Here is a 110,922-nt window from a genome sequence, read left to right as displayed (position 1 = left end):
AACTAGAGCTTGAATAGCAGACTTACACATTTTAAAACTTTATTTTGTACATTAACCTTTATTAGAAATATTTGTAGTTCCTCAACCAAGATACAGGCTGTTTAGATGCTATTCCACAGGTTGGTCTCAGCAGTGTACCCCATAGCAAGAGGTAGTGCCTCTGATATTGCATACAATCTGTTTACTTTGCAAAAACGCGCAAAAAAAACATTTAGATTGTCAGACTGTGCTACAGTTAGAATCGGTGTCTGGATCGTGTCTCCCAGGCAGATCAGAGGGCTTTCTCTGACACGCATTCAGAGAGCAGAATAAACAGTCTGTCAGTCTGAGGATGCACTCACAACTCCTCACATCGCCTCTGGGGAGGACTCAGATCTAGTGTTGTGGCCTTAAGCAGCAGGGGGGCCCACAGTCCCTGATTTAGCCTCACAGTGGTTGAGATTATGAGACTAATCCTTTCAGCTCAGGTCATCACAGTACTTTTAGAGTTGGCTGCAGTCGGCTGACTCTTAGTTCTGGGAGCGTATCATTTTGATGAACAGCACTACTGTAACACTTAGTGTTTGTCTGCTTTCTCCTGTCTTGTCCTCTCCTCCCTCTTCTCTTTCCCGGCAGTGATTTGACATTGTGTGAATGAGCAGTGACATAAACAAGATAAACAGGTGAACTTATTCATATCTGAGTTCTACTTAGGTCTTCCTTGCACCTCCAGACAGGCATTTTTCATTTTGCCAAACTAGATTTCCACTGGTTACTGTATAATTTAGCCAGCATCCTGCTGGAAAAAGCAGGTCCTGAAACCATACTGGTTATAGCAGTCTGAACGTAGAAGTGTAAAGAAATAGAAGATCTGCAGCTTAGCGTACAGAAAGTACTGGAATGCAGCATTATATTTTTACCTGCTTACCGAGAGTGATCGGTTTGTTGATGCTATCACCGTGTCTATGGCGTCACTAGCTGATTGGCTTACTGAAGGAGTGACACCCTCACTTAGAAAGAGAGTAGACTACAGATCCATTCATTCTATTCTTAGACTTTGATGACTAACGCTGTGTTATTTGTCATAAAACTTCTGTTCAGAAAGTCACATTAAAACTGTAGAAATATATGTTACATAAATAGCCACTAGATGGCATATTTGCTTTAGTTTGCTTTCTTTGCACTACTGATTAGGGCTCGTGCCCTGCAGGTTTTGTCTTAAGTGACTGTATTTTGTGCTAATTAAATGTGCTCCTAAGCTATACTTAAGTAATAGATAAAAGACACAAAGAGAGACTGAACCCTCTCACATCCATATCTTTGATTAAGGTTATCCTGTGAGGTTTTGTTTTTTGCAAGCATGCTGTCTGTCCCCTCATGCAAAAGAGAAGTTCTGTGGATATATTACAAAAAGGGAAAGACATAAAGCAAATAACTCTTCTTCCACTCGCAGTTCATAATGAAAGAAAGCCAGTGCTTTTCAGGATCAACATAAGAAAATATATCATTGCTCTGGACATGTTGGGGAAAATGTGATGAATTTCTTTTAAAGGCAATTCATTGAAGGCTCGTCTGCAGGGAATAGTTCTCAGAAAATAATAGTTAGGGAACACTTCTCTCATGTTTCTGTTCCTGCGCTTCGAGTTGAGCCAATCGAGCTGGCGGCATAAATCATACCAAGAATGAAAATACGCATTTTTGCTGTTTTACCCATCCAATCTCCCTAGATGGCGATAGAGATGGCACAATTAAAGCTTTGACCCTCAACTTTGTTTCTGTGTAACCTTTTCACATCAAACAGCAACATTTCAACAACTATTATTGGGATTTGAGATGAATTACCACTGTGCATGCATGTGATGACGTGTGTCTCATTGTGACCGATGCTTTTTGGGTTAACTGAGAAATAGATAAAGAGATATAAATCGTGTCCATGCTCTGCAGTCTTCTGTGTGCGCCTGACTGTGGAGGGCTTGATCTGTGCTTTGTTGAAGCTGTCTCTGTGATGCTCTCAGTGGAATGTGAGACCGGAACCCCCCCGCATCAGCTTTCTTGTGTCCCAACCATGTACCATTGAATACAGATGGCGCTAAATCCTCAGCCTCCTATGATGGCTTTAGGGCTGTTTTGTGGTGTGGGGTGAGCCAACAAATATGAGCTGAACCTATCAGGAATGTGCCTGGCACCCTATCTGCCTTCTTTTGGGGTGGGGGTCATAACTAAGGGAATGTAGTGAGAGGAGGGGAGGCTCTAATGAGAACCTGTAATCACTTAACAGAGACCAGGTGCTCAGTGGTTTGCCCCAGCCAGTCACTTTCAGTGTATAGCAAAGGAAGTGAGAACACCATCTGGATTTTGTATGCAAAGTGTTTATTGAATGACAATGTTATTGCTTTGACACAAATAAAATAGAACACATTTACAAATATATAATAATATACCTATAAAACACAAATACAATTACCACAGATTGCAAAGGAATAATGACAAATAGCTACAATGCCCATATATATATTTCTTCCTGTACAAAAATAGCTCTATCTGCATAAGTACTTTAATGTAACCTCTATATAATATTTTAAATAAAGGAATTCATATATACACATATCTGCGATTAAAAAAAATAGATTGCACATGTTTTTTTTACATACATTAACATTTTCAAGTATATTTCAATCCATTGTGGACTGGCACGTATCTCACAGAATCTAAGGCATTTTCCCTTATACAGTGTCCAAAACTTGATATAAACTGAGAGCATCAGAGCTCTGTAGCCTTTCCGGCTTGGCATTGTGATGACAAAGTTTTTTTTCCTGATGATTTCTTTTTTTTTTTTTTTTTTTTTTTTTACTCTAAGTCCAAAAGGAAAAGTGCAGACAATTACTGACAGTTTGATGGAACATGGTGGTTTAATCCTTAGAAAATAGCACTTATCAAAGTCCTGGCCTTGAGGAATAAGTGTGTGAAGTCCCAGAATGTTAGAAGAGAGTGCCCTCTTAAAGCCAGAGGAAGTGTTCACTTTGCCAGGTTTTTGCACTCTTTCTTTCACCTCTGCCAAGCTCAGAGCAGCACCTGTAGTTTGCCCCACACTGTGCCTTCCAGTGTCTTTAAGTCAGCTGCAGTTGCTTTGCACGCTCTACATCGCTGGGCAGCAAAGCCCCTTTAGAGAAACTCAGCTTTCAGCCAGTCCTGCTCTGACTCAGTCCTCATGCCTGGAACAAATGTGCTGGAGTATACTTGGCAAGAGTTTGAGGCATTTTGAGAATTTTAGAAAAGAGCAGAGAGGACACTAGCTCAAAAGAGCTACTTTGTTACCAACTCCTCTCTCAAAGTCCAGCTCATGTCCGTCTGAGGAGAGCCTCAAGCTTATGAATTTGTGAGTCATTTGTGCTCCATACGGGCCTCAGCCTGTCCTGCTCCAACCTCAGTGTGACTCGGCGGACTGGAAGAGATCGACGCCTCCGGCCATATCCCTTAGGGCTGATCTTGTCAATAGGGGCTATGCGGTTCGTTGACTTGTTATTGAGCTGGTGCAGGCGGTGTACCAGGTCGTGTACTGAGCAGGTGCCCAGCGCACAACCTTGCCTTCTTGACTGGTTGGCTGAGTTTTGAGACCTCTTGGTTCGGACGTTGATGTCAGTGCTAGAGGACAAAAGGAGAGGACATTAATCCATGCTGTTCACGCTGGCATGGCATGCACTTCTTAGGATTTATATTCCTTTTTAATGACAAGTCCAACATGTTTAAAAGCTATAAAGGCAGAGTAGAGAACATTTTTCAGATTTGCATGATTGATGTCTCACCTGGAATGTGGCAGCAAAGTATCCCTGATGTCCTCTGGTCTGACGAAGTGCTCAGACTCTGCTGTCTTCTCTATTGTCACGCTGTTAAGATCCCGTCTCAATCTGTTCCCCAGCCATATGCTTAGTCTGAGAGAGGAGGAGGAAAAAAACTCCATTAGTCTTAGGTAGATAATTCAGTGGGTCAATAACTGCTGTCACTTAGATTTAGCAGATTATTGCATTCTGTATGAGATTAAAATATTATATCAATCAAATAAATCACTTCTCAGTTAACTCACCTTTTTTTTAATTCAGGATTCACCTTGAGTTCCACACAGTGGGCTACTGTTGCCAGCAGACAGCAATAGAGGAAGGAGTGGAAGATTGTTTTCATTTTGGCTCCTGTTAAAACAAAAGAAAGTCATTTAGTCATTTATGCTGAAAATTAATATTTAGCTGCATGAGTGTTCCTACTGCCCCCCTATTCTTTTAAAACTATTTCATACTGTACTCCCAACAAGTGCCACAATTGTGCTTTCTTACACAAGAGTCCAAAAGCCAAGTTATTTGCACACATCATTCATTTATTTAAAAAGTTAAGCTAAGGTCACATTTTGCTCGGTTAAGTAAATCTACAACCACTCTTTGGGCCCCTGGCCAGTAATGTGAAGGACACAGTCGACCAATAAGGGATCCAAAATAGGTTGAGTGCGCATATCAAACAAAACCTGTAATTCATGGAAATCTCCCTTGCAACAAATAAATAGTGCATGATGCACTGCTCCTCTTGAATGCTTTACAACTTGAAGGCAATTCCCTCACAGAAACACACACATTAAGAGCTGAACTGCTTATATAACCGGACAGATAACCTGTTCTTGTCTCTAACACTTGTGCCTTGACCTCAAAAAACCAAGGATAAAGCCATCAGCTGGGAGCACAGCAATGCCTCCCGCAGAGAATAATGCACATACCTGATGTTCTTTTCTGTTCAGTAGGAAAGCCCTTCTTGTAGAGTCAGCTATGAAGGAATATTCCACAGGTTTCTTGATATTACCGCTGGTTCTGTAAGGCAGCTGTGTCACTCTGCTAATAGCTCCTACACACCAGACAGGGAGCATTTATACAGGAGGTGGGAGGGGCTCATTGAATGACACACAGTCTCTCATCCTTTTTCCCCCACCCCATTCAGCACATTACTGCTGTGCTGTTGTTCATGTAGTTAAAACAATTAAATTAGTTTCACTTACATTAAAAGAATGTAAGTTAAACAAAACTTTAAAGGAAAATAGTGTTGTTGTTTTTTTAAAAAAAGAAAAAAATGCAGTGCTGCCATAGTCTCCTGTTTTCATGATTTCACTTAGTCAGAGCACGCCTCGGCATGAACATATTAAATGTTCTTAAAATGTTTATTTAATGACAATGAAAGGAGAGGTCATCAGTCGTGTGAGGCCAATACAACAGCCGCTGTCCCAGCAAGAATGCAAGGTGTTTATCCCAGCCTACTGCTTTCTATGGGGGGTATTAGCAATCTAAATAACCACTGAAGAAAAGGTTTCAGCGTTCATCTTGTCATGTTTGAACTGTAACGTCACTTCAGTGTTGTTTTTGTTTACGCTCCTTTCAGTCCGTTTGGCTAATTGCAGAAAATGAAATTTAAGGAATGTTTCCACAGTCTGCCTCTCAGGGCACTCCCCGACACGGTGAAGTTCCATGTCAGCTTGAAAAAACACCCGGTGATGAATTTGAGACCAGCATTGAGCAACTGATTAAATATAGTAAGTATTTCTAAATGTAAATACAATATTCTCAATGTATTAGTTTGTACAAGGCAAATATTAACTTTGGACTTGTGGTGTGATTTATTTTCATAGTTGGATAAATGTGAGATGGAATTTTACAATTAGAAATCAAGTCAGAGAGTGAATCTGAACAATAACCTGTGAGGCATTAACAATATTGTCTGATACATTTTTTAAAATAAATCAGCTCATCTGTTGCTCTTATAAGTAATTTGAAGTTACTTTTCCCTGAGGATTGCACACACGAGACTCTATCAGGTGATAACACGAGAGCATGTCTGGGTAGATTCTCAGTTATCCGGGTCATGTTAATCCTAAGGGGCTTGAAAAGAGGGCAGCTGAACTTCTTTTCTCGGTTCTTGAAGGGGTTTCATCTCTTATCTACTATCCAAGCCTTTTGAATACAGGGAGAGCCATCTAGCCTGCCCGTATGTCCCTGCGCCTGCATGAGGCATGTTTTGCCTCACATGGCGTGATCATCATTAATGACCATAACTGGAATCAATATGGGAAGTAAGATTTTTCGATTAAGAGCACCAGCAAGTGTTGCACCAGATGTGGTTGGTAAGAGATAGATAAGAGAAACTCCCTCATCTCACTGACACACAGCCACTGATGCTTTATTTCCATACGTGAAATTTACATATCATGATAAAGAGGTACGTCTCAAACCCTCACACCCTGGTTATAAAATGCTGTAAAGACCCGAGAAAGTACATCTGGTTTTATTAGGAAAGAAATTCCAGTCTAGAATTTCTTCGAGGTACCCTGGAGTTTACTGAAGTAATACTTTCAGTTTTGATTCTTTCGTTTCGGTTTCACCGAAGTGGAAGAAAAATCTAAATCAAAAAGGTTTGCATGACAGCTGACATTCCACTGTGACAAATCAGGATTCCATAATCCACATCTCATTACTCTAACAAAATCCTCCTGTTTATTTATATCTCATGCGACCTCTCTCCAGGGGCAGTGTCATATTTTAAACTCAAAAATACATAAATGGCAACCACATGTGCTGTAAACTAGAAAATGTTCTGTAAGCACTTTGTGATGATAATTGGCCCCAGCCGACGAGTAATCCCCTCAACAGTGTTTATAACAAGTGATGTTGCAATCATGACAACAGGACTCTGATGGTGCCTTTTTGCTCCTTATATAGCAATCTTCACTTTGTGAAGCTGTTGTCGGAGGTGACTGACACTTGTTTTCGCTGCGTTCTACTTTGCGTATGAGGAGGTTCAAGAAGAACTGCCCCATGTGTCAGGAAAAAAGAGTCTGATGCATACTTATTAACGCTGATGCTGATGAACCTTAGAAATTCAGTGTTTGTTTGGGGGCCCCACGCGACATTCTCATCATTCTCATGTGAAGACAAAGCAAACGGGCAAGTACGCGGCCCCATATTTCTCCACCTTTTGGCGTGGATTCAACTCTTTGACCGCTTCTGTTCGAGATTTTCTTTTACCCGGAAACAAAAGCAACATGTGGGAAATCAGAGAGACATTAAAAACACAGACGAAGAGTGAGGGAAAACACGGAGGAAATTGCTTGCTGTGTTCCTGCCATTGTTGAAAGGGACGGGGGTTTGTGTACGAGTGTCCCAAGCATCCAAGAACCTCCACGTGCCGAACCTTGTGACAGCCTTTCCTATTTTTTTGTAAATATTCAGTATTTTGCACAAACCACAGGACTGCCACGTCCCCAACACAGTGGAGATCATATTACAGTCGCTCAAAAACAAACCACCTGTACTGGTGACAGACCAGTGGCCAGTAGCTTTGTGTGATTTGTGTGCAGCACATAGTTTCAGGAATATGACCCCCCCCCACCCCCACCCCCACCACCCTGTGGTACAGCACAATTTGAAATTGCTCATTACAATAAAACCATGAGGACATCTCTCCAGCTTATATCCCCAATGTCATCACCATTCTATAGTTTTAGTTATATGTCCAAAGTTGCTTTCTTTTGTGTTTTTAAAAAAAAAAGATGTTTCCTCCATAGAAGTGTTTTGGAGCTGTTTTTCCCCAAGATCAGTCCAGCAAACTGTAGGGTTGTTTCAGGCACAAATCCCGAACGCTGCAACGCGTAGTTTTGTTCTGGTGTGGCTGCTGCGTGTTTGGCGGCACTTCATGTCAAAAACAATCCCGTCTTTTCGGTTCAAAAAGAGGCTGTGTGTGTTCAAGCACAGTGATGCATTTGTAAACTCCAGGGCCCACGCCCATGGCTGTATCCTGCACGCAAGCGCAGTGACGCTCCTCCTGTCAAACATGGCTGTGCTTTGGAAGAGGGAAAAATGCTGAATTGTGTTGGTTTAGCTCGGGAAAAGCAGCAGACATGGCTAGATTGGCTGACTATTTTATTGTCGTGGGATACGACCAAGAGAAAGCCGGTAAGTTTGGCGGCGGGGCGGCTCGGTTTGTGTGTCCAGGCCGTCAGTCAGTGTGTGATGATGTTGATGCTACATAGCTTTGCGCCTAGCTTAACGTTAGCCACACGGCTAGGCGAAACTGGAAACACTTTCTTTTTTCTTATTGACCGGCCAGATGTTTAACACAGTCCGGACTCATGTGTTTGCAGATCAAGCACACGCTTCATGTGAAGTCACTGGCGGATGTCTCCACACGAGGCGTTGTGATGTTTTTTTTACTTGGATCAATTGAAACTTTTCGTGGATTTAAAATCTCACATCCTGTCCCTGTTGATCTCAGCGCCTGTCAGGTCCAGTGTCTTTGCAACACTTCCAGCTTGTGGGATACGCTTATACACTGCTCACATTTGGCCATTTAAGTCCAAATCTGGCTCCTCCCTAATCATAATTGTCTGCTGACTCAAGTCATGTATACAGATAATCTGGATCCGGGTTTTGTGTATTTGTTGTGTTGTGTTGGTGGCAGTGGTCCTGCACTTTCATTGTCCTGCTTGCTTTGCTCTGAATCTATTGTTACCACCTGCAGCCACGCTCCACAGTCATGTTTGTGGGATATTCGTTTTTTTTTTTTTTTTTTGCTGGAAAAGCGCTCAACTTCATCATGATGGGCGTAACATTATACAGCTGCGACTAACTGAAGGCAATCCTTGTGCTAAGCCAGAGCCTCTCCCCTCCTCTCCCTCTCCACTGTTGTTCTGTTGTGGGACAGGAAGCTCCTCATGCTTCCACTTACATGTTGTGCCTCAGGTCCAGCCTCACATTCCTTTCATCCGAGACAGGAAACAGCTTTGCACACATATCTAATCATTTATGGATACATTTAGAAAGGCTTTTTGGCACCGTGCTCATGTTATGGCTGCACATTTGACAATTGTCAGTTTGCACATAGCTCAAATCTCTGCAATTCATTACCACTCGTGCGCTCTTGGGTATGCAGGAACAGCGTTGCCTAATGAGTAGCCTGGAGAAAGTAAGAAATATTTGGCCGATCTGCCGAAAGGGAACACATTTAAAGTTCCAAGGCTCTTGCAACGGCACCCGTCCAGAGTCATGTGTCAAAGAGGGGCCAGAGCAGCTGAATCCGTTTAGTCACCATAGCATGCTATGCACAGTAGGTAAACAGCGTCTTTCATCAGCTCTTTGCATCCCAGCGCCAACTGATGAATATTTTGTGCTCTAGGGACAAAATGTTCCTGGCGTCCCCAGAAGGGTCTGAATGGATTCACATTCAGTCTTGGGAGACGGAGATTTTTTTTTTTTCCTCTCTGCACTCACCACTGATGATAAAGTTGATTTTGAGGAAAGTCATAACAGACTGTCATCACATATTATAGTTGATTGGGGGCTGCGACATCTACACGGTAGCCTGTCCAGAGGAGAAAAACTATCTGAGTCTAACCAAGCAGATCAGTTGTTGTTGTTTTCAGCCACAACCTTGCAAAGATGCTCTTGTTTGTAAGTAGGAAGGATTTTTCTTACAACCTGAATATTGAAATAAATCCTGGATATGAAAAATACAGGAAACTGAAGTAAAGATGGATTTTTGAAGCTTTGCAAGTCATAGTAATACACATGATCGTCTAGACAGCAGATTTTTTTTTTTTCTTTCCCTGCTCACTTTGCTCGTTAAGTCAAACCAGGAATCCTTATGTGGCTCATCAGTGAGCCTTCTGCTCTGCGCTGGCTTTAGCTCCATTGGCCTGACCCACTTCTGATTGTTAGATTACTATGGATGGATCAGTTGGAAATAACACCAACCATGCAATCTGTTCTGTGTGGCCACAGACAGAAGAAACCGCTTACGCCATTTTTGGCATTGAGGCTTCTCTCTAAGAGTAGAGACGCAGTGGAACAAAGATGTCGGGCGGGCGGGCACACTGCAGAGAGCTTGAAGTTGTAGGTACTAAAGTGAAGCTTATCAACAATAATTGCCATGTAGGATTGATCCCCACTAAAAGATGAGTCAGGATTTCCTTTAGATTGCATGACCCAGTTTCATGGACTTGTTGACATTGTTCTTTTCTTTGTCCCATGAGAATTAGTAATAAATCCAGAGTATGTGCCTGCAGCAGCCACTCAACAGTCATTGTGAAAAGCGTGACCTATTTTAGGAGGGAAAAAAAGTACAAGTAATAACATACATACACCACATGGTCCAATCTTTGAGGTAGGTGCACCATACTGAAATGATTTAAAAACAAACAAAAAAGAACAAAAAGCAGCAAGTTGGTGTCTCTCAGGTCTACAGTTTGTTGTTGGTGCGTAAACTTATTGCTTTTTAAAGTGCTGTTAATGCGCTTTGGTTACATTTTTAAAAATTACACCTAGTGGGTGCACCGATAAAAGGAAACATGACCTGCAAGGTAGATTCCTCAGTTTGAAATCGGATCAATCTGCTTCCCTGGGGGCCAATGTCACGAGCCACAAACCTTGGAATTATTTTCATGAATAAAGTTGGAATGTGAACATGCTGGTGTGAGGAACATGATGGATGCAGTCTGTGCTTAATTCACAGTGTATTCTCTATTTTCCCCTCAGCAGTAGGGCACTGTTTCTCTTGACTTGCAAAGCTATATACATACAGACACACACTATATGTGTATAGCATATAGTCTGGCATGCATTCAACCCTAAAATTTGATGGTTATCGTCACTTTTTATTCAATCAAACTTTTGGAATTTATCCCACATGCTGTCGTGCACAATCTCTATTCTGAGTTACTTTATGGATTGGATTTTCCGGTCTGGACTTTAGGTATTAGCTTATGTAACTCAGAAAATTGATAAGAAAATGCTTCTATTGGGTCGTAAAACGACTTCCATCCGCAGATAGTTTTTTCACTGCATTATTTGGCTAAGTGGCTGAAACTCAAGTCCAAAAGCCGCAGCTGGTCGGGTCATTTTCTAATTTGGCTGCAAATCCATTGATTGAGTCCCTTTTTGAAAATAATTTTGATGGTTGCACCAAGTCCACGAAAGCGTCGTCCTCAAAACGTCTCATGAATTGACCTTCTGTTACAACTCCTCAAAGAGGGTTTGTTTTTGAGCTGGCTGCCTTTGGCGCACCCACATGGAACGAGCTTTGGCAATAAAGCGCCTCTTGAACAAAAAGTTCACAGTTCATGTTTCTTTTTTGCTACTTTTGCTCACTTTATTCATCTTGCTGGAAAAAAAAAAAAAAAGGATAATTATGATGGTGCTTCTGTGGTCGGAGATAATTTCTGACTCTTTAAACTCGTATGCAGTTAACGTCCTCATTAGACTCGTTACTAGACATTAAGTGGTTTTCGAGCCACTTAATGATTTCCACTGGTGGGGGTCCATAGTTTTATGCTCTGAATCCTTTTTATTGGTTTCAAGTGGTGTTTGACTCACAACCCCAAGTATCTTGGCTTTGGGATGGTTTTTGAAGTAATTAAAAAACACGGGATGAATTGCGTCCTTCAGTCGATCTGCGTGTCTCAGACTGTGTGACATATTGCGCTTTTTTTACTGCTGCGTTTTCATTTGTTAGAGTTGTTTATTTATGCTAAGGTGATGGCCAAAAACTACATGTTGAGTTGAGTTTTAGACTTGGTTAAATAATGGTCAACATTAACATTGTTTGGTACACTTACGTAAGAGCTCTTCTCGCTGCTGGAGATGTTGACTTTATAGTGTACACGCCAGATCGTGAAATGCTGCCATGTGTTGTTATTGGCTTTCTAAATGGGTAGCGGTTCAAGCCGAGTTGTGTAGTCTGCTTTCTTTTTATTAGTAGTGCTATAAACACGTGTTAAAATAGTTGCTGGCTAGCAGTTTATGGGATTAAAACCAAGAATAGAAAGAAATTCTAGCAAGCAGCGGAGCGGTAGCAAGTTGCAGCAGCTTAGATCATATCGGGTTTGCTTTGCATCTTGTTGAGATTTTTGCCCCTTTTTTTTGTTTTTTTGCAAAACACTGTTGTTGTTTTTTTTAGATACTCATCTGCATTGCTTCTCTTAAATGCTATATCCTTGTATTTTTGACATTTTGTAACATCTGTTGTGATGATTAACCATGCCAATAAGAAAATAAAAAGGAAAAATGAGGGAATTAATTGAGGAAACTTTCCAAAAAAGCCATCTTATGCCCAAAAAGCCCAGATCCCAGACAAGTTGAAGACTAAATATGGTGGCTGATGAGCAAGGCAGACGTAAGAGGTGGAGGAAATGGACAGAGAGGTAGCCGTGAAGGTGAAGGGATTACGGTGTTTGTCCTGGACATGAGTGTCTCTGCACCCTGAATGTTGAACTGTTGGCTGTGAGTTTCTGTCCATGTTGTCTGCTGAGAGAGGAGCGAGTTTATCTGTGCTACCTGTTTGGGACGTCATCGACTAAGTTGTTGCCAAGCTACAAAAATATCTATTTATAACAATAGCATGTCTTTATAAATAATCCATACTGCTGCACTATAATTTCCCTTCTTTAATGTATTGAGAGAGTTCACCTGTGTTATTCTTGTTGCGTGTACGTCTTGCGCTGTCTTACAGGAACAACACCCGAACATATTCACGGCGATCTTTGGAGAGTTGACCTTTATCTTATACTCTGCTATACTTCCAGCTTTACAAAAGTCAATTGCTTATTGATTTATTCTATGCAAATATCAGGAGGTGCATACAGATCGGACTGTGATATGGTTCTCCTCACCTCCACTTGCACACCCGTTGTTCAGCGGCAGCCTGTGATGAAAACGAATTCAATGAGGTGCTCTCAGAAACTGAAGGGATGCTTTAAAGGCTCAAATGGGAATACACTCTCCCGAGTCACATGGAGATTATATCAATGCCGTGACGTAAGTGTGTGACAGACTATATCCACTGTTTGGAGAGCATTTATCCCCACAGGGACTGTCAGGTGCTTCCCCAGTAATAAGCTCTGGATCACCAGTGGCTGGAGGAAGCTGATGATGACGAAGAAAGCCATTGGGGAAGGAGACAGATAGTGGACTGTACAGAAATATTTGAAAAGAAAGATAAGAGAAAGTGGATCGGACTAATGGAAGTCTTGACGGAGCCTATGAACTGAACAACTTTTCCAGTAGCACTGTTCAGAACCACGCTCAGCATTATCCTCCCCTGCCTACAGCCTCACAGACCCCCCACCCCCTCCCTGGACCCAAAGCTTTCCTGTCGCTCCTCCACAGTGTCCATCCATCCAGCACTTCATGCATGGATCCTAACGCAGCCTCATAAACATGTACCCCCATACCAGAACACACTGAGACCTCCTCTGCCCCCCCCCCCCCCAGCCTGTGTGTCTCCAGCAATCAGGTGAAGAAGTAGCTGGAGAGACTGAACCAGGACAAGGCTGCAGGTCCAGATGGTACCAGCCACAGGGTCCTGAAGGCTTGTGCAGAACAGCTTTGTGGGATTCTACAGCACCTCTTCAATCTTAGCTTCAGTTAAGAAAAAGTTCCTTTTTTGTGGTAGACTGAGACGCACTGCAGTTTGCTTATCACCCTGGGGCTGGTATTGAAGATAAGCCCACTCTCATCTGCACAAAGCAGGCAGCACAGTGAGAATCCTCTTCTTTGATTTATCTAGTGTTTTAATATAATTCAGTCTACACTGTTATATGAGAAGCTCCAGAAAAGACAGGTGGATGCCTCCACAATTGCCTTGGTGATAGAGAGCCTGACAAACGGATCAGTTTGTGAAAGTGAGAGGTTTTGTGTCTGAGAAGGTGGTCAGCAGCACAGGACCACCACAGGGGACTGTACTCTCAACGTTTCTCTTCTCTCTGTACATCTCAGACTTTTATCACAACTCGGAGTCCTGTCAACTACAGAAACACTGTTCGACAAATGTGTGGCATTACCTCATCTTCAGTGTAAGATCTTCAGCCAAAGACAATTTCTGTGCTGAGATGAGAGGTGATTGACGACTACAGGTACCTGGATGTTGGCATGGATATCAGACTGTACTTCTTGAGGAAGCCTATGTCCTTCAGTGGTTGCACCAAGATGCTGAAGATTTTCTGTGTGTCTGTGGTGGAGAGTGCCGTCTGCTCTGCATCCATCTGTTGGGGCAGCAGAACATGGCTGTTTAGATTAATCCACAGATGGATCTCTTGCCAGCTATTTTGACAAGCGTATTTTTCACTGTGCATCGGTAGAGAATCATAGTAAAGATGTGCGTAATCGCAGACTCGCTCTGCAAGCTTGTCTTCCGAACTCTTCACCATTTTTCACGCTGTCACATAATGCAGCTTGGGAATGCGTAGCATTAATTTCTGAGTATGTGCACTAACAATGCAAATAAATGTAGGATACACGAAGGCGGCCACGATAAGCACACTTATATGTAATTAAAAGCGAGCACATTCCTGGCCTTATGGGTCATTCAGACCACAAGCAACATGGGTTGGACCACGCAGCTCGCCGCTGGGTTTAGCACACTGTTTTGTTGGCGTTGCCAAATAGGGCAAAGTAGGAAGAGTGTAAAAATCCTTGAAGGGTGTTGTTTGTAGGCTTGGAGATCCCACGTAGTATGCAGTGGTACTGCCAGAAAGAGAAGTGCATCTGTCCTGTGCTAATAAAACGAGGAGCAACAACTACTCTGCTAATGAGAAAAAGAAGAGGATGTTGTGTGTGTCAGTGAAGTATGTGAACCTTTCTCATAGCGGTCCCGTGGGGACAGGAGGGATGGCGGTAAGGTTGGGTCATACAGTTAACGGGTTTCAGATACCCACAACATCAGCTTTTCCATGTTGCCCTCTGTGCCTGTATAGATGTCTCATGTCCATTAAAAGCACAAGTATTTTTCATCATGAGCCACGTGCAGAGAGTGTGCTTAGGTTGGCACGGTGACAAACCATCTTGGGTTGTAGAGCACAGCAGTGCGGTTGTTGCGCTCTGTCTGAAAGGCTGAAAGGGCTATAAGCCATTTTAGGCAATAAGGGATTGTTTTTCATTTAAAAAAAAAAAAAAAAAAAAAAAAAAAAAATGTATTTGCATCATAACACTTCAATTTTGGAAAACAAAAAGCACCTTTAACACAAATATGTCACATATTGATAGTTAAAATAATCCAGAACACAGGATGACATAATAATATACACTTTCAGTCCCCGTGGGTGGGCATTAAATAATAGTGAACATGGTATGGATGCATGTTAGCGGGCTGAAGTGTGCCCCGTGTGATCTATTATTATTATAATTTATTTGTTTATTTAATTTTTTTTCCCATGGCTGTTAACAAGCAAATGTCGAAATTTACATCTGGGTCATATCCGCATAATGTATCTCTATTTCACTTTAGTCTGTGATATCTGCGGTGTCAGATCTCATGAGAGTGCCTGCTGAGGCAGATATTTACATCGCTGACTACAAGGTGGAAAGAATTGGTCAGAGCTTGTCTTCACTTCTCCACTTATACTCAGAAATGAATATACTCAGAACTCGTAGTTTTCTAGTGCTTAAAGTCATGTGACGCAGTTAAAGGACATGACTTTTGGGTGTGCTCTCTCGTCTCTGAACCGTCACTCGTCCCTCATACGCTGCTCAGCTCCTTGCCACCAAACATTCAGCTGAAGTGATGGCAAGTTCATTGAAGCCGAGTCTTTAGCCCCTTTCACACTGCCAAATAACCCGCGTTTAATCCGCGAATTTAGCGTGTCCGCTGTTGCGTTCACACTGCCGACCCGGGCTGCCGCGTCAACTCGACTCGCCTTTCGACCCACGTCGGACCCTAGTCGTTTTGCCGAGCCGAGTTTGATGTGAAAGCAATTGACGCGGGTCGGACGTGGACGTGGGCGTGACGTGAGGAGTTTAAAAGACAGAATGGACAGCTGATTCAGAACAACAGCGACAGGTGAGGACAAGTTTCACTCTGTTTTAGCCTACATCAAGTTTGAGACATTTTTGAAGATGGCCAACTGGGGAGACAAGGAGGTCCGCGAGCTCCTCAGCCTCCGAGCAGAGGACGTTATTTACCGCCACATTTCGGGGACTATTAGTGCTCTTGTATTCTCCGCATATGTTCTTCGGCGGCATCCCACGTTGTAACCATCCACACCCCGTAAAATAACATCTCCATGAACTGCATATACAATTGCAAAAACGAGTTCTCAAGGTGTCCCGCCATCGTTTGTTTGAAAAATTTGATGCAGACAGGTGTATTTAACCCTACCTCCGACGCATGGCTTGTGCCTACGTCATTGTACACGCCCAGCATTTTATGTGTTTCGTGTGACGCTCTGCCACTAGGCAACGCCCCCGGAACTCGGCTTCTGGCGAAACGGGTCACCAACACGCCAAGCGTTCACATTGCTCGACGCGGGTCGAAGGTGCAATTTGGACCCGCTAAGGTAGCGGGTCGCAGTGTAAAAGGGGCTTTTGTGATCACCTCTGTTAGTGTCAGGTCTTCTCATCTTTTTAAGTGTGACGGCGTAAGTTTGTTGTCGTGTCTGTTTTTATCTTGACCAAAAAATATTGCACTTGCGTACAAAATCGCGGAACAAATGTGATGGCGACTTAAATTACTTGTAGTAATAGTAGTCCAACAATATATATTTTTATTCCGGTAGTAATATACTGATTCAAAGCTGTAATGACCTCAGAAATAGTTGGGTTTAGCCGAACCATATTTTTCAAAAAATTCCCCAATTATAAAGACTTTTAGGCCTTGATAAGCTCTCAGCCTCAAAGTCTGAGACTTTTTTTTTTTTTCCTTTGTTTTAATTCATGGCAGCCTACAGAATACATCCCATACATACTCAGAAAGTGGGTCAAGACAGTCACATATTGTTATTTCATATGTTCAGACAACACCAAATATGTGTAATTCGAATATTATGAGGTTCTGACTTTGTGAAAAACAGCTCAATCGGCCTTAACTAACGCGTTTAAGGTCTTCATCGCATCGCAAACATTTGAAATGGTATTCTACTTAGATTTACACTATTTGCTATATATGTTTCTCTTTTATATGCTTAGTTAGTTTTATTGTTGTTTTTATTCCTTTTCATACTCTTCAAATGGGTGCAGCTGTAACAAAAGAATTTCCTCCTGGGGATCAACAAAGTATTCTGAAAACACTACATTGTTTATGTTACATTTATGTATAATTCTACTCTAATTACTCTTATGTTGAATTTTGGCATAAAATACTTTCTAAGATTTTCTTGGACACATCATCCAGCCCTAGATAATAAGACCATTAATAGACTGGATGCGTGATGTATTTTTCATTCAATGACACAGTGGTCATTTCGCTGTTGTTTCTTGCGGGTGCAAATTTCTGTTGTCCCCAAGGATCGTCATCTTAAAGGCAACAGAAACTTCCATCGGATCAATTCTTATCTATTTGGTAAAAGTGTGTGGAGCTGAATTGGTTAGATGATTAAAACCGTCGGCTAACACTTTCAGATCTGTCCTAATGCTCTAAGGTACCGACATGGTTTGATCACAAAAAAGAGGCTCTCGTTTCTCCACTGGTCTCTGCTTGTGGTTTACAAAGGTTTGACATTATTTCTCCCTCTCGGCCCTGGTCCTGGTTTCGCTCTTGTTTTTACATCATGGATTTCTTGTGTGAATTCCAACTTTACGGTGAGAGGCGTCCCGGTCATGGAAGAGGAGTTCCTTCCTCTCTGTTTTAGTGAACACCTGATATGAAAGGGAAACTCCACAGGCTACGGTTCCTCTGGTCAAATGTCGATAAGGTGTTCTACAATTGGAGCATCGGGACTTTTCTGGTAATGCAAATTACGTTAAAGTTCACGACGGGAAACATTTAAGCCTTTTGAGAGTACATGCAGTGTGAAATATAAGGATGGTATTAAAGCAAATTACCGTATTAGTTAATTTCTTACTCTCAAAGAGGGAAACATTTAAACACTGATCAATGACATGTAACCCTGTGACAACAATATTTCTAACTGATCAAATCGAAATCGGCTCATTCTTGATGTCTGACCTGTCTGAACAGGACTGATGGAAGTATATCTACCGATGCAACGAGGTGCTATAAAATGTGCTGCATTCAGTTGTTTCCAAAAGTTGGGAACATTTTGGAACAATTGTTGCACTCAGTTTCAGCTGATTTCAAACTACTGCCTGAGTGTGTGTGTGTGTGTGATAACTGCGACGTTGAAACGAGTGAGTTGCACAGATGAACTCTTTGAAGAACTTACAGAAAGAACAAGAAGTAAAAAGATGAGTTATTATTTTCCTTTAAAATGGCCTGCGGTTCGTTTAATTTATTAGCTTACGTAGGAATCTAAAGAAAGTATGTACAATGTGCTAGTGTGACGAAGTGTTCTTTTAGGCTCCTTTTCCATTAGATGTGATTTTCTTTTATACTCACATTTTGACCAGGACGTGACCTTATGGTTGAGTCTCACCTTTTGCATATTTATCCCGCAGCTGTCCTCATTTTGACATGTATGACGTCATCACTTTGTTAATCTCTAATACCCTTTTGCCATGCAAACCGTGCTCTGTATCATACTTTGCATATCATCCACGGAGAACGTGCAGAACAGTTGAGTTTCCTGATGCTTCTCACTCTTGAGAGCAAACTTCAAGCGTGATTTATTAAGGCTGACACACCGAAGTGTTTAGTTTTGATGTGGAAGTGTAAACCTTTCTGCGCACAAGTTTAGCTGTGTGTGAAGGCCGAAAGTGACGCTGCTCAAACCAACCCAAACGCTTTCATAAGCAGCACGTCCAATAGACCTGATGTGTTGACACGAACTCTGTGCTCGGGTTTACGGGCTGACGTAAATCCTCTTTGGGACGGCTCTACAGTTTTTACTCAAGTCTCTGCATTGTGGAGCAAAGATCAGTCAAGAAGTGATACCTGTGAGCTTGTTCCAGAGCTGTCCACCTGTGTGCATGGCTGGGCCAAAATCAGGTTAGAGTCTGACGCTGATGTTACGTAAACTGGCAGAATCCACCTGTCCTTATGTGGCGAAGGCTAAACGTCTGGCTGATTTATTCAATAGTAACAACAGTAAGATAAATCAGGAAGATAAACTGAACTTTTTTCTCCCTGGAGGAGAAACATCTGCTTTAATCAAGAGAGACTTAATCATTTGTCATCTGTTTTTTTTTTTTTTTTTTTACTTGTTGAAACTGCTAAATCACGCTATTCGGTAATCCATTTTTAGGTTCATTGAGTCCAAGTCTGATATAGTGTGTGTGTGTCCTTACTTGAGTAGCTGAGAATAGGAGCATTCATTCTGTAAAGCCTTTGTAAAATGTTCTGTTAAAAACTCAACAGTCACAATTTTTATTATGTTATTCACATCTCAAATAGCTCATAGGAATCCGGTGACAAGTCATTTGCACAACGTTAAAAGACTTCTTTTCTCTCTTCTCAACAAAGCACTTAGCAACTTTTTCCAGTTGCCATTCGGGCCCTTCCAAAGTGAGATTTTGCAGTCCTCGTGGAGGCACCTAGAACGACCAGCAGCACCCGTGAACGAGGTCTTTATGCACATGCTCAGTGTGAATCATGGGGTTTACAGCCCAATAGGCAATAAGGAAGATGTGGTGTCTCCTCTAGTTTTCTGAGGGATTGTTTTACATTTGATACAGCTGAAAACAAAGGATAAAAGATACAGACAGGGTATCTGTCTGTAACTTTGGGTTTTGTCAAACAACATCACAGTTGAAGTTAAAACAACACACTCCACAGCTCTGACGTATTAAAGCAGGAACACTGGACTTCTGGGTTGCTCTCTGGCATCTGGCACCAAGACGTTGGCACAGCCTTTTAACCCCCTGAGTTGCACGGTGCAGTCTCGGTGGACGAGGCTTGCTCTCGTGCATCCCGTGTATTCCGGATAGGATTGAGATCCGGAGGATTTTGACTTGCGCCGCTGGGGGAGGCTGTCGTTGGTGTGCAGTTTGCGGCGACCGGGTGTTGCGTAACGATATTTTGGTGGCTGGTTAATGTCAGATCCACACGAATGCCAGGACCAAAGGTTTCGGAGCAGAACATCGCTCTGAATAATGAGACGACTGTTGTTGTTTTTTTTTCTTTCTTTTCACCAGTCAATGATTTTTATGAAGGTGAACTTAAAATTGGCAGATTTATTGGATTTGTGTAAAAACTTGTTTTGTTTTACGGCACCCTTGAAAAAGCCTTGAGGAAATCTGATATGCAAGGTTGAAAAGGAAAAAGAAAAAAACACTAATTCATTTGAAATATTTTATGTGCATTTCACGTTGGTTGTGTTTTAATAGGCTGTCTCAGGGAACCGGGACTTGCCACAAACCTCCGGCAAGAATTTGTGAGCATATTATCAGTTTATGAGTGATCCCGACCACTTGTAAATTCTGTTGTCTTATTTTCTTGTTCTGACAAAAAGAAAAACCTTTCATAAATCACACATTTACCAGTGTTTTGTGTGCGTGCGAGTCCTCTGCATGCTAGCGTTTTTATTAAAGACAGTTAAGAGTTTGTGCATGAGAATCATTGGTCATCAAAAAGCATTTCAGCGTGTGTTTTTTTTCTTTTTTTTCCTTTTTTTTTTTCTCCATGTCGTGTTATTCAGCACCGATCGTGGCTTATCGAGCTGGAAATGAGCCGCGATGACTTTCATACGCGTGCCCTGGCCTTCAACAAGTTTGATTAATCCTATTTCGACAGCTTCTGCCAAATAAATGACTGAATAAACTTGATTTTTGGATTTCATCCCCTCTTGTGTCGTGCGGGCGGATGTGCAAATTAGCATGCTGCGTTTCAGGCCTGGATTCTATTATCCGAGCTGACGGGGGGGGATTCTTTATAGTTATCAGGGGGGTAGTGTTTGAAAGCGCGGCTTGTTTTAATACAAGAGTGCAGCCTGGCGGTATGCGAGGAATTTTGTCATTTATTTTCATCTGCGGTTGAAAATTAGAACTCGGAGCATTCGAGGCATGTGATTTCAATTAGAGGAGCTGTAAAGACCTGAAGACACGTAACGGTCAGACAGACTGGTGTCCTTTGAGCCCCATGCTGTGTCTGGACATGCTCCACTTGATTATACAGGTAAACAAATGCAAAAGTATAAGCAGAATTGGGCTTTTCTATAACATTAAACAACAGGGCTACGTCCAGGTTTTGGATTAAATGTTAATGCAGGATGCTTTCCGGAATAATACCAAGAGTAACGTTGTCAACCTACTTTAATTCTGTATTTTCTGTCAGCAGCCTTCCCCATGTGATTCCTTTAATATTTTTTTGCAACACTTTCAAAGCTTCGGGGTCCTCAGCAGGTAGGTTTTCCCATCATCTTGTAGATGTTGTCACTGTAACGGCTCCCTCGTGGACTTATTCCATGCTGTAGGCATCAGAGCTGCGTGGGGGCCACGCCATCTGTTGCAGGACTCTTTGTGCTGCTCGTTACTAAAGATAGTGTTTCATGTTTTTGTATGGATCTAAATATTTGAAGTGCCTAAAACCTTTGCAGAGTCGTGTACATACACTCCTCGACCAAGACACACCCGAACACAAACCGAGAGCCTCATCGTGATTGATGAGTCACTTTCGCCTGTGGAGGTCTGGGGCTCAAGGAGTTGTTGACAGCATTGTTGGAGTGTTCAACGGCTGTGGCCAGAGGACTGTGTGCCATTTTCATGATGTGTAGTTGCACTTCTTCCCTGTTTGTTGAAGCAACTCTGCCTCCCTTGTGAATCATAACTAACCTCTGTCCAAATTGTGACCTAGTGCTTCATAAGCAGTTTGCACAGGAGTATAATGTCATAGCTCGCATTTAGTTCAGGCTGCGAAAAATGTGCTGAACGGCAGATTGTGTGTGTGATAGCACCACTGATAGCACATCTCAGTTAACGGCGTAGTTTCAAATGAGCTCAACAAGCTTCGGGCAAGGATGCAAATGAACATTCATCTCTGAGACCGTTTTCAAAAGTAACTCTACTGTATTATGACCTATATTTTTGTGTTAAAGAATATCCAAACTCAGGTTGTCATTTGGAAAAAGTGCATGCGTTGATACGTAACCTAGGCAACCCACAAAAAGCCGTAAACATTGTCAATGTCGTTTAGCTGTAAACACAACTTTCCTCCCCCCCTAAACATAACCAAGTAGATTTGGATCCTGAACCCAACCAAAGATTTAGTGAAAATGAAAGTTGACATTGAAGCTGACACTGAACAGAAGCCTCCTGACCGGCGGTCTTTGGAGTTAGCCTGTTGCCCCAAGTCTGACGGGTCCCGTCCCCCTCCCGAATAAGCAACCATTTATGTTGACTCCGAAACATTTCGATTATACAAATTCTCGTTTTCTTTTGTGTGGTGTTGAAACATTTTTACAGTAGCTGGGCTAGTCTTCGCAAAGATATGCCACTCACTCACACAACAAACAAATTCTCAAAGGCCCATAGAGCCTTTCCAGTGGGATTATAAAGCACTGATCATACCGCTTATAGTTTGTTAGCTCCGACTACCGGCACTGCCCCAATGCACATATTACTTTTCATGTTGCATTGTGCTGCGTGTCGGCATACTGCCTGATATAGACTACCGTTTCAAACCCGGCACAGTCCCTAGAGGGCTTTTTTGAGGTTTTTATGGTGCTGAGCAAACGTTTAAGGTTACAGATTCTGTTTATAAATCACATGCACCATCTTGGTATGATCGCTTTATATTGCGTGACCGCTGCAGCAATTTCACATGGTTTTATGGCTAGAAAATGCTTACATTATGTTTTTGAATGAGAGTAATTCCAGTGCTTTAGACGTTTCCATTCAGCGCTGGCTTTGTTGTTTGAAATAAAATGATAGGGAACTCGACAACAAAGTTAGTATCCCCCCATGCTTTGGATTGGAAATTTGTGTTTTTATTGACTGCATAAACAAAATACCTTTTACAGGTCTATTTATCCATATTACATCTCCAAGGTATGGGCCACATGTATTGAATTTCTGTCTCTTACTCTCTTGTTGTGAGACCTTTTTCCTCAGGCTGATAAATAGAAAGTGTGTCCTCGCTGTCAAAGAGTGAGTAAGGGTTTAAGATAACATAAGAATGAAATCACTAGGTCAGATAATGCATTTGTGACAAAGTGCATATTGAGAAAGAGGTGTTTTTGGCGTGTTTAGTGATGGGGGTTCTTTAATTAGATAAAATTCTCTTTTTATTAGCCTTCAAGATTGCTAAATAAGAATGTTGCCATTATATATCAACTCCTAAATACACGTTGTGCCTGCGCTCATGTTGAAATGAATGATTACTTCTATTTTAAGCTGAAGAGTTTTGCAAGCTCCGGCCATATGGAGTCCTGTGGGAATCTATGAGGGAGTTGATTCAGTGGCAAAGCTTTCGGGGGTCAGCCCTGCAAATCTGTGGAGCTAAAAGGGAAGTTCGCTACACCTGCTACAGCTCAGAGTCCATCCGTTTCTCTCTTGACACTAACTACATACTGTAATTGCATATGGCTTTCCATGGTATGTTATTTTATATGATGACCAAATGTTGCTGTTTGCATCCAGAAATTAACCAAAGTACAAAATGAGGCCCCGCTTTTTGGTTCCTAATCACGCTCCGTTCGGTTAGCGTTTAGAAATATCTCTAAATGTAACACAGAGGGGGAGTTTTCTGGAGTAGATTGACCGAGCATTTTCCGGCTATTGCGCCATTCTAATGTTGAAATGATGACAACTTTTTTATTTTTATGGGTGTTAAGCCCCATACACACACGTCGCTGCTATTTACTCGCTACTCGCTCACTCGCCTACTCGCCACTCGCTTGGGTGCTTTTGCTGACTTGGTGTGTAGAAGTTGGGTGGCCACTGTTTGGAGAAAACTGGGGGAACGTCACCTGTCAATAATCTGTATTCTGCATTTTAATTGGCTACTCGCTTTTACTCGCTTACTCGCGTAGCTCGAAGTTGAAATATGTTCATCTCGGAATCCGCCCACATCGCATCGCTTGTACTCGCTTGTACTCTCCTCGCCTCGCGTGAACACATAGACATTCTATTGACTTCACTCGCTGAGCGAGTAAATAGCAGCGACGTGTGTGTATGGGGCTTTACAGTAAGGAAGGAAGACGCTTCTGCTTGTGGTTCTTGTCATTTTGACTTTGTCTCTCGTCATCTGTTTCGTATTTGTTCCGTGCTTCAGTCCTTGGACCACATTCCCTCTTTAACTTATTGGATGTTTAACTTCCTCTGGCCTAAATTAGAATTTCACCGGCTTTGTAAAAATGTCTTTTAAGGGTTTCAGAACAAAAATGGTACTTGGCAGATATACCAAGTCTGTATCGGAGGACACCTGTGCAACGAGACAACGTCATTGAAATGCTGCCTTTAATTTAGCTGTATTAGATAATGGAAATATGACCACCCAGCCGTTTATGGATGTTAATGTTACTATGACCATTATAATCTCAATTATTGCAGTTAAACATGAACATTTTTGCTGTGGTTACAGGCCTACCTTTTGTACTTCATTGATCAGTTAGCTTTAAGCCTCACATTTTAAATGCTTTTTTAAATTTCTGTCTTAACTTCCTTCTTCAATGGAAGAAGATTTCCCCATAGCTTTTCATAGTTCCTTTTTACAGCGTAAAATGAACCAAAATAGTTTCCTCAAATCTTTCACATTTCCCAATTCAGTAGATGGTCAAGCTGAGTCAAATAAGCTTCACTTTACCGGTCTTACAAGAAAGTGGATGACTGGGTGTAGCTCAGGCCCAGGTTGGCATCACATGCTCTCTGTGTGCTTACTTATATATTTGCATATATTAGTGTTACATCCCTGCTTGGTTGGTTGTCAATGAAGTTTATGATTTGGCTTATTAGGCTGTCGCCCCAAAACATAGCTACTAAACAACAGCATTTCATCTGATGTTTCACCTGAGAGCAGAGATTAAATTGGTAATTTATTCCATGTAAATGTGCACATCTACACAAACAGTAAGCCACCATCTTTTGACGTCAATGTTTGGAAATTTCTGCCCACTTTCTGCAGACTTTTACCACAACCACAGGTGCATAGGATTTAATGCTTTGCCAGGTTGACTGAACATCCTGCTGCTTGTGGACATGCATCACTGAACACAGATGCAAGTTTTGCTTGTTAAAAGTCCAGCAGAACCATGATGTGAACAATCTTGAGGGCAGAGAACATGAATGCAGACTTGTGTATAATACTGTAAATACTAGTTGAGTACATCAGCATTTTGAGCGCTGTCGGCTCACTGTTAAGATTATGATTTAGCATTCTTGTATGCTTACGTGTACTGCGGTTGCTCATGTCGGTCATGATTTTATCAATCTAGGTTTTTATGGTCAGGCTGCGGTAAGTCCTCTTTGTTGTTTGAATACATCTATTGCGGTGAAACGCAACGTTTCCTGGTGTTTTTCTGTGCAACATTTTCCTCATAGCCAGAAAAAATGTGCATTCTCCAGTCACATTAACTAACTTCACGTGAAACAATGCATAAACCGTCATTGTGACGGGTAAATGGTAACTTTTCTAGTCTAGCTAACCACTCAAAGTGCTTTTAACACAGCATGCCACATTAACCCATTCACTCATACAGCACGTCTTAGTCTATACATAGCTACGTGACTCCTACTCCATTCACACACATTCACACACTGATGGATGCAACGTATAGGCAACGTGGGATTCAGTGTCTTGCCCAAGGACGCTTCGACAAGTGACCCGGGGAAGCCGGAGTCGAACCACCGACCTGCTCTTCCAGCGACTGCTCTTCCTCCTGAGCTACAGCCGCTCCTGGTCTTGATAAAGCCTTCTTTGAAAGGGATACATGTAAAAGCGTTATGTTGGACATTAGAGATAAAACCTCTGCACATATGTGAGAGCTGTGATGATGAAATTGTAAAAGTGTAAAAATGTTTGAAGCCCCGACTGATATCATCTACATGAACTATTTGCTGAGTGACCAGTATGTCTTTCTTTTTTATCTGCAGGTTCAGGAGAGGGATGCGGAAAGATTATTCAGCGGTTCCCCAAGAAAGACTGGGAGGGAACAGCCTTTCCTCAGGGGGTGGAGATGGTGAGTGATACGCACCTCCAACAATAACTCCTACTGAAGAAAACTACATAGGTACACTTTCCAAACGGGAACACAGAGGAACGCGTTGGGCAGGGGGGAAATGTGGATACGTTTTATAGTTTATGATTGAGCATTGCAGCTTTCTATCGTAACAAAAACAGAAGCGTAATTTCTTACTGTTTAGAAAAGTTAATGAGGAAGTAGCGATTGATTAATGACCGGGAGGAACTTCATCAGGGCTCTGATATAGTGCTTAATCTCGCTTTGAGAGTATCTGGTCAGGTCTTTGGACAAATTGAGGTCATGTGTGGGACGTTCAACAAAAGTTTAAACAAACAGCAAAAGAAGGGCTCCTTTCTGTTTTGCCTTTAGATTTAGATGCACAACAATGCGCATGCTGTGTTTGATTTAGATCGACTGAAACTTTTTACCTCGGTTCTCTAATTGTTTTTCCGTTGTTTGATTTGACAGGTTGAGTCAGAAGTATGAAATTTGAAGTATAAATGAATGACCGACTGTGACTGAGAGCGTTGATGTCTGCATAGCAACGTCCTCGTAATGCTTGGGTTGCAAGTTAATGTGTGTTCTAGTTAGCGAGGCTCCTTGTTCAAACACTCTCGCTTGTAGCTGAACTTCTAATTAGATAAAATTAAGAAATATTTGCCTAAGGAAAATACTCTCATATTTTCTATGTCCCAAAATGACTGATTACAACCCAGGAAATCTCCGTCTTTTAGAAGCGTGTTTGCCCCTTGGAGCTTGTGCAGTAGATATTGGCATTTCCTGTTCCAGTTAAATTCTTGATTGTTTACATAAGTTGTTTTTTCATCCCCTGCCCCAGTCACTAATTAGAAACTTCTCCGCTCACGATCCTTCTCCACACTATGCTCAGCCTGCTACCTGGTTTCCATTTCTGTTTGTCTCCTTTTTTTTTTTTTCTTATTTTTGCGTAACATTCGGGAAGTAGCTGCTTCTCTCAGTTTGATTTCTCCCCATCTGTTTGGCGACTACAAGGGGTCTTTGACAAGGATGCCTGTTATCCTTACATGGACAATCCAAAAGATAGAGAAATATTTTCTTATCGGGGCTGGAAAGAAAACTTTAAGTCTCAAGGGCAACATTAGCAGTTAACATGATCACACTGCCCAGGACATTAGTGCCTGCATGTTATCTGTTTTTGCTCATTTGTACTTGCCACTACTGATAATCTTTTAATGGCTAAGCAGAGTGGCTTGGCATCCAACAAAGATGGAAACAGCAAATTGACTCGACATTCCAACGCAGCACTCTATCCTTTCAAAGCACTATCCAGCCTATACTTCTTTGCAGTTCAATATATTTTCTTCTTTTTTTAAAAAAAAAAAACAAGTTTGATGGGCCATTATCAGCAACACAACGGTTCCAGTCTCTCTCACACACACACACACACACACACACACACACACGGGCTAAGGCAGGCTGTTCACTCAAGTTCACTTGAGTTCACTCAATGTTTTTGAGGAAGCTGCCAGAATGCAAGTTAGTTGCTGCTAAGGTGAGCTTTTGATTTTCAGAGCGGGTCGTTTGATGAGCATTGGGCAGCACAATGAAGGCAAGAGTCAAACTGTGACCCCCAACAAATTGGATGGAAAGCTTGTGATGGATAAAGATTTACAGCCCTGTTTGGAGCAATGAACTTCGTCGCGCAATAAGAACAGTGTCATTCACATGCGTGCGTCCATTTGAGGAAGCAAGTTAGCAAAGCAGCTAAAGCCAGCAGGAGCACAGAGCAGCTGCAAGCTGACAGCGTCCGTCTTTGCTGTCGGTTGCGTTTACTCCCAAAAAATATTTCTCACGCCTGGCATTGTGCAAGGAAAACCCAAAGAACTAAACGAACAGCGCAAAAGACAGCAGATAGTCTTCAGCTAATGTTTGTCCAATGCTTAGTTTGCTCTTTATAGTCAATACTTTAAGTGATCAACAACTTTCAGCCCACCGGTAAAGGACAACTACGGGTTATGCTTGTTTCCAGTCGGCTTCCCCTTCTGTCTGCTCTTTACGTATTTCTGTTTCTGAGTTTTGGATAAAAATACCTTGTTTAATAGTTATCCAACATTTAGTTGATCTTGATCCCTGTACTTGCACTGCCACAGCACCACAGCACAGCGGTGGTATTTGCGTCATGTCAGGATTTTTCCAGGCAACCCCACAGAACACGGCTGGACAAAAGGCTGGATGTTTGTTTGATCTCCTCCTAGATGGATATTTGTCTTACCGTTGCATTTAAAAAGACAAAAATCGGGTTCTTGCTGGCCTGGCAGCACATCTGTACATGTTAGACGTGCAGTTTTCCGGAGCTGTTTGATTACCAGTGGTTCGCTATGAACATAAAGTTTCAGTTTTTATCATAAAAAAGTTCTTGTTTGCATATGCTGTCTATTAAAGGCCTTTTAAAAACTAGTCTGCAGGTCATGATTGAAAGAGTCTGAAGTGTGAATTGGCCAGGAAAACAGATATCTGTACTACTCTGTTTCTTTTTCTTTCTCTTTCTTCTTGTTTTTATCTAAAATGTCGCACCATAAATTCGATACAAACTCCAGATCTTGCATAATGTGTCTTTTTGTACTGAAAACACACAAAGCATCTGGTTGCCAGATTCTCGGGATTTTTACAAACCAGTAGTCACTGAACTGCTCTTCCAGATAGAGGTTAAGGTGGAACGCATACTGTAAGAGCAGATTTGTTAATTGTTGTCTAATTGTTGTCGGATTGTGATTGGCGGGTCAGCCTATATATATTGTAGGTATGTTGGGGGCTCGTCAGGTGTTTCCGGACAACAAAACAGTTTTTGAGCGCTGTGCAGCAACATATTTGTGCTCCGTACGGATGTAATCATGAGACGTGGACCATGAGAGGCAAATAAACGGAGTTGTTGTAAAAACTCAAAGGCAACAGGGTACTCGTTCATCCGTGATGGTTTGGTCCAAGCGCGTCAATTAGGTTTTAACAAGCGAAACACCTCAGTGGCTTAAAGCATTGGCTTAGCTTCTACAATTTAAGTCAAAAACTGTCTGAATAGTCGACAACTGCGGGAGATTTGAAGTTGGACTTTGTTGCGTTTGGTGGTGGACGGAAGGAGGAGATAGCCAAGGACCAGGCTTGGTGTTGTGATTGGGATCAGCTGAGCGTCAACTGTTCACCTGCCGACTGGACACGCCGGTGAGGACGCGGGATCGCGAGGAGGAGCGAGCGAGTGAGCAGAGGCCGGTGAGGAGGCGTTCAGGTATGGGAGAGCCACGAGGAGAGACGTCGGTGAGAGCACCTCAGAACTTCACCACAGGCCACAACTTTCAGAATAGGTAAGGTAGCGCTACCACTCATAAAGATGGCCATCTAAATCTAAAAAGTGTGCACACGTAGGGGGGTAATTCCAGTGCATTGCTTGCTGAAGTGGAAAAACATTTGACTGTTTGATTAACATATTGTGACTGTCGGACTTTGAATGGAGGACTTGGGGATTAATGTGGACACATCGTCGGGTGTTTGTGCACCAGTTGCTGCAGGCAAACCGGACTCTGCTGTGGCCGCCGGCAGTAGCGACACACGGACAAGCCAACGAGTGGTCAAACTTTCCGTTAAAGGGCTCGCAGACAAGCTCGAACGACTACAAAATGTTAGAAAGATAAAGCTAAACAAAGCAAGTGCTTTAAAGAAATCGATACAAGAGTTTATGCAAAGTATTAAAATGTCTGAGGTAAAAAATTCCCTACATGGCTTTATTGAACTGTGTGATGAAATAAGATGTGTGCATGATTCTTTGAAGATTTTGTTGCCCCATGAGGAAAAAGAAAGGCATGAAACATGGTTCAAGGCTAAAATGATGTTTAATGATGAATTTATTGATGAAGTTGAAATGTGGGTGAAATCAAATGAAAACCAGGTGTCTGAAACTGAGAATAATGGTGATAAAGGTGTTGAAAATGATGATATAAATCCAAATGACAGTGTCTCTAATGTGGGTAAAGATTCAACCAAAAGTGTCACAAGCCACAGGTCAAGCACTGCTTCCTCTGTAAAAATAAAGGCAACCGCAGAAAAAGCTGCAGTCATGGCTCGAATGGCAGCCTTAAAGGAACGACATGTACTGGAGGAACAAGAACAAAAAATAAAAAGGAGAAAGGAACAGCTCGAATTGGAGACGGAACTTGCTGCATCTGATGCTATGTTGGCAGTTTTTCAAGCTATGGATGGACAAAGGCTCTCTCAGGCACCAACAGATGGTATGAACTCTTATCTTGAAAAGGAAAAAAGGAAACTGGCACCACAAGTACTCAATGCAATGGCCAAGGAGTATGAGCCTGCAGCCTGTAAAACACAAAAGCAAGTGGATTGGTCAATGCCACAAAATCAAAGGCACTCAATGGATATGCAAACAAACAACAATAAAAAATTGTCATCTGTGGAAACATCACAAAGGTTGCGGCATGATCAAACGACTGCTTGGGTGACAAACCAGGAGACAACCATTGAATCATGGACAAAACGATCAGACTCAACTTGGTGATATTGTTAGTATTATGTGCAAACAAAATGAAATCACAGCCTCTTTGGTGAACCAACAACGCCTGCTTTCTCTGCCACCACGTGACATACCTGTCTTTGAGGGAGATCCGTTCCAATACAGAGCCTTCACAAAATCATTTGAACAAGGTGTGGAGGACAAAGCAAGTAAGGCTGACTGCTTGTATTACTTGGAACAGTTCACCAGAGGGCAACCAAGGGAACTAGTGCAAAGTTGTCAACACATGGATCCTGAACGTGGCTTCATTGTAGCCAAAGCTTTGCTCCAGGAACATTTCGGTAATGACTACAAGATTGCTAATGCATATATTGAAAAGGCTTTAACCTGGCCAGCAATAAAGTCAGAGGATGTTAAATCTTTGCAAGCCTATGGTTTATTTCTACGTGGGTGCTGTAATGTGATGGAGGAGCTTCCCCATATGCAGGAAATAGACATGCCAAGCAATATGAAAACAGTGATTTGTAAATTGCCATATAAATATCGTGAAAGGTGGAGAGCTGTTGCCCATGATATAATGGAAAACTACAATCGAAGGGCACATTTTGTTGATGTTGTTGCATTCTTGGAGAAACAAGTGAGGATCCTTTCTGATCCAATTTTTGGAAATATTGAACTACCTGTACCACAGAATGTAATTGCTTCAAAACCCTGTAACACGTTCAAAATGCAAACAAAGTCATTCAGAGGGAAAAGAAGTAGTTTTGCCACTACAGTAATGCCTGTCAACTCATCTGAAGAAAATGCTCACACAAGCAATGCAAAGAGACAGGACGTTTTGTATTGTTCTTGGTTTACATGTACTCATCTCTTGGAGAAATGCCAACAGTTCCAACGTAAAAAACACAGAGAAAAAATCTGGTTCCTAAAGGAAAAGGGAATATGCTTTGGTTGTTTAAAGGTTGGACACATAAGCCGTGACTGTGGTAAACGTCTGGTCTGTGAGGTTTGTGATCAACAGCATCCCACTGCCCTTCATATTCCAAAGACTAATGTTGAGTTGCAACGCACATGGGAGCCACCCGAAGGAAATCCATCAACTTCGTCCCAGCTATGTGGACGCACATGGGCCGGTACTGACCGTTGCATTCTCTCCATTGTCCCAGTGCAGGTCAAATCTACAAAAGGAAATAAAGTGATTCAGACGTATGCATTTTTGGATCCTGGGAGCACAGCTACATTTTGCTCTGAACAGCTAATGCAGCGATTGAGCATCCCAGGAAAAAGAACAAATTTCCTTTTGAAAACTATGGGACAGGAAAGGGTTGTTCCCACTTTTGCTGTGTCTGGAATGGAGGTCGCTGATCTTGCAGGAAAAAGTTTTTACCCTTTGCCTGAAGTTCTCACACAGAGAGAGATGCCAGTCACTCCAGACAACATGGTCACTGCTGCTGATTTGGAAAGGTTGCCTTATTTGTCCAAGGTTCACATCTCCTCAATAAAGGCCAATGTGGACCTACTGATAGGAACCAATGCTCCCAGGTTATTGGAACCATGGGAAGTGGTGAACAGTTGTGAAAACGGTCCATATGCTATGAGAACAGTGTTGGGCTGGGTTATCAATGGGCCTTTAAACGGAAACTGCAGTAATGATGACATGAAGCTTTCCTCTGTTGTGGTGAATCGAATTTCAGTGACTAATTTGGAGCTCATGCTGAACAATCAGTATAAGCATGATTTTAATGAACGGCCTTCAGAGAACAAAGAGATGTCTAGAGAAGACATAAAGTTTATGGAGATTATGGAATCCTCTGCAACACTACAGGAAGAGAGATACTGCGTTAAGTTGCCCTTCAAGAGACAGGATGCTCACCTGCCAAACAGCTTTAAAGTAGTAAAGCAAAGGATACTTGGACTCAGGAAAAGGTTTATGAGCAACCCAGAATTTCACAGAGAATATTCAAGTTGTCTAAATAATGTCATTGAAAAGGGTTATGCAGAAAAGGTGCCTCTGGAACAGTTGCAAGGCAGACCAGGAAAAGTGTGGTATATACCCCACCACGGTGTCCATCATCCCAAAAAGGGTTCTCTTCGAGTGGTGTTTGATGGTGGAGCCACGTATCAAGGCATGTCATTGAACAGCGAACTATTGCAAGGGCCAAATCTGACCAGTTCATTGCTTGGAGTCCTCATTCGTTTCAGACAGGAACCTGTGGCATGTATGGGTGACATCCAGGCAATGTTTTATCAGGTGAAGGTGGCAGAAGAAGACAGAGACTTTCTGCGCTTTCTCTGGTGGCCGGAGGGAGACCTCAGCAAAGAACTAGCAGTCTACAGGATGACGGTGCACATGTTTGGGGCCGTGTTGCGCTAGCTATATATTAAGGAAAACTGCTGATGATAATAGCTCTGATTTTTCTGCCGAAACTGTTCAAGCTGTTCAACAAAACTTTTATGTGGATGACTGTTTGCTCAGTTTGAGCACAGAAGAGGCAGCAAAGCTACGAGTCAAAGAGCTCAGTGCTCTCTGTAAGAGAGGTGGGTTTGTCTTGGAAAAGTGGATGAGTTAAGGCTGAGTTATACTTCTTTTAACTGCCCTTGCGCTTTCTTCTTGCGCGTATGTTAATGGCTCGAGACGTTTATACTTCATTTAGCTTTGTCGGCGCTTGCGTGTGCTGCGTGGCGATTCACTGCCAGGAGAGTAGGTGGAGTAGCGGGTTTTTTAAATGACAAGCCTACTATGATGAAAGGAAATTCACCGCCAGGACCTCTTCGAGTGATTCATGCTTCTTCTTCTTGTAAATAGCTGGTATTTTGTCAGATTTTCAACACCTTGGGGGTCTAAACGACTACTTTCTCGCCTGAAAATGTTTCAAATGTTGCTAAAGTTATATATTTACAGAGTTTATAGCTTAAGGGAAATCAGCTTTTCAGGCTGGCTGATTTCGGCTCGGGCAGGAGTGAAGTGCGCTGTGTGTAAACGCTCTGCATGCTGTCTGATCGATGAGTATGTCGTTTTCAAGTAGTAGGCTTGCGTCTTTTCTTGCGTGAAGTTTAGAAAATTGAGGTGACACACGCAAGCTCGCAATGGGGGGCTTGCAACCGCGCAAGGGCTTGCGTTTCTTCTTGCGTCTTGCTTTGCGTCTTGCGTTACCGACTATAAACCAGGCTTAACAGTCGTTCAGTGCTGCAGAGCATTGCTGAAGATCGGAGGGCGAAGGATCTAAAAGAGCTTGATCTAGATAGAGACAAACTTCCCATTGAGAGAGCTTTGGGTCTGCTCTGGTGCGTAGAGTCAGACTCATTTAAGTTCAAGATGGAGGTCAAACAGCAGTCTCTAACCAGACGGGGGATGTTGTCTACAACCAGTGCTGTATATGATCCTCTGGGATTTCTGTCGCCAGTCACTCTCTCTGCTAAGATGCTACAACAGGAGCTCTGCAGAAGAAATTGTGGATGGGATGATGCAATACCACCAGACATCTTACAGAAATGGGAAGTGTGGTTACAGGAGGTCAAGCTATTGTTGTCATTCAAAGCTGAACGCTGTTTACAGCCAGAAAACTTTGACCCCATATGTAGCCAATTGCATCACTTTGCAGATGCCAGCAAAGATGGCTATGGTACTGTAAGTTACATCAGGCTGAAGAACTCCAGAGGTGAGGTTCATGTTACATTCCTTTTGGGCAAAGCCAGAGTCACACCTTTAAAGGCTGTAACAATCCCAAGATTGGAATTGACTGCTGCCGTCCTAGCGGCCAGAGTGGATGCCATGCTAAAGGCAGAGCTTCAAATCCAGCTGGATGAGTCTATGTTTTGGACGGACAGCACTTCAGTATTGAAATACATCAATAATGAAGATGGGAGGTTCCATACGTTTGTGGCAAATAGGATCTCAGCCATACGAGAAATCTCAAGCCCTGCTCAATGGAGGCACATTGGAACTAAAGACAATCCAGCTGATGCTGCATCAAGGGGGATGAAAGTGTCAGAGTTTCTAAAAAATCAAGGCTGGCTGGAAGGACCCAGTTTTCTCTGGCAGCATGAGGCAGATTGGCCAGTAAGTGATCATGATGTCAAGATGGATTCTGATGATCCAGAGGTCAGGAAGGAGGCTTATGTGAATGTCACTGTTCATGATGCATTGAATCCCACTGATCATCTTATAACTTACTTTTCATGTTGGAGAAGACTTAAAGTGGCAGTGGCTTGGTTCCTGAAGTTGAGAGGTCATCTGTTGGAGCTTAGTCGTCAGCGAAAGGCCTCTGGACCACAGACTGGTCAATTGGGAGAAAAAAGGGCTACTGTCAAACAGCAGAGCAGTGTGCTTGCACCAAAGGATTTGGAGAAGGCTGAACTAGCTATCATCAGCTACTGTCAGCAACAAAGGTTTGCACCTGAAATTTCCTCACTGTTGTCTGAGAAGCACACAGTAAGCAGACAAAGTTCCATTTACAAGCTAGATCCCATGTTGGAAGATGGACTCTTAAGAGTGGGAGGGAGATTAAGCAAAGGAGCGATGCCATCAGAGGAAAAACATCCCCTCATCCTTTCTAAGGAGCAGCATATCTCTAAGCTTCTTCTCAGGAACATGCACCAACTGCTAGGACACAGTGGGTGAAACCATACCCTATCTACACTTAGGAGGAAGTACTGGATAACTAATTCCAATGCAGCTGTGAGGAAGATCATATCCCAGTGCAGTTATTGCAGACGCCTTAATGGCAGGGCCATGGAGCAGAAGATGGCGGATCTTCCTAAGGAGAGAATTGTTCCAGATCTGCCTCCGTTTACAAACGTTGGAGTTGACTATTTTGGACCTGTGGGGATAAAAAGAGGGAGAGCGACTTGCAAGAGGTATGGAGTGTTATTTACCTGTATGGCCAGCCGGGCAGTTCATCTAGAGGTGGCAAACTCGTTGGAAACGGATGCTTGCATTAATGCAATACGACGCTTTATCAGCAGAAGAGGTCAGGTCCTTCATATCAGATCAGACAATGGAACAAATACGTGAGGCTGTTGGGGAGCTAAATCATGAGCGCATTCAAGGAGCTTTAATTTCAGCAGGAGTTAAATGGAGCTTCAATCCTCCGGCCGGGTCTCATCATGGCAGAGTTTGGGAACGCATGATACGCATAGTCAGGCGTGTTCTTAACTCAGTTTTACACCAGCAGACACTTGATGATGACGGGTTTCACACGGTCATGTGCGAGGTTGAAGCTATTTTGAATGATCGTCCTATTACACAGCTGTCTGACGACCCAAATGATTTGGAAGCGCTCACTCCCAACCATCTTCTTCTTCTGAAGGGAAAACCAGCCTTGCCACCGGGACTTTTCAGATCTTCTGATATGTATGTGAAGCGACGCTGGAGGCAAGCTCAATACATCTCGGATTTGTTTTGGAAGCGTTGGATCCGGGAATATCTGCCCCTACTGCAAGAAAGACAGAAGTGGAATCAGAGGAAACAGAGTCTGACAGTTGGAGATGTTGTTGTCATTATGGATTCCTCAGCCCCTCGTGGTTCCTGGCTTCTTGGGAAAGTGTTGGATATTTTTCCTGATTCAAAGGGCATGGTGCGTTCTGTCAAGCTACAGACTAAAAATAGTGTCATTGAGAGACCTGTGACCAAACTTTGCCTGGTACAGGAAGTGTAAATTTTGCATTTCCATGTACTTCATATCATGCTCTTATTAATATTGTCTGTATTGAATTGCCATGTCTGCCGGCCATGACAATTAGGGGCCGGAGTGTAAGAGCAGATTTGTTAATTGTTGTCTAATTGTTGTCGGATTGTGATTGGCGGGTCAGCCTATATATATTGTATGTATGTTGGGGGCTCGTCAGGTGTTTCCGGACAACAAAACAGTTTTTGAGCGCTGTGCAGCAACATATTTGTGCTCCGTACGGATGTAATCATGAGACGTGGACCATGAGAGGCAAATAAACGGAGTTGTTGTAAAAACTCAAAGGCAACAGGGTACTCGTTCGTCCGTGATGGTTTGGTCCAAGCGCGTCAATTAGGTTTTAACAAGCGAAACACCTCAGTGGCTTAAAGCATTGGCTTAGCTTCTACACATACTATATATGTTACTGGTGTAGATACTCATGTATGAATGGCGCAATTTGATTGTGCTCACTGGGTATGAATTGGCTGATCACGTCTACCTTGAAAAAGGTAGACGTGCATGTGCATTCCTTTTTGCATGGAAGATTTCGCCCATCCGTTGCTGCACTGGGAGTGTTTCTGTGTGTCTGTATGGTTGAATCATTTTGGAGTGATTCGGAGCCGAGCCACAGCAGGTGCAGAGGCCAAAAGGTTGCATAATGAGTCAAATATCAGAGCCAAGAGGAATACAGAGAGCTGATATTGAAATGAAGCATTCCTCACTAATTCGTGTTGATATGAGCTCATTTCTTTAGATTCAACAAACAAAATCATCTCGGAATATTTTTTAGATGACCTATGAAATCAGATTTGTTTGGCCTCCCATTGTTGATAAATGATGGCCGAATAGTTAAAACTGCAGCTAAAGGCTCTGTGTTGACTAAGTCATAAAGAGATGCTATTATTCCACAAATGCTGTTTATGCAGCGGTATTTATAAGGCAGACGAGGACAAATGAGGCGCTTATTCCGGGAGAAATGGACATATTGTGAGTGGGTGGCTTGAATGGCATGCAGTTTTCTTCCTGTGTTACTCACTTGAGTCTGTTGGTGGCCGTTAAGAATGTCTTGTTGTGAGTAATTGCTCAGAGACGAGCAGCGGTGCATCATACTGCAGAGCATTGTTCTCCCCAAAGCAGGCATATATGGGATAGGTGAAGCTATGAAAATGTAGAAATGAAAGGCTGTTCTCTCGAGTGATTTTTGACACCGGATGTTTTTTAGGGGTTTTTTTTCGAATGAGGCTGAAACGCATTTCTTTTCATTGACTTGGAGGGGATGAACCAGAGTGGCGCCATTTGTTCAGCATCACCCCTAACGTATCCTGTCATGGTTTCTCTCTAAATATAGATGCACTGCAACAAATTTAGCTAAATCTATTAGCTCAGTGTTTCCAGATGTTATGAGGACCATTGCATACCATAGTTTGGGTGTGTGTGAATTTCTTTTGCATTTCCTCATGCTGAAGTGGTCCCACCAGCGCGTCTTTATTATGTGTCAGCTTGGACTGAAATTGAGATATACTGCGATCCCCAGCATGCAAAGAGAGTCACAGGCATGGTGTTCTTCTTTCATGCCACTGGTCTCAACCTAAGGATGCATTCAGGCTTTTTAAGCTCCTTTTAGCAAACAGCCTCATTTTTGCTGAGACACTTAGATAACCCAGGAGCTCCTGAGGTACATTTCATGTGCAAGTATGTAAAAGACTATTGAATAACGCGCTATAAGTGTCGTATGCTAAAACAACATTAAAAGAGAAAAGCATCTTAGTGGATTAAGCAAGGACAGGGAAGAGGAGGCTGATCCAGAAATTTGCGTTTCTACTATGTTGTGTGTGACAAGCTTTGGTCAAGAGCCAAATGACTGAAATTCCAACTTTGAAGCTTTAATGACGATACACCATAGTGTTTAACAGACCCAGTAAGCAATTTGCATTTTGGCTCCATTTTGGGCCGGTATGTAAACCATTATTATTTGCAGATTTTTTTTTTTTTCTGTCCTCCATGAAAAAGAAAATGACTCTTTTTACAAACACATCTGTAGAGAACAGTGGATCAAGCGGAGCACGAAAAGCATTTTGCGGTCACAACAGGCCCCCAGCAAACTAAATAACCACAGATGAGGAATGCACCAAGAAAAAGCGTTTACAACTCGTGCTCGGAAAAATGTGTTTCTAATCTTTCCAGGCAAGTGATGATGATAGGAACCAGCCAAATCCTCATCTGTTATGGATGAGCCAGGTCTGTGGATGGAGGTCAATGCATAGTGCACCTAGTAAATTTCCATCACCTTGCCCTCTAGCATCAAGGCAGGGGCTCGCGGTATACTGTAAATGGTCAGAGTCTCAGAGAGCAGAACCATGGTGGGGTCATGTAGGAGGTTTTAAAGGTATGAAACTCCCACCAACTATCAGAAAGAATTACGGTTAAATGAAATGTATATCACTGTCGTCATTATAGGCTCCTTTTGCTTTGGGACGTGAGAGGGAAAAGCACGGCTAACTGCACTGCATGTTATGATCATTTCAGCTTTTTGGGATACTCATAAATAATATGGTGATGTCTTGCTGTGCTTTGTCTCACCAGTTCTCACACATTTAAAAAAACAGTTGGTGCTGAATCTGCTTGAGAGGCCTGCACGTGATATTTTGCTGTACTTGATAAAAGTTTATAAAAAATCTGGTTGGGTTCATTCGAATCCTCCGTCGCAGCTGTTATTTATCATTCGTGTGCAATTTGGCAATTTGAGGTCAGCGGCTTGAAAGAGTAGTTGTAAGTTGTTGTTCTTGACTGCCCAAAAGAGTCCGTCTCAAGAGTCTGCTGTGTGGGGTTATTTTGACACTGTTGTTGTACCATGAGTGGGAAAACAACATTATTGATGTCCAAACCCCTTTGGCGATGAGAGCAGATGGTGCAAATATGATGCTGAGGCTGACAACTGGTTATCCCACTGCGGTCTGATCTTTGCCTCGTTTCGCTAAAGTCACATGCTGAAAGCTGGTGTCGGAACCAACGATAGGAAGAGGCTTCCATAACCAGAAACGGGGTGAATCATCTTGTACGGGACAGATTGAATGTTTTTTTTTTTTTCAACATTTTGATGCCACTGGGTTATTAAACAAACTGCAGGTCACGCTACTTACATATTTAACATGGAGTTGGTCGTCCAGGTAATAAACAAGTGACTGAAAAACATTTAATTGCACATTAGGCCAAATTATATGACTGTACTGTCCTCTGAACTTGTCCAAAGTTGTAATTGCTCTTGGACTGTATGTTTATGTTTGTTTGACAGAACTTAACCTTTAAGGTTAGCCGTCATATAGTTTTGGAAATTGGATAAGGACATGAAAGTCCCTTTTACTTTACAGTGTTTATCTGCTGAGTTAGCTTGTTTAACTACAAGCACCATGTGTCTAATGCATGATGTATGTGGACGTTCACAACATCCGCTGCTGGCAGACAACACATTTGCTTCTTACGTTGATTTGGGAGCTTTCCATTCTTACCCTGTTATTGCATTTTCTCTCACGTTCTTTTCTGTTTGTTTGTTCAAAGTATTGGGGCGTGTTTGAAGTAATGAACATCGGATATTTTGCAAGCTTCCTTTCGCAGGTTACAGTGCCTGAGTTGTTCGACTGCACCTAGATCACGCCTTTTGTATTTGAATTAAGTGAAACAATATCCCGTTTTTCTAATATTTGTCTTTTCTTTTTTTTTAAATGCTGTTTGATACGTATGTGCGAGTGCTATCAAAGATCAACTGACTTTGTATTCTCAAACAGAGCAGCCCAATCCCGTTTAAACTGGCTTCGCTCCTTTAGAAACTTGATAAAACACCTGTAAATGCACAAGCCACAATGCCAGATGATCATGATTTCAATATCTGTAAGAAGAATGACATTGTTTGGGGGAAAAGCCCGCACGTTAGGCGCTTATGATATGGGAACTTCCTACAACCATTTACTCATGTGGTGCACCACGACAGACAGAGAGAGAGAGAGAGCACCGCATATTGGGAGTAACTCATTGTTACCATTGAGTGGAAGCTCGGCTGTGTTGCGGATACAAAGGCGGCAAAGTGCAAGTGAGGCGATCCCAGGTGGAGGGCAATTTTGTTTCCTGTCGTCCTGGATGAGACGCAGGAGTGTCGTCACTGTGGGAAAGGGTTTTGTCGACAAATTTTGTTTTAATGTAATCCCATTAATTGTAATCCAATAATAATTTGAAGTTTTTTTTTTTTTTAAATGTGTAATTTGTAAATGTTCCATTTTTGTTATATCACGATCACTACAGAGTTGGATTTCCGATTAACTTTTGCTCTAGATTCTTTTGGTCTTTTCGTTCCGCTCATTTTCATACTAAAAGGAAATGTCCTGCTGTCGTCATCCCAGTTGGGCAGATTATTTGCTTTATAAAAACGGAGCTACGGCGGTAGGAGCAGCAATAAAACCTCCTCTAAATGCTGGAGGCCGACGGTAACGTAGTAGTCGCCCCCCTCCCCCCATTTCAACATATTCCTTTTTTTATAATTAATCGTCACATGCAATGCGTTCGTGCAGCCTTGTGTCCAAAGACTGGACTTCGGTTCTTCATTGAATGATTACAATTTGGAAAAAACGCCCACACAACGACAATATCGAATTTTACTTGTGAAAGATAATTCCGAGGCAAGTGACATTTGGCTCGCCGACGGTACATCGCTGCGCCTTGAAAACGACGCGCTTGTGTCAACACTAGGCTTCAATATGTGCTTTTGAGCGATGGCTGAAGAGAGACGCCTCGACAGTTACGCCCGAGAGGTCAAACACATTCCAAAGCACTACAGAGTTCAGCGTTGAACATGAAGGTCAAACCATTACATGTACCCTGCAGACAACGTTCTGTCAACAGACCCCATTCCTGCTGTCTCCTCTGAAGTCATCATTCCCGGCAGAAAAACAAAGTGTCTCCTCTGAAGATATAGCCTCATATCGGCTCTGTTTGATCATGTGTCACAGACTACGGCACCGTGTACTGTAAGAAGGCCCATCTGCCTGTGCTGGAAGTTGAAGAAGCAGATGCCACAAACCACAGTGCATTGAGTGGTGCTGAAACAGTTAGTCATCAGTTAATTAGGCAGTCATGGTAACTGCTCGTTAAGCTTTCAAATGGTTTTAGAAGTAATGAGAAGCATTTTGCCTCAACGTGAAAATATCCCGTCTTTTTTTTTTTTTTTTTTTTCTACTTTTGGGTTTTTGATGAACTGATTGGGAAAAACCTCATATTAGCCTCGAAGGGCAATTTTCTTCTGAGCTGCTCTGTGTGTGTACTGTCTCGTGAGACAGCGTATGGATGGGTTAAACGCTGAGGTCAAATTCCTGCGTGTGAAGAAGAGACTGGTAAATGAAAAAAGCTCCTTCTCCCTCTGTCACAGCAGCCGTTTGCTGGTTAGGTTCAATTTCTTGATGAATACCAAATATTTCAGAAATAAATGACTACGGCTGCGTGGCTCAGAGGTTTTCTGAAGTCACCTTAGTCAGCACTTATAGAGTAGCTAAGACAGTTCATAGAGGAAACGGTGATTCAAAAACCTCCCGTTTGTCGCACGCCGCCCTGCCGTGACGTCTTCACTTTGCTTTTCAGAGCATGCAGGCGACCTGCCCTCGCCTATAAGAGCTTTTATCATTTGGCCTCAGGTGTCTGACAGGGAAAAGCAGCCTCAACCTAATTGTCTTTCACTGAACTGTAATGCAGCAGTGACCCAGTCCAGCTCGCAGTCTGCAGCGTGGGTTTTCTGTTCCATTACTTGCTTCTCCGACCACGTGCCACGCCGGTCTCACTTACTCTTTTTGTCCCACAGTTAAACACCAACATTCAGCTGGTTCTAGTGAAGACAAATGTTGCTCTGCTCAGACCTACGCCGGTTTACTAGAATTGTTACAGAGTGCAAGACATTCTCACAATGTCCGAAGATCTGAGGTCAAGATGAAATTGCTCTGAGATGTAGGTCTACTAAGGACTTCTAGATTCTCCGGTCTTTGTGAACACGTTAGACATTCTGGTTGTTGGGTGTGTCTTTAACTGTCTGTTGGTGTGTGTGTGTGTGTGTGTGTGTGTGTGTGTGTGTGTGTGTGTGTGCGAGGGCTTTTTTTGATAAAGCACTGAGATGAAGGACTCCCCGGTACTTTGTAAGCACTTTTCTCCCAAACAAAAAGGTTCTTCAGCCTCACGCCCTGTGACGTCGGTGGATTGCGGGTTTAGTAACCTGAGATTTTGACAATAGGTGCAACCTGTGACACATAGGGTGTCACCTTCAAAAATGTTGGTGACATTGGGGATTTAGGTGCTTGGAGGTGTTGTCTTTTTTTCTTTTCTTTTTTTTTCAAATAGTTTGTTAACCTTTTTGTGCAACCCACAGTTTAATGGAAGGAGAATTACTGTAAATTTTGAGGCAGGTTAGTAACAGAAAGGAGCCATAAATCTTTCAAAAGAGGTTTCTGTACCTCGTTGTGACGTTGCAGAGATTGATGAGTTTATAGTGGACCTGTTTGCAGTATTTGCACCAACAGCAGCACGTTCAGACTGGTTGCACGACATGAGATTGAATTTACCGCATTTGAACTGACACTTAATTTAGGGACTTTAGGAAATCAATCGGAAGGCCCGTCGTCTTCGGATGGAGGAACGCGACCTGACTGGAGAAGATTGCAAACATTTCGCAATGGGGTCTTTTCTAGATTTCTGACTCATTGAACTCCTCCCTTTTCCTTCAGATTCCTGCTGTAATGATGAATGTGGCTCACAGTTCCCGGAAGTGTACCCGAGCTAATTAAGAAATGTGTCAACTGCTGGTGTCGTCGTTATTATGTGTGCGTGGTGGGAGTACAAATTCAAAGAATTCACATTGTTTATACTTAAAGGACCTGACTTCAGACTGCTGGGCTATTTTTAGGTTCACTTAACTTGAAAAATTAAAATGATTCGTCCTCTCTGTTGCAAGGAGTCATATATGTGGCCTCGTTGTCACAATGAATTTGATAAGCGAATGGGGATCAAGCTTGGCTGCCTTGTTCATCATCAGCAGCCTTAGTTAGTCAGGTTTAAGCTCGGTGCCAAACGACAGACTCATCAAAGAATGTAGCCGAATTGTGTCCCTTAATGGATTGATTCAAGTGACCATAGGTTGACGTGTCGCGCTGCACGTCGGTCCTCTGGTGTTTGTAAAACTATGAGAGAAAAACTAAACAGTGCATTCCAGATAGCAGGAAGCCGCTCTAGCCAGGGAGAGAATGGGATCATTTGTTTGTCAGGAAGATCCACAGATGAGTAATCAATGCTTAATGTGCCAGTGGGGCTAAACACATCAGGAAACAAAGCTGGAGTTGTCAAGTATGTAGGACTTTCCATGGTGAAAAGCACTATGAGCTAATCAGGAAACAGGAATCCACAGCATGGAACGGAGCCACAGTACATGAAAGAGTGCACATCTTTCTGTAGATGCAGTAGAAGCTGAAGAAATGAAGAAATGTTACATGCTGATAGACGTCGGGGCAATTGTCAAAGAATGATGGCGTAAGGCCAACTCTTTAACCACAGGGAGCTTTGGGGGAAAGGTATTGGTGAAGTGGTGCCAGTTCAAAGCTTTAGGGAGACCCTGATCACTTGGTGACCCGTGAACACCACAGGGGTCAGTTCATTTCTATTGGCTGCTGTCGTTGAGGCCAGTGGGTGATGACTTTGTCAAAATGACTAAATTACTAAAAATGACTTTCCAGCATAGTTGTTGCTGTGTGTGCTGCCACAGTTAAGGGGGAAATTGCAAAAACTACTGCTGAGCCTGTTGAATTTCTTCTGGGGATACATGCCGGCCTAGACGTGGGCTGAATGTTGGAAATTTAAAATGCGCTGGACTGAGATTTATTGGCACAGTCTTAGCCGCTGACAGAATGATAACATGTTGCTGTAATACATTACATTGTCGTTATTCATTGACGTTTTTAGCCATTCTTGTAAGAGCGTGGTGCTCAAAGTATGGTGGCACATGATGGTTGTCAAATCCTTTTAGAACATGCTGTGTTTTTTGTTTTTTTAACCCAAAGAAACTGTCAAGGCAAGTATCGAGGCTTTTGGGGCCAGCTGCTATAATATATCCCCCGTTCTGTTACCGTTAAGGCAACTGCAATAGGGAGCGTTAAGGTTGCACAGTGTTTATTAGTAGAAAGCTTTCATCAAAATTCAAGTTTCTTGCCTTAAGTGCATGGCTATAAGACTAGAGTTACTCAAAGCAGACTGAGCAGAATACCACTAACAAAATGGACAAATGCAAAAAGGTTTCCCTCTAAATCTTCTCTCATGGTCCACTGAAGTGTGTGGCATCGAGTTTTCCCAGCATAGATGTTTTTGGGGGCCGCAGTCTTCTGACAGTAGGTGTGTAGCCACCAGCCAATGACAGCGCAAGGGTGGAAAGACTAAAAAATATGGCGATCGGTTAAAATCCCTGTTTCCTCCCCCTCCTGCCCTCTGTCTGAGTCTGAGTCACACACACACATACACACACACACACAGTCTCACTCGTCATTGTATGGAAATCTCATTTCTAAACAACAACGCCACTTTTAACAGAGATTATTATTTATTTATTTATTTATTTTTTTTAATGTGGCGCTTAATGTGACAAAAGGCTTTCCTTGGCAATGCACTTTGTGTAGAACAAGCTCATTAAAGCCCGCCTCTGCCAATAATCCTTCCTCCTATATTCACATTTACTACTCGGACTGAATTAGTGTGTCGTTCTAAAATGAAAACATAACCTGCCGTGGTTTCAGCTGAGCTCACCAAGGGCAGAAGGGAGACCAAGACTTGGAGCGAGTACTGTAACATGGCCAAGGGCCCCCACAAGGCGGTGGAGGAAGCACCTGTTTCATAACCATTATCTTACTTTGCTTTAAAGGGGCTCTGCAGTCTGACACATGACAGCCATTGTACTAATATACAACCTCAGGACAAAGCTGTTTACCTTTGCTCTTTCATGCATCACTCCATGTGCTCAGAAATGTGTTTTGATGTTTGGTGCCTGCTTTTTTTGGGGGGGGCGGGGGCTAAATATGAGCATTTATCAAAAGGAGGGTCGCCTGTTTCTCACTTTGACACCTCCAGTAGTCCTGATGGAAAGACGGGAACGCCCCCCCGCAGGTCTGACAGGTCTGACTACACGTCAGGACACGACTGAGCACAACTTATAGGTGTTTCTTATTGCTCTGGTTTACAGTTCAGGACAGACCCTTTGCCTGTCATGCTATCTTTAACAAAGGTGAGGTCAAATGCACATCTGTAGGCGCTCAAGGTGCGAAGGGCAGATGTGACCCTGTAACAGATCCCGGAAAGGCATCGGGGTTCATAGTTGAGCAAATCAGTCGGAGCGTAACTATCGGTCAAAAAAAGGTTTGTTGTGGTGGGTGGTTGAGGAACACTGACATCCCAATCTGGCTTTAAGTTTTGTGTCGTATCGAAAGTTTCAGAATCTGCCGCTCAAATGCAGCATCGTGTACCAGTTGAGTGATCATGATTGTCTGCCAGAGCGCGCGGTATATTTTATTTTATTTTAGTCCTGCTGTTTATCGTGCACAGCTTAGCGAACTGACAGGCCCTTCACGAGTAGAGAAAGTCTGATTCTTACAAGGCTTTGGCATGTTTAAAATTTCAATGTGTCGACAAACTTTCTGGCTGTAATTAACTGAGTCGTCTAATACGTGGCAGACCAAGTCGGGCTGTTTTTGTCTATGCAGCGTCATACGGTTAATCTTGAAACTTCTCTTGCTTAGTTTTGACTTATACTTTTGAACTGGTTTTGACATCAGTCTCAAGCCTATTATTAAACAATTCAGGGACTTTTACTTGGATTCTTAGAGGGAACTTTTCCTCTCTTTGTATATATTTAACAGAATTTTTTTCTCTCCTGAAACTACGATTTAAACAGTTTATGTTTGTATGATGTGATGTTTTACTAACCTGCTTTCAAGCAGACATGTTGAAATGTGTGTTTTAAGGTTTGAAACTCCCGTGCCAACTGTTGGCATCGCCCTGAGGTTTGACTTTCAAGGTTTCGAGATGGGATGGATTGATTTAATGGTGACTGATTTCAGCGTAGGAATGTCTAATCCCTCAATAGGTCCTCTTTATTTCCCTTTGTCTAACAGTTTCATGTGGTAAAGTGACCTCGTGTTTTTCATTTGTGCTCTTGTTTTTGCAATAAATTGTTTGCCCTGAAGTGAAGACTTGGGGAAAAGGGTCGGTTCAGCGAAGTGATCCTCATGAGCCGAAAAAAAACTTTTAAGTTTTTCATTAAGAATTAAGACATGTTGCGATAGTTTCCTTTGTTGGTGTTACATATCCTGCACATGTGGTATTTATGAAGCTTGAAATTTTGTGTACATTCCTGTTTACAATTTTCTAGATGACTCTTCGCTGCATGACAAGGCTTTTTTTTTTTTTTTAAAACCGTGATTGTCCTTCATCACGGTCGTCTAAAAATATCCCTAAAACGAACCATATGTGCCTGGTGTTGCATAACAGATCTACAAAGGAAACCAGAAGTACTGGTGACAGAGGTGGGGGGGGCGGCGGACCAGAGGAGCTGACAACAAGAGGAGATGGCACCGCAGGTCTTTATGTGCCCGGGTCTAAGCTGTAGTGCGATGAATTAAATTGTGGCAGCCACTGAATAATATTTGGACAACAGTGCTTTAATAGTCATGTTGCTGACAGTTTGGTTTCATATAATCATCGTAATGACTTTGTGAAAAGGAGCCAAGTTTGAGGGAAGCAAGCGCTCGCCTGTTTTTATGGCGAAGCACTCTGCTCACTTGTTTTGTCCGCCGCTCATCCTGCAGACCTGATAAAGCTGCAGGATTGTTGGGCAGGCAGCACTCCGTTGACCTTTTCACCTCTGGCCAGTCCCTCTCTGCCCCCCCACTCCCCCCCCCAACACCTTGCACTTCGCTTTCTGTCATTGTGTTGTCTTCCTGCCATGCGACTCTTCCGTATGAATGGGAGGTAGAGGAAGGATGATAATGGAAACGCACGTTGGAGCGCACGTCTGTTGCTATGTTTTGCTGACCACACTGCGCTCGCAGTCACTCATCACTGAGGCTCCATCTGTAGCTTGCTATTATTCACAGATAGTTGGGAAGCTTTTCCCTGTTTTCTTCTTTTCTTTTCAGAAACACCTGCTCGAAGATTTGAGATTGTTTTCATTATTTTACATTTGCGCTAGCTCGCATGTTTTTGTTGCATCTTTTACTGTAATTCTTGTTTTGTTGTTTTATGAAGGGCGTCCATATTTTTCTGAAATACTGTTTATATCATCAGGAGAAGAAAATGTTCTCCCTCATCTGTGGTTCAGTGTAGGTCTTTCCTGCTGGTGCTCGGATATGAGGAGACAGAAAGCATGCAGGAACTTTCCCAAATTTCATTTGGATTTGTAACCCAGCCAAACTATGAAGTAAGACCCCCCCCTGTTGAAGGGTTTGCGGGACTAATTTCATTTGTAGTGACGGGAACTCTTTACAAGTTTTATGATCCTTCAAAGTCTGTTTGTATTTCCCAAGTACACGAGTCGCGCATGTTTTGGTCGTATCAAAAACGCTGTAAACCTTTTCCCAGTCACGTTTCATGCCACAGAAACAAAACTGACATCAAATAAGCGAGATACTGAACAGTTTTCTCTGTGTCTTTGTCATTAGTCATCTTCAGTAATGGCGGCTGCACCGGTTATAGCCGGCTTGCACCGGCTTGTGACTAGGCATTAATGCCTAGTCACGGTACAAGAATGTTGGCCCATCCTGTTCAGACAAAGCCCTCGTATTGCCTTTTTTGTTTTTTTGTTTCTTTCGCTGGTTGGTGCTTCTCCTCCTTATGCCTAGCAGGTCAGGCTGCATATCCGGTGTCACTGGCTGAGCTGGTGAATAGTGCAGTTGGTAGTCAGGCGTGCTGGGCTGCATGCAGCACATGATGCAGTGCAGCGGGTGTAGCTGGAGGGCAGCAGTTTAGTCTGCTGTGACTTTAATAAAGCAAGTGTGTCCCAGAGTTCCTTTGTCATTTGACTCAGGTCTAATTTGGGAACGGGAGATGTCCTTACTCTTTGCAGTGTGTGCTGTTTAAAGGCTAGGTTTCCTACGTGTTAACCTTTGCATCTGTTGCCCTGCAGTGGATGTCGGTGTCACGCTATAGGAGAATGTGCAGCATAGCTGGAGTCTGATGCGGTCTCTTTGTACTTTCATTCGTTGCTCCATCGGAGCATGTTTCACCGATGGATACTCTTCTTTCAGTTGTAAATACAGCGCTTAGGTTTGTGATAATATTTGCAGAAAGCCCCTTGGAGATTGTCCTGCTTTTGAAAACGTTACATAAAACCAGATCAAAATCTGAGATTATCAAGATGCTCAAACAGCTTTGCTCCCTTTGTTTATTCACAAACGAAAGAAATAACACCATATGTAAACAATTGTGTAGGATGCATGCTCAGTTGTTTTAGATGTTTAACTCATGATAATCATTTGCCTGATACTGAAGCCAAATGGTGAAAAAGAAAGTCCACGTCTCTTAACTCTTAAATGGTTTTATTTGTCAGGACACAATTTAAACGAATGCTACCAGGTCTTAGATTTAGACAATGCAACCTCAGAGTAACACAAGAAATAATCACTCTATATAATTATTGATTTAACAAAAAATAGGCCAAAAAGGATAAGCGGTGTGTTGAAAAACTAAGTGAACCCCATGATTCAGCAGCTTGTTGAAACATCTTTAGCAATATTAACTAATAATCTGTGATGATAAGCAGTCTCTCACATAATTCTGCTTCAGTTCACAGGGATTTGTGGGGATTTGTGATTATTTTTAATTTTTCAGACCTTCTGTTGTGGATTTGCTGCTGTTCTCACTATCATTTCCCCATTGTATGACCCAGTTTGTGCTGAACTTTAGTTGTCAAACAGATGGCCTCACACTTGACTCTAAAATACTTCGGTATGCAGAGCACTTCATGGTTGACCAAACGCTTGCAATGTCGCCAAAGTGCTGCGGCTGCAAAGTGAGCCCAAATCATTATTCCTCCACCGCCGTGCTTGACAGTTGGTACGAGGCGTTTGTGCTGACATGCTGCGTTTGTGGTGCTGTGCATTATGACCAAACATCTCCACTTTGGTCTCTTTTAAAGTCTTCTTCCAGAAGTCTCGTTGTGCGGGGCCACCCATCTGAACAAGTCTGTTCAGTCTTTTTTTCGAATTATACCGTCACCAACAATTAACAAGCTGACAGTGGTCTGCAGAGCTCGATATTAAGCTCTGGAGTTATTTTCACTTTTTCTCTGAGCATTGCCCTGAGAGTGCATGTTGGGAAGAAGATTGACAACTGCTTTGAGTGTTTTCACTCCAGTGATGATGGCAGTTTCCTCTTAACTTGTACCAGACTGACAGACAGCAGTTGCTTCTCTAAAATCTTTGCTGATATATTTCTTCCTTGGCCTGGCATTGACGCACATCTGGATGCTCCAGATCAGAAAAGTGCCAAAATATCTGCATTTTGGTGATTGTTACACTCACTAAAGCTCAACAGATCATGTGCAAAGTCATCGGAAAGCCATTAGTTGTTTGCAGAATAACGTTGGAGGTCTGTCTTTTTCGTGTAAACAGTAGATTGAAAGAATTGAAAGGAATTTTCATCCTTTGCCTGCCTTTATATATGCGTCTCTGCAGACTAGTTGTTAAAATGATTACTCAATAGACGCATACTGCTATAACACACACACACACACACACACACACACACACACACACACACAGAGAGAGGATTCTATATCTCCTGTGATCTTCTCAGCTATGCAGTCCCAAATGTGTTTGTCTTTTTTATGACAACAATGAATGGCATAGTTGGAATAGTTTAGGACAAGCTCACAGTTATCCGCACTTGTCCTTGGATCCTGTCTGGCCTTAATGCACATGCACATGCACACCCCTCGCCACAATGCAAGTTTAGCAGATTTCCTGTGGGCTATTGTATCTGCTGGGAGATGGTGGCATCCTGGTCTAAACGTCCAGGCTGAAAAAAAACTAACCCCCCTCCTTCCTCACATCCTTTCTAAATCTCCCTTTTCCTGCCCTCGGTCTCCTCCTCAGCTCCCCTCTGCTTGTCCACTCCCCGTTGAGACACTACCTAGCTGATCCATCCACCCATTAATCAGTCTGTTTTGCCGTCACCCACCCTGCCTAAACCCAGCCTCCTCCCCTGTGAAGCCCCCGAGGAGCCGCCTGTTTCGTTTTCAGAGCCAGTGGGATTTCCAGCAAAAACAGAGATCAGACACAAACACATGACTGTCTGACCAAATACCTGCCCGCGTTCTGTGCGTTTTGCCCATGATCTCTCTCACGTGCAGGGTTCATTTTCAGATTTAGTCCCTGCGGTTATAACTCACTGACTTTGTTATGGGTTGAAAGAGTTGCAAGTGTTTAGGGAAAGCTACATTATTGCCATTTAGATAGCCATCTATAAAAACAATTTTATTTCTGAACTGAACAAATACCACAGATGTTTTCTGTCAGGATTGGAAAGTACTCGCACTGTTGCTTTGAGAGCCTGATCCTTTTAAAATGCTTTTTTTTTTTTTTTTTTTTTTTTTTTATGGCAACAGTGTTTCTGATTTTCTGTGCCCACACTTTTAATTGCCATGCATTGCAAAATTTGTGATTTGCGTGATTCTTAAACCCTCAATAAACGAAGTCTTTAGAAAAATGAATAAAACACGATTCCCAGAGGATTTTTAAAAAGCTTGATTTACTGTTAGAATATTGTTATTCAAGTCTGCTTTACATGCTGGGATTAGTTTGGGATTAGCTAGGACAGTTATATGCTGACGCCTTTGCCCATTTAGCTTTGAATGTTGATAGGAGGGAACATAAAATAAATGCAAATCTTCATCTAACAGTTAAAAAGACTCTGAAAAGACATCAGGTGCATCTTCTCCTGAGGTTAAACCGTGCTGTATGTCTGACCACGTGGTTTGAACTGTACTCTGCGGTTATTTTTCTCAGGTAATCATGTTTTACTTTAATGTCCTTTCAGTTCTGCCAGCCTGGGGGGTGGAGGCTGTCCAGGGAAAGAAAAGCACCCACCTTCTTCACTGTTGTGTTGACGGACATCGATTCAGACCGACACTACTGCTCCTGCCTCACTTTCAATGAGGCCGAGGTCAATCTACAGGTAAGAATGAAGCGCAAACTTCCACACATTCAGCCCGTTACTGTATCAGTGTGACTCAGGTTTTCACCAATTCAAAGAACATACAAATATCATGTAGCGTGTACGGAGAAAGAACTGAGATGAAAGGTTTCAGTAAGATCACCAACATGGCCATTTTTGGATTTTCTTTTGTGGGTTCTCCTGATGAGGGATGAGGTCACCATCTTGCTTATGCTGCTCACTAAGAAACCCTCAGGAATATGACAGTTGGTTGATGTAATGATACTCCATTATTGTTTTCCATTTCAGACAATGGAAGCTTTCAGGAGTGCTTGTCGCTTGCGTGATGTCTTTCAAAATTTCAGGAACTGGAAAACGTAGAAAACAACTTACTTTTCTAATGAATTGTTAGTGGGGGGCATAGTTTTAAATTGTTTTAGCGGTCACGGCACAAGTGTTCAAAATCCCCTATTTATTATTGATTACAACACATTTCTCTGAATGAGAACATTTTATACTCGAGAGTGATCAAGTTAATCTCTCTCTTTCAACCGAAGGCCTACAGAATACCAAGGTAATTGTTTCACTGTGTTGGCCTTTGTTGGAGGCCTTAAATGACTGCTGTCGCCATGCCCGCTGTGACTTCACATCCTTTCACATGTGGACAACAGCCGTCAATCACATTGCAGTTAAATGAGCGAAAACATTTTCAAGTTAGATGAGAGGAGAGGCGGTCAGTGAGGGGAAATTTGCCAGCTTTCGATTGTGATCGTCGTGTCATTTAGGATCAGTTCTGCATTGTTTCCACATTATTTCACCGTTTCAGCTTGTTTTACTCATTAGAACAGTTACACAAACACTGTTTTGTTTCCATAACTTGGCAGATTTTTCCATCAAAAAGCATCAGAGACACTAATAATCAAAAGCACTGGAGAAGGAAAAGTTAAGGGCAATTTGGGACATGGTAAAAAAAAAAAAAAAGAGATCCCTTTAGTTAGCTAAAGGGTGCTGTCGGGTGTCTTTGCAAAGAGCCAAACAAATTACTTGAATGTTATTGCCCAGAACTAGTTTGTAAAGATCTTAAGCTAGATAATAGCTATAGATGGATCATCTTCATTTAATATTGAAACTTTTTATAACAGATTTGGATTTGATTTCACAGCACACATTTATTGTTTGTAATTAAAGCGCAAATTCAGCTGTAGAGATGATTAATCGTGTGGCTGATGTTTGTAAGGAATGACCCCTGCCTGCAATACTATTCACTAAAGGTTTTGTGTTCAACCTGCTGACTTTAGCTACCTTTACATTTTTCACGTCTGCATTTCACTTTTCAGACGTTCAGGTGATGCTGGGGTCAAATCAATAATGGACATGTTTGTGTATACCCAAAGGACATTTGACCCAGACACGTGGATACTTCATGTTGATACCACGAAGTAAGACTGAACCTGTAAACTTTCGAAATTGAACCGACTCCCCATCCTCAGCACCACCTCACCTATTGTCGGTTGATCATTAGATGAGGCTGTGTTCGGCCTCATCCAGACATCATGTTCCAGGCAAACCAGCACACATTCCAATACTCGCTTTATGGCACTGAAGATCCTCTTGAAACGTGAGGGTGTTTTTGACAGACTTTTCTTTCCAAACCGACTTCCTTATCTGCTCTGATGGATCCCAGGGAGCGTCCAGACAGGCGGCGCAGGAATGTGTTGTGTTTAATAATTGAACCAAATTCTAAGAATAACGAAGAAATCTGACCGGCATCTGATCGGGTTATTTTGATCCCTTGCTCCTTGGTCCTGAGATAGTTAAGCACTCTTGGCATGTTTTCCCTGCCTGGGGAAATATACCAGATTGTGATAAGGGCTTTAGTCTGGAATGAGCGCTGAGAGGTTGGTGAATCTGTGTTGTAATGCAGCCAAAGAATCCACAAAAGAGACTATTGGAACCAGACTGAAACTGTAAATCACAGATCTTACTAACAGATGCAAAGTATTGTGAATTTGTTCACGCTCGTGCTTTTGATGTATTTCGTTTGCTGTGTTGTATAAATAACATGAGCATCAACTTTTACGGCGTGTCTATGTATCGCACTTATCCAATCCTAAGCAAAACCTCTTGTATGATCTTTGGAGGCTTTGATTTAATTATCATCATTATTATGAATTAATTGTGTTCATTTAGTGGTCCTAATGGGATTAGAAACTGGGTTAAATCAGGACAGATTGGGAAATTCGATCATTTTATAGCCCAAACTTTCATAACTGTGTCTCCTTCTTTTTTTTTTTTTTTTTTTTTTTGCTTGTTTTTTTTTGGTGGGGGGTTAATAATTTTTAGGGGGTCTGCTTCAAGCTTTATAACCTATCTATTTTAATATTGTAGTAACGATGCAGCAAATGTTGTACTACCTCTACTTTTAAGCGTGCATTGTGACACATTTCTGGAAAATGAAGAGTTGCTTCACCCGTAAATCTCAGGATAAACCGCTGTACGGTTTCGCACTTTGTACAACCGAACACCCTTTTGTTGAGGCAACGATGAATTCTCCTTTTTCTGGGCGATGTGAAACGTGCACGTGACATGTAATACATGCCAGATAAGTACTGGACAGTGGGATCAGTTTGAGGCGCACTATGTATTCACAAGCTAAACCAGGAGCTCAGTCCTGCTCAGTGGAGCTGGCACGCTCCACAGTTGAGTTCGAGGTCCGCGGCACTGTGCTGAACTCCTTTGACTGAGATGGATTTATTTCTTAATGTTTCAGGGATCAAAGAGTATTGAGGCTGATGGGGATGAAGATGAGGAGGCCGAAGAGGATGGGCTGATCCAGCCAGCTCAAGTGTTTGCACCAAAAAGTCTCATTCTCGTCTCCAGGCTGGATCATCCTGAAATATTCCGGGTAATAAGACACCATTTGATTAAATCTTGATTAAAAATATTATTCTGTCTGTTCACAAGAAATTCCCTGAATTTTTGTCAAATCATCTGGCAATCCTTAGATTATTCTAATCTACTTTGTACTGTCTGTAACATAGGTCAAGTTATCTTAAGTTTAGGAATTCACGTCAGATGAGTCATTTAGACATATGAGCTTAATAACTTCTGATCTTTTCATTACAGAGTTTCATTACACTCGGACTGTTTGCACGCTTAGAGTCAGTCATGCTGTCCATGGTAGACCCTGAACTGTGCAAACCTTACCTAAATGTCACCGTCCAGTCAGACATTATCGAACGCCGTAGTATTTTAAAGGAGCTGTCCTCTGTGTCCATGTCTTAGTTGAGTCTTGCACGTTCTCCTTGCAGGGATGCTTGGGTCTGGTCTACACGGTGTACATTGATAGCCTGACTTACCCACTGGAGGGTCTGGTGGCCAACCTGTTCACATTCCAGGTTCCCGTTGCAGGTGGATCTCAGGTATGTCTTGACTTCACCAAATTACCACATGATGCAGAACACCTCACAGCTCTGCTGCAGTAGTGTTCCTTAGAGGGGAGCCTTAAGTCCTGACCACTAACCACTTTCACCGGTTAGAAATGATCATCACCGAAAGACAGAAGCCGCGATAATTGATGTGTAGTAGGAAAAATAGTTCCTTGGTAAGACGCCTCTTTAAATCTTGCTTGCCCAACACATTCAGTCACAGTTTAAAAGTTAAGTGTTTCATCTCTAATTAAGATTGACTAATTGGAGATGATTCAGCAGAGATGCACTGTGGAAATGATAATGTGCTAAAAATGAATGCAGCTGGCTGCAGTGTCCTTGTAGCCTTGATAGCGTGAGTAGTCTTTATTTGATGCAGCCACAGTGCACTCAGCTATAAATCAGAGACTGTCGGTTGTTTTTCTGCTTGACCCTGTAAATCTGATGGTTTTGGAAATTTACCATGACCACTTTCTGACCTTTTGTTTTTACAGAAGCTGTTCAGCCTGGGAGCAGGAGATCGGCAGCTCATCCAAACACCTCTAAATGACACTTTGCCCGTCACATTCAAGAGTGTTGCCCTGCTCTTCCAGCAGCTAGGTGGGTCCTGGCATTTTGACAATTGCTGAGCGGTAACCCCGTTATCGTTAGCTTTACTTTATTAATGCAGCTGCATTAAATGAGTTATAGTTGCACTAGCTTCCTGCTGCAGGTTGCCGTGTGCACTCAGTCATCCATTTAGGGTTTAAGACATTTCACAGGGTCTCTGTTCATATGGTTTGACTCAAAGAAAAAATGACCAACAACATTGTTTTAGTTTATTTAATAAAGCGCCTTATTCTGTGTGACATATAGTCAGTTTTTCTTATTGGAGGCTTTTCACATGACGGTAAAGTCAGTACTGTAAGACTTTAACAATCAGGAGACGTGCGCTGAACCATTTAGAGCTTATGTTAATTCTACACTGTGTGTGCGGCAAGATTATGCTGTTTTCACTGTAACCCATCAGACTTTCAGTGATTTGCACAGGCTACAATAAGCACATGATAAAGATTTGATGCAGTATTTTGGGTGACGTTGCAGTGATTGCACAATATGTTAATAGTTCAGAATTAAACAATTTGTACAGGCAATACGTGCTTTGTTAAATGTGTTTCATGCCTGATTCATGGTGACTTATGCATGGGGTTCTACCGTGTTTGGAGAGGATATTTATCTCTCTCCTCAGCCCCTGATTGTTTGGCAGAAATCGTGAACTGAGCTGTTGAGCATTGCTCCATATTTGAGGTCATCCTTGAGGACCGAGGCTTATTGCACTTTTTGCAGAATTCATCTGTTAGCTGAGAGCAAAATTGAATATAATTCACCTAAATTTTCTTTTGTAATGGAAAGTTGGCCCTCTTTTAGCCTCATTTAATCAGAAGAATGTGCCTGAAATCAATGTGGTTTCTGTTTCCTGAGTGTATTAACACCATCCTCTTTTTGTTTAGACGGAATGGAGAGCATGCACATGGGGGGTTACTTGCACGATACATCTGATTGGGGTTACATGCTGGTTATGCATTCGTGTACAATCTGAATACACAAAACAATGTGGTCATAATATCCACCCATGGCCTGTCAGTCCTTGTAATCTTGCTTCCATTAATCAGCACCGTAGAGGATTCGGTGCCGTTTCTTCATGTAGAGCCACCAACTGTAAGTGGGGAAGACTCTAAGCATCTCGAGTAGGATGTGTTCATAGAATTGGCTGAAATCTTTTGGACGTGCTCCTATTCATTATTTGCTATAAGCTGAATGAATAAGGCTGTAGTCTTCTTTTGTGCTTGTAAGCACCTGGATAACTTTTAATTGACTGAACAAGCAAAAGATTAAATAGGTGTGAGATGTCTTTCAGCCTATACATACAGTCGTGCTTGCCATTTCACGCTGTTTTCAGGCTAAGCTACGCAAAATATCTCATCGCTGTAATGCCCCTGTTTGGTATTCTTCTCAACTGTCGGCAAGATTGCTAAGATAGTGAATTATCGGATTTCTCAAATTGTTAAACTACCCCTTTCACTTTCATTCACCCAGGCATGCTTCACACATGTCACAGAGGGTTAATGTTATATAATCTTATCATCAAACAGTGTGCAGTTAGAGCCAGCGCCGATTGCTCTTCATGCAGACTGACATGAGACAATCATAAGTCAGCTGATGGTTTACACGTAGGCAGAGGGAGCAAGTGTCTGACCGCCACTTATTAGGTCATCTTCATGTCCATAAAAGGGTGGCTGCGCAGAGAGGCATATCATTCTGTGTGCACAGGTCACAGAGTCACCAGAGAGGAATGCGTGTTAAACATGTCACACCGCACAGGAAGTACATCCCCCAGGAGTCGAGACAAAAACCGGCCATCGACAGCTCTGTTTGTTTGTTGTTTGCTGCCTTTGTTTCTTCTTTCGCCTGGAGCGAAATTATTTACGGCTAGGAAATGTGGTGCTGTTTCCATAAGATAAGTAGACACCTGAACCTGGGGTGTGCTCCTGAAACCTAAGCCTCAACACATTGCTCATAGGAGTGAAATCATTCTCGTTCGAGGACGCCACCAATGTTACATAATTTTGATCCACTGTGTCCAGTTAGACAAGCCTATTGGCTTTCAAAAGGCAGATGTTGTGGAGGCTCGCGTTTCCTGTTTATGACTGAAGCGCTCCGCTCGGGCAGCCAAACATCCAGACCCAGCGCCCCCAGCGGCGCGGAAATGTCTGCCAGTGTTCCTCTTTCCTTATCACTCCAACGTGTGACAAATTGGTCTGTCAGTTATTTGATAGGAAACAATAACAGGAACTGTAAACTTAGAATTCTTCCTGATTGTAACGTTGGTATTTGAAATATTATTTATGCTGTACGAGAGTGTAATTTCCTTTGTTTTTCACAGATGACATTTCCGAAAGGCTCGTGTTCATAGTTTCAACAGAAACTGTCTCATTTGGCTGTGTGAATTATTTTTTTTTTTTACATCATGAACTAGCAGGTTAGAATAGCAGCAGATGATAAGCAGAGAGTCTGACCTATTTCTTCCGACTGCTGAGATCGAGCTCTTACTTCTTTTTTTTTTTCCAGAGTAAATCCTTAGTTTTTAAGATAGCTGCAGCAAAGGAATGTGAGTTAGGACATTACAGTAGTAAATGACGTAGCTGTTCTTTCTAATTCTTAATTTCATTGCCGTTGCTTCAGTCCAATGTGAGGTCAGTGTTCTTGGCCACATGAATTTGCTGTGTGGTGTTGATAACAGAAATGTGGTGTAGTGTCGACATACCAAAGAAAAAGACTCTTATACAATTAAAGGTGATGGGGTGGGCAAAGTCATGCTCCCTACTGAAATAAAGAGAGTTTCCACAACCACTTCTGTCTTCTTCCTCTCCATCAGGAAAAAAAAGAGAAACAAAACAGAAGCCCTTAGTTTTAATGAATAAAATCCAATTTGAATCAACTCTGCACTGTGTGTCACACTTTGGACATCCAGTCCGTACGTAGCACACCACAGCTTATTGTGATGGGTGGTTTGCCGTAGATTTTTAATAACACCTCCCAAATGAATGTTGTGTGCTGTTTGAAATCCTTCACAAATGACCTTGAACGCATGATGAATGATCTGGAACGGCGTGGATGTCACATTCCACCAAACAGCTCATCAGTTTAGCTTTCTGTTGTTTTTCTTCTTTCAGGAATCCAAAATGTTCTGAGCCTGTTTTGTGCGGTTCTGACCGAACACAAGGTCTTGTTCCACTCCACCAGCTACCAGAGGCTCGGGGAGGCGTGCCGCGCCCTGGAAGCCCTCATGTTTCCTCTGAAATACAGGTGAGTGTGTGTTTGACCCCACAAATCGGGCCGAGTCTCATGTGACTTTCCACCAACACTTTGACTGTTCTATGTCATGTGGTCCGACTGATAATTAACTTATGCCTCTCTGCATGAGTTCTTCCCTTGAGATCACCTGTTTGACTCTGTATTTTTGGGTATTCGCTCGCTATTTTTCAGAATTCACTTTTCCTAAACATGCATGTAACTTACGTAATCATTACCCTCGTTTACCCTTCTATGCTCTTTTTACCACTGGTGTATTCATCAGTTTTAGAGGTTAGATTTCTCACCAATATGAATTTTTTTCGGTCGGTCTTGACCTCAGACAAGGTCAACATCTAGTGTGTCGATTGAGACAATAGTCTTTTTCACAATAAGAGCGGGTTGTCCTCTAATCTCAAGATTGCCGGTTCCATCCTGGCTTTTCTTTAGGCACGACACAGAACCTGTAAGTTGCTCCCATTCTCTGGCTAACGCTGTGCATTTGTAGAAACTAGTTAAGGTTGAAGTTCTATGAAATTAGAACAACAGCATACATCTGTTTTGTTAGGAGTAAGTGTCAACTGGGGCTACAGGCTGACCCATATCTGATGTGTAATTTCAGAGGAAAAAATGGAAGATGCACAAGATAAAAAGTAATCTATTAACTTGAGTGTGGTGGAACTGGGGCAAGCACTGTTCTGCTGCCAAAACTGTTCGAAAGGCCATCACAATGTTGATGGACGAATCCCTGTGACGTCCAGCTTTCCTCCTGTCTTGAGTGGTGTTTGCGCATTGATAATAGCGTGCTTTCTGCTCCCTGTGTTGTAATGTTTGGGGTAGATTTAAAGTCTGCCAACAGCAATGCCTGACCATCATTAGATGTCAGTGTCTGCGCAGACTCATACTTGAAGTGTCTGAACATTTCACATTTCAAATCACCCCTTTCAGTCATAAGAGAGAACACAGTTTTGATCTTGATTATTTTTGTATGGAATGTAGAGTTAGGAGATGGTGTTTAGACATGGCATGAAATACATGATGATGGATAAATGTTTTTACAAGCCAAGTTTCTGATGGATGATGACGATAACGTCAAATTTCCAAAACTTGTAAATTAGTTTAATTGCAAAATTTGTGAACGTCCCGTGAACTTTGAGTTCTCTCTTATCACATCATATTAGTTTAGTCATGCGAGTTTCCACTTCAAGATAATAGTCTGATAACTTCTCCAAACCCGTCTTCTTGGTTAAATTTGTACATTTTTAATGTCCTCCGTCTTCAGTTACCCATACATCCCTATTCTACCTTCACGGCTGCTGGAGGTGTTGAGCTCACCCACTCCCTTCATCATCGGAGTGCACTCAATGTTTCAGAGTGAAATCCAGGAGTTGGTGAGTGCCCATGATGAATTGTTAAAGGCTTTCAAACACCTGGCAACCATTAGCAGATATTGCTTTCTTTTAGTTTTTTTTTAAATTTATTTTGATAACCCTAAATCAATATCATGATGTCACAGGACTTCCTTCAATTGCAACAGTTTTACTTTCAAAAGTTCTTTGTGTTCAGGACGTTTTCACTCATCAGTATGAAGTAAACTTATTCAGCTGTTACCAGGTGACTTTCAGACATATATGTTGTACCTCACAGCTTTACAGTCGGCTGCAATCAAACCGCCTGATGTGTCAGTGTTTGGTGTGTGTTTTGATCAGTTGGATGTCATTATCGCTGACCTGGATGGAGGGACGATAAAGATTCCCGAGTGCATCCACCTGTCCCTACTGCCTGAACCTCTCCTACACCAAACACAGACTGCTCTGTCGCTGGTAAACTCATGCACACACATTCAAGAGCAACCGTATATGTATTTATTTTTTTTTAAAGTGAGAACTTGACGGATGTCAGAAATTAGCGCAGAGGCTCTCCTGCTTAGCATCTAATCACACAAACACTTCAGTGGACTGTGAAGTTCTTTACTTTCCTGATTAAATTCTGCGACATTTTTGATGTTTTGCTATATTGTCTTCTTAGTCGTCATGCACAGGCCATGTTCACTCATAAAACTCTTTGAATTATTGCAAGTGGTTGAGCATGAAATAACATGTCATATATAAACAAATAAATCACATGGAGGTGAATTTGTCTTCTCAGGTTTTGCACCCTGATTTGGGGATAGCAGACAATGCATTCCCTCCACCTCGAACTGCACCCTCCAACCTGAAACTGTTGGTAAGTGAGTGTCATTCTGTCCTCCCTTCATTCACGGCCCTCATGAAGTCTCATTTTAAGGAGTCATGACCTCCTCTTCCCACTCAAGGAGGCAGGCTGCCTTCCCCATAAATAGTTTCTTATCAGAAAAAGGTCAGTGCCGGAATGAGGGCACTAACTGACGGTAACCTATTACCCTAAAGACAAAAGTTGCATCATTAACCTATCAGACCGCATCTGCGGAATAACTGTTTGATGAGTAATGTTGCTTTATTTATGCGTTTGTGTGTGTGTGTGCTTGTGTGTGCGTGCCAGGACAAGGAGGTGAGGGCTGTCTTTCTCAGGCTGTTTGCTCAACTCTTCCAGGGCTACAGGTCTTGCCTGCAGCTCATCCGCATCCATTCCGAACCCGTTATTCACTTTCACAAGGTACGAAAAAGGCCATTATGGAATTCCCAGGGGTCAAATTTTGCAAAAAAAAATTTTTTCTGATATATGACCTTAGATTAAACTCCTTAAGCAATTTGTCCTTAGAAAACACAATGTTCCTTTAATCTGCCAAAGAAGGTTTTCAGCAAGCAGTATGGGTGGACTTACAATTAAAGACGGGACAGATAAACTTGTCAGGAGTGTATAATGTTTGTGTTTGTGTGTGCATGTGTGATTATGCATGTTGTTTTAAATGTGTCAAGGAGGCTTCATGACTCCTGCTCGATGCTATCCTTTTGTCTATGAAGGTTTCGCATAAAGGCCCGTAACTTTGGGCAAATCCCGGCAATGTGCCATATGAAACATATTAGGTTTACATTTTTGTTTTGTGTCTGGATTTTTGTTTGTTCGTGCCTGTGGTGTTTCCGTGGTAACCCATCAACACATCGTCCTCACAGTACCCCACATGGATCACATTATACAGAAAAGCTCTGCTCATTTGCCTGGTGTCCCTGAGTGGGGAAAGCTTGAGTGAAATGTGTTTTATCTCCTCTACCTATGAGCACAAATAATTGTGCATGTCAATTCAATTAATTTGCATTTAGTTATTTAGAACTAGATTTATTTCCCTTTTTTGAACATGCTGAATAGCTTATCCATTTTTTAAACAATAAAAAGCTCGCTTGCAGGGATGTTTTTTTTCCTTCTAACAATTTGCAATTGCCTTTTCAAAACTGCTGTGATTATTACGCTTGTTTTTCAGTCTGCAATAAATCCCTATGTGCAAGATTGCTCTCATTGCTCCCATCTGTGTGGGATTGTAACTGCTCTGATTCTGACATTATCCAGCCTGCCTTCCTGGGCCAGCGAGGCATCATTGAGAACGATTTCCTGACCAAGGTTTTGGACGGCATGGCCTTCGCTGGCTTTGTCTCAGAGAGAGGTCCACCTTACAGAGCCTGTGATCTCTTTGATGAGGTACTGCAACACATTTTTAGGAATGAACAGAGTAGAAAGTGTAAACCAATCGATTCCAACAATGAATGACTAAGAAACAGTCGTTGATGTGTTGATACTCGGGTCATTTAAGTAAGGTCATGTTCTGTGGTGACAATGGCAATCAGCTACAGTGTCATGCAAAGGTGATGAAAGCCTGGTCGAGCTTTCTCTCCAGGTGAACCAATCACCTAAAGGTGTAAACACCGAACATGGAACATTCTTTTCATCATTTCAAGCAAGTTCAGTTTTTATGTTTTGTACATTTAAAGATTTTTTTTAAAAGTACAGGTGCACCTGTCAACGTTCGGGCAACCTAAGGGAACTGTTTACCAAAATTGCGGGCCATGATTGGCTCGTTAGGGCTGCGGCTTGTTCAAAGCCATGATTGGCTCTTTTCACACAGTGGTCTGAAGTTAACTGAAGTAGAAATATGAAATCATTGATTTATTTTTGTCTCAACATGTAAGACAATTTATTATCTTTAACTATATGCAAATTGGAAATTTGGCCATCTTCTACTTGTTGAGTTATTCGCTTTAATAGAAATTTTGACCCGAGGTGTCCGCCGCATTTCTGGTGGATATTAAATTGTAGTTTTCTTTGTTGGTTGTTTGTTTGCTTTGTAGTTGGTTGCCTTAGACTTTGACAACTTCAAAGAAGAGGAGATCAGTCCTGCCAAGCTGCAGAAGCACATCAGGGAGCTCTCTGAGCAGCTGTACAGAAATGTAAGGCTTCATGCAAGTAACTGCGATTTCCACTTTCCTTGGGTGTATTACTGTTGTCACTTTACACATCGGGTGTTCTCCTCTTAGCATGCTCTACACATGTGTTCATGTTTGACCACTTTGTATAAGTATAGTTCTGTGTCACATAAGTACATGCGTTTCCTGGTGTGTGGGCTGTAGGAGAACCCAAACCCCCACATGGCATTCCAGAAAGTGCCTCGACCATCTGAAGGGTCCCACCTGCGAGTGCATCAGGTACCCTTCCCCCTACTGGATGATGACAAGGTGGAGAAGATGCTGCAGGACGGTATAGCAAAGCACAGCAGCACACCTCCTTCTGTACGACCCGAGAGGAAGTGCGTTGTACCTGCCGGACCACCCGTTGGTAAGACCCACTTTCAACTGCATTGTGTCCAACACGTGATCATGCAAACATCTGCTGGAACAACTGTTCCCACGTATGAAATATTTCTCTCACCTTTTTCCACAGTGTCCATTATGGGTAAGAGTTGCTCTGTGTTTAACAGCGCTCGCAGGCTGGAGGTCGTGAGGAGCTGCATTTCCTTCATCTTTGACAACAAGACCCTGGAGACTGAAAAGGTGATGCATACTGTCTTTCATCAGAGGAGCTAATCAACCATTAAACAAGCTCATTAACCAGAGGCATCCTTGCTCTGGGTTACACCACACCAGCGAGCCGTTACGGAGCTGCAAATCTCTCCTAACTTAATATCTCCCAGCTGGCACTCAAACACTGGATTAGATAGGTATTTATTCAAACACTCTCTGGATCCTTTTCCAAGCAAACATCCTCAGCGATACTTAATACTTTAACGCAGCGGTTAATTTGTTTCTTTCACTCGTTTGTGTGTGTGTGTGTGTGTCTCTACACTGCACAAAAATCTATCCTCACATTTTTCTTCACAGAGGCCCAATCTGTTTTGGGTCATAGGTGAATATTCTATTCAATATGGATCCAGAGTGTTCAGGATGGGGTAGTTGCCAGTTACTTTATGTATCCCTCTGGCTTCATATCTTCATATAGGAGATATATAATCCAGGCCTGTACTCTTTGCATATTGTGAGAATGCATAGCAGACCTTCTCTGAACCCCAGGGGAGCCCGTAAGTTCTTGAATGGCAAATTGTGAGTTGAACAGTATTTCCCATAGAGCAGGTCAGCAGAGGTGGAAGTACTGTGATGGTTCATACAGTTGCATAAAGAAAGTGCACAAATTAAAAAAAATTCAATCACAAATTAAAGATAGTTCTTTAGAGATAGGTCAGTTACTGTTTTCTCTTTTCTTTGTTTATTTTTTATCTGAACAGACGCTGCCTGCTGCACTGCGCGCCCTGAAAGGCAAGGCGGCTCGTCAGTGTCTGACCGATGAACTGAGGCTGCACGTTCAGCAGAACCGCGCCATACTGGACCACCAACAGTTTGACTACATCATTCGCATGATGAATTGTGCCCTTCAGGTAAGAAGACAGTTGCTCATCTGTAAACACAAGGGAAGCATGTACAGCTTTACTCTGCAGCTCAGGGTATTCCCCAATCTTTAGTTTAAAAACGTCATTCTTATAATAATCAGTAAGTGTTGTACCTAACGGCTCACTCACATTATGGTGGGCGGTTCTCTTCGGGCACTCCGGCTTCCTCCCACCACCCAAAAACATGCATGTCAGGTTATTTGGTGTCTCTAAATTATGCCTAGGAGTGAGTGTGAGTGTGCTTGGTTGTTTGCCCCCCACCCCCCACCACCAAGAGCACATCTCTCTTCCTGCCCCCCCAATGCTCGAGCTGCTTGTCTAAGTAAGTAAGTAATGTTTCTGTGTAGCTCATAAAGAGTCAATGAACCTTTACTCACCCAGAGCGGCCAGGTCTTTATTGGTAGTTCCTCATGTTTTACTACCCTGAATCCGCTCATTCCAGGCATTTTAATAATTTTAAGCTGTCCTCGCAGAGCGCAGCTTTTATGGAGCAGCTTTAGATTCCATTCATTCCTCTTTCCCCACAATCGATGGTAAACCACTTAATTCCGTCCTCTGCCCACGCCAAGGACAAGCAAGTCGATTAGACAAATCTTCTTCACCGGAGTCAGACACGGGTACAAAATTAGATGCAGTCTTTCCATGCAAAAGACGAAACAGGAAGCGCTGAACTCGTCACTTTTGTGCTGCACAATGTGGGACTGTCTTCATTTCCAGATGCAGAGATTAATTCTGGGGTGTCTTTTTTTTTTTTTTTTTTTTTTTAACGGCAGTTTATCTGTGGTGGTGCATTTCACGAAAATTCAGAAAGGGTCAGTAGTCCCAGTTAATGCCACAGTCTCTTACACAGCCTCCTCAGTCAATACGTCAACTCCGTGTCGAGTCTAAACTGGTGCAAAGCGTCGTGCTGCTTCTCTGCTACATGACTTTATCGTACTGATATCTCACAGCCAGAGAAGCAGTTCATCATCTTGTGTCGAAATGAGATTCAGGTGCATCTGTCGTAACATATGTGAAGCTTCAGAAGTAAATGACGGACATCACCTGAAGGGTTTGAAAGGAAAAGTATGATTGTAGACATAATTCTGCAGTCCTTACGTTTGTCAAGCACATACGGAAAAATGCTAAAGTAATATGTGTCTTGGCTCCAGTTTAATCCCACACACATTTGGCCTAATCCTGTCATTGTTAATTTACTGTTGATAATGTTCGTAAAGACAGAATTTCCTCACGACACATATTTCCACAAAATAAAGACTAGAATCTATGTCTTCCCTACATAATTCTATTCAAAACTAAGAGTCTCCAAGTGAGTTCTGAATAATTATTTGCCTCCCCTGATTTCCTCTGGCATGCTGCTGAAAAGCCAGTGATCCAAAGCAACATGTGGAAAAAAGTAATGATTTCACACATGGAGAAGAGATTTGAGGTGGAGTCCACTTTTGTTAACAACTAGGGACAAGACAGCCTTTCTCGGAGGGATTTATTTTTATTTGCGTATTTGTTTTGTCATTGAGTTTGTGGAGATGCCAGGTACTTGTTCATGGCTTCCATTTCTTGGTCTCAGCTCAGTTGTGAGGGATTAGTCTCAGATGATCTGTGAAAAGAATATAAATAGTAAATTACGAGACTGGTAATTACTGCCTTTCCTTTTTCTTTATACGCCCAGCTATGTAAGAACTCCAAAATGATATTACAAAATGGATTATGGCCAGGTGTTTTTTTTTTTTGTAAATTATTCATTTATTTTGTGTGTGTGTGTTTTGTTAAAGGCCTTTAGGGTTTAACAAAGCCAAAGTGACCTATGCTGTAAAAAATGCAGCTTGCTCTTTGTGTAATGACAGCATGTGTCCTTGTTATAATTTCTGGCATATGTGTCACATTGATCTGCAGTGATGTCACCATTAGGAGGCCAATTACAACATTTATCGTTTAGCTGTCAACCCTGGGCTAACAATCTTGTTGCCTGGTTGCAATCAGCCAGCATTTCCCTTTTGAAACTTTTGATTGAATGGCCACAGGAAAAGCTACAGTTTGTATTACCTATACTGTACAATAGTTCAAAGGTTAGGACGCTAGAATCAGGTGTAGCTATCCAGTGTCTACTTTTTCTTTATGGTTTTTAACTCACAAAACTGTGTTAATACATTGTCTGGAAAGAGCTAATATGACTCATTTTTCCTGTTAGAAAAGGCTTTAATCAGGGTCTGTGCTGTATTCTTTCTCGTGACTCATGCACAAGAATGATTGTCATTAGAATTTTTGAGTTAATTGCACATTCATTTGTTTGTGTATGTGCTTGTATACACTGGTCATTGCCCCAGCTTTAGGAATGAACATTGTGCAAGCCATGTGGGGGAATGAGCCCTGCTGTGGATGTGTCTTGGCATCCCAACCATTTCCTGTCAGATAGGATTATTAGCCCTCTGCGCTCCGCTCTCTCATGGCCCAGGGCCTCATCGTGGTGCTCAAAAACACACTCTGAATTGCAGTTTACTATTGGGAGGATAAAGGCGGGAGGTCCATGGGAAGAGGACATAATGGCACAAAGTCCGTGAGTTCTATACGATCCTGAGCTTGAACATCTGATGTGGAACAGAGCACATGTTACACACAGATGTAGATTCTTTAGATGGCCGGTCTATAAGGGCTGCAGACGGCTCAAGTCTGAGTGGATGAACTGGAATCCCTGCCAGGACAGTCTGTATCCATCCTCTGCAGCCTGAATACTGCTTGCTGCACCTCAAGCACTCTGAACATTTACTTAATTATTTTTCTACATTATTTAGATCATAAATTAGTCTCTTGCTGTGAGAACATGGCCCATTTCTGTCTTGGTGGCCTTGATGGACTGCCTTATGTAACAAAGTCACTGGGAATCTGTTCTTGGTAGCATTCCCATGTTCAGATAACTGCTTTTCCAAAATATGCATGAGTATTGCCAGGTAAACATCAGTGTTGATCAGATTTTATACTTTCACAATGTTTGTTGCTCAACCGGGCAATAAAAAGGGCAACCATGCTGTTTGTTCCTCCTCCCATTAGCGAGTTAAGATGGAGTTAACCGGAACAGCCTCAGAGTTAAGAATTTTTTTCTTTGTCCATTCCCAAAAAAGCCTCGTAAAAGCACGACATAGATGTCTGCTCATCATAGAGATTTCCTGGAAAGTTGTGACTTGTATTGAACCAACAGGAAGTTGCTGTTTCTTCACATCCTGCAGCATTTCTCTCACAGTCTCACCATAGGCTTTTTGTCCCTTTTTTATTTTTTTTTTTATTATTTTTTTTTATTTAACTGTTTACGTGTCTAAGACAGAATAGCTGTGTTAGTCATCCTTGCCGTTTTAAACTCCAGCAACTTCAGGAATGAGGGAAAAAAACGGTGAGACATGCGCCAGATAATAGAAGGAAATGAAGACGGCGGGGTGTCCTCACAAACAGACTTGTGGTGTAATAACCCCCCCCCCCTTTTTTTTCTTGAAATCTCAAATAAGTTAACGAACATTTCCCACCCTGCACCATGTGGATCTATTCAACGTCATGCATCCATTCAGCAAACACAATACTCTTGCCATTTTAGCTTTCACTTGTCATTCAGTCTAATCCCAGACCTGCTCTAGATTACACTGCTATCTTTCTTTGCTTTGTTAGTTGACCTCAAAAGCTCTCGAGCTGTCACTCAGCCTCTCTGTCAGCTCATAGGAGATTAAGGTGGAGGTTTGTAGGTGATAAGTGTGGCTTGAGTAAAGCTGATTATGTCTCCTTTATATGAGATATGACGTGTTGAACACGCCTTAGAACAAAGCTTATGAACTCTCCTCTTTATCTTTAAGTACGTCTGTGGCTTTTTTTTAAAGCCGAAACCTTGAGTTTCTGTTTCATCGAGCCTCCTCCTCTTTGTCGGAATGATGGTGGTTTGTTAAACATTCACACTTTTCTGTCTGTGCACTTCCACTTGTTGTTCTATTTAACGGCGGCCCACGAACTCTTGTGACCTGCCGCATTGTTATGGATGCTGGTAAACAAAGCTTTGGTGCCGCTCCAGTAAGCTGGAACATTTTACCGCAGACCAAATAACTGCAAAGAAAAAACACCAGCGACAAGAAAAATAGAACAGAAACTATGTTGCTCAGTCGACGGGGGGCCAGGCTTTCATGTGTTCTGCGTTTTCTCCTGTCTGTACATTCTTGTCTGTGTGTGTGTTTTTGAGGAATGGTGGTAACGGAGGCCCCCTGTTGCAGACCCCTATCAGAAAGTGCAGCATTCCTCCACCTATCTCTCCCGCCAAAAATGAAGGACTCTGATAGTATGTCGCATAGTTTTAGAAAAAAATCGCAGCCGTGCACCGAAGATTTCCTGCACGTTTGCACTTTCAGATGCTTTAGGATAAAAGCGCACCCAGATGCACACATTTCGGAGCTCTTGGGGGGGCCACACTGAAGGTCATGAGGTGCAGCAGGTCGGAGTCAGTGCTGTTGTTTGTCTGGGGTGTTAAATCGAGTTTCCTCCGGCCATTCTCATTCACAGAGTTCAGCAAATAAATCCCAACACAGCTTACCAGAGATAAGTACCAATTTCCTGCAAGTGAAGTACTTTTGAGTCCAGCTTGCCTATTTTTCTCTTATTCTCCCGCTCTCATCACTCTGTTATCTCTCTAAGAAAAGTTTAGTTTGGGCCCCTAAACCCCCTGCTTTAAGCCTCTTAATGTACTATTTGTCTAAAAACACGTACCTATATCTTGAATGCGCCGTTAAGGACCGCCTCTTTAACCTGTGCGGCTACAAAAATGCCACAACATGGTGTGTAAACGTCAGAGGGAATATGTTCAACTACTCCCTGATTTAGAAAAATACCAAAGCTAGAAAGAGCTCTCTGGCGAGTTGCGGCTGCTTGATTCATGGACACAAAATTTAATGGTTTGAAATTTTCTGCGTCAATTTGTTAAATGAGACTTGAATGGCGCTCTCCTTTAAAAAATCCTAACCCTGAAATTTGGTCGATAAATTGAAGAACGAGGCACTCTGACAATTGTGTCAAGGCGGGGATTATATAAGGTTATTGAAAGCATATGTCCTAATAATGGAGGAGACCAGAGTTAGTGGTTTTGGCAGGCCTCTTTGTGAGCATCGCCCAGACTTTATGTAACACGTTTTCTGGAGATAAATTCTTTGCCCCCTGAAGGTCTCCCCTAGTCACATCTCTGCTTTGCTAATTTACAGAAGTGTATCTCCTGTGCATAGCAAGTTTCTTCTTAGATCCATCCATTCATCCATTTTCGATACCCGCTTAATCCGTCGGTCGGGTCGCAGGGGGGCTGGAGCCTATCCCAGCAGTCATCGGGCGAGAGCCGGGGTACACCCTGGACAGGCCGCCAGTCCATCGCAGAACCACAGAGAGACAAACGAGACAAACAACCACACACACACTCACTCCTAAGGACAATTTTAGAGACACCTAACCTGCATGTTTTTGGATGGTGTGAGGAAGCCAGAGTACCCAGAGAGAACCCACGCATACACGTGGAGAACATCATCACCCTCTTAAAATAATGGCATAAGTCATGTTTTTAAGTTTTTCACAAAACACAAAGAACTAAAACATTCTAAGTCACGCTCTTAACATAAGATATGATACCACAGGGCCAGAAACACAATATCTGTTCAACTCAGGCTGTAGGCAATTTTACCAGAGGTGTCCAGCATCATGAGGAGACGATTTTGGCAAAAAAATCAGTTTTGTCGAAAAACGACTTAGGCCATTTTTTTTTAAGAGGGTGACAACATGCAAACTCCACACAGAAAGGCCCCAGCCGGGAGTTGAACCTGGAACCCTCTCGCTGTGAGGCGATGGTGCTGACCACCACACCACCGTGCAGCCCTCCTTAGATCTTATTTTTTTTTATTTTTTATTTTTTGTCATTAACTCAGTCGCACAGAAATTGAATAGCTCTCCCTATAAAAGCTGCTGAAACTGATTTATCTCTGGTCGCAGTGTGTGCAACACGCCTGCTGGAAATCCCTGCTCCTCATTGTGCAGCTCCAGTGAAGATGTTTTTAACATTTGCCCTGCTGTGTTTTGCGCTGCCCCTCACTTCTCCCTTTTTGTTCCCCCTACAGGACTGCTCCAGCTCTGAGGAGTACACGGTGGCTGCCGCACTGCTGCCCCTGTCAACAGCCTTTTACAGGGTAAGAATATTTATTGTAAACAACATGCGACAGCAGTTGGGTTGGCAAATCGCTTATATCAGCTTTTACTGCAGCTGTTTTGACCTGGTTGTTTTGTGACTGAAATATATCTACAAATACTTGTGCAAAATGGCTGAAGAGACAACTGAAACCATTCAGATACCAGAGCTCCGTTACATGATACAGCTTATCAAGCAAAGTGAACTCTTTTATTCATGCTATAAAATGACCTGTGCACCATTGTTACTGTCCCACTTCTGTCAGAGAAGAAGTTTGACAGATTTATTAAAAAAGAAAAATCGAGTCTTGTGTGCACAATTGTTACCAGATTATCATATTGTCAGTTTTCTGTAACTCTCAAACATCAGTATCAGTGTTGGCCTGAAGTAAAATCCAGTCTTGATTAGGCTTAAGTTAAGACTGCACTATTGTGGGCAGGGAACAGCCAGGCAGAGGACGGCTTTCTCCACCTTTTGACCTTTACTGATCCTGGAACATGTACATACTCAGCACAGCATGTTAAAACCCCCACAGTGAAGTGTGAAGAACAGGTCGTGGCCTTTGGTATCCAAATCATATTATCAGCGAGGGGTAGCTGGAGTGTTCACAGCAACTACGTCCATGCAGCTTTCTTGTTGCTATGGGGACAGACACAACTGTCCGCCCTGGCCTTTTGTCAGATACCAGTGCCATACCCCGATGGGCAGGACTGGGACCTGGCTCGCTGTCTGCCACCGCATGACTCATCCAGCTCACATGCCGCTGGTTGATGGAGCTCTCCATGATAAGCCATATGTGGTGTTTTCCACGTTTCTCCTCTGGGCCTTCAGCACTGAAACTTAATCAGGTCTGTCAGTGTCTTTTAGCTCAGTGTTTGTCAAACCATCTCACAATTACATACCACTACAAAGTGGTTTCTGTTTCACAAGCCTATTTGTAAATCACAATTAACTGCACACCGCGCTGATTTCCCTCTGTTTCAGCGAGAAGATTATAATAGATTTAGTCTCTGGAGCTGACTGCCAGTTAGAGGGAAAGATATTTAGAGAAACAGCTTCTTTTTTTTTTTCTTGCTTTTCTTGTTGTTCACAGATGACTAAAACTGGCGACAAGCTCAAGCGCTGCCTCACCCAAAGGGTGAAAAGTAAAGTAAGGTCAGGAAGGGATCTGCCAAAGTATCTGTAATCTCTGCTGCAATGGAGCAAAGATCATGCATTGATGCCCAAATGTAAGAAAAACACAAAGCTTGGTAATGGAGCGTCACAGCAGCTGACATGTTGGGTGGAGATTTAGAGGCGTGCATGAGCCTGACATCTTGCCATTGATCTTTCATGCCCTTTGTCACATATTTCTAATCAATGGATTTTCACAATCCAGACAAAGAGGTTTGGTAACATGAAATGGAATGTCTTTATTTTGCAAAGAGTAACATGTAGCATGACCGTAAAGCCTGACTAAAAGAATGAGTTTAGATGGCAGCCAAGTGTTACACATATCCATTAAGAGTATTCATAACGAACAGTTAGGCCCTGAAATATTTGGGCGCCAACGTGTCTTTTGTTTCTTTAGCCGTTCATCAAAACAAATTATAGTGACTTTTATCTTAAAAGTATTTTGCAACCAAATTGGAGGAGGCGTTTACAGCGGCTCGGTAATGGACAGAAGCCTCCTTTTCCAAGGCTTCTCTTTTTTTTTTCTGAGCCCTAAAGCATTTATCCTGCTGCCTCTGTCAACCATCACATCGAATATAAACACCAGTTACCCAGTTTCATAAGCAGCCATCTCCGACCATACGATCACACTGAGAACTTCTGAGCCTAAACCTTTCCTTTTCCTCTCCACACTGTTCCTCAACTATTTTTCCGGTACAGTAAGTTTTTGTTTAAACTGTCCAAGAAATCTTGTTATAAAACTGTTCTGGCATTCTGAGATCTGGTCTTTCTCGAACGTCGTCAGTGTCTCGTATCTGCAGATCAATGCTCTGAATTTACATTCATGAGACTCCTGGTTTGTCATTTAGCGTTGTGTGCATTCCTTCTGTTTGAAAATATGCTGATGTAGGAAGTCAGTTAGGCCCATTTAGTTTTTTTTTTTCCAGTCTAATTATGGTTTCTTTCACTTATATCTGCATCCCTTTTGAGAGCCTGTTGAACGTCCCCTTGCACGAGTATCAAATGAGATTTCAACATGTGGAATCACTTCCAAAACTCTCTCCATCACCACGAAACTCCACTGTCTACCTCCATGAGACTGAAAATGAAGGGACAGCATGAAGAAGAAAGGCTGCGATTCCCCAGCATTTAACTAAGGGTTTCCTGTCGGCTTCTTTGAATTAAAACCCAACATCTGCACTTAAATGGTACATAGAGGCAAAATAACCAAAACTGTGTGTATATCTACGGGCCGGACTGCATGTGACTTCCTGAAATGCACGAAAGTTTTACTTTAGAGGAGCTTTGACAAAGAAAGCACTGTGGAACAGAAAGTGGGATACTATTGTTCCACTGTGTAAGTGGAAGGATGTGATACTAGAAACACCTCGAGAAAAGTGATATGAAAGGTTTTCCAAATCAGCGTGTCGCTTGTCCTGTGCTTCAAATCATTAGGTGCTTTTGGACTGTTGGAACTGTTTTTCTTTTGTTGATAGTTAAGGAAGCCCCCCCCCCCCCCGCTTTTTGTGCCTACAGCAGCCCTTAGAACTGAGTGCATCTTAGTAGGTACTTTTCCAGCATTAGGGAATCTTCTGTGATTTAGCTGTTTGGTGATTAACTCAAACAACTTTAGTGGGATTGTTTGAACAGAGCAACGCAGCACCCGAGCCTGTCGTTGCAAAAACTCATGTACGTACTCATCAGTGCTCACGTAAACAACAGTTCTTGATATAAGCCCAAGTTGAATAAAACACAAAAAACTGGACTGACGGTGAAGCTGAGGGTTTACTGAGCCTTTATGCGACTGAGAGATTACAACGTGTTTGTGATTGGTCTATCTGCTCGTTGTCACGTCATCTCATATCGAATGCCCAATAGGGGAAAGCCCTTGAAAGTATTTGTCCTTTGGAGGGCTCCCCGGTCCCCATTTCTTTCAGCTATCCCCAGACTGTCTTGGTCTGAAGGAGCCTAATGACCTGCTCACTTCCTGCACTAATCCACTTAAGTGTATGTTGAAATTCATCATGAACCAGACTCATAAGCAGGAATTTGACCTTCCATTTCCTGGACATTTTCATACTTAAGAATATAAGTAAAAGAAATTGACCAATTAGTATCTGATATTTTGTCAGGTCTATTATTTTTAAACTACTATTCTATTATTGTTCTATTATTATTATTATTCTATTGTTCTGTTATTTATTATTCTATTATTATTAAGTCATTGTTAGGTTTTTGTTAATTTCTTTCTTTTTTTTATTTTCGATTTTGTTCATGATTTTCTGGTGGAAGGCGATTCTGTGCCACAGAGAATCTCCAAATTTAAAAATAAAAATTATTTATCTAGCTACGGCCACTTTCAGATGGTTTGTTAGTTTTACATTTGTGGCCTAAATTATGGACCAACTTTCGGTGTTCAAAAAGACAGCTTAGACATGATGTCCATAAGAAAGAAAACTTTTTGCTTCACACACATTGCATTTGGTCCATAAAGTCTATTAGGCAGAAAACAAAGACCCTTCCACACCGTGTCAGAGAAGCAGAAAAAACGTTTTTTAGTTGACCCACCTTCTGTAAAAGTGGCTCTTTTAATTATAATAATTCTGAATGATGCATCATTTTAAAAGTTATTTTACCAGAAAAGAAATAAACAAACTGAACAGTCCAAGGTGGGAACCCTGTTTCCTGAATAGTGCCTGTTTTTCATTGTTGAAGAAGTACCTTCTTTGTTTTTGGACATAATTGTGGATAAGAAATTGCTCTCGTCTGTTCAGGCACTACTTTTAGATGAAGTTCAAGAGTCAGACATTGGTCGAGTTCCTGTTTGGTATTAAAACATTGGGCCAGACTTTGGCAAGCTCGTGCTCTTAGTGGCACTGTCGCCACGGACCTTCAGTCTGCAGGTCAGGGGACGTGGGAAGCTCCCTCTCACTGCGAATGTCTGCTCCCAGACTCTGCTGGTGAGAGACGGTGTTTAGTTTTATTGCTACCCACATACAGCATAAGCTATTGACCCATATTTCCCATTTGTTCGGTCTCCCCGTTGAAAGTTTTGCTCAAACTCTGAGTGAAGTATGTAAGAAAAGTACCTTTCACTCAAAATTATGCATTGGTGGTGTCTTCTGATCTGGATAAGTTGAGTTTATCTAAACGCCACATATCTTTTGTACGGTGGCCCTTTGTAAGGGGTTAAGTTTTACATGAGAGCCAGTTCCACCGGCATTCATCATGTTCTGAAGGGTGAGGTTATCAGGAGATGTCATTGACATCTGGATCTGCTGTTATTCTGCCCTTTACCGTCCCCACATGATATCCATTCTTAGATTTGAATGTGTCACCAGTGTTGATGTTTGTGCTTGGGGATAACTCGGATTGAACACAGCAGCTCATGAATAACTCCAACACAGTTCTGCATGAAAAGCTCAACAAGAGCACTTGACTGTTATCATTCCTTTTGCCAGAGTTTATGCATGGAAGGATTTGTCAGCTCGCTCTGTCAAACTGCTCTCCATCATATCCTCACAGGGGGTGGTGACGTACTCGGTGACCTTTGTGTATGTAAAAAAATGTCCAGCTCTTGACTTGTCATATCTGTGTTTACTTTGTTTCGGAACATTTATGTTACGTGTTTTTTTGCACGGTAATGTCCTATGGATGACACGACGGGTTTGTTTATTAGTGTGACTCTCAGCACATTCTCCTCAGTTCGTTTTTTACAGGACTGAATACAATAAATACTTTGTCTGAAGGCAGGCTGTGTCGTGGTTTCATCGTTCGAGTAGTTTTCCTCACAACCCATTGACTCCTGTAGAGATGAGAAGATGGATTGTTTTCGGCCAGACATGCATTCTCTCTGTGCGTTTTTGTATCAACAGTTCAAGAATGTTCTGAATTTTTCCAAAACATGCAAATAACATCATTGCCCCAGGGCTGATGACAATGCAAATACAGCGGTCTTCACTCAGCGTCTCTGTTCCAGTATGCACTTGCTTTAGTGACAACATGCAGCATCTCTTTCATCTCTGAGAGAGACAGCGGGCACATGTGATGCTGTATGGTTGTTTGGAGGCTGCAGTCACACTGTGAACCTCTGAATCGGGTCCCAGAGTTCATAACAAGATCCCAAACCCTGATAGCCTCATTCCTCTGACCCATACACAGCGTTCTCTCCTTTCTGTATCTCTGCTTGTTTTTCACCCTTTCTCCATCAACCTTGCATTCCTCCTCTTTGCTGGTCACGCAGCCAGATGGGTCAGATTGTGGTGTACTCCCTCCCTTCCCCTTCATCTTTGCTGTCTACCTTCCTTTCCTCCTCCCCTTCCTCTCTTTTCTTCTGTCCTTCCTTGTCCTCCTCCTTGCACATCTGTCTTGACCATGTCTTTGTAAGCTTTGTGTATTATCATATAAGGAACAGATGACCTCGGTCAAAATGACCTGAGCATATCTGAAAAGCCAGAAAAGTACACCAGGCTGAATATAGACCGCATTGACAAATAACATGCTCACACCCCCGACACAAACATGGACACACACCCACATAACATCTGCTGCAAGACACTTAACACGCTCAGCTGACAGAAAAGTATGAGAGTAGTATCCAGAGAGCTGCATTTCTTCTCATAATTGTCACTGTTTATTTATGACTGTGTTTTATTCGGCCCCCATCACCCTGTTGCTGCAGACTTTTAACAGAGACCCCATTCTCTGCAAGCCTGCAGGTCCGTTGGCTTGACCACTGCCAGGTTCGGTTGCATTAGACCGTCTCCTTAAGGCAGACGCTGGATTTGTTCTTCATAATAAATCCAGCGATCCTCTGGCCTGATTCTCATACTCACTTAAAAGCCGTATGTTTGGTTATTCTGATGGCAAAGTGAGATAAACCATCTGTCTTTCTGCATGAACTGGTAATCTAAACAAGTGGTCATTAATTTAAGCTTAATGTTGGCTAATGATCTGCCACCACCAGGCTGCGCTTCGCCACGCTGCGTGCGGCTATCAGCATACCAGCAGTTGTTTAGATGGACAGGGATGAGGTTGTTTTGGAGCTTAGAGGTGAGGTGTAAGTTAGAATCAGTTGACTGAGCAAAAGGAGCCAAATCGTGGACATACTTTTTGCTCTCATCGTGATTGTCTTTTGGTAATGGAGCCCAATATATTGTAGTAGTCAGCGTGATTTTTAGTGTAGATATAACAGTATGCAAATATAGGCATTAGACTGTCATTTGAATGCATCTATAGTATAAGCACTGGTTGACCACCCAAAGTGTTCTACAGTACAGTCTACATACACCTTTTCTCTCTCTCTCTCTCTCTCTCTCTCTCTCACACACACACACACACACACTTTCAGCACTTTTCTTTTTCTTCAGTACATTAAAACGTCTCTCGATCATCACATCACTAACTAAGACACCGACGAATACATCAGAGGGAATTGTCAGGCTCAGTATCTTTCACAGGGAGGTTTCACAGCCACCTCATGTCAGCCCATGAAAAATGAAAAGATAAAAGAAGATATGCTTGTAAAACTTGGTTATGATCGTATCCGTCCACCAGAAAAAAAACTGAGACAGGCTAACAGATTATCAGAATTTGGCGTCGGACGGTTCAACTCTGTGGTCATCCCGTTCTCTAGAATATTTCAAACATTGCCCAAACTCCTGTTTCGTAAGGCTTTTTTCAAACTAAGGGCATTCCCGTCAGCCTCAGCCCTACTTTGTGTTTACGGATAATTGGGATACTAAGATGATAAAAAATAGTCAACATTATGTTCACCTCCTAAAATCACCATTTGACTCATCCATTTTTTAGGATACATACCTCATAACCACTGTGATTCCAGCTAAAGTAATCCACTTAAACGATTAAATATTTGTCTTAAAAGAATGGTCACCGTTTGTGCTCATACTTTAAAGTGACTCGGGCTATTGTTTCACATTCTTTCCCTTAATTGACGTAAATCCCTTTCTTGTTGACCTCCATCGTTAGTCAGCAGGATACCATGCGCTCTCTCTTCTAACACCTTGAAAAGTCATGAAAACCTGCTAAACGCATCAGTGTCTTGCTTCCCGAAACAGTGGGTTCATTTTGGTTATCTAATATTAGGAAAGGACCAGCAGCACGCTCTGCTTACGTTGCGTAACAACGTGTGTTTCTATATCACGGCATATGTTCTAGTTTTTCCATTTGTACTTTTCTAGGTTTTGAATTCATTGTGGTGTTAATGTGGATCTCTGAAGTAAAAGGAATAATGGTTTGCTGTTAACACCTTTGAACCAGTAAGGCTTTCCTGTTAACAGAGTTATGCGTTTGCTGCTGTGTGGGTACGAGCTCCAAGCTTTCTTGTCTCTTGGCGTCCGGCCCATCACAGGGGGAATAGAGCTGTTTTGGTTCCGTCTGTTGTAATTACAATAACCCCCGCATTTCTCATTGTTCAAAGGCAAACCATGAAGTGATAATAGAAACCACCGGATTATGTCAGACTCGGGGGAGAGAAATCAGAAGCTAATCTAATAACGGGCTTGAGCCTTACATGTGGCCCTCGGTCTGTGCTGGGAGATGGACGGTTGGTGAAAGTTTGGGTTTGTGGCCGATCATTTATTTGCACACCGTGCTTCTGTTGAGGTCTTGTTATTCCTTGCGTGAGTTTGTTTCCACACCATTTCTCAGCACGTTTTCAACGGGGCCATATGGAGCCGCATTAATGCCTCTTTAGCTTTGGACTGTATGTTCCCTGTAGTGGCTGTTTTTGCAGGCAACAGCTGACTTACTCTTCAGGCCACTCTAATGAAAAACAACAGCTCTGTTTCCAAACACATCCAGACTCAGAAAAACAGGAGGGGGGTGGTATATTGCTCCAGTAGGAGTTGTTATCTGTTTAAAAAGTTAGGACTCGCCATGAATGATTTCCTCCTCTCTTTTTTTTTGTTACGTTTAGTTTCCCCCCCCCACCCCCCACCACCACCCGTCCTCATTCTGCTCAACATGTACCAAACTCATTTTTACTGAAACTGTAGTCTGTAGTGCACTACTTTCTCTGCCCACACGGTCGGAGCTGCAGTGGGGATATTTAATATATGACAGTCACTTTCTGATTTCCACCAGAATTAAAGGCGACTTATTGTGCCGAGGATCCCTATTGCCCTAGGAGCACTTTATGAGAGAGCATACAGTGAAATAGCCCAAGAGCTCAGGCCCTGCACCAGATTTATTGAAAAATACTTAACTGGCAATTTTGCTCTCAAATACTTTGTTTCTTTTGGACCATGTGTCAGCTGCTAGGTTACTGTTCCCCCTTTTAGACAAGGCCTCGTCACAAGTCATGTGTTGAACTTTCCAGAGTTGTTGAAGCATGCACCACAAAACATAACGACCTCTGGCCGCTTAATAACACCATTGAGAACTCGTGTTGTAACTTCTCCATCACGTATCGGCTCCTCAAACTCTGGAGCTCACTGTTGCTCCATTCCTCTGTGGTTTAATTTGTCAACGGCAAACATTTAAATCTGTTGCTTATTAGGGCAACATTTCACCAGTGTTTGCTTTTGTGAGGTCTAAGGGCCGTGCTGTACTGATGGAGCATTCAGTGACAAATAGGAATTTGGAAGTTCCACCTTCAATCGATTCAAAATCAGATTTCCCTGTCGGGATGTAAAGCTTTAAACAAAGTACTAATGGGGCATGAATATCTCGTTTATTTTTTCAGTTAAGTGAACTGTGTAACGTATTTGTTATTGTTCATTTCAAAACAAAAAGCAAAGGCAGAAGCATCTCAAGTTCCCGCTTCCAAGGTGCTGCAAATGCATGTTTCACTTTTCTTTTGCTTAATAGTCATTTAACAAGCCCAATTTTCACTTCATTTTCCAAAGGTTGTGGTCCATGTCTTGGCTGCGTGAATCGCAAAGATTTGGTGTGTCTGCAGAAGCATGCAGTGCTGGTCAGAAATCCTGTGACTGTTTTAAAATGTGTCCTGACTCTGGGGCTTTTGTCTTTGCAGAGATTGGCTGCTGGAGTGAACCAGTTTGCCTACACCTGCATACAGGACCATCCCATTTGGACCAATCAGCAGTTCTGGGAAGCCACTTTCTACAGTGAAGTCCAGAGTCAGATTCGAGCCCTTTATCTTAATACGCCGGCAGCAGAAAACGGCAACATCACTGCCAGGCTAAAGGTATAACCTCACCCACTAAATACTGAATCTCTTTAACTAATAGTAGTAAATATGCCAGTAGTTCGTATGATTTAATCAAACAGAAAATCAATTGGTAAATTATAAAAACATATAAATGAAAAACTAAAGAAGCAAATAACTTGGTTGATGAGGTAAAAACTCAATAAACCGAGACACCAGTGGGTGGATTACAGTGACACTCCATCCGTTTGCTCTTACCTGTGCAGGACGTGGGCCCTGCAGCAGGTAGAGACGAGGAGCAGACGGCTATGGACCTGGCGGCAGAGCAGCTGCGCTCGTGGCCCAGCCTGAGCAAGGAGAAGCAGCAGGAGCTGGTGAAGAACGAGGAGAGCACTGTGTTCAGCCAGGCCATCCACTACGCCAGTCTCATGGTTTACCTGCTGGTTCCTTTGGACACCAGCAAGAACAAGCTGCTGCGCAACACACCTGCTGCTGACTGGGAGAGCGGCAGTAACAGCATTGTGACAAATAGGTCAGGAGCATGATGGCGTCGACATGTCTTGACATGTTTTCCACATATTTGCTGTTCTGTTCGATAAAACAGAGGTGGACTGTTACATATATTTAGCTCGTTCAGAATTTTCAAGGTAGAACAATCAGTCTTACTTGAAGGAAGTCCTGCGGTAAGGTTTTGTGATTTGGGAGTATGTGAATCTCTCTTAATAAGGTAATGATTTCTATGTGGGTGGACGTGGCGTAGCTCACTGTCCACATGATACCTTCCTTTTTAGCCAAACATACTGCTGCTCCTTGCCTGTTTCCGGCCCACATTCATCCTGTGGGCTCACACAATCACATAATCTCTGCACAAAACCTCCACTGAGATGTTTCAAACCCTTAGAGTGTCTTTAAAGGGCTACACTGTACTCTGATTTTCCCCTTGCTTTGCAGTCACTGTAGAGTGATTTTAACAGGCTAAGAACCCGTCTTTTCCTTTAAGAACTTAGAGATTTGTCCCCACCAATCAGACGAACACAAATTCGTATTCACTCTTTTTTGTTCTGTTCAGGATTTGAACTTGAGTTTTGGACATTCACATTCAGCCACAAGAACACAGTGTTACAGTTTTATGCTGTTTTAATGCTCTGCTTCTATTTCTAATGTGATGATAAACGTTTTGCAGCCAAGAATTTAAGTGGAAATTTTTTCCTCTTTTTGTCCTCCCCCCCTTTCATTTTTCCTCAGAATTGTTTGTTTATATCCTCACAGAGAGCATGTTGATTTCATCACTCATTTGTTCATCCAAAGCGAGGGTTTCATCACTGTCTCATGTGAAACGCCCTTCTTGGATAATTGAGTCTTAGCCATTGATGTCTGGCCCATCTGCACTTTGCTTCTGCCACACTGAAAATCAGTCTCACTTTTCCACTGCTCTGTATCACACTGTGTCTCCAAATCCACTTCTGTCAACACACGGCTTCCCTCCTCCTGACCACTCAGGGTTGACCTTTCTCAATTTCACTGTGTCACATGTGTTAACAGCATCGCTGGCAGTGTGGCAGAGAGCTTTGACACTGAGAGTGGGTTTGAGGACTCTGAGAACAGCGACGTAGCAAACTCTATAGTCCGGTTCGTTGCCCGCTTCATCGACAAGGTGTGCACAGAGAGCGGAGTGACCCAGGAACACATCAAGAGCCTGCACAGCATGATCCCAGGTACAGCAGTAACACTCAGCCACTGCCCAGCTTCCCTCAATTTTATACAGAGCACCTCTGAGATATGTGTATTTTTAGCTCTCGCAAACATCCACAGAGGGTAGGGAGCTTATTAACTCCTGACATGTCAAATAGCCTGATAATGCGTACACACGTGTGCACTTGTAAATGTGTGTGTGTCTATGGTGTCTGACCTCAAATTCTGACCCACAGGCATTGTAGCTATGCAGATGGAGGCTTTAGAGGCAGTCCACAGGGAGAGCAGGAGGTTACCTCCCATTCAGAAGGTGAGTGCTGTTCGACTCGGAGCCGTCAAACTTGGGATTTTTAAAGGGGGCTGCACAGTGGTGTGGTGGTTAGCACTGTCGCCTCACAGCAAGAGGGTTCCAGGTCCAATTCCCAGCTGGGGTCTTTCTGTGTTGATTGCATGTTCTCCCCGTGTATGCAGGGGTTCTCTCCGGGTACTCTGGCTTCCTCCCACCGTCAAAAAAACATGTATTTAAGGTTTATTGGTGACTCTAAATTGATCCCAGCAGTGAGTGTGAGCGTGCACGGTTGTGCGTGTGGTTTGTGTCTGTGTGGCCCAGGAGATGGACTGGCGACCTCTCGCCCAATGACAGCTGAGATCCAGCCCCTCCGTGACCCTAAATGCATTAAGTGGGTATAGAAAATGGATGGATGGATTTTATTAAAGGTATTTATGTTCCATATAAATGAACCTTTCTGCTTTAAGAAAGTTGGATTGTTCACTGCATTCAGAGACTTTGTTTTGAAAAAAAAAAAAACTAGCAAGAGACAAACAAATGCTCACGGAGGCTTTAGAGGTGATCAGATTACACTTAATCAGTGTGTAGATCAGTCCAGTTGCCAGAATAACTGTTATCTACATATTGTTGATGTCATTGATGTCAGGCTTCAGTGAGGACAGATTACTGTAGTTAGGAGCTGCAGTTTCTGAAGATATCACAGTACTTAACACAATGAGGAACCTGGAACCCGGCTGTCAGTTTGCTGGAGGTTGACATGTTGCTGTCTCTCACGTCATCAGGAATAATATGTGTTTGATGTGTAGTTGGCTGGCTTGCTATAGATATTGGCTCAGTGTACTCTGGTGATAACTAATTACACAGATTCAAAGAGTGAGTAATGATTTCCTCCTCCTGATTTTCATGGTTGTTGGCAAACAATGCTGTGGTTAAATTTCCACTGTCAGCTAACATGAAACATGAATCTTAAATCTTATTCTACTGCAGCCAACAACATGGGGTGGTCCCTTGGACTGTGAACAGTTTTCGAGCCAAAGACCAATGGCACTGTTAATGTTTCATTTGCGGTCATTCAATAGTATGGCAGCCGTTTTCTGCTGAGAGTTTAAACCTAAAGTTCTAAATGTCAAGCTGTAGAGGATCAACAGGCACATTTTCTAGGTTCTGACCTAAAGTTGAAAAAAATCTAATCCAGATCTATATACTGTATGTACTAATATACACTATATTACCAAACGTGTTCACACGTTTTCCTTTACACACATATGAACTTAAGTAACATCCCATTCTTAATCCATAGGGTTTAATATGACGCCGGCCCACCCTTTGCAGCTATAACAGCTTCAACTCTTCTGGGCAAGCTTTCCTCAAGGTTTAGGAGTGTGTCTATGAGAATTTTTGACCATTCTTCCAGAAGCACATTTGTGAGGTCAGACACTGATGTTGGACGAGAAGGCCTGGCCCACAGTCTCCGCTCTAATTCATCCCAAAGGTGTTCTATGGGGTTGAGGTCAGGACTCTGTGCAGGCCAGTCAAGTTCTTCCACACTAAACTCGCTCATCCACGTCTTTATGGACCTTGCTTTGTGCACTGGTGCAGCAGTCATGTTGGAACAGGAAGGGGCCATCACCAAACTGTTTCCACAAAGATGGCAACATGAAATTGTCCAAAATCTCTTGGTATGCTGAAAAGCATTCAGAGCCCAGCTCCTGAAAAACAACCCCACACCATAATCCCCCCTCCACCAAACTTTACACTTGGCACAATGCAGTCAGACAAGTACCGTTCCCCTGGCAACCACCAAACCCAGACTCGTCCATCAGATTGCCAGATGGAGAAGCGTGATTCGTCCCTCCAGAGAACGCGTCTCCAATGCTGTAGAGTCCAGTGGCGGCATGCTTTACACCACTGCATCCGACGCTTTGCATTGCGCTTGGTGATGTATGGCTTGGTTGCAGCTGCTCAGCCATGGACTGAGTTGCTGTCATTCCCCACTTTGTTATAATACCACCAACAATTGACTGTGGAATATTTATTAGGGAGGAAATTTCTGACTTGCTGCACAGGTGGCATCCTATCACGGCACCACGCTGGAGTTCACTGAGCTCCTGAGAGCGACCCATTCTTTCACAAATGTTTGTAGAAGCAGTCTGCATGCCTAGGTGCTTGAATTTATACACCTGTGGCCACAGAAGTGATTGGAACACCTGAATTTAATTATATGGATGGGTGAGTGAATACTTTTGGCAATATAGTGTATGTACTAATATATGTACCAGCTGCGTCACTATGATGATGAACCAGATTCCACCGCATATTATAGGGATAAATGAGCACACCTGTTGCTTTAATAGACAAGAAAAATAAACCCTACTGTTTTATAAACTGTTTGTGAGCATTTTAACACAAATTTAGCTCAGCTAAGCTAAATTTGTGACAATAAGTAAATGGTTGTAAATCTCTTGATGTATTCATGAGCAGAAATCAAATCTGAATTTTCTGACAACATGCTTCATGCTGAATATGTACTTGTTTTAAACATTAAGTGACTCTACATTGAAGTCTTAAGTCATGACTCTTAGCATTAGTTATGTCCACTTATTGAATTTACTGTGGCTTGCAGCTACTACACAGAGAGGCAGTGTCATATCCAGTGTTTTCCAGTCACCAGAGCTCATTAATATTGTACCATTTAGTTATTTGGATCCTGCTGTGCTATATGTCTGCCAGACCTTGGTAAATCACATAATTACACACACAGACCACTGTCACACCAGTACTGCTTAGGGAGCAACCTGGAACCCACGGTGAACGGTCCGTCTGCTGCTCACATGTTTATGTGAGACAAAATGCCCAGAAATGCTAAAAAGGTGTGTAAACAAGATTGTCTTTGGATTCATGACAAGTCTGAATAGTAGTAGCAATGGCAGTAATCACACCAATAGCTCTAATAAGTGGTTTAGTTGCAACAGTTATGAGGTACTTATGGATTCTCTTCTTGGTTTGCTGTTCATTCAAGGACAGATTCAAGAGGCTATTATTATTTCAGAGCCAGACCTCGACTCCCTCAGATCAGCCATGGCCTTAATGAGAAATGCTGTCAATGATATAGCATTCCCTCTCGTTCATATTTGTGACAGTGGAACAACTGAGTGTTTCTATAGCAACTTGAGAGATCAGAAGTAGCTGAAGCAACAGTGGGTGCAGATTTAGCTCTATTTCATACTGCAGAAAAAGTTGCCCACATGGTCTTGGGGACATGGTATATCATAATTTCTGTTAATAAAACACAAAAGTAAAGAAAAGAAAAAAAAAAAATCATATATTACCTGAGATATGTGTCTTGCTGAAATGACCCTTTGCTTCTTTCCATATGGTGATGCAAGCAACATTAACTTCTTCCTGGAAAGTCGGTTTAAACAGAAGCTGATTACATCACTGAGCCATAGTCCTCGGAGCCCAGGTTTCCATATGCATACACATATATATATTTGCATGAGTATGTGTGTCCAAGATTTTGAACGGTCACATATTAACCACATTTAAGATGATGCTGCATAAACATTCAATATGTTTGTGCAAAGCCAATGGCTGCAGGTTACTCGCAGTTTTCTTTGTAAGATGATTAGACAGAGTAAGCCGATTGCAGATAGTACACTTTACTTATCATTACAGAGCAACGCACAGAATCAGCCTGACTTTATTCTAAAAAAAACGCGTCACGTCAGTCAGCATCCAGATGTTCAAAACATAAAGTGAAAAGCAGTCTACTCAGTTCAGTGAACCAGACAAACTTGAACCCTTTTTATGCTCAAAAAGCAGATTTAAGTTTTGCTGCGAGGGTTGAGATGGAAAATTGCTCTCGGCAGAAAGTAGAAAAATTGTTTGTTTTTGTTGGACAGTTTGAGTTTTGGAATTCTGTGCGATGGTGAGCGTGTTGGTTTTTTAAATTTTTTTTTAGGTTTTGTGTTTTTGATGATGTGCATGTGAGGTTTTATATTTCTCTAGCAAAGCCATGTGGTGCTCCGATTTGACATTATGATGATAAATTAATTTCCTTGATCTGATTCTCTGACGCAAATGTTTCCGCTGAGGCTTCCACTTTGAGTGCCTCATTGTCAATGAAAAATGCCGCAATTTAAGGTCGGATGTGCTTGTATACAGGTGGACTTTGTGCGTGTCTAAAGTTTCTGTGGTTCTTTCTCCCATCAGCCGAAGATTCTGCGTCCAGCACTGCTTCCTGGAGAGGAGATGGTGTCGGAGGGTTTGCGGGTGCTGCTGGACCCCGACGGCAGAGAAGAGGCCACTGGGGGCCTTCTTGGGGGCCCTCACATCCTCCCAGCAGAGGGGGCCCTCTTTCTCACCACATACCGCATCATCTTCAAAGGCATTCCCCACGATCCACTGGGTACGGTATATAATGAGCCACAGCAACAATGGCTTTAAAGACTCAGGGAAATCAAAGGATGCTTTTAAATTTCTTGGTCAAGTGTTGAGATGGTAACAAAGCTTTTATTTTTGTAATCAGTGGTTTTTACATGAAATGCAATGACTGTTTCTGTCAAAAATGATAGAAATGAGAATTTCAGTGAGTTCTTTCTTTGTGCAGTGGGGGAGCAGGCAGTCATCAGAGCTTTCCCAGTGTCAACGCTGACCAAAGAGAAGAAGATCAGCATCCAGAACCAGCTGCAGCAGAACATGCAGGAAGGCCTGCAGCTCCGCTCCGCATCTTTTCAGGTAAACACTTAGAAACACTCACTCTCTCATGTTCTAATCCAGTGATGAAATGTGACGAGATGTTGCATGTCTGGATCATGCTAGATGCTTCTGACGTTTCAAGACTCATAGCAGGGATGTTGTAGCGTTATCGGTGCTTCCATTGCTCTCTGTCATTACTATTTAAACAATTAGTGTTTTTATTCGGTGTACTACCGAAGGATTAAAACCCAACACAGACGTATATACGTAACCCTCCAGAAGTACAGATCCACGAGAAAATGTCCAGGCCCACACAACGCACCGAATCTTGACATACCCAGTACTCCTGTAAAATCTTTCAGTCTTTCTCTCAACAAGGCTAATTCTAGGTCTCTATGAAGTGTTGTTTCCACACACTCTGTGTTTATGTCTTCTGGGAACTTATTCTGATTTTCCATTTAGAAGAAGGATTTGCACGTGAACATCACACTTGAGAAAATAGAAAGAGGAATCCTTGCAGTTAAAAATGAATGGCTTTGTCCCAATGAAATGTTCCGTGTGTTTAAAGTTCATCGAAATATGTGCTACTTTGGTTGAACGCTATCTCACAGTAAGAGCTCAGAATAGTTGCTTGTGCTGTTAAATGATCGGATCGATGGATGTTTTTTGCAGTTGATAAAAGTAGCTTTTGATGAAGAGGTCAGCTCGGAGATGGTGGAGATCTTCAGGAAGCACCTCCAGAGAATCCGCTATCCACAGTCCGTCCTCACCTCCTTTGCGTTTGCTGCAGGACAAACGGCTCCTCAGCTAATCCTTCCAAAGCAGAAAGAGAGAAACACTGGCTTCAGGTTCGTCATGCTGCTATGCAGAAATTGTCTCCGGACTAACTTGTTGCTACAGTCAATACATTCCTCGGCAGATATGATGTTCGGCCTTGACTGAACAAACAACCTCTGCTCTGTACTCCTCGCAGAACACTGTCAAAAACTATTGTCAAAGGAGCGAAGAGGGCTGGAAAGATCACCATGGGTCGTGGGAGCCAGAGCACACTGAAGAAGAGCGACAGAGGCAGCAGGATGACCTGGCATGAAGACGATGACCTTTCAAGTGAGAGAAGTGACACAGTAACTGTGGTAGTGTTGGCATTTAGAGCGGAAAACAGACTGGGGAAAAGACATTTACATTGTAATTACATTTTTTGTGTCTCTCTAAGTATCCGATGACGGTGAGCCACCACCCAGCAGCACCTTGCGAGCGTCAGAAAAGTCCACAATGGAGCAGCTGGTAGAGCAGTCCTGCTTCCGCGACTACCAACGTATGGGGCTGGGCACCATCACCGCCAGCTCGTCTCGGTCAAAGTCAGGCGAGCAGTTCAGGATAACAGCTGTGAACAGACTCTACTCCCTCTGCCGGAGGTAAACCAGCTCTTTCTGGATAGCTGCTTCCTCTTCATCTGGCTTTATTTCACCAAAGCATCAGCCCAGAAACCTCCTGATCTGTCCTGATGTCTTTAATAACATTGCAACTCTGCTTAACATACAAGTTTCCAGGATCTATAGAGCCGGTATCAATTTCGTAACATGAATATTCAGTGGACTGTTGATTTATTAAACTCTGCATTTGGCTTCCTACAAGTTTTACAACAAAGTCCTTTTCACGTTTTCTTAATTGCAGAAGTGCCGCCTTTATACTTCTGTTCATGAGGTTTCTATTCTCCCTCTCAGCTACCCAGGACTGCTGGTTGTTCCCCAGGCTGTGCAGGACAGCAGTTTACACAAAGTAGCCCGTTGCTACAGACACAACCGCCTGCCTGTTTTGTGTTGGAAACATCCCCGGACCAAAGCCGTGCTGCTGCGCTCTGGAGGCTTCCACGGCAAGAGCGTAGTGGGTTTATTCAAGTCACAGAACCCCTCCTCAACAAGTATGCTAAGTTTCTGAGCAGCACTAAGTTCTGCCTTTCAATATCTTTTATTATACACTTTATTATTTTCATTTAATGGTTATTATTCTCTATGTTTTTGCCTTCAGCTCCTGTCTCATCTTCAGATTCGTCCAGTAGCCTCGAACAGGAGAAGTACCTGCTAGCTATCCTCGACTCCATCCCCACCTACTTCAAAATGAACGGGAACAACACCCTGTCTAACCGCTCCCTCATTGGCCTCTCGCCAGGTACCAAATAACGATGTTCACGTGTTTTTTAGTTTGTTTAACGTCCAAAGTGCATGAATAGAAGGCACCTGGACGTCTTTGGTTTTAGAAGTTGTTTTACCTCCCATCTGACTGACCTTTCTGATGAGAGGCGAAACCTCTTCAAGAACCCAGAAGTCCCGTTGGCTTCATGGACCGGATTACTTCGAAGCAGATGTGTTTAATGTCCTGCCATCGTGGTTGACATTCGAACATGCTGTGGACATCTGTAGTCATATTCTTGTGGATCTGGAGAATGACTTATAGTAAAAACGTCAGTCTTACACTACAGGTACCACATATGGAGGACATAATCTGATTGGATTTCTCTCAGCTTTGCTTTTTATGTTTTTTTAATATTATTTAAATCAAATAGATTCTTTATTTGCTAGTGTTTTTTGATAGAAAACAAATGCATCCGTTTTCAGTCTCAACCCATTTCAGGTTTATGAATATAGCGCCAAATTGCAGTGTCATCTGAGGACACTTCAAAGATTCTGTCCAATTCGAGACCATTACAATCCACTTCTTTGTAATCCAATCAAATCCAGTTCATACATACAGAACCAATTGTCCATGTTGCTTGGCAGAAATGAATACACTTAGTTGTAATTTTTCTACCAGTAATGATAGATTTTTCCACACAACCACACCAGTGAGCCTGCCTGCACAGAAGCTGACTCTGGAACATGTAAATAGAATAGAGTGCAGCCAATAATGTTATCAGTTAACACCGATGGCTGTTAGTCACAGTGAGGGGCATGAGAAAGGGCTCTTAAAACCAAACAGAGCAAAACTCTTTGTTTACCTGATATGAGTCTCAGGCCGCTCACACACCTTGTTTTTTTTTTTTTTTTCCCACCAGGATTGGCTGAGCCAAACCAGGCCCTAAAGTTATTTCCATGTCAAAGGGAAGTTTCCTTTTGGATAGCAAGGAACGAGTAACTGCTAGACAAACGCTTCGCATCAGTTCATGTCAGAAAACTAAACTAATGAATGCAAAACTTTCCATGTGACACAGCATTATATTAGTTTCACCTACATAGTTGAAGTGACTGCCAGTGGAAAATCTAGGCATTTCGTGCCTTAAAGCAAAGCTACCGGGCAGCTTGCAGTGCCCTTACCTGACCTAAATTTGCTTTTGGGAGGCCTTGACTACACCGTGGGAAAAAAACTTTGTATGTTTGCAAAAGGACAAGAGGCCACGTAGAGTTCATTTCTTCTGATAAAGATAAAAAAGTGCACATTTGCACTCCTCAAAGCTATTTTTATTCATTGCAGCTCTGTTTCTTTTTCTGTCGTCAGGTAATCATTCTCTTCCTTTTTGCCTTTGCACTTGGTCAGCAGGTTTTTTTCACCAACTTATCTGTGTGTGTGTGCACGTGCATGCATGTGTGCGGGACTGTAGAAGTGTTATTGTATTCAATATATAGTCGGAGTTAGAAGGAAACCTCTACAATAAAAGGTTATGTAAGAATCATAGGACAGCCTTGGGTCTCCGCCCCGTCCATCCATCTCCTCTGACTTCACCTGCCCCTGCCAGTACCCTCAGCACGCTATGCTGAAACTGTGACCAGGATGCTCACACACACACAAACACATTGTATGTCTCTTCATGTTCTCTTTTAACCTTTATTTATCATTGAATTAAAGCTCTCATATTACCTCCACCTCTTCTGCCAGGAGTAGAAGCAACTCCAAAAATCCACAATCATCTTCTTTCTCTTGTTTATATTCAAGATGATTGTGTCCACACCGTGCCACAAAGTGGTCGACCAGTTCCCTGTACTCAGCCTCCTGTCCATCACAGATAAACCGCACAGCTGCGTCAGATTATTTCTGTAGTTGACAGGACTCCGAGTTGTAATTAAAGTCTGAGGTTTACAGAGCGAAGAGCTGCTGTGCTGCTGACCACCTTCTCAGACACACAACCTCTCAGTCTCCCAAACTGGCCTGTTTGTCTGGTGGTGCATCATCAGTGCGATTATGGAGGCATCCACCTGTATTTTCTGCAGCTTGAGCTGGAAGGTAGATGATGGCATCTTCGCCATCCACCCCATGACAACAAGCTTAAACGAAGGGTTTTCACTTGCTTACTTAGGTTGACCAATCAGTCTCTCCAGAACGTTCGTGGTGTGTAAACTAGTCTCTAGTTGTTAAATACCAATGGATGAGACTTTTTTAAGTACTGGATATTTTCCACAGCACTGGAACCTTTTTCTGATTTAGGCTGACTTTGAAGAGATGATGTAGAATCCCACTTAGATGTTTATCTTCAGGAGCCGGATGCTGACACCATCTGAATGGGGCTATGTCAATGACTGAGGGGCGACTCTAACGGTGTGACAGGGAGGCTCTGAGGTCTTTGTGGCTGGGTTTAGGACCAGAGAGTGTTGAGCATTGTCCTGAGCTGAACCCACTGAAGAACATTTTCAGTTCACTGGCTCCGTACTAAGTACCATCATTTACACCGCCTTCTCCTTGAAGCCGGAGGTCTTTTCGTTCTCTGTTCAAACATTCTGCACTTTGTTCTGCTGGAGCTGGATGATAATTAGAAGAGATCAACATCTGATCACTGCTGTCACTTTGAGTTTTTTTTGCTTGTTGTCATCTAACTCTGCTCGTACTGTGTGCTGTGTCAATGTTTTGCCTTCAGGGAGTGAAAGAAGGATATCGAGGATGCCAAAGATGGCTCCTGTCCATTTAGACCTCCCATTCTCAAACAGCTTTACCAGAGGAGGTGAGTGTTTTCTGCTGCTTCCGACAATACGCAGCATGCTTTGTTTGTGTTCATGCTGCCAGGTGAAATGTCAAAACACTGGAGATGTCATCTCAAGACTCAGAAGTGTTTTAGCATCATCTGAGCCTTTGACGTAAAGATTTATGTAGTTGTATACATCTACACTCGCTTCTATTAACTATTCCCAGAGTTTGTAGGCAAACTTAAACCTCAAAGTTGTAAAGATATTTCAATTTTCCACTTGCAGTGCAAAACTTTTTAAAGATAACAAAAACAGATAAAACCACAGTTTAAATGACACAATCATGCTTCTTCATCATTCATCATCACATTGGGATTTATGTGTCATGGCTACTTGTGACCTGTAGTTTTCCTGGCTCATTAGCATTTCTGAAATGTTGTCTTATAAAAGAAAACTTAATGTACTGTTGAGTTCACACATCATTGTGACTGTTTATGTTGGAATGTGAAGTCTTGAAAAGAAAGCTCAGTGCTTGGTGTTTTGTTTCAGAGTCTGTGCATATCAGAGCTATTAGTCACTGCTTCAGATGAAGGTCAAAGGCAAACGAATTGTTCAAAGTGACTCAGCATGTTTTTACTGAAAAGCATGACACATCAACCAAGATTTATATATATTATTTTTTTCAAACTTGAGTGCTTCACTCCCAGTTTTAGCGAGATAATGTTGGGATATTGATATGTACTGAAATAGGATTTTTATTTATCTTAAAGATATTTCTATTAAAAAACAGGCTTTTCCTTCTTCTTCTGTAATTGGTTTTTAGTGAGTTGATTTTTGGTGAATAAAGGAAGGCACAGGGGCTTACTTTGGCGGGCTCTTTGAGGCTAAAGATTACTATTCTTTTTGCTTGCCTTGCCACAATCTTGCTCGCAGCTCCCGTAGATCCCATTTACAATATTTTTGTTTCCGCTCCTGAGATGCAGAGAGGTTTCCAAAGCAAGCCGGTTCTTGCAAATTGCATAAACTTTACAAAATCCAGTGGAATACACATGTCCTTCTTCTGTTAAGCACCACAGGAGAAAACTGATAATAGGCCACACGTCGAGTTTAGCTTGGTGCATCTACTTCTGGAGGCAAACATCTCACATCTCTCTGAAAATTTAAATCTGGACCTTCACACCAGCCATTCTTCCTGTGGACAATCATATTCATGCATGCTGATGTATGACAATCATTCTCTTCATCATTTAAAACCCAGTAATTCCTAATGCTTTCTCTGTATGGGCCGGTTCGAACCATGACCATCAACTGAATCTCCCCATAAGCATGACTGTTTTTCTGAGGTCTGAAGTGTGGTAGGTTGTGATGGTGTTCAATATGATGTTGACATTAATCTTACCCCCATCCTCTCTCCTGTACCAAACAACCACCCAGTGCTTGAGTACAAAGATAAACTATTCACTCACTCAAACCAAAAACCTGCCACTAAGGAAAGAATCCACCATCAAGGTATAGTGAAACTGTCTCTTTCTCCTGCCAGTACGCTTCAAGCGCTTCTTCCCTCTCTAACACATCCGTCCAGTCTTAGCATTTCTGCTTCATCTAACCACACAAATGCTCACTAACCAGGTCAAACGATCCACTGCGCCATGCTGCGCCCCCCCCCCCTTACAAAGATTTTGCGGAGCAAGGAGCTAATCATCGCTGACTTTTTGGGTGCTCCCCTGGGAGCTGTGGTTTTTCACAAACCAGAGCTTGCTCTAATGTGGTCTTTTCCATTGTTGATGTGTTGGGCTCAGCAGGGCTAACTGTGGTCAGTTTTAGAGCCGGGTCCAGACTGAAGAGGAAAGGAAGCTGTTTATCATGGCACACAAATCATGTATCACGCAGAAATAAAGTCCACTGCAAGTCTGCAGTAAAGTGAAAAAAGCTCAAACACACTACTTGGCAAGGACACAATTTGATACAGAAGAAGTTGTTTAAATTCCTTGATTTTGTTTGTGTGATACCTGTGTTTTAATTCCTCGTTTGTCTCTGAGTCATATCTGCAGTTGTTTTAATCTTGTCATCAAGTGAAGCTTCAGGTGTAAACAGTTATGCAATTGGTCATATCTGTGATAAGGGTTTCAGAAAACTTGTTTAGTTCAGCACAAACTTAGATTATGATGCCCCGGGATTGAAATGCACCGACATTGATTTTAGCCTGACTTGTCGAATTCTCTTATTGAACTGGCCCGGTTAAAGAAGCTGCGGACACTTGTTGCAGCTTGATAGCCACATAAATGAAATGCAAAAGGCCTGGAAGTGATTACACCCATCCCGATGGTAATTCACAATGTTTGGAAGTCATTGCCGTCTGTTTTCGGAGAAAATGGCTTCTAGACTTGTTGACTTGTGGAAAATTCCAACCACTTCTGCTTCTAATATCTCAATGCACCGGATTCTCAGAGGCAACTTCTTTGTTGATGGACGGAAGGAATGAAGGTGTTTGCATAATCCGTCTGGAACTGCTGTGCATGTGAATGTAGTCTGCATGTCATGTGTTGTTCATCATTTAGTCAGCATGTGTAGATCTGAGGCATTCAAACAAGCCAGCTCCCACACACACGCACATGTCCTGTAACTTTGTTTGCAAATGTGTGTCTCCAGGTATTTGGGCCAGCATGCGCTCAAACAGCAGATTCAGTCATCACCCATCACCAGCTGATGTGGGCGCCAGACTAGCGGGGAAGGATCTGGCGCCCCCTGCAGGGAGCAGCAGTCTGCAGGCTCAACTCCTCAAACATCAGGCGGCCCTGTACGTCTTTGGGGAAAAGTCCCATCTAAGGGTGAGAAGGACGAAAATCTGTTGTTGTTGTATGTCACTGATACTCTGCACTTTACGAGGTACGCACAGTTTGGAGAAACTGCTTTTATGAGCTCTATGTTTTTGTAAACTGTGAGTCAAGGTTTTCTTTTTATACTCAGATGTTGACATGCTAGTGAGTGGATGCGCTGCAGTGGGCTGGAGTGATGGCAGGCGCTGTAAAAAGCAAAAAAATATAGCAGCTCTTGCAATGATGTAGTCTTATACAACTTCATCGTTCACAGGTCATAATGGTATGATTTAACTCACACAGAATCTCATCCCTTCTTGTCCACAAATTATTTGCTGCCAAAGCCTCCGTGTGAGAAGTGATGCTCGGTAGAGATTTGTAAAGAAGATGTTAGCTGTGGTGTTGTTAGCTCTTTTTAGCATCCTCAGAAAATTTGCAAGTGCGCCTGGGTGTTTTGTTTCGCGCTGGATCCGTTTTAAACCTGCTTCTACTGCTGAGTCATTTGACCCGGGTCAGAGTGCTGAGTAGACACTTTCACGCTGCACTAAAGAGCTAAATGTTAACAAGTGTTTGCAGGTTATTTGTCCAGTCTAAAAAGGGGCTTTATGGTCGTGATATTCATTTAAATAAATCGGTGCAGCTTGGTTTTTAAAGGAACATATAAGGATCTTTCTCAGTGCCGGTCTGTCAGTGCGCTCGCACATGAAATAACCCAACTGCTCGAGTGATTCAAATCACTTTCTACAAAGATAACAATCAGAGAGATTCACACGTCATCCAGACACTCCTTTTTCTCTGTACACAAAGTTTTGTGGCTGTTCTTATACTGAGTAATGTGCATAACAACATCACACTTCCGTATTGACATGTTCTCTAAACGGTTGCCCATATTTGAGCCCGGCATTTCAGAACTGATAATACACAGAAAAACTGATTAGATACGACATAAAGATGCAAAAAGTGCCCAAATGCAAGTTGGTGCAAAAGTGTGTTTAACTTGATAGTCGGATGTATTTCTGATGTGTTTGCCTCTTTATGTGGACAAATGAGTTCAACAAAATATTTTCCATACCTTTCAAATGGACCGATGCACTCAATGTCTTCTGTGCAGTTTTTGTACATGTTTATTGTATTTTCTTGCTCATTGTCATGTTTTCTAAATGCCTGCAGGGCCTCAGAATGGACTCCTCTCTGAACTGTGAACTGGTGCCGGTGGACTTTGCAGACGCGCGGCAGGTGAAAGCTGCATTTAAGAAGCTGCTGAGGGCCTGTGCTCCAAGTGCCACGTCGTCCGACTCAGAGGATACTTTCCTCAAGGCCTTGGAGGACTCCGAGTGGATCCTGCAGGTGACATAACACATAAGCCTGTTTTCTTTCTTTTTTTTTTCAGACGTACAGCAAAATTCACTCTGACTGAAGATTGTGTGAGAATGGCCCAGCGATCCACTCTTCCTGCTCATCCTGTGTAGCAGATTCACATCATGGATCAATTATGTGAATAAATCCACTCTGAAGCCATTTTCCCAAGGGAAGCACATTCTCAGTGATGGGCCAACAGTATCCTGGTTATCTGATTGACCCCCTGCAGCCTTACATTGGGCATACCCAAAAAATACTATCTGTGGGAAACGATGTGTGCCCAGAGTAATTTACCAGTAGACCAAATATGGTCATGTTTTTTTTTTTTCCAGAGTGGATCAATTGTGTGTGTGTGTGTGTGTGTGTGTGTGTGTGTGTGTGTGTGTGTGTGTGTGTGTGTGTGTGTGTGTGTGTGTGTGTGTGTGTGTGTGTGTGTGTGTGTGTGTGTGTATGTGTTGGTGTCTTAAGAGTGTACATTTGTTCACATGCACATATGTTGACCTCCCTCAGCTTCACAAGATCCTGCAGCTGGCACTGTTTCTGGTGGAGCTTCTGGACAGCGGCTCATCTGTTCTGCTCAGCCTGGAGGACGGCTGGGACATTACCACACAAGTAAGAGAAATGCATAAATACCTTCATGAAAAACATGTGAGTGGGACGGACAGATGTGAAGAAGAAGCTGAACATGGTATCTAGAAGCAGGATTACACTGGGCAGAGTTTGTCCCTGGACATGTTTCCATCAACTTATTTTTCTCCAGATTTTTTTTTTTTTGTTGTTGATTTGAACAAAAATCCGAAAGAGATATTAAAAGAACGTAAAGATACTCAGGGGAGGTGGGAGAACATCTTTGTGGCTGTGCATTCACCGTGGTTGTGTTGGCCAGGTTCCGGCCAAACATGCGGGATCCCATCGAACCCACTTTTTTTTTTACTTTGTTTACGTCTGACTTATTTCTACATTCTTTTATAAAAAAAAAAAAAAAAAGAAGAAGAAATTAATTGGAAAAAATAATGTATTTATCTCAAATGGGAAAATATACAGCACTATATTGGCAGTTCACCAGCAGATTATGCAGTTTCCTTCACAGAACTTGACATTTCAAATCGTGGGTCCCGTGTTAAGTCTGAATTTTTGTTACGGCTCGTCTTTCACCATCTGAACACTGCTGCGTGTGTGTTTCCGGTTACAGATCTTCCTGTATCCCTTTTTATCTTCATAAAGTCCCGCAGTCACCTCGGATACTTCGATTCTGCTCCATGTGGAGTCTGGATGCAGGCCTACAGATAGACACAGCTCAAAGGGTCAAAGCTGATAAGGTCACACTGTGATTAATATCATGCAGTTAGACGAAATATCGAGTTAGAAACAGGACACAGTGTCTCGGAATAATGTTGTCCTGGGAAGACGCACATTTGTGTTGAAGGCAGGATCTTTACCTTTAGCTAGTTATTAAGTGCGTAGCTACATGGCCTCGATTTTTGCTTGACTCAAATACTTGCTGCATTGTGTCAAACACACATGACTTGTTTCCGTACTTTACTTGAGGTGCTATTGCACCCGCACACTTCTTTTATATTCTGTGCATTGCTTAAAAGCACAGAGCCTCTCAATTGAAACTGTGTTAACCCTTTAGGCGCCAGGTTTTTTTTTAAAAAAAAAGACTAGATTTTGACATCTAAATTTCAAAAGGCTGTGGCTTCTAAATGGTTAGAGATAGAGACAAAGTGTAAATGAGAAACATATTGGGAATGACCTGAATTTCATGTAGGTCGTAAATTTTCCTATCTAATTTGCATATTATGACGTCATATGGTGGCGGCCATTTTGGAATTCGATAATTCTCAGGAAATAAATGATATTGTTGATAGTGTTGAACTTTTTTCATCATATCCACCCCTCCATCCATCTGTTATGTTATCCACATATCAAATGGACAAGCAAACAGTGAATTGTAAGCCAAATGTTGCAAATTATAACCATTATTATACCACAAAACTCATATAAATAGTAGGCGTTTTTCAGAAGCAGAGGCCTTATCTGTGCCCATCTATCCAGATTACAGTTTGTAGTTCTTTAGAGTGTGGAACCTCTCATGGCAAGGCACAGCACACAGACAGTTGGCACAATATTGAGAATCACCCTAAGTGTATGTGGGGAATAATTTACTAATCTAATTTGCATACTTTGACACCAGATAGTGGCGGCCAACTTTCAAGATTGATATTTTGAATGGATGTTGAAATTGTTTAGACAGATTATTCCCTGTCCCTTTGTTATGCTAACCACATAACAAATGAACAGGAAAACAGTATAATAAAACTAAGAATTGTACATTTTGACTACTGCTGTGCCATATAGTAGCAAACACATGTAAACACCAAGAGGGACAGAAAATCGAGAGGTTGTGATTCAGTCTGAATTTCTCTATCACCACGATAGCCAATTGCCTCATCAAAGGGTTTTATCCATTCCTGTAAAACTTCCTCATCTCTCAAAAAGACCCAGTCACCATTACCAGCCCTGTTTAGCCTCCCCCTGCTGCCTCTCCCACGGGCACTCCGGCCACGTTCATTCCTCTCACCCCCTCTCCCATTTAGCAACGCTTCATCTTCGCTACTTTCCGCCCTATTCAGACCCCTGCGGCCAATCCGACACCCACCAACCCTTCTACGGACACTAAGTCCCCGTTTACCCCTGCTTCCAAAGAGTTGGAAAATGTAGTGTTTTGTGCTTTGGAGACATTGGTGCGTTGCACAGCCGCAGCATTGACGCGCAGTAAAGCACCATGGCTAGCACGGTAGGCTAGAAAGAATTGACACTCACGCTGGTCCCAGCGCCACTCTCACCTACACTGTTTCCACCATTCCCACCAGCCCCCCTACGAATACCAACACTCCTAGTAGCCTTTCCAATTTTCCTCGCTTTGCCCAGCACCGCCATTGCCATGCAAAGACGCACCAGCGAGCTCACTAGTTGACCGACCGTCATCTCCAAAACAAAGATTTTCCCCTTCTGAATCAGAATCGGCGAACAGGAAACCCATCACATCACTATAAGTAAACTTTTTCCCTGTCATCTTTTATTTATTTTGTCTCTAACTCTTGTAATCCAGCAATACCGCTTCAGCAATCAAGATCCGTGGCACACTTTCTCCGGTTTTTTCTCCTACAACTTGGAATGGACTTCCTCGAACATTTTACATTACAGTGTGACGTATTCCGACCCAAAGTATAAGTTGGGGATGTCTGCCAACTAGTGGACGGGAGTATAAGGCAAATTTGACACTCTGCTTGGCTCTATCGTCTGTTAAAGTCAACACCGCTTCTTGTCGCAATATTGCGACTTTGGCGCTTAAAGGGTTAATGATCTTAAAATGCCGAAACGAAGCAGTAGCAGTTCTTTACTTTGTGATAGGCATGTGCACACAGCTTAAAGGGATAGTTTGCCTCTTTTGACTTGAAGCTGTATGACATCCCATACTAGCAATATCGTTTATGAACATTGACTTACCCCCCACTGCGTCCTGTGAGCCGAGTTCCGGCCCCGCCTGCTGACAGCTGTGCCTGTTTTGGTGTTTACTGCTCCGTCTGCACTTCGGTCTGCAAGGTTTACACAGCACGCAGTGATACGAAGGGAGAGAAAATAGCGCCAAGCGATTGTGAGGTCTGACTTTTTCTGGCTAACGATTTTGTGATGCAAATGTATTACTCTTTTGAACGCATATTGTTTTGAGAAGCAAAACGCTTTATTTTTTGAACCCCGGCCAACTAGCCGGACTACCTTCGTCAACGCCAAAACGAGGCTGGAACTCGGCTCACAGTACGCAGCAGGGGGTAAGTCAATGTTCATAAACGATATTGCTAGTATGGGATGTCATACAGCTTCATGTCAAAAGAGGCGAACTATCCCTTTAACAGCAGCGTCTTACCTTTTCTTTTGTCTGTATTGGCACATACTTGCACAGTCAATGTGTGCAGCATGCGCACTATTTTCATCACAAAGAACAAAACAAACAAAAAGCTTCCAATCTTCTGGTCTTTTTTAGTAAGAGGGTTTAAAATTCAAAGAGTTGACAACCTCCCGTAGCCTCAGATAAACAGCTCTTTACGGCTCTGACAGTTAGTTTGTGTAACTGTACCAAAGAATCCCGTCGTGTCACGCTTCGCTGTTCCAGTGCACTTTATTGAGATTGAAAGCAGCAACAAGTATCTTAACACAGCACGTCTGAGTGAGCCATGTGTGAATCATAAATCTGCCATTACCTTCATGCTTTTCCTGCTCATCTTCTAATCAGTTGTCACTGTTGACCTGATATGGAGGCATGATGAAAGCTCTGAAGCTCTGAGGACTTACGTCATCGAATTGTGCTCATTTGTAATCTTGAAAGTTCACGGCTCTGAGTTTGTAGGTATGTAAACAAAAAGTCTTTTTCAATCCTAATCAATTGTCGGTATCTAAGCATTTCATTGCATGTTGGCTTTCTGAGCTCGTGTTTTCCACGCTTATCCATTAAAGTCCACATGTTTGTGCTGCAAACACATAGCCTTCAAAAGTGTTTACGGGCTTTGTAACGCCCTGGGCTGCTGTTTAAAAAGCACAATTTGCAGATCCCTTATGTTGGGCACGTGTTCGGCCCAGAGCATCGCTCTCCATGGGCCACTGGCTCAAGTCCTGATCAGCCCGCGCAGGCAAATGAGCTCCATATGCTTCTGCCTGGGTTCTTGGAGCATAGACACCCAGCAGACAGGATGCAAACAGTCTTTTCTTTCTTTCTTCGTGCTTTTTTTTTCTGCTCCTCTTTTCATCCTCCGCCCCTCTCATACCCACTCTCCTCACCTCTCACCTTAGTTTTATATCCACTCTTCAGGAGCTTCAGGGACTTTCTCTAAGACTCGGGGCTGGACGTTCTCGTGAACCTCTCGGGGAAGCCATGAGCTGTTTTTTTTCTGTTCGTTCCACACGCGTCAGGGCTCATTAGCTGTGTTGGAGGAGACGCGGGCAGGGAAGCAGGCCAACCATATTGCATGTATAGACAAGTGGTTCTCAACTGATATTTTGTGGAGTGTGTGCTCAAGTGTGCCTGAAGACTTTGCTACAATATTATATCTGTGTTATTGGTAGCAAATGAGCAGTTTCGCATTGTTTTTTTCAGGTTGAAGGGTTGGCTCTGTACTCAGGTTGTGCTCAGGTTTTTCGGAGGTGTAAAAAGTTCTGTTCTGCAGTAAATCCCACGAAACGGCTGCCACTTTGCTTCGTTGAAACAACAATCACACGTCCTATCTGCGTGTCGATCCTGTCTGTTCAGCGGCATGCATATCGGCAGATACTGTAAGCAACGAGAAGCACGATATGAAATGTCAAGTATCTGAGTTATCTGTCATGGAAACAATGTCCCATGTAGTTTGTCCATCTGAGAGCTCAGTCGAGTCCAATTTGTCCTGCAAAGTTTCAAGATGCATCATAATGACATTTTATAGTGTTATAAAAGTCTGTTGTTCCTTTCAATGTTTCAGTTACATCATCACCATAAAATGTCCTGTGTGGCTTTTTTAAAAAAGCTTTATGCTTTAATTATGTACCGTTGGAAATGTGATAACAACACTTGTGATGAGTCACTCAGCAAGAGATGTACGAGTTCTAGTTGTTTCATATTTAAACTGTGAGAACAAGCTCTTTCTGGTAACAGATGATCAGTCAGTGTCGCGGAGTTCTATCTCATGTATCATTCTTTCTCATGTATCGGGAATCCTTTTGGCTTCTTCGCCCTTTTTCTCCCTGCAGGTGGTGTCTCTGGTGCAGCTGCTGAGTGATCCTTTCTACCGGACCCTGGAAGGTTTCCAGGTGCTCCTGGAGAAAGAGTGGCTCTCATTTGGCCACAAATTCAGCCAACGGAGCAACCTGAGTCCCAACAGCCAGGGCAGCGGCTTCACACCCATTTTCCTGCAGTTCCTGGACTGTGTGCACCAGGTGAGTTTCACTCCCGTCGAGGAGCTCTGCCTCTGCTACGTGACTCCTCTCTGCTTTCCCTCCGACACTTTAACTTCATTCATGACTTCATCGTGAGCTCATGACATTCCACAAAGGCGAACAGGCGAGTGAGTGACAAAGGTGAGAAATTCAGCTGTCATTAACTATACATTAGTGTTGTTAAGCAGTTCTCAACGTTGGATGTGTAACCTCAGCAGCATATGGCACCGGGGAGTTTTCGGTGAGGCTGCTGCCCAGATGGTCCATGAACCCAGTGATCAGCGTAGAGCTGTCTGTGCTCGCGTGTTTCAGCATCTCTTCGCTTTCAGTGCGTGTTTGAACCGCATGTGGAAAACTGCAGTTTTGGGGGAGTTTAGAGTCTCTAGGAAGGCTTGGGTGTGCTTCAGGATTTCAGGGGGGTGGGTGGGGGGGTCGAGTTAAGAATGAAGCACACACAGCTGAGGGCCAAAGAACTGTGTCCGCTCTGAAATGCTAACTTAAGAGAATGCTGTGGGGTGGGGGGGTTGTGTCTCCTGGGGTCCTGCAGACCCACTCCCATGAACTTACATCAACACATAGTTTCTGCATTTGTCTTTTGAAAGTCTAGGCTTGGCAGCTGACAGTTGGCGGGGGTCCTGGGGGGGGGGGGTCTGGAGACTTATAAAAAGGGGGGCGGGGTGGGAGAAGAGATTCGGATAAGAGCTCAAAATAGAAGAGCCTCATCTCCGAAACAGCTGTTGTTTTTGCCAGCAGACCCAGGTGGCCTCAAGTATTCAGCACTCTTGTTGGCCACATCACACCACTGGATGGGAACAATGGAGCAGCCGTCGTACTGGCTCAGTCTGGATTGTGTCTGGCAGTGGATGATATTCCTGACCTCTGCCCTCGCGAGGACAGGAGACACTCTTTCCTGTTTCTAATTTATGCACTGGAGAGATGTGAAGCCACAACACACAGACACAGCTCAGCTGTCGCATGCACACTTACTTTCCCTCTTGGCCTCTAACTGTCTCCATCCATCTTTTCTTGTCCTTGCAGATTTTGGAACAACATCCTCTGGAGTTTGAGTTTAATCAGTATTATCTAAAGTTCCTGGCCTATCATCACATTTCCAACCGCTTCAAGAACTTCCTGCTGGACTCAGACTATGAACGTTTTGAACATGGTCAGTGTCTTTTGCTGCTTCAACCAAGGCGGAAGGTGTGGGGGGGTATTTGTTTATTTCCTCTTTATCCTGGGAAAAGTATTCTTCACACTTAAACTTGAGCAGCCCTCATTGGCTGCCTTGCAGTCAGTAAGCACAACTTTGCACAGTTGAAAATCTAAACATGAACCTGTGAGGTAGCTTTATCAAAACACCGCTTCTCCACCTCATATTAATACGAAGCATCTTTTATTAACCTTGCATCGTTTTAATGTTTATAATCTGGTGTTTATTAGAATTAGGAGGACGGTTGCGGGTGAGTATAACAACACATTCATGTTTCTTTGTTTTGCTGTATGAATTCCACTCGTTTTGGCCGTCCTTGTGTATTTTGATCTCCACCCGAAAAGTTGCTCTTATTTTTTTCTTTTGGTTTGGTAAATTAATGTAACAAAAACATATGAACACTTCTGCACCAAAGTTGTCATTTGTACTGAAGCTACTTTATGTTCATGATAATATGAGCCGAGAATTTATTATTTAAGAATATCCCAGTGAAAAAGGAATACAAGATTTATGCATAAAAGATGATCAAATGTGCCCACACTGCATATCGGAACCTTGGCTTAAATCCCACGTTTCTAAAACTGAAACCTTTTTGTTGAGCCAGATTTTTTTGTTGTTGTTGTTCACGCTGCATCAGCTCAAACGCTCTGTGAGTTGAACTGGCCCGTGTGCTCACCAGCTTTCCCTCCTGTGTGTTTGCAGGGTTGCTGTTTGAGGATAAAGGTGATAAGCAGGCCCGGAAAGGCATCTGTATCTGGGAGTGCATCAACAGAATGCACCGGAGGAGTCCAATCTTCTTCAACTATCTCTACAGCCCCTCAGAGAGTGAAGTGAGTGTTTCTGTCACCCGTCTGTCCCTCACAGCCGATTCATGCAGCTTCCACACCGTCGAGTACTTTTGGTACCGCATCCTAGTGTCATTATGACGGGGACGATAACGTCCCGAAACACTGATTAAACGTGCCTCAGACTGAAAAAGTTATAACCTGCTGTATGTATCTACTGTTGATGAGAGGCATTTAGAAAAGTTGAGGTTGTATCTCCAAAGGACACACGAAGGAGACAAGAGCTTTATCGATTTTTACCATCTTACAAAAAAAAAAAAAAAAAGATTCTCTCAACTAATACTCTGCTGTTTAAAATTATTCTCACTGAGCCTCACTGTCCAGGATGATGTGTTCAGACTTCGACTTTTCAGAATCTTCTGATGAAAGTGTGAATGGAGAGATTTTGTTTCCAGACATCTAGAGATTGTACATGTTTCAGTCAAGATGGAGGCTTAACCAGGTCATGTAAATACTCATGACGAAATTCCCTTTGATTATATCTTTTATTTAAAGATGAAAAGTGTGATATTTTCAATTTCATCAAAGCAGCATAAAGTATTACATTGCAGTGTAATGCCGTTCTTATCAGAGGTGTGTGTGTGTATCTGTGTGTGTCCTAGAGGCATTTTGGCTGATAGTTGTGATTACAAATAAACATTTTATATATATATATGTATATGTGTGTGTGTGTGTGTGTGTGTGTGTGTGTGTGTGTGTGTGTGTGTGTGCACATCAGTAGAGACTTGTTTCAACAGACAGCTCAACAGTCATTTCACTCTAAAATGTGGGCTTTTTTGCATTTGCATATGATTGTCACGGTTAAAACCTCGTGGTTTGTGTCCTGCAGGTCGTCCTGAAGCCTTCCATCAGCATCCCTTGCCTGAACAAATGGGACTTCTTCACGGATGAGACTCTGTCGACTGGGCCGTGCTACGACTGGAGGATGATGGCCGTGAGGTCGGACAGCTCAGAGGAAACGGACACCCTCGCCAACAGCAAGAGGAGGATTGTTTGGCCGTGTTACAGCAGCGTGAGCCACGCTCAGCCGGACGCCATCACCAAACTCCTCGCTGTAAGAGAGTGTGACCAAAACTTTGAACTCGAGGTGCTGTCCTGTGCTGGATCCTGTGTCATTTTTGGAAATTTTTTTGTCTCTTTTGTTTTGTTTTGTTTTTTTCAATGCTGCAGGACATAGAGAAGCTGGAGGCTGAGCTGAACCAGGCCCCTGAGAAATGGCAGACAACTCTGGAAAGAGTCCGACTCAGCATACAGGAAGACCTCAAGCAGGAAGGAAATGTGTGTGTTAGGAGAAGATAGACTCATTACATTACATGGAATACTCCTACACTTTGACACCTGTTTTTTTTTTTTATCAAACATTTTTGAGTATGTTTGTTTTCACTTGGGACTTAATCTTGTGTGTTTGCAGCTCCGTAAGCAGTCGGTGTCCATCTCAGGCCTCATTCCCACGTCCAGCCTGCAGGCCTTCCAGCGGCGCTCCATGCTGCACCTGCCAGACAGCGGACTGGGCGAGGACCACAGCGCCGCCACAGCCAACGGGATCAACCGCCGCGCTGCAACCCTCTACAACCAGTTCACCCCAAAGAGCGAGGAGAACAGGTGGGTCGTGAACCTCATGAGCTCCGGAACAAATACGAAGTACACATTTGATTAACTTACTAACCGCTGCGGAGGGGCCAGTTCCAGTTTTGGAAGATGACTCAGCACTGCGGTATGCTGCGTGTCATGTTTGCGAGCAGAGTCTGTATTCTGTTAAACTCTGGGTGTGTGATTTTACAATTACAGTGAGGTTCAAGTGCAGACTCTTGGCTCCAGTATGTGAATATTTCCTTCTGATCTGAACAAATAGTCATTAAAATGTACTTTATGTAAATTATTTGTAACTTTTTGCATGTGATCCCGATTCTTCAAATTCCAAATGAAGGTCTGACAAAAGTTTTAAGCGATAAAGTGAGTGATGAGAAACCTTTCATTGGTTAGTATCTTTATGATAAATCATCAAACTTGCTATAACATTTCGCCTGAAACGTCACACCTTTAAGCAGATGAAAAATCAAACTGGTCTTTTTAAGTTCAGCCGATTGTTTTCATTTTACGGGAAAACAGATTTCACAGCTTTGGGAAAGCTGAAATATGACATTTCAAATCTCTGTAAGAAAGTTTGGATCCTGTTACCATCCTGTTACACAATGAGAACACAATGTACGGACAGAACTGGAGGTGGTCTTGTATTATGTAAAATCACGCCACTGGAGCCGTGAGTTTTTTCTTTAAGCCCTCTCTGCAACAACACATGATGGGATGAGCTCGCTTAAGTTTGATCATGTGCCGGAATAACCCATTAAAAAAAAAAAAACACCCAAAGAATTAGAAAATGCCGTTCAAGCAGACACTCATTCGTAATCAGGGTTGACCCAGCCACCAGCATCCAAACATCTAGTGTTTTTCTAGGTCCTACGAGGGGATCCTGTACAAACGTGGAGCACTGCTGAAAGGCTGGAAACCTCGCTGGTTCGTGTTGGACATTACAAAACACCAGGTGAGCAGGCGGCCCCGCATTCATGTTCAGTAATCACTTTACCGAGGCCCCAAAGACAGCAAGCACTTCAACAATATTTTCTTCACAGCTGAGGTACTACGACACCGGAGAGGACACGAACTGCAGAGGCCACATCGACCTGGCTGAGGTGGAGTCTGTGATGATCGCTGCGCCAACTATAGGGGCCCCGAAACACATCAGCGAGAAGGCTTTCTTTGACGTGAGTACGCACTTGGAAAAAAGATTTGTAACCCAAGAGGTTCCTGGTTAAATGAGGAATGAATGTTGAATAAAACTTTTGAAAAAATGAATCCTAGTGTGACATCTGCATCGCTGCTCAGATGTCCACCAAGCGTGTTTTTGTAAATCTGTTCATCATCAGCAGACATCGGTAGACACGGGGGCGGTGGACAGAGGGGCCATCGCCCACTCACAGTTGGTGGTTCAATCCCAAACTCCTCCACGGCCCACAATGTGCTTATCAGTGTTTGATTGTAGAGGAACAGGCACTGCATGATTATATGGACCATTTCTCGTCCACATTTCAAAGTAATTTTATCACACAGTTTGACTCACTCGGTTTCCAGTTAAGCTGACCTACTGTTCATTCTTTAACTATATTATAACATGGCTTCCTGTAATTTTGAATCAAGTCAGCACATTGAGTTGCCTGTGGTATGAAATGCGCTATATAAATAAAGATTGATTGATTGATTGATTGAAAACAGGGATTTCTGTGGAGATGTGATCTCATCTGCATGCTGCTTTTGTAAAAGTTTTAAATGTAATAATTTGTAAAATGGCTCATGATCCAGAAATGATAATAATATAGGCTATAAAATGATAAAACATCTGAATCACCTAACATCAGTTGGTTAGTATGCATGCACGACTCTGCCTTAAGAAGCTCATTGTGGGCCATAGAGGAGCTAATTAATGTGGCGCAAGAAGACTTTATAGTGCTGCAGGAGCAGCTGTCGGGGACCCTTGCCCCCCATTTGTGGATTTTTAATGTGTTGTGTCGTGAACTATTTAGTTCATATTTGTCACAAAAGAAGATCCTCAGGTGTCTCTACTCTGCACACCTCGGTGCAGCACAGTCCTCTACAGAGTGTTGCGTCACGTTTTCTTAGCTCAGTCGAAGGCTGCTGAAAACGTCTTTTAAAGTCTGTCACTGTGGAACATCGATGCCATTGAAGTAATGTGACTCTTCCACCAACTATTTCATCTGTATCGAACAAAACAAACTTTGGACAGAAAATTGTGACTTTGTGACCTGGTGTTGTGTGTTTGTCTCTTTGGATTGTAATTAACTTTTTTTTTCTTTTTTACCTCACGCCCCTTCCAGCTGAAAACCAGTAGGAGAGTTTACAACTTCTGCGCCTCAGACGCTCCCAGCGCTCAGGTGTGGATGGATAAGATCCAGAGCTGCATCTCTGAGGCCTGAACACTGAAGCTAAGCAACATAATCGGAGACGGGCGCCTGGTGGCCGAGAACACAAAGCGTGACATCAGATCGGTTCAGATTTCTTTCATTTTGGGACCACGGAGAATAAAGTGCCTGATGGTGGAGGACGGATTCTGTCCATCCACCTCTCTGCATGCTGCTCAGCAGCTGCTCGGGCTGTCGTCACCCTGCAGGTGGAACACATCTGCCTCAGCTGTAGGCTCCCTCTCACAGGGTTCAAGTGAAGATAAGCTGTTGTTTTAGAGGACTGCACTACCAAGGACATGTTATCCTACTTAAGCTGTAAATAGATCAAAGCAATATCACTGGCCATTAAAAACTGTGGGTTCAATTTTAAGACTTAAGAAATAAAGAAAATAGCTTGTTAAAGATTTTCTATCAGATATTTTACTACGAGGAAAGGTTATTGCTGCTTACAGAAACGTATGAACCGCCAAAAAAAACTCAGAGAATTTTAAAGGCACAACATTGAGAAGCAGTTTGTTTGCACTTAGCATTAAAGTATGCACTCAAATAGAGATTTTCTAACAGATGCAGACATCCAGACTTAAAGCGTTACTTTACAGTGTCCATGTGACGGCTCCTCATGACAGATTAGATTCAAAAGAGTTTGCACAGTGAGTTCGGAAGACGTTGTTTTATTTAAATATGTAATGTTTTCACTCTTTTGTTAAATGTGTATCGACTTCTGCTTAACACACGTGTCTAATGTCATGTAAATTATTATTTTTTATTAAAAGTGTAACTGTGCAAGTGTGGTGGCTTCGTGTTTCTCTGTAAATACCTTTGTGACGTTTCATTTTTATATACTGTATGTGCTTTTCTAACTCTAACTCTGATGTGACCGTCTTCTTTTTCTATGCCTCGTTACTGGTGCAAAAAAAACCTGAGTGGCCTGTTCCCTTCTTGTGGTGAAACATTGTTCTGAAAATGAAACAGAGACTTTTTGTTGTTGTTGTTGTTGTTGTTGATGAGATTGTCCAGGCAGGCGCGGGCTCTGTGTTTTTTAAGGGCTTTTAAAGAATCTATCGTGAGGTTTTCAGACCCTTGTCTCATCTGTTCTCTGTCTCTGCATCCTTAACCGCTTCATTACAACAAAAGACAAGAAAGCACATGAAACAATTCAAAGATGTCGTTGTCATGTTTTTGTTACCGTTTCTTTGTACCATGTTTTGTGGTGACACTAAATTTTTGAAAATAAATCAACCGTACTTGAAAGCCCTCTCCTCGTGTTTTTTTCGGTGCACGGTTCCTCGTCGGCAGAGATGGGAGAAGTGTTCGGGTACATCGCTCAAGCAAAAGAGGGAATGATGAATAGCAAGTCGAATGAAAAGGGGAAGGTCTTGCATTTATAAGGAACATACTGTGCAAGCATAATAACCCTCTTTGGTGTTTTCCATATATTGTTGCTTTGCGTCCTGGAATCCTGTGGTGGTTCAAGTCAAAATGGCCTAAAATTAGAATAAATTGGGATCGGGTGTTGCAATTTACTTTCAGAATAATTCAAGTAAATCAATTGTGTGTAATTATGTGTCACATGATCTATATTACATACAATTGTGTCCTCATTGTGCAGCACAATGAAAACCTTCCTCGGAGCCCCATCAAATCCATGATATAAAAATGGAAGGAACAACAACCCTGAAAAGAAAGGACAGACCACCAAAATAACCAGTCAGGAGGGGCATCAGTCAGAGATGGAACAAAGAGATCAAGTTTAACCCCGAAGGAGCTGCAGAGCATCCAAACACTCTGCAAACATATGGAACTGAAATCTGAACGTGTTGGCCATTAAAGCAAATGCACTGCGTGAGGCATGAACCCGACAGAGCAGCATCCTCACCATGAAGTATGGAGGTGGCAGCATCATGCTGTGGGGATGTTTTTCAGCCGGGAAGCTGGTTAGAATACATGAAACTATGGGATGGTCTCAAATGCAGGCACATTCTCTGAGGAAAACCTGCCTAAGGCCTCAGAAAAATGAGACCAGGACTCTGACTGATTGCTGAACAGCTGCGGAAACCAAGGGGTTGGAGCAGTTTCTTCTCGAGAAATGTGGCGAGACGTTCAAAACTTATATAGATAAATACACAAAGAGCCTTGCAGCTCCAAACTTCAGCACTGTCAAGAATTGACTTCGGTGGATGAAATTTTATGCAGCTCAAGTTTTTTTTGTCCTATTGTTTGTTTCACAATAATAAATATTGTGCACCTTCAACATTTTAGATGTATTGATGTTGAAATTTGTATGTTGAAATGGCCCAAACCCCTAAAAAAAAATCAGCTTTAATTCCAGTGAAAGGCAACAAAATGTGAATACCTTTGTAAGGAAATGTCTAAAATCTCCTGTGACCAGTGAACAATTTCCAGTGATGCATTCGCTTGTTATTTTTGTTTTACACTTTTTAAACAATTCATCAAAAATCGCCTGCATCGGTCTGTCTCTACTTACAGGCAGAATTTGAACCTCGAGCAAAACAAAACGAGAGGCCTTTGAATAAGATGAAACTGCCAAGCCAAAAGAAATAATTGCATCCCACAAATGGAAATGCCAGAAGTGGTTTAAACCGATCCAAGTTCGGGTGCTGAAACTGAAGCGCTACCAGCAGCACAGGGTCAAGGTCTCCACTATAAAAACGACAGGCCAAGCCCAAGTCTGGGTGCGAAAACCTGACCAGCGTTGCCAGAATTAAATAATAACCAGAACTGCGTGAATGTGAGCCAGCATGAGAAAAAGGCAACTAAAATAAAGCAGCGGACGCTTTATTCCACCAGATCTTCCCATAAATCCGCCTCTGAATGATTAAGAACGACAGGGTATAGGTCTTTTCCTAATGCAACATCAGCTCATTATTTAAACTAAGGAGACACTTCTTTCTGTGTTTTGAGTTACTCTCCTGGTTACCAGAATGTTTTACTGCCTGCAAGACGATTTTGACTAAATACTTCCCCCCACACAAACACACACACATACACATTTTCAAGGTTTGAGAGAATCAAAACCAATGATCTGTAATATTCTTTTGAATTCTATGATCTTAAAGCCTTAAACTCAGATTTCACTATAGAGGTGTGGAATGACATTTTATTGGGACAGCTAATTTGATTTAAGTCATCTCAAATTTTTGCACACCAGTTTGCTCAGTGACTCCAGCCGATGATGTATTTCTGTCACATCAAAGCACGTGTTTAATGTT

General features: G+C 42.6%; 2 protein-coding genes across 3 annotated transcripts; one reads left to right on the top strand and one right to left on the bottom strand.

The window, feature by feature from the left end:
* Positions 1-2,799: 2,799 nt before the first annotated feature.
* Positions 2,800-4,849, bottom strand: adma (adrenomedullin a). The gene is made up of 4 exons (XM_075471041.1): positions 4,736-4,849; positions 4,061-4,163; positions 3,783-3,908; positions 2,800-3,621 (listed from the first exon to the last, which is right to left on the bottom strand). Exons 2-4 carry the CDS (start codon positions 4,153-4,155, stop codon positions 3,318-3,320), a joined length of 525 nt encoding a protein of 174 aa, XP_075327156.1. The 5' UTR covers positions 4,156-4,163; positions 4,736-4,849; the 3' UTR covers positions 2,800-3,317.
* A 2,963-nt stretch (positions 4,850-7,812) lies between these two features.
* sbf2 (SET binding factor 2) lies at positions 7,813-108,943 on the top strand. 2 transcript variants are annotated; one of them, XM_075460299.1, is made up of 42 exons: positions 7,813-7,955; positions 25,908-25,993; positions 51,257-51,394; positions 54,144-54,278; positions 54,685-54,795; positions 55,296-55,401; positions 58,515-58,647; positions 59,915-60,023; positions 60,342-60,455; positions 60,781-60,858; positions 61,153-61,266; positions 62,116-62,244; positions 62,892-62,990; positions 63,171-63,375; positions 63,481-63,590; positions 64,319-64,468; positions 70,597-70,665; positions 79,813-79,986; positions 80,214-80,479; positions 81,490-81,662; positions 81,876-81,949; positions 86,141-86,336; positions 86,538-86,665; positions 87,299-87,474; positions 87,600-87,733; positions 87,840-88,041; positions 88,351-88,547; positions 88,655-88,795; positions 91,470-91,553; positions 92,950-93,024; positions 94,165-94,343; positions 95,502-95,678; positions 96,201-96,302; positions 101,475-101,660; positions 102,699-102,825; positions 103,573-103,700; positions 104,545-104,769; positions 104,886-104,993; positions 105,127-105,317; positions 106,170-106,257; positions 106,346-106,477; positions 107,606-108,943. In XM_075460299.1, the coding sequence occupies exons 1-42, from the start codon at positions 7,901-7,903 to the stop codon at positions 107,702-107,704; spliced, it is 5,703 nt and encodes a 1,900-aa protein (XP_075316414.1). In that variant the 5' UTR covers positions 7,813-7,900; the 3' UTR covers positions 107,705-108,943. The 2 variants fall into 2 exon arrangements, with proteins under 2 accessions (XP_075316414.1, XP_075316425.1); XM_075460310.1 differs by lacking the exon at positions 92,950-93,024.
* Positions 108,944-110,922: the final 1,979 nt, after the last annotated feature.

Source organism: Odontesthes bonariensis, chromosome 1 (assembly GCF_027942865.1).
Source record: "Odontesthes bonariensis isolate fOdoBon6 chromosome 1, fOdoBon6.hap1, whole genome shotgun sequence".
In the NCBI taxonomy this organism is placed as follows: Eukaryota; Metazoa; Chordata; class Actinopteri; order Atheriniformes; family Atherinopsidae; genus Odontesthes; species Odontesthes bonariensis.
Note: the sequence above shows the minus strand (reverse complement) of the source record. Positions and strands in the feature narration are given on the sequence as shown.

Bases quoted from the DNA above. Each gene is read 5' to 3' on its own strand.
- adma (XM_075471041.1), bottom strand. From the start codon at position 4,155: ATGAAAACAATCTTCCACTCCTTCCTCTATTGCTGTCTGCTGGCAACA. The intron at 3,909-4,060 runs GTGAGTTAACTG...CTCCTCTCTCAG, and splicing joins AATCCTGAATTAAAAAAAAG to ACTAAGCATATGGCTGGGGA. The intron at 3,622-3,782 runs GTGAGACATCAA...TTTGTCCTCTAG, and splicing joins ACTTTGCTGCCACATTCCAG to CACTGACATCAACGTCCGAA.
- sbf2 (XM_075460299.1), top strand. From the start codon at position 7,901: ATGGCTAGATTGGCTGACTATTTTATTGTCGTGGGATACGACCAAGAG. The intron at 64,469-70,596 runs GTAAGAAGACAG...TTCCCCCTACAG, and splicing joins TGATGAATTGTGCCCTTCAG to GACTGCTCCAGCTCTGAGGA. The intron at 88,548-88,654 runs GTATGCTAAGTT...TTTTGCCTTCAG, and splicing joins ACAGAACCCCTCCTCAACAA to CTCCTGTCTCATCTTCAGAT.